The 144,179-nt window shown below is 42.2% G+C and overlaps 5 protein-coding genes, 5 long non-coding RNA genes, 1 other non-coding gene and 2 pseudogenes across 53 annotated transcripts in view; 8 read left to right on the forward strand and 5 right to left on the reverse strand.

Annotated features, from left to right (window-relative positions):
- Window positions 1-5,156: 5,156 nt before the first annotated feature.
- Window positions 5,157-9,548, reverse strand: LOC127300637 (uncharacterized). Of its 4 annotated transcripts, none has more exons than XM_051330782.1 (3): window positions 9,300-9,548; window positions 6,937-7,374; window positions 5,157-6,855 (listed from the first exon to the last, which is right to left on the reverse strand). In XM_051330782.1, the coding sequence occupies exons 2-3, from the start codon at window positions 7,348-7,350 to the stop codon at window positions 5,449-5,451; spliced, it is 1,821 nt and encodes a 606-aa protein (XP_051186742.1). In that variant the 5' UTR covers window positions 7,351-7,374; window positions 9,300-9,548; the 3' UTR covers window positions 5,157-5,448. The 4 variants fall into 4 exon arrangements, with proteins under 4 accessions (XP_051186742.1, XP_051186741.1, XP_051186739.1 ...); XM_051330781.2 differs by having other exon boundaries at window positions 6,937-7,426; XM_051330779.2 differs by having other exon boundaries at window positions 6,937-7,434; window positions 9,300-9,544.
- A 1,845-nt stretch (window positions 9,549-11,393) lies between these two features.
- On the forward strand, window positions 11,394-13,464 carry LOC127300639 (uncharacterized). Its single transcript, XR_007851426.2, has 2 exons — window positions 11,394-11,724; window positions 11,856-13,464. It is a non-coding gene; the product is annotated as an uncharacterized lncRNA (long non-coding RNA).
- Window positions 13,465-15,743: 2,279 nt separating this feature from the next.
- Window positions 15,744-19,810, forward strand: LOC127300640 (uncharacterized). Its single transcript, XR_007851427.2, has 2 exons — window positions 15,744-16,814; window positions 17,513-19,810. It is a non-coding gene; the product is annotated as an uncharacterized lncRNA (long non-coding RNA).
- Window positions 19,811-30,831: 11,021 nt separating this feature from the next.
- LOC127298011 (polyadenylate-binding protein-interacting protein 13-like) lies at window positions 30,832-34,558 on the reverse strand. Its single transcript, XM_051328016.2, has 7 exons — window positions 34,467-34,558; window positions 32,554-32,801; window positions 32,043-32,102; window positions 31,891-31,938; window positions 31,715-31,783; window positions 31,255-31,316; window positions 30,832-31,170 (listed from the first exon to the last, which is right to left on the reverse strand). Exons 1-7 carry the CDS (start codon window positions 34,489-34,491, stop codon window positions 31,125-31,127), a joined length of 558 nt encoding a protein of 185 aa, XP_051183976.1. The 5' UTR covers window positions 34,492-34,558; the 3' UTR covers window positions 30,832-31,124.
- A 6,599-nt stretch (window positions 34,559-41,157) lies between these two features.
- On the reverse strand, window positions 41,158-44,349 carry LOC127300641 (uncharacterized). Its single transcript, XR_007851428.2, has 3 exons — window positions 43,087-44,349; window positions 42,549-42,608; window positions 41,158-41,534 (listed from the first exon to the last, which is right to left on the reverse strand). It is a non-coding gene; the product is annotated as an uncharacterized lncRNA (long non-coding RNA).
- A 16,896-nt stretch (window positions 44,350-61,245) lies between these two features.
- On the forward strand, window positions 61,246-71,027 carry LOC127300643 (uncharacterized). Of its 34 annotated transcripts, XR_011745264.1 has the most exons (13): window positions 61,251-61,609; window positions 62,053-62,104; window positions 62,188-62,402; window positions 62,860-63,019; window positions 63,524-63,594; window positions 64,301-64,337; window positions 64,483-64,553; window positions 64,845-65,197; window positions 68,374-70,026; window positions 70,124-70,203; window positions 70,402-70,477; window positions 70,618-70,755; window positions 70,988-71,027. XR_011745264.1 is itself a non-coding variant. In XM_071820164.1 (9 exons), the coding sequence occupies exons 5-9, from the start codon at window positions 63,471-63,473 to the stop codon at window positions 65,630-65,632; spliced, it is 303 nt and encodes a 100-aa protein (XP_071676265.1). In that variant the 5' UTR covers window positions 61,249-61,609; window positions 62,053-62,104; window positions 62,188-62,402; window positions 62,818-63,019; window positions 63,396-63,470; the 3' UTR covers window positions 65,633-65,830. The 34 variants fall into 34 exon arrangements, 2 of the variants coding, with proteins under 2 accessions (XP_071676265.1, XP_051186748.2); XR_011745266.1 differs by lacking the exon at window positions 63,524-63,594 and adding an exon at window positions 63,396-63,481 and having other exon boundaries at window positions 64,463-65,197; XR_011745253.1 differs by having other exon boundaries at window positions 63,524-64,337; window positions 64,463-65,020; window positions 65,130-65,197.
- Window positions 71,028-71,070: 43 nt separating this feature from the next.
- LOC139831059 (uncharacterized) lies at window positions 71,071-76,906 on the forward strand. 6 transcript variants are annotated; one of them, XR_011745285.1, is made up of 7 exons: window positions 71,071-71,522; window positions 72,188-72,287; window positions 72,726-72,807; window positions 73,286-73,423; window positions 73,526-75,284; window positions 75,420-75,955; window positions 76,558-76,906. It is a non-coding gene; the product is annotated as an uncharacterized lncRNA (long non-coding RNA). The 6 variants fall into 6 exon arrangements; XR_011745286.1 differs by having other exon boundaries at window positions 75,420-75,948; XR_011745283.1 differs by lacking the exon at window positions 76,558-76,906 and having other exon boundaries at window positions 71,072-71,376; window positions 71,483-71,522; window positions 75,420-76,284.
- Window positions 76,907-77,503: 597 nt separating this feature from the next.
- LOC127300642 (nucleobase-ascorbate transporter 2) lies at window positions 77,504-82,475 on the forward strand. The gene is made up of 14 exons (XM_051330785.2): window positions 77,504-78,015; window positions 78,105-78,410; window positions 78,497-78,594; window positions 78,692-78,868; window positions 78,994-79,094; window positions 79,527-79,602; window positions 80,135-80,379; window positions 80,460-80,556; window positions 80,650-80,736; window positions 80,948-81,006; window positions 81,089-81,180; window positions 81,256-81,333; window positions 81,494-81,654; window positions 82,053-82,475. The coding sequence occupies exons 2-14, from the start codon at window positions 78,317-78,319 to the stop codon at window positions 82,263-82,265; spliced, it is 1,578 nt and encodes a 525-aa protein (XP_051186745.1). The 5' UTR covers window positions 77,504-78,015; window positions 78,105-78,316; the 3' UTR covers window positions 82,266-82,475.
- A 2,225-nt stretch (window positions 82,476-84,700) lies between these two features.
- Window positions 84,701-84,787, forward strand: TRNAY-GUA (transfer RNA tyrosine (anticodon GUA)). Its single transcript is given in 2 exon segments — window positions 84,701-84,737; window positions 84,752-84,787. It is a non-coding gene; the product is annotated as a tRNA-Tyr (tRNA).
- Window positions 84,788-85,725: 938 nt separating this feature from the next.
- Window positions 85,726-87,785, forward strand: LOC127300645 (iron-sulfur assembly protein IscA-like 2, mitochondrial). The gene is made up of 4 exons (XM_051330793.2): window positions 85,726-86,047; window positions 86,475-86,605; window positions 86,782-86,890; window positions 87,535-87,785. The coding sequence occupies exons 1-4, from the start codon at window positions 85,859-85,861 to the stop codon at window positions 87,595-87,597; spliced, it is 492 nt and encodes a 163-aa protein (XP_051186753.1). The 5' UTR covers window positions 85,726-85,858; the 3' UTR covers window positions 87,598-87,785.
- Window positions 87,786-88,533: 748 nt separating this feature from the next.
- Window positions 88,534-91,805, reverse strand: LOC127303756 (carotenoid 9,10(9',10')-cleavage dioxygenase-like; annotated as a pseudogene).
- Window positions 91,806-138,525: 46,720 nt separating this feature from the next.
- On the forward strand, window positions 138,526-139,384 carry LOC127303757 (short-chain dehydrogenase reductase 2a-like; annotated as a pseudogene).
- Window positions 139,385-142,021: 2,637 nt separating this feature from the next.
- Window positions 142,022-144,179, reverse strand: part of LOC127300646 (uncharacterized) — a 4,366-nt gene continuing 2,208 nt past the window's right edge. The window contains exons 3-6 of one of the 2 annotated variants that reach the window (XR_007851445.2): window positions 143,485-143,666; window positions 143,312-143,386; window positions 143,156-143,218; window positions 142,022-142,644 (exon numbers count right to left, since the gene is read on the reverse strand). This is a non-coding gene — a long non-coding RNA (uncharacterized lncRNA). Of the gene's footprint in view, window positions 142,645-143,155; window positions 143,219-143,311; window positions 143,407-143,484; window positions 143,667-144,179 lie in introns of both variants that reach the window. The other variant, XR_007851446.2, reaches the window with a different exon arrangement.

Genomic DNA, 144,179 nt, shown 5'->3' on the forward strand with positions numbered 1-144,179 from the left:
CACCCGCGCCGCATCCCCTGTTCCAACCACGCGTCGCCCATAGGTCCCCTTGCTTCAACTGCACGTCGTCTCCTGCTCCGACCAAGTCGTCCTCCTCCAATCTGCCATCGTGGTGCTGTCGCGGTCCTTTCCTGGCTCTTCCAAATCGCCCAGCAGGACCGCCTCCACGTCCTCCCCCTTCTGGTGCAAGGAATCGAACTAAAGGCCAAGAACTGGCCGCCCCAATGACCTTTTCCCCATCTCCGATCGGACACCGCCCCGTCCAATCTCCTCCCGCCGCGCACGTCCGTGCGCTCGCTCTAGCCTCGTTGGTGCTCGCGATGGAGGCCAACTGGAAGCCTCCCACGCCATCCTCCACCCCCACCGCGCGACTCTCCTTCGTGCCATCCTCCTGGCCATCCTCACGGGGGCTCGCTGAGAGCTTCCTCGCCCTCCAGCGGAACAGGTGGTGCGGCACGGCCAGGTCCCGTCTTCTCGCCGGAGGCGCCCTTACCTTGCCGGAGTACAGCGGTGGGAGTACCCGGCGGTGGTGGTGGTGGCTCCACCTGCCCTGGCTTTGAAAGAATTAAAAAATAGTGGGCTTTTTGGCAAATTTGCTAGTCCTGCCGGTACGTCTCGAGGGCTCCACTGTCGATGTGGCAGTGGTCTAACGCCACATAGATAGGTCAACACTGGCCAGACCAATTTAGGACCTCCGATGAATCACTTATAAAATATTTAGGACCTAAACGTTCAATTTTAAAGAATAGGGACTAAAGTGAAGGGACGCAAAAAGAGTTGGGACCGCCAGTGCGGTTTACTCGTTTATATTCCGAAGAACTAATATGTTATGATGGCACATCGAACTGGTGATGTTCAAATGTCAACGCAAGTGGCTCCATCGGTTTAGAGCATCTCCACTCGTTGGGGCTCCCAACGCCTAAATCCGGCGAAAGTTTCGTCCGGATTGGAGAAAAATTTGGCCCGGGAGCACATTTTTCCCAGCGGCGAGCCCAGGACGGATGTAAAGTTTTTGACAAAATACGACGAATTCGAATAGAAGTAGGCGAAACTCATGCAAACATAAGCGAAATTTAGTGATATTTAACTTATATAGGCGAGTTCGTACATATATAGGCCGAATTCGTACATATATTTGAATTCGGCGACAGGCGACCTCCTACATGCCGAAATGGCGGTAGAAGGCCCTGTAGTCCGCGCCGTCGTCGTCATCGCTCGAGCTGGCGGTGTCCTGGGGCGGCGCCGCCTCATACCAGTGGCTCGAACCCTGGCCAGGGTCGCCGGCGCGTGGCGGCGTCGGCCGGTAAATGTCGTCGTCGCTGCTCTCCTCGAGCTTGATCAGCTCGACGGGCTTGGGCGCGACGTTCGTTGGCGCGGACGGTGCGGCGGCGCGGACGGCGCGTTGTCGCGCGGCAGCCGTGTCCAGCAGCCGCCGCCGTCGCTCCGCCTCTGGCGCTCCTGGGCCCCACCTGGACCACTCCAGTGCGGCCTCCTCGGGGAGGCTGTTGTCGGCGGGCACTAGGTCCGTGAGCGACCTGGCGATCGCCTCCGCCACGGCGGCTTCCTCCGCGCGCTTCGCCTCCTCCTCGGCGAGCTTGTTCGCGGCGTTGTTGATGACGGCCGCGGCGGCCTCCTTCTTCGACTACTTCCTCTTCCGCCCGCGCTGCGGAGAGGAAGGCTGGTCGCGGATGATGAGGGCACCGCTGCTGCGCCCTCTGGTCGGCGGTGGCGACGCCGGTTCCTTCTTGACGGTCGAAGGAGACGCCCACTCCTTCTTGACGGTGGCCGGCGTCGACCCGTCGGACCTGGACGCCAAACGCGAGCCAGACGACGAGGAGGATGGCTCCATCCTCCTCGGCATCCTGGAACTACCGTGTCGGCGCGATACGGTAGCCGCCACCGGCGGCGGCATCCCTAGGACGGGGGAGTTCCCGTCCTCGATGTGCGTGAGCACATTCTCGAGGGTGCGGCCAGACGCGCTCCACTATCGGCGGCGTTGTTCCTTGCCGGAGGAGGAGGAGGGCCATCGTACGCGGCGAGTTCGCGTTCGTACCTGCGCCGGAAGAACGCGGTCCATGCTTCGTAGTTGTCGGGGAAGAAGCGTGGATCCGCGCGCTGCTCGTCACTGAGAGTGACGAGCACCTCGTCGATCGCCGCTTCGAGTGCGCCCCCACCCGTTGGCGGCGGCGGGATCGGCACGCCGCCTGCGCTCAGCCTCCACCCTCCCGGCGCGCGGAAGTCCGGCGGCGCCGGGTAGCCCGCCATGTGGAGGAGCCGCCCCTCCCATTGGTGGAGAGAGCGGCGGCCGAAACCATTGTTTGCCGCGCTGTCGTTCGCCATTGTTGTGGTCGCCGCGGGTTCGTGCGAGATTGGGGAAGATTTGGGGAAGGTGAGCGAGGAGGTGAATGCGGGGCAGACGCGGTTGATCGGCGATAAATAGAGGTAGCTACGCGTGCTACCGAGGCGACGACATTAACTCGCCGCGTGGAAGCTACGCGTCGGCGAATAGTGACCGGCGGTAGGCTTTTGCAGCGCGCGGAAGACGATGCGCTGACGATGACGATCGGTGTCTCTCGCCGACAAGTTGGGGCCACTAGACGCGCGGGAAGTTTCCTCGACGTTTCGCGCGCTTTCGTTTCGTCCGGAGTCCCCGAGCGCTCCCCGGGGGGCCAGGGATGGCGTGGGCTCGCCAGATGAATTTAGGCCCAAATCCGGACGAAATCGAGGAACCGGGGGCGTGACTGGGCCGAATAACGTCATCCGGATTGAAAACGTCGCTCGGAGGCCTAATCGAGGAGACGAGTGGGGATGCTCTTAGGATTGGAAGACATCTAGAAATCCTAGTTCTGACCATCTGGAAATCCTAGTTCTGACCATAGTTCTAGCTCTGTGGTATCTGGTAGTCATTTTGCTGCTTCCTACCACACGATTGCCTTGGAAGAAGATGAGTCTCTCCCGCTCTGGACCATGCATGGTTGGGCAAGACTTTGGGGCTCGGCGCTGATTCAGGCTATAGAGGATAGCAGGACCGAAGCGACTGGTGCGACATTCTAGGACTGTTGCTGATCAATGTGAATGGTGCGTGCATCAATGTGAATGGTGCTCATCAATGTGAATGCTTCCTGGAGCATGATTGGCTTGCCTTCGGGAGCTTGGTGTGGACTAAGCCTGCTCCATGTAATGGCTATACATCCCCGTTCTACCAACTGTTTCCGCGAGCATCATAGTACTTTCAAGTCTCAACCAACTACCCCAAATTGTTTCTTCTCAGTCCCCAGCTTGCTCCTCCAAGTCTCAAATCGATCTCTGTAACTTGGATCAAGTACGGAATTCTTACAAGTCTAGAGCCATCCGCTGCCCAATATCGCAGAAGAAAAGAGCGAATCCATTGTAAGACCTAGATTTCCAATCAATGGGCGACATCTACAGGAAGAAAAAAAATAACTTAACTAAACGATAATTTATTTTGGATTTTTTCTTCTAATTAAGAAATTTGTTTCTTTCCTCACAATGGTCAAAGTATACATTGGTTTTGATTGGTTACAAAGATTCCAGTTGCTCTCATCTATGTACACTAAGTTGTCCATGGAAAATATGATAGGAGAAGATTTATTATTTTCAGGGTAGCATACTACTGTCTACTCCCTCCGTCCACAAATAAGTGGACACGCGGTTTTCAAGAGACCTTGCACTTTTTTAAAAAAGATCCCTTATTCATTCAATCAATCTGCTCATTAATCAAAAAGGTGCTTTGATTTAGGGGCTAATAAATATTGTGCATGCTAGTAACCAATAAAATAACATTGAGAAACCACAAATGATTAATGGGGGCTGAGATGAAGACATGCACTAGGGGTCTAAACGTAAAAAACATACAAAAACTCTAGATGTACACTTATTTGTGGATTTTTTAGAAGGCTAGGTGTCCATTTATTCGTGGACGGAGGGAGTACTTCGTCCGTAAAAAAATTCCAGAAAGGTTTTGCATATATCTGGCCATCTCAGATATCGTCTTCGCCTGATAAGGCCATGTTATGTTGCCAGGGGAGCATGAATCACAGGCTATACAGGGGTACCTTCACCCTTAACCCCATAAAAACTCCAATGCGCAAACAGGCAAATAGGCAATGCACAGCTTAAACAATCTCTTAATTCTGGTAGAGTTTAGATGACAGCTTCTTTTGAAGTCTACACTTTTCCATTTAGGAGGCACTAAGCTAGTAAATAATCAATGTTCTTCTAAAAAATAAAGACTAAACAAGACAAGATGCATCAACAGCTCTTCATTTGCAATAATTCACCGATCACCGTGAAAAGGTGAAAGGACAGCACGCCGAGAAAAAGCTTGGCAGCCATAAGTTAGGAACTTGCAATTTAATCTTTCCAAAGTTCAACTTCGATTAATCAAGCAACAAATAATGTTCCTCCTCCAGATTCAGGTACTGAGTTCAAATGATTTTAGTAGGAATAGGGAAAACGCAAGAACAATACGTCATGGCATGTGAAATGCTACAGGAATAAGAAAACGCAAACAAGTTGCATAAGTCCTCGTTTGGTTGCATCACTGAAAAAAGGCAAGAAATTTACCTTTGATTATTAGGATAGGAAAAACATAGGATTGGGATGTCATGCATACTTAAATCCTATGAGAAGATGAAATGTGTTTAATTGTAGCAAAGAAATTTTCCACGAGGTATAACCTAATTTCTATAAGATTAGTTCATATAGGATATGTTCCTATGAATCAAACAACTTATGTAGAAAATTTTCCTACAGGATCTACCTACACTATTCTTATAAAAATCTATGTATCAAAGGGGCTCTAGAGATCGAGTACATATCATAGTTTTCATAACACATAGGAAATTTTCCAAGAGGTCTAATCTCTTGCTAGAAATCCTAAAGGATTGAAAAAAGTAATCCATATGAATTTTAGAGGGTTCAATCCTTTGAACCAAATGACCTCTATAGAAAAAAAAAATCTTATGGGTGAGAATCCTACAAAAATCTTTTAAAAATTCTTTGAATCAAACAGAACTCGTTAGAAATCTAAGTGGGAGCTAGAACTAACAAGGGATGATGGAACCTAAACATTACAGATGGATATTACTTAATCCGAGAATAAGCTAAATCACAGTGAAAAGATGCAGCACGCATGAAGATAAAATCTGCCGGTCATATGCTAGGGACTTGCAATTTGATCCTTCCCATGTTCATCTTCAACCCATCGGCCATCAAATTATGTTCTTCCAGATTCAGGAACTGGGAAGTTGGTCATTAGAAATATAATTGGGAGCTACATCTAACACGGCCGATAGAATCTACACAGTACAGGTTGTATATTACTTGGATTGAGAGTAAGCTAAATCACCAGGTATAACAACATCAACCTACGTTCCATTACTGCTGCTTCAGAAGAAGTATATAACATAGCCTACTAAACGACTACTAGCTGTCATCTCTACCAAATAACGTCTCACCCATGCGCCTCACCGCCTTCTCATACTCTGCCTTCTGAAAGTCGTTGAATTTGGAGGTGTCAGCCATCAACAGCTCTGAATACTTCTTGTACAGTGTTGTTTCCTTCCTATCCTTTGCTTCCTGCTGTTTTAGTTTGGCTAACTCGAGCTTCTCCTTCGAGAGACGGAGCTGTACCTCTGACACCTTCTCGCGATCCTTCATAAGCATAGTCTGTAGATCCACTGCACGTTTGATGTCCTCCTGCACCTCAGATGAACAAGGCAGTTCCTTGCCATTGCCTTTGCCTTTTCGTTTGAGCTTTGGCACCTTGCAACTTTGCGCACCTGTTTTGCCTTCAGGAATATTTCCACCCGCTGCTCTCCCATGGTCTGGCTTCTTGCAGATCTGTGCTGTCTCCTTTTCAGGAAGGTTTTGCATGAGTGCTTCTCTATCATGGTCTAGTGCCTTGTAACCCTGTCCACTCATTCCTTTTTCAGGCTCATCTTCCCTCAGTACTTCCCCATGTTGAAACTCGTTGAACTTGGAATTACCACCCAATAGCTCAGTCCCAGGCAGAAAACCATTGTACCACGAAGCTCCAGCTATCGACAATTCTGGTTGCTTCTCTGAAATTAATGCTTCGTTGTCCCTTCTTTCTGGCTGCTCTATTCTGAAAGGTTCAAGGTTTTGGTCTGTGTGCAGAACTTCTACCCCTGTCAGCTCCTCTGTATTCATGTTTAGCATCTTCTGAAGATCTACTGAGCAATGGTTATCTTTTTCCACCTCTGATGAAGACTGCATCCTACCTTTACCTTCATGTTTCTCTGTTGCTGTGACACAACCTTCTCCATGTTTCTCCTTTGCAGTGACGCAGCCTTCTCCATGTTTCTCCTTTGCAGTGACGCAACCTTCTCCACGTTTCTCCTTTGCTGTGACGCAACCTTCTTCACTCATCTCATCTTCAAGGTCATCTTCAGTATCTTCAGAGGACGACGTGTAGTCCCCGGACTCAGACATCTTGGCTTTTTTGGAGGACAAAGACAGGATGTAGGATTTCCACTTGGGTTGGTCCCAGAGAGCTATCCAGCAGTGGCCATAGGCAAAACGACGTTTCACTTCCTCAAGATATATCGCCCGTGCTTCCACGTTGAACATTGCCCATGTTTTGTCCAGCAGTTGCATATTGTCGGACAGGTCACTAGGATATTTTGCCTTGACCTGGCACCAGCAGTCGTCGAAGCGGGCAATCTTCGGGATCATCTTGTACCAATGATATTTCAAATACTTTGTTTCCCTTCTCCTATCTCTAGGGGTGGTGCTGTTGTAGGTTTCTGTAACATTCGCCCAGTATGTGTCATACTTATTGATCTTCGGGCAATTCAACCAAGCGCTTATCTGTAGTTCCAACACAAAGGTGTTCATAAAACATTTGCAAGGTCCTAATAGCAAGAAAAGCAATGGAGCATACAAGCTTACCAATCTTATGTCCTCCTTTTCCGTCCAATGTAATCGATTAGTAGTACGCTCAGGCTGACCATTCTCATCATTGACTATATCAATCTCTTGCTCTCGGCGAGTTTCCATATGTGGGGTGCCCGAACCAGACGCTGACGTCGATGGCAAAACTAGAGCAGGTGGTGGAGGTGGCGGCTGTGGTGGTAAAGAGTATGGAGCATATTGTGGTTGGACAACAACGTATTGGACATTAGGTTGGTATAGGTGTTGCTGTGGGAATTGCTGGAAAGGGATATTCATGGCATATGGCGGTTGTGAAAATTGCATATGCTGACGAAATTGCGGGTGGTAAAAATTCGCAGGATTGGGTATTGCTGTTGACTCATTGGGACTACTCTTACGTTTTAATGAACCACCAGGCGGACGTGGACTCATTTGTAACAAGAGGAAATTGTTCTCCTGAGAATTGATGTGATCAAATGAGTGGATGTTGCATGGGACAAATGGAAGTCTGCAATTCTGAATAAACCATTAAATCAGTTTTCCATCAAAAGAGAAACTGACACATACCCCAGGTATATAAATTTCTTAACAGCTGATTTTTGCCTTTGCAGCTTATTTCTATACAGACCTTTCCTCAAACAGTCAGTAAACGTATTCAGACACCATCGGTACTGTAGCTATCAGAACTAATAGTAGTAGTGGATGTGTCAGACCCCAAGGAAAAAATATTGTCAAGCTAACAGGTCAAATTGTGTGAAAAGTGTATCAAAGTAACAATATACCAGTTCAACTAAACCTCCCAAGATATAACATAAAAAAGAAGTGGTGCTATGTTCAAAATTAGTGTTCAGAGAACAAGATGAAACTAAACAGCAAGCTTGGCTATGAAAGTATTCCAGAACACTACAAATCTCTATTCCATAACAAAAGGATGGATCCTAGAGCACTCAACCTGCAGACTAAAACAACTAGTATTCAACTCAAGAATAAAATTTACTTTATTTGCATGTAGGAGCTTCCAGATTAGTGTATATGGAGAACTAGATGATACTAAACAGAAAGCTTGGCTATGAATGCATTCTGGAAAACTACAAATCTCAAATACCACAACAAAAGGATACATCCCTAGACCATTCAACCTGCAGGCTAAAATTACTAGTTGAAAAGCATGAAATTAATTTAAATGTAGAAGCTTTCAAAGTGAAAGGTGGTAATTTGTCTCGAACTTTACAGGCAGACAGGATAACATCTATAGCTTGTAGCAGGAGTTGCCTGAGCTATCTCAGCCTCAAAAGTCGCACAGCTTATAAAAGAGAGGGTGATGGTGTGATGCTCATGTCTGTTCGGTTGATCTGTGGACCATTGGGATTGCAAAGCATGCAAAATAGAAAGAAAGACTGGAATGTTCTCATTACCAGGAGTAGAGAAATCGTTTGATTGCCGATCCAGACGTACAGTTGTGTCATAAAGCTATACGTGGAACCAAATTAGGTGGAACTGGTACAATGTTGGTTGTATCCATATAATACTATTTATACTACTCCCTCCAGTTCAAAATAATTGCCCAAATATGGATGTATCTAGACATGTTTTACTGTGTAGATACATCCATTTTTTGGGCCATTATTTTGAACCGGAGGGAGTACGTTATTTGCTTCTATGATCATGTGAAGGAGGGCAGCGGAGGTCTAGTTGGGTGTCGATCATGCGAGGGAAGGTGGCGCCGGTACTGAGATCTGGTCAGGCAAAATATCCAGGGAGCAGATGCCTAAGGGCAAACTTAATTTCTTCCCATACAGGTATTACGCGATTGTTTCTAGAAAATTGGAAAGGCTAACAGCTATTTACAGATTGCTAGTTAGGGACTGCACGATAGTCTAGATGTTAATTAAGTGCACTGGGAAATTTTAGTTCTACAAAAAGTGCTGACCTTTGTGAGCTACCAGACTTTTTTTTTCCTTAACCCGTTTGTAAACATAAAATGTGTATGTAAAATTAGAAAATAGTTCAGGAATCAGAAATGCAGGCATATAACCCACAAATAGAAGTCATAAACAGATCTGAGAGGCGTTATTGTTGGATGGTAAATGGATACTGTAATGTTAAAAAAACCAGAACTCGGGACCAAAGTACTGTCGCTAAAATTCATATGTAATCCGCGAGGACACTTAGCCCTAATACGTTGTAACATAAATTTTCACCTTGAATCGGAAACTCAGTTGGTTTCAGATAGAGTATAAAGAACCCCCTTTGCAATCCCTATACAAACTGCTCCCGATCCCTACCATATATACCTATCCGGCGTCAAATCGTACACAAATTAACACCTCAGTTGTCCATTTCATCCTTGGAGGTAAATCAAGAGGGGGGAAGAGACGTACCGCTGGCACCAGCAGAACGCGAAGAGGAATGCTTGGTCGCTGTGCTAGGTTTTGGATGTGCCAAACTCGGAAAAGCAGGGCAGTATAACGGAGGGGAGAGTCAGTGACAGCGCCAGCCCGAGGCCGCCGCCGCTTCTGGCGCCGCAGTAGATCGAGGCCGGCGCGGGCGGCGGGGATATGTGGAGGGTTTGTTAGTTTGGTTTGCGCTGTTGCAATTTTGGGTGGGACGGGGAGTGGGCATAGCGAACCAGAACGGTGTTAGTTTGGTTCATGCCTGGAAAGTTTGCAACATATTGTCGAATATTTCGATGAAACTTATACTAATCTAGATACATGATTTTATTTTAAAATTTTAAATATCACATAAAAATGGAGTGCACCCGTAACTAGTTACAGATTGTAATTTTTGGTGCCTTTTCTCTTCTCGTGCATCTTTTTTTGTGTGATGAAGTTTGCAAATCACAATGTGTGACCGGGAGTTTAAATTCATAAATACATATTTTAAATTGCTTTGCTTTTAAAATATCTTTTCGAATTTGGCCCGAGAGACCAAGATTGATCGGATTTATCACCGTGTAAATACATTGGGTGGCGTTGCTTACAGGCTGAATTATTTTAGCTATGTATCTACATACAGAAGGTATGCATTTTGACGTGACGTTCTTCTCGATGCATGCCGGTGGAAGCTCTTAGCATAACAAAAGACATCCAGCGAAACAATATATAGATCAACTAAATAAAGTTTTAATTGTTTGATATTAGCTCTCTAGGTTTATCAGCCTATGAAAATTACGACATCGATAGTAGAGTCTTAAACTATCATCAACATGCATCATCCGTCATTCCACCTCTTGAAATTATGTACACCTCATTCACTTAGGCATGCCAGCTCAAAAGGCACCAACCGACTAGTTATCACGGTGTGGCTTATTGTAAATGCACCCTCATGATTGGTGTCTTTGAAGGGTTGATCATGAAAAATGTAAGTAACAATTATTTGGACTAGCTTATTGACATGATTTTTTTGCAATAAAAAGTTAAGAATCAGGGATCAAACCTTATTAGAAGGCTTTTTACATATATGCCGCTGGAGCTCAGATGTGCCACTAGCCTGCAATGCACACAAATGAATGTTAGTTTTCAGAATAATTTGTATTAACATCATGCAAGACATCTAGGATTGCCTGATGCCTAGACAAATATTCTGGTCAATATATAAGAGGAAAAAGTTTTACTCTAGGAAGAAAACACCTTGAAAGGTCTTGGAGTAATATATAAACGTAATAGTAAGGGTATTAATCGGTTCACAAGACATTGTATTCGATGTGCTTTTGTGATTACCAACATGAGACAGATAATAGAAGATTACGACTAGTGGTTGTAGTAATAATTAGGTTGAAGTCATTAGTACAGGATATATGCACGAGAAAAGAATGGTTCATACACATGAAAGTGTGGTGTCAACATGATAGAGCATATGGATACACTTATAATATTAATATAAAATTAAATTAAGGAGAAAAATAAAATATATAATGGATTTGAGATGATGGGATTATCACCTCCATAAACTCAATCAAAGTTATCTTGGTGGCATGGTTGTCATGGCCCATCATCTTTGCGTGGGAAACCTGTAATACATTGAAAAAGGAATAGACATATGCATTATAATTACTTTTCCATTTGAATGAAAGAAGCCTAAACATAATTCTCATATGATCTTATTTTGAGATCTTACCTGGCCAAAGTATATTTGGAAAAGGTTAATTAGTTCATCCGGAGTGACCTATACATGACATGATACAACAAAAGTTAAGCTTTAGAAACATCATGTGCAAAAGTATCCTTTTGGTGCTCCATACCGTTTTTTTGGATATTTGTGCAATAAACTGTCCTTGGGGATCTCTCCTTTTCTTCTTTCGACTGCAGAAACATTGAACATTTTTGTTACACAAAAAGTTCAGCTATCTAAAAAGCATTTAATGTTAAAGAGATTTTATTGGTAGACTAGCTAGAGGAAGAAATGAATGTTTGATTGGTATGATCGCCGTCTTGAAAGGAGCTACCTTTATGGGGAAAATTGAGAATAAGTAAGTGCGTGCAGCCTAGAGCGATTCCTGGGCTATCCACGATAGCCACGATGTGCTCACTGGCTAGGCGCTGGCCTCCCGTCATCTGCACTGTTGGTCCACCTGTCACCATGTAACTGGCTGAAACGAGTGACGGAAACAAAATCCAGGGGAAAATGAGTTCGTGAGGACACTGAGCCCGATCCCTACCCCATTCCCTCGCGCCGCCGCCTCTCTCCTTCTCTCCTTGCTGCCGCCGCATCCCGCGCCGCCGCGCCCCATCCGCTTGTGCTCCCCCTCACTCACTGTGCCTCGTCCTCAAGCTCCTCCGCCCCCATATGCCGCTGCACTCGCGGGTAAACCCTAGCCCTGCCCTCAATCCCAAGCTGTGGCCCCTGCGATGCCTACTCTCTTTCCCCGATGCCCTCCATGCGGCAGCAGCGGCGGTCACTATTCTCTTTTCCCTCCCTCATTAGCAATGTAACAGGCGCATCGTCGACGGCAGAAGTGAAGCAGCCCCCGCACCACCACGCCGACGATGGTGGCAGATCCCCTTCCGTGAGAAATCATGGAAGCTGTTCGACGGGGCACTGAATCTCCTGCGGTCCTCAAGCATCCGTCGGTGGCTTCATCATGGCCGAAGGAGAGACAGTAGACTCCGGTGAGAAGCCCCTCAACGAGTTCGGCTACAAGCAAGATCTCTGGAGGGATGGTATTTCTATACGGCCACGTTTATTCCTTCATATTTTGTGCTTGTTCGTTACATATGGGAGGTAGATTTTGAACCTGTCCAATAGTGGAGCGCTACAATTTTAGAAGCTGATTAATACCCCTCAGTGCTGAATTCTATAATACGGTAATCTGAGTGTTGAAAACAAGCTCATCTATGTCAGCGTGTTTTTTTCACATTAATAAATGAATGGCGTCGTGTTTATTATTTCTATACAGGTATCTCAGAGGTGCAGCTTCAGTTTTGCTGCATTTAGATTTATCCCATATAATCCATTAATATACAATATACTTGTTATATATTTACTCTCATTCTTTCTTTCCTAAGAATCTGATGCAAAAGTCATTTATTTTCCAAGCCGATTGAGCTACTCCCTCCGATCCATATTAATTGACTTCAAGATGGATGTATCTAGAACTAAAATGTGTCTAGATACATCCATTTTAGAGTCAATTAATATGAACCGGAGGGAGTACTAACATATGGTGGAGCAAATAATAACAATTATTAAATGTGCAAACGTGAAGCTCATATTGGAGGTTAGCACGATGACCATTCTCCCAGTCCTTTTTACTAGCTTGTGGATTAGTTTATCCATGTTTGTTAGGCTGGAAATTCGAGTAACTTGGGTTTCTGCAGTTTGTCCTGGCTTGGGCCATGCTTCTGAGAACCCAGAGCTTCCAAATGTGATGAATGAAAAGGAAATTATTTTTCTTGGGCCACCATCAGTTGTGATTTCTGCATTAGGCCATAAGACTGGTTCTTCTCTTATGAGCAAGCAGCAGTAGCTCCAACTCTTCCATCGAGTGGATCACATATATGCATTCTCCTATTTTTGTATAGTTCTGCTCTGGGTTTTTTCCTTGCTTAAATATAAATTCTGAACCAACTTATAGCTCAAGTTCGTACTATCTTTCTGAATTCATTTATAAGTTTTTCATCATCTTCTATATTTACAGATTCGCCGAATAGATGACCAAGGCAATCGATTCGAGGAGAGACCTGCGGATTTGGACTTGTGGGAGCGTGTCTCTAATGGCTTGACTGAGGAAGGATTTGGTTGATTGGAAGGATCACAACCTGCAGCTCTACTGGTGGAAACAAAATGATGACGCGGAATTTTACTGCTCAAGAATTAATTAAGTTTTACAAAATTTTGAGGGCACATGTTCTTCTGGTGGAATGACCCTGCAGGGCTCAGGCGTACACCATAGCGAATTTTATGAAGCTATACTTGAATTTGAACACTTCCAGATTTCTCTGAGCTCGATTGTTTCCAAAAAAAAATGTGCTTTTGTTCTTCTCTTGAGGTGGCAATTAAGATTGAAATAGCTCATAAGCAATAAATGTCCTTGATTTCTTTTTACACCCACCTCGGTATCATCGACGAATTTCCTCACAACCGACAAAAGCATTTATATGCAATTGCGCCACGCGTTGATGGTGGTAGTAGGTGGGGAGAGGTGGCGTCGCATTGTTTCGTGCATCCTTCATTGAAATTTGTTCTTATACCCACCTCGGTCTCATCGACTTACTGACTGTTTACAATAGACGAAAATGTACACGTCACTGTGCCAGCTTCATCGCTTTTGGGAAAGCATCTTTTGGCGGAAAAAACAAGGTGAACTGTGGAGGTTGGTGGGTGAGAAGATGAGGTGCCACATTTTTCCACGTCTGATGGTGGTTATGGGCATGGAGATGTGGTAAAATATTGTGCCATGATTTAACGATAGTGAACTTTCGTTCCTAGGTAGGTAAGTAGGTGGGTGGTATACGATTACATATAACTAAGAACACAAAGAGGCAAGCATGTGCAGGCGGGTGCGCTCGATGGTTAAGCCATGGGTTTAATGGATGGGCTGGGCCAGACCAATTATGACCAAAAAATGAGACAATTGTACCTTAACAATGATTCAAATTGGGCCATCTAGAGCCTTGCTAGTGACTTGAATTGTGTACTACAGTGTACAACTAATGATTACTAAACTTCTAAGAGGATTAGACCATCTCTAAAAAAATCAAACCAGAGAAAACATGAATAACTGTTATTTTAAGTTCGGGGGCTAAAAACATGTGGTTTCAGATACGCAAAACATTTCCAGTACTTAAAAACTTGCCCGACGAACTGCAACTGTGTATGGTGTTTTTTTGTTTGTGTATACACATAACTACAAAATATAGCGAGAGTAAAGTTTCACACCCATATCCCTTATCTCTACTTTCTCGCATGCTCCTCCCCTGCACGCCACGTAAGTGAACGGAGCAAGAAAACTAGTTGAATGCTTGTGAAATGCAATGGGCTCTTAAAATGTATTTTGAGAAAAAATGACCAGACTACACATGCAAAATTTAAGAAATGTTACCAACAAAAATATGAACGTATTAATGTATTTCAAGAAAAATCGACCAGACAAATGCAAAATTTTAGAAATGTTACCAAGAAAACTATAAACATATCAACGAGTGAGATATTAATAATAATATTACATCATTATATACCATCTATTTAGGTCTTTTGCATTAGTCCTCACTGCCAGTATTATGAAGTAAAACCTCCGCACGAAAACATTATTTAAGAAAAAAAATAATGGAAGTGGCTTCACTGCCATTATCTTCATAAAGCGGTGTGCTTTTTGAATCGACTCAACTCGGCCATAGATATCCACCATTCAAGCATAGTGATCTACACATTTTATTGCATACCTAGTTTCCATGGACTCAAAATGCTGCTATCCATTGTCCCTAAACTTGGAAGCAACACATTTCAGTTGATTCGGTGAATAAAAGTACCTGCTATATAGTGCCTCCAACCTATGCGGCTCAGCTCCTCTCCAAGCACATCAAGGGTATCTTTTGCCATGGCTGTCTGCAACACGTCAACAACCTCAATTTTTCGGTACAATCTAGCTTTGCCTCCATGAACAACAACAGTGAATTTCCAACCGCAGATAAAACATAAAGTGCAATGAAGCAAATATTGAACACGCCCAGACTTTTAGCATCATTTGAGCGGCACTTCTCGAAGCTCACATTTAATTATTACAATCAAACAAACTTAGGGTTATTCCTTCCATCTAACAGAAAACTAAGGCTCATCGGTATTAATATAGTTCCTGACCATCTCACACATATAAGCATGGTTGCATATCTACTATACTATAGGGTAACTTAACACCTTTTTTCTCAAAATTTTGTTTTTTTTTTAGATTAAGTTGGAGCTGCCACGCATGGGTTTGGAAAGTTTTACACCTGCAGTGATTTTCTTGTGTGTACATGTGGTGCTCTTTAGAATTTTTAAGAAGACTGCGAAATGTCTTTTGCTTTCCTTAGTAGCCGGCAACCGGCTATAACAATTTAACATATTATCTATAGTTAACTGATAGCTAGCATGTACAATAGTAAGTTATAAAAATGTAATACTTTTACAATACATGGCCCACCTTTTAGTCTCACATAGTGCCTAGTAGCACGTGCTAGAGCTGGCTATTACATAAGAGCCCACTTCTCTTCTTTTTCCTAATCTCTCTCCTCCAACTAAGCAAACTTATAATATTTTATCTCTTATAGCCAGCTGACTAACAGGAGAGAGGGAAAACAGGGGGAGAGGAGGCGGGTGGGTGCCTACCCTCCGCTGGGGGACGGCCGGAGGCCGCCGCCAACGGCGGCCGGGGCAGAGGCACAGGGGATGGGGGCTTGGGAGTGGCGGCGCAAGTAGCCTCAGCCTCCATCAATCGATTTGTTGTTCTGTGCTGCAAATTCCTCTTAGGAACGCCCTCACCTTCAACGGCGTTAGTGAAGACATCACCATGGTTGCACAACGCTGCCTCGAGGACATTAGGCTCTGGGCTTTTAGATGCATTACCCCTGCTTCCTCTCATCTTCTTAATTCTTGGTGTAACGGCTACGATCCTCCGTGAGATCCTCCATCTCTCCTCTCTCTTGCTCCCTCCCCATCCCATACCTCCTATACATGTAATGTTCCCCTGTACATTTTTGCTTTGATGATATGAAAAGTTCAGGCTAGCGTAAGCCCGCCGTAGTCCAGGTTAAAAAAAATTCCTCTTAGGATTGGTCTTCTTGTGGTATACTTTTTTGCTCAATTCTTTCGTCTTCCTGTTTGATTTGGTCTCCTTTTGTTGACCTTTTTCTTCCTCGTGGTGATTGGTCTTTTGGTGCACATCATCGAGTTTCTCTTCCGTTCCTAACAGCTGATGCCAGATCGGTGCCCATCGTGTCCATCCGCCTCTCCTCTGTCGCTACATCGGCTTTGTACTGTTGGAATCTTGGAGTACAGCAGCATCGAGGGACCATACACCTAAGGGCAGAAGCATGAGAGTACTTGGCAGACGACCGGAACCGTGGTTATGGTGGTAGCAGCGGCGGATGGGAATTAGTGGAGGGGACCAATTCGGTGCTGGCCGGCGAGCACGACATGGCAGGAGAGCTGTGGGGACGAGCAGCTCTAGGGCAGCATTGTGGTGGAGATGGAGGCCCTCGAGGCTCGAGGGCCTCCTCAGCCTAAAATCTTCTGACCCATCTCCTATGGGGATGACTCCTCGGGTCGGCCAATCAGCATGGGTCTGCTCTTTTGTTGCTCATCCTCTTATCTCTTTTATCGTCTCTTGATGGCCACTGCTAATTTAAGCTCGAGTGGAAGTACATGCGCTACCTCCTCCAGGCTGCTAACGCCTCCTAGCTTCCCAGACCGCCCCAACTGTGAGTGCCTTCATATTCTTCCTACTGCTAATTGTTTAATTGTCTAACATCTGACTTGCAAATTGATTGAAAATGTAGATTATATTTCTTTTTTTCTGCGCTTCTTGGTTGGTGGACACATTCGGTTGTAGTTTCTTGAGTTGTTTCAGTACAAAAATATGATCCACATCAGGCATGTAAACTCGTGGTGGATAGAGATTAAGAATTGGGGTTGTATGATATGAGTTTTAGTCCCATCAATTCTTGAAAACTAAAACGTTGTATTGTATCTTTTTGTGCTAAGAATAGCAGCAATTGGATCTCCTCTGATGTTATAACATATGAACTTGCAATTCTGATTGTATCGTAGGTGCAAAATCTTCTTACTGATAAACTAAAAAAAAATAGAACTTCCCGATGCATCAGTTTTTTCTTCAATTGAACAAGGAATAATTTAGTAGAACAAAAGATGTTTCTGCGCTTGTGCTTGGTAGAATGCTATGCTAATAGAATCAGCAGTATATTCGCTTTGTTCAGTATTCCCGCCTTGCCAGACAGCTTCTACCAGAACTGTTTTTTTCCGTCAAGGTTATAAAAATGTATACAAGAAAACAACTTGCTGTTACTGAACTCTTATTATTTGTCCGCATGTGTATTAATAGAGTAAACTTGTGGCAAATACAATATTTTATAGTCTGGGTTTTTCCTCTGTGATTTAGGAATGATCATATTGGATCTCACACTTGGACAGAGATGCAAATGGGAAAATTGTTCAGAGAGTTGGTGCAGTAGAGCCTTAAATTCAATGAATCGATCTCGACAAAAGTGCTAGAGACCAACTTGCACCAAGAGCATGGGAGATGGTTGCTGCACAGCTTGATAATACATATGGAGATTGGTTGAGATACAATATCTTCCACACACACACACGGTAATTTGAACATATTACTTGTCTGCTATATAAATTTCACATATTAAATGAAAACTTCACCATTACAGTTTTTTATTCTAGGAATATACTCCTTGAAAGGTCAATCTACTGTTGTAGGTTGTTGCTATTCTGCCATGCATCTAATTTTTTAACTCCCCTATTTCCATTCACCTTGCACTTAAATGATTTGTTCCTATTTGCCACTTTAATGATTTTCCCTGTCTTTAGTGAGTGATTTGTAGTCAGTAGACAACTGAACCCATTTTACATAAATTGACATTAGACTCTTGCGTGACGAGGTCGAGCGTGCAACCTTATCTCAGCCAGTGTTTTCCATTCTAATTTGGTTCAGAATTCTAAACAGTTATTGACAGTCCAAAATAAAATTGGCACTCATTTGGTTTTTCCGTCTCTGTGGTGTGTTAACTCTAAGATATTGGTATTTCTCTTTCAACGGCAAGATCATCAACCTAAAGCTAGAACTACCTCTCTATCTCTCTCATCTATATGCATGTAAATGTAGGTTTCTTTTTCCTACTTACATTATTGATGCAATTAATTTTCTTATTTAGATGTTAATGATTATATCAGTGTATAATGTTATCAAGAATTTTTTATATGTGCAAGCTTCGTTATGTATGCAATCTTTCAGCCTTGACCAGTACGTCAGAGAAGGCGATGTCAGTTATGGATGATCATGTGGTAAATATCATGAAGAATTAGACTAAATCATGTAATACATATTCAGATGTTTTGTTTAATACTTTTGCAGAAATATTTTCGTTCTCATCAGCTTTGTGGGTTGTAAATGTACCATAACTTTTCCTTGTGATGCTTGGGTCCATCCGGCGGTGCTTATGTATAGTGCTCATGGCTTAATACTTTTAACCTGAATGTTTCTTCATGTTCACTTTGAAGGACTTCAAAATGAACAACTATTTGGTTCATCAGGTGTTCGTTTCCATCTGCATGCGCAAGCAAAATTGTTTCATTATATATTTCTTTTCATTTTGCATTTGTGCTTATAGGGTGTACATGTGGTTTCATGCAAAGTTCACTTAATATTACAGAATGTGTCGGTGGTGCCATTTTGTATTTATAATATTAAAGAATGCAATTGTCCTTTTTTTAGAGGGTAATAGAGTTTCTCTAAAAGTGCATGTTTACACCAGCTGCTGTAGCAGGAATATATGTCTTCCGATTTTATAGCCAACGACATGGGGAGGGTAGGTGGCTTCAGAACTGAAATACATGGCTTTTGAGCTAACTCCACCATTTACATAAACATCGGCTACCTAAAGAAAATATTTTCTGAATGGGATATTGTTTTTCCTGCTCCATACGAGCATTATTAGATTTTATGATACCTTTATTTTCTATTCAATGGACTCTCTAATTTGATAATGGTATGGATAAACTAAAGGATTAGTTTAGTTATACTCAACATGAGGTGGGCATTGAAGACACGGTAGGAAAATAGGTCTAGAGTTGGGAAAACCAACTCCGGCGTCAAGATTAGTCTCCTTTCTTTAACAAGTTTTAGAGCAGAGCTGAGAAGATGGGAAATTATAATGATTGTGTTTCTGAGCTAACTCCTTTCTAAGCTGAAACGATTAGTCTCCTTTTTTAACAAGTTTTAGTTAGTCTCCTTTCTTGCTGCCTGATATGAGTATGGTTAGATCTTAAGATAGTTCTATTTTATATTCAGTGGACTTTCTGCTTTGATACTAATATTATTTTCCATGGAAACTAATCAATACAGGGTGAGAACATTCCCAGTGAGATTCATACAAGCGAGTGACATCAGGGTCATGTTGATGCTACAATGGACAAGAGTAATATATTTAATGTGCTAGCACAACAATGGCTCTGCTTGATTGCCATGTACTGTTAAGACCTTTACAACAATGGCTCTGCTTGATTGCCATGTACTGTTAAGACCTTTCTCCATGTCTGATGCTTAGTATTTGAACTATCATTTAAAATTCGAAGGTGCATCTATTAAGTGTTGTTACTTGACTATTTGAAAAATTGAAACATAATGAGTAATCAAGGTCAATGAATTTTTGCAATGCTTTTAGAGATACTGTCGAATCCTAACATTAGGCAGGATAGGCTTAGGCCAAATAGCCAGCCTTGTGTACATACAGTTGTATGATAATTTCCTAAGAAGCTAATAATCAGGTTTTTGTGTGTCGAATGACTGTAACGGTTACGTTACTATTACTTCATAGATAGACAAATATTAGCTGTGATTTAATGCTTCATAGATAGTCACATCAAATCCATGCTTATAGAGACGCCTGTTATGCCCTGCGCACACTTCTTCTTTCTCTGATTTTTGGGCCGATTAGTAGTTTCTGTGAGATCACTGTAGGAACTGGTACAGATTTTGTTTACCACACCGCTTTACCAGATTCTCTTTCCACTTCACCATAGACCTTTCATTTATATTCTTTTTTACTTTTCTCGGCTCTTCCTGGAGTCTACTAGTTTCAGCAACCAATGCATAGATTCGCCACATTACATGCACATGGATAGTCGTTGGATTATTTGTCTTACTTAACTAAGGTGATTTGCCTTTTTTTTCTTGATTTAGTTATCTGATTGTTTCATTTTACTTCTAGAGACCTCTAAAATCTTCTGACCATCCCTAACTTGAATCTAAGAAGCCCTCTTCCTCACTGGGCTATCTCTAGGATTACCTGTGAGTAGAGTACTTGGTCTTTTGTATACAGGTAGCCACCACCGTTTATCCTGCAGTGACTGATGGATCAAGTTAGGCATGCATGAGATAAGGTTGTTATCGATTTTTTTTGGGGCCATGCAACATGGAAGGAGCACTGAAAATTGATTCTAATAAAGGTGATGCATCCTGGTGCTTAGGGAAGGCCAAGCCTCTTGATTTTTTCCTTCCATGTATCAGCTAGGCTAATGAATTTTGTGATAAGGCAAAGTTGTGTTAAACTGATCTTTGTACTCCCCTTGGGTGTTGGTCATTATATTAGCTATTTGGAAACTGATCAGTGTATACGTTATTTTTATTTATTATATTGAAATATTTGTACACCTCACTAGCGTACTTTGTCTTCAAATCTTCATTCTTCAACTCTTGGCTACCTTGAGGGCGCGGCGTGGCGCCGCGCCAATCCTTGCTTCATGACCATATAATGTTGCGAGATGTTCCACTCTCTTCATGACTGTTGTTCTTGGGGACTTTTGATGCTTTGATATCTTCTACTCTACAAGTTTAGAATTCTGATGATCCAGAAGCATATGAGTATAATTTTACGTTGCATCTTGGCTTGGCATTTTGAGAATAGAATATTTACTAGAACACACAGAAAATGTCCCCATTACAGCCTGCAAGGTACTACAAGAATTGATTAACATAGGAGGCATAGAGATCTCGCAGTGGACACCAGCCTATGGTTCAGTCACAACAAAAAATTCCAGATGGTGCACGTGACGGTAGAAGGAATGCCCTGCTCCCTAAACACTCCAGCAGTGGTTGAATATATGCTAAGCCCATTTGTTTTGAAAATGCACATCTTTCCGAGACAACTGACAGCTCCAAAAGCTTTGGAAATACAGTGATTTCATATGAATGTTCAGCCTGTTGTGCATCGAGTCACACAATACTAGCAACACCTCAAATCAATGTGATTCCAAAACACCTCACAAATTTAACACAGGTTTCAGCCTGATGAAAATTCAGATGCCCTGTGCTACAAGTTTTTGTGCTAACACGCTGTTTTGAAGGGTTAGAAATATTTGTGATGGCATCTGTAATAATTGTTGCATTTCATTTTCTTTCTTTTTTGATTTTTTTCTAACAACTACTACCAATCAGTCACCATATGGCGTGGCGGCTCTCATTGCTAGTAGATCCAATAATTAGTCGAACGTTCCATGCAAAAAAAAGAACAACATCAGATCCATTCAACAATGAGATGAAACTCGAATTAACCAATATTGCAAATTGCTGAACAGATCTCCTAATGAAGACATACACGGAAAAAACAACAACTCTTCCTGCATCAATAGCTTCGTGGCCACGAATGATCCGCGCTCTCCTTCCATTTCATTTCCATGAACAATGAGTATGGTATTTCCAAGACATGGAACCCATGAGAAGCAACTAATGGAGCAGCGCGCCTCTTCCCTGATGCCATCGGCACCGATTCTTCCTTGCGGCACTCCACCTACAATCTTATTGTTGCATCTGATGTGATGCATGCCCCCCCCACTATCACGGTCCTCTGCGTCCTTCATGCAGAAGGGGTAGGTTAAAGGCGATGATGTGCTCCCTATTTTGGAGAAGTCGCTAGCGCTTACGGTTGTCATGCATCCACCCGATGGACCAGTTGGCATGGTCAGCAACTGGCGGGTCACCGTCCAGATGAGGAGCAACGCAGGGAAGCCGGATGGGGGGAGCTCCTTGGCAACAAAACATGAACCACATGAGGCTGCTAGCCATGGTTGTGACCACAACAAAACTTGATGATCAAAGGAGGCTAGCATCGTGAACGACCGGGAACACCATGTGCACTCAGAAGAAAACCTAAAAAATAATTAACACATTGCGAAAGAAATGAAACAATACAACAAGGCCAAAATCAAATACAAACGAAACCAAAGAATATGTCATCAAAACAAAAGAAAAACACATCAGAGATATCAACAGAGCAAAACATATCCCATCCTGATGAAGAAGATAATAGGAGGTTAAAATCCATCAAATCAGAACTTGATGGAAGATGAAAGACGGGCATGAGAACATGCGATGCGTGTACCAAGGCCAGAACCTAGGTGACTATGGAGAGGCCTTCTGAAGTTTCTCTGCTTCTCGACTAATCATTCAAAAGCGGTGCGAGAGCAAGCTAAACGGTGGGTGGTGGGATCCACATGGTAGATATTTATAGAGAAAGCCTATCCAACTGGGAGAGAGCAAGGAAACCTAACTAACCATTTCTCGGTTACCCATCAGCCTAAAAAGGTGGAAATGCAAAACAATTGAAAGATGAAACAAAGGAGAAGAGGAAAGCTATTGAGGATGGGCTGTGGATGTTTGATAATGACCTTTTGATTATGGAGGATTATGATGAGAACAAAACTTCAGAAGAGTATGAATTTGTGAGCGTTCCGATTTGGGTTCGCATTTTCAATCTTCCTTTAGGAAGGACGAATAGAGATACAGGAGAAGCAATGGGAAATGTCATTGGCCAATACATCACAGTGGAAGTAGGGGAAGCTGGGATGGCTGAGGGTCAATATCTCCGTGTGAAAGTCAGAATGCAAGTTGCAAACCATTAATTAGAGTATGATAGTTCAAGTAGGTGCTGATGGTAAGGAGAAGTGGAGTCGATTCGAATATGAATTTCTCCTAATCTTATGTTACATATGTGGGATTATAGGGCATGTGGATAAGGGTTGTCCATCAAATTAAAAAAGAGGGAAGTGGAACATTACGGTAATTGGCTCAAGTGTGGTTTACACCATCCCGAAATAGAGGATCAAAGGGAAGCAATTGAAGCAATGATGTGAGGATATTTGGTAGCTTCAGTAGGAGGGGTGGATTGGGTAGTGATATGCTAATGTGGCGGAAGGGCAGTGGAGAGCAGGCAGCGCTGAAATTTGATTGAAGAGCAGAAGATAAGGAGAAGACCAGACAAAACACACATGGGGATCAACGGTTGTGATGTGAACGTTAAAAAACATCTCTCTATCGATAGTAAGGACAAAGGGTCTGCTTTTGGATCGCAAACTAAAATTCAAAGAGAGGGAAAGCAAGGTTGTTTAGATGGCTGACAACACCACATCAACTAAATCCGTTGGTGAAGGGACCAACATAGGTGTGACAGTATTGAAGGATACTAGGGGACATGATTAATTAGTGTAAGCCAATGGGTGGATGGGCAGGAGCTAACATGAAAGGACGCAATAATGCATGGGCCATGCAATGTTCTATAGAAGGCGGGGAAAATCAGGCGGAAAAGATTGGTGCGTACATGCGCCGAGGTAGAAATAGTAAGAAATCTGGCAAACCTTTGAATGCTATGATAGGGGTAAAAGAGCTAGTTTTACGGATGATATGGAGTTAGATGAGAATAATGTATCAAAGAAGAGTAGAGGGGAAGTGTCAAAGGGAAACAATGTTGTTACGAACGCGGGGCTGTCGGAACAGCCCTGCGAGAACCAATGAAGATAGGAGTGATGCATGTAAAATACATACATGAACTTTGCTCTTCATTGCCACATATTACCACCTATTTTCATGCTTTATATTATTTTTGTGGGTTTTCTAAACAATCCCCTCTCCTCTAGTTCCAACTCTATCTGGCAGAAAACGCCTCTTCTTAGTGTAGTTTTTGACTTTCGAGGAGCTACGTGACTCGAAAAAGGGCAAGGTCATGGGCCACGCTTCAGAAATTTTAAGACGAATAAAATCAGCTAAAGTGGGACACCACGAGGTCAATGGTCTGAAAATGGGGCCAGTGATGCACCCTCCCCCTCTGGGCACGCCACCAGACTCCGTTTTGCTGTCGACCATCCGATTCACCTCAATCCAGTGCCAACCGACTTGTTTTGATCTCGAAACCATATATATGTGATCCCCAAGTGTTTCGTCGATACTACGGAGGCAGAGATCAAAAACACATAAACAGTGAGTCTGTTGGCCACCGCCGGAGGAAGATTGGAGGGGGAACCGCAATTGGAATTGCCTCCGGTGGCCTCTCCCCCTTCACCAACGCCTCCTCATCAATCTTCATGATGAGTGGGGAGTAGTTCTGCCTATGAATCTATCTATGTAATTCTTGAGGTGGATATTATGGTGTAAGATGATATTTATATGCATCTAAAGTTGTGTTGGAATTCTTAGGATTTGTCATACTTCAGAGATGCTTCTATGATACATGTTATGATTTCTATTCTTAATGCCATGTTTATCTTTTCATGAGGTGCTTTACATCACCAAGTGTAGGTAGATGGGACAGATGTGATTTGTTTCACACAACACATAAATCATTGCATCCATGTCTAAAAGTTTTTACCATAAGTAGTATGATGTATGTAGGTATTAGATGGCCAAGTGACATATGGCATATCATTGAGTGACACAAATAGTGCAACAAAAAAGGGGAAGTGTGATGTGTGGTGTGACAATAACCAATGCTGGGGTGACAACAAAAACACAAAGGATTATTTCTTTCACCTACGACATGTAGCCATCATAAGTATTACCATTAAAACATGACTATGTTATGTACTTTTATTATCTATAACATGGTCACCACAATAGATTGACAGGGGGGATTGAGTGAACCCATGAACCCATGTCCATTGTTCCTATAAGAGAAAACCTTCATCTTGTCCTCTTGTGTTCCTATAAGATAAAATTGTTGACAGGTTTAAAGTCGGGGTATCATATTGACTATGTGATTACGGATGCAGATGGCTTCCAATGGATATTTACGGGTATATATGGGGAACCAAAATTGGAGGACAGGGGGGCTACATGGAGATTGCTACAAAACATACAACATCATAGTAATCTTCTATGGTTGTGTACGGGTGATTTTAACGAGATCCTTTTTTTCGTGAGAGAAGGAAGGAGGGGTGGCTCGGCCCCAAGTGTATATGGACCGATATAAACAAGCTTTGGAGGATTGCAAGCTTAATGACCTAGGATACTCTAGTGATCCTTTCAAATGGAGAAATAATAGTCGTAAAATGAAAATTATAGAGAACATTTATACAGAACTATGGCAAATCAAGAGTGGTGTTCTCACTTCGCATATTATAAGGTGGTCAACGGAGACCCTCGTTACTCAAACCACATGCCGGTCATCATACATGTGGAAGGGGAGCCTACGTTCTAAGGATAAAGAATGGTTGAAGCCAAATGGTTGGAAGAGGACAATTGTGAGGGGGTGGTTAAAAATGCTTGGAAGCATGCAGATCGACATGAGCCTAGATTGGTGTCGGGGAATTTGAAAGAGGTTGCTGGAGAGTTGAAGGACTGGAGTAGAACATCAGTGGGAGACCTAGAAAAATGTATAGCCCGGACTAAGAGGGATCTTGAAGCATGTAGACATAAGTATATGAGGCCCAATGCAGAAGGAACATCTTCCTAGATATAAATTAGAGAAGTTGGAAAACCAATGTAACTTGTATTGGAAGCAAAGGGCAAAGGTGAATTGGCTTATGAAGGGAGATAGAAACACAACATTTTTTCATTTTGCAGCCTCGGAGAAACACTACAGAATTAAACATGTTAAAAAAGAGGATGTGACGGTGGTGGAGGGATAGGCAGAGATGGCAGCGGTGGTCACCGAATTTTTTAATGAGTTGTATACTTCTAATGCAGGACATCGTATTGAGGAGTTGCTGGAGCGTGTCGTTCACCGGGTTACACCGGAGATGAATGATTTGATGATGCATGGATTCTGATGAGAGGAGGTGAAAGCTACAATTAACTCTATTGGTTATCTTAAGGCACCCGGGCCTGGCGGCATGCCTGCTGTTTTCCATAAACGGTTCTAGGATATTGTTGGGGACCGTGTGACGGAGGAAATTCTTCAAGTTTTAAATGGTGGTCCTCTCCCGGCTGAATGGAATGAAACTTGTGCTGCTCTCATCCCCAAACTTGTGTTCCTCTCCCGGATAAAATGAAGGATCTTCGTCCTATAAGCTTGTGTAATGTCATATATAAACTTGTGTCTAAGGTTTTGGCAAATCGGCTTAAGCTCATACTCGAGGAGATTATTGCCCCAAACCAAAGTGCTTTTGTTTCAGATCATTTGATAACTGATAGCATATTATTGGCATATGAAGTCAATCATTTTATGGAGAATAAGAGAAGTGGCTCGATTGCCTTTGCGGCACTTAAACTATATATGAGTAAGGCGTACGACCGGGTGGAGTGTCATTTTTTGGAGACAATGATGAGGAAGATGGGTTTCGATGAGAGATGGATCTCCTTAATTATGAAATGTTGTTCTTCCGTGAAGTATAAATTTAAGGTTAATGGGTCCTTGACAGAAGAGGTAATCCTAGGAATATTGTTGAGGCGGGGGGGGGGGGGGGGGGGGGGGGCTATATCCCCATACTTGTTGAAGGTTTCTCTAGTATACTGAATCAAGCTGACTAGGATGGGAGCTTGGAGGGATTAGAATTTTTCTAGGGGCACCGAGTTTTAACCATCTAATGTTCGCAAATGATTCTTTAATCCCCCTGAAAGTTTTAGAGGAAAGCTCGCTTCATTTGCGAAATATTCTAAAGTTATATGAGGTTTGTTCGGGGTAGATTATTAATGTGGACAAATCCATTGTGTTTAGTAAAAACACACATAGAAGGGACAGGGATCAGATGATGACCATGCTCGGTGTTAGTTGTGAAGGAAGAAATGGAAAATATTTAGGCCTCCCGGACTATGTGGGTAAGTCAAGATAAAAAAAAACTTTTGACTATATTAAAGATAGAATATGGAAAGCTATACAAGGATGGAAGGAAGAGATGTTGTCAAGAGTTGGCAAAGATATTCTCATAAAGGCATGTGCCCAAGCAATCCCAATGTTCGCAATGACTTGTTTTGACATAACGAAAGGCCTATGTGATCAGATTAACAACACGATTAGTAGGTTATTTGGGGCAAATCAAGACAAAGAAAACAATATTCATTGGATCAGCTGGGAGAAACTTACGTTGCCGAAGGAGAAATGTGGACTAGGCTATAAAGATTTGTATGCTTTTAACCTCGCTATGTTGGCTAAGACGGACTCCCTATGTGCGAGAGTAATGAAGGCGCTATACTTCCCAGATTGTTCCATTTTTTATGCACAACCCAAGAATGGTATCTCCTATGCTTTGAGGAGTATCCTAAAGTGGGTCAACCTTTTGCGTCAAGGAGTGATCAAATTTGTCGATGATGGTGCCACTATTGACATCTAGAATGACCCTTGGCTGCGAAGATCATGGAGTCGTCAGCCAACTGTCCACGGCTAGATAGTTTTGAGTAAGGCGAGTGAGCTGATAGACCCGACCATTTGCTTGTGGGATGAAAATATAATCCATGGTCTGTGATCAATATGTTGGAAATATCTTAACTATCCCAGTCGCCGAGGATAGTATGGATGAGTGGGACCCACACTTTGATGTTAGGGGACTGTTTAATGTTAAATCTGCATATCGCTTGCAAAGACAACTAGCTGTTGTCAACTGGGGCAAGAGGAAGGCTTGAATCCATAGCGGAGTTTTAATTGGAAAAGAATATGGCGGACTGAGTGTACACCGAGTGTTCGCCAGTTCCTTTGGCGCATTTCCCATAATAGCCATCCACATCGACTCAGTCTGAAATGGAGAGGCTTTGAAATTGATCCAATATGCCCAATGTGTAATAGGCTAGCTCGACGATGACGGATGTCATTTGTTCCTTCGGTGTAAATAAGTAAAAAATGCGTTGTACTCTTCAGTTAGAAGATGTTAGAAAGAAGTTACCGGAGTGCAACTGACCTAAGGATGTGATTACTCATGTCCTTTAGTTAAACCGAGGGCTAAAAGTGCTAAAAATTGCCTTGTTCTGGTGGCGCTGGAAGGATAGAAATAAAATTGTTGCCGGCGAGCAAGGGAATACTGAAGTAAACTTGATTCAGTTGATTACTAGAACTGCTGCGGAGTTTGAGCAATTATGTACAAAAGAATATTTGAAACAAAAATCGAACCAAACTCGGGATGCTCCTACGAGCGTAAACTGAATATTGATGGTAGCTTATGTTCAGCTGACCACACGGGTGGCTGGGTTTTTATTGTCCACAATAATGTTGGTGAAGCGATGGCTGCTCGTGCAGGTACACTCTCATATGCATATGATGCTCTTCATGGCGAAGCTGCTGCATGTCTCACCAGTATTCAGAGGGCAAGTTACTTGGGTATGGGCAAGATCCAAGTTGAAATCGATTCTCAAAAACTGGTGCAAACTGTTACATCTAAATCGCATGATATCTTTGTTAATGAACATCTGTTGAGAGAAATAAAATTATTTGCTAGGTTGAATTTTTCTAGTTTTTTCATCAAGTTCTACCCCAGGACATGTAATAAAGTTGCGGACGCTTTAGCTACGTATCGTGCAAGTTTAGGGCATGAGTCTCGAGCTGTATGGCCGGACGGTGTGCCTGGCTTTGTACTTGGTTTAGTGACCTGCGATCTTGCTGGAGTCACCTCTTAATGGAAGTTTGAGTTCCATCTAAAAAATTGTTTTATTTATTAGGACAGGCGCGACGCCGAGTCGCAGCAGAGGCTGCCTAACCGGGAGCCGGAGGCTGCAGAGTTTGACGTAACCCCTCCGGAGCAGAATGCCAGCTAGGCTACCTTTTGCACCTGGAAAAATACCACCAGATAGTACTCAACTGCATGTACAACCATGCGACGGCCGCAAACGTCCATGCTTTTTCCCGGCTGCACTGCAGACTCCGACGGGTATATAAAAAGTTGTGTGATTGTCCACTATTCATATTATTACGCAACTGTTCTAGAAAAATTGAAAAGAGCTAACAACAAATTAAGGATTGCTAATTAGGGATTGCTCGATAGTCCGGATGTTAACGAAGTGTACTGGGAAATTTTAGTTGTCCAAAAACTTAAAAGTGCTGAACTGCTGATCTGTGAGCTACCAAACTGATCTTTCCTTAATCCTTTTTGTAAACATAAATCCGTATGTCCAATATAAAAAAGGGGTTTCAGAATCAAACATGCAGGCATCAGATACAGTATGACGAGCCAGTTCCCCTTTGCAATCTCTATACTAAGTTACAAACTGTCCCCGGTTTGTACCATCTGAACGTAACCGAGACATAATCGTACCAAAATTAACAAGGCAGCGAATCCAAAGAAACGATTCTTGTCCATTTCAACCTTGGAGGGAAATCAAGAGGGGGAAGGGTGTACCGCGGGCAGCAGCAGAGTGCGAAAGGGAATGCATGGCCGTTGTTGCTAGGTTTGGGATGTCGCCAAACTCGAAGAAGGAAGGCAGTACAACGGAGGGGAGACTCGGTGACAGACCCAGGCCAAGGACGCCACTGACTCTGCCGCCGGAGTAGATCGAGGCCGGCGCGGGCGGTGGGGAGACTCTGTCAAGGCTTTGCTAGCAGAGTACTTCAGTTTGCGTTGTTGCAATTTTGGGTGGGACGGGGGTTGGGCATACCAACGAGAACGGGGCTTGGTTCATGCCTCAAAATTTTGCAACATATTGTCGAATATTTCGATGAAACTTACATAATCTAGATATTCATATTACTTGTCCTAGTATGGATCTACCTAGAACTAAAAATATGTCTAGATATATCTATATTAGTGGCAACTAATATGGATCGAAGGAAATACATAATTTTATTTTAAAATTTATTTATGTTTTTAAATATGTCTAGATATATCTATATTAGAGGCTGAAAGTTTTTAGCTATGTGTCTACATACAAAAGGTATGCATTTTGAAGTGGCCTTCTTCTCAATGCATGCAAGTTGAAGAACTAGTTAGCTTTTGGGATCTCCGATCTTAGAAAAATAACTAGTTTGTGGGATTCCATCATTGATTAGCAACCATAAGTCTGGTGTTTACTTTTCTATTATGATGTTTGAGCTTTGTATATGCACTTTGTAACCCTCTAAATAATTGCTTGGCAATAAATATGGTTGTATACATCAAGTGATGCAAGATACTAGGATATCCCTTTTTCAAATAAAATCGCTCGTGTTTGCTAAGAATAAGAATAAGTGGCGCATGCGATAAAATGGTGTCTTTGTGCATATGTTTGTGTTGGCGTGTATATGGTGTTAATGTACAATAGTCTAGCTAGTATTTCTATGAAATATTAGTAAGCTTGTATACAAAACTTTAAATTGTAATAAGTTAGTTGAATTGTGCCTAGTGCATTTCTTAATCAGTGTGCACTGATAATGAAGAACAAGGCATAACTAGGAGAATAATAGGTGTATGAGAACCGTATTGGGCATACATTGTACATAGCAAAAGACAGCCATCAAAACAATATATGGGGTCTGAATTCAAGTTGTGGAAAATAATAGGTGTATGAGAACCGTATTGGGCATACATTGTACATAGCAAAAGACAGCCATCAAAACAATATATGGGGTCTGGTGGAGATGCTCTTAGCATAACAAAAGACAACCAGCGAAACAATATATAGATCAACTAAAGAAAGTTTTAATTGTTTGATATTAGCTCTCTAGGTTTATCAGTCTATGAAAATTACGACATCGGCAATAGAGTCTTAAACTATCATTCACATGCATCATCCGTCGTTCTTCCTCTTGACAATATGTACACCTCATTCACTTATGCCAACTCAGAAGGCACCAATCGACTAGTTATCACGGCGTGGCTTATTGTAAATGCGCCCTCCTGATTGGTGTCTTTGAAGGGTTGACCCTGAAAAATGTAAGTCACAATTATTTGGACTAGCTTATTGACATGGTTTTTTTGCAATAAGAAGTTAAGAATCAGGGATCAAACCTTATTATAAGGCCTTGTACATATATGCTGCTGGAGCTCAGAGCAGCAATAGCGCCACTAGCCTGCAATGCACACAAATGAATGTTAGTATTCATGATAATTTGTATTAACATCATGCAAGACATCCTGGATTGCCTGATGAATAGACATTTATTCTGGTCAACATATAAGAAGAAAAAGTTTTACTCTAGGAAGTAAACACCTTGAAAGGTCTTGAAGTAATATATAAACGTAATAGCAAGGGTATTGATCGGTTCACAAGACATTGTATTCGATGTGCTTTTGTGTGTGTGTGAGCGTGTGTGTGTGTGCGCGCGCGCCTGAGAAGAGAATGGTTTATACACATGAAAGTGTGGTGTCAACATGATAGAGCATATGGATACACCTATAATCTTAATATAAAATTAAATTAAGGCGAAACATACAAGATATAATGGATTTGAGATGATGGGATTATCACCTCCATAAACTCAATAAAAGCTATCTTGGTGGCATGGTTCTCATGGCCCATAATCCTTACGTGGGAAACCTGGAATCCATTGGAAAATGAATAGACATATGCATTATAATTATTTTTCCATTTGAAAGAAAGAAGCCTAAACACAATTCTCATATGATCTTATTTTGAGATCTTACCTGGCCAAAGTATATTTGGAAAAAGTTAATTAGCTCATCTGGAGTGACCTATACATGACATGATACAACAAAGTGTCAAAAAAAAACATGATACAACAAAAGTTAAACTTTAGAAAGAACATGTGTAAAAGTATCCTTTTGGTGTTGCATACCGTTTTTTGGATATTTGTGCAATAAACAGTCCTTGAGGATCTCTCCTTTTCTTCTTCCGACTGCACAAACATTGAACATTTTTGTTACACAGAAAGTTTAGCTATCTAAAAAGCATTTAAAATTAAAAGGAGTTTATTGGTAGACTAGTCAGAGGAAGAAATGAATGTTTGATTGGCATGATCGCCGTCCTAGAAGGCGCTGCCTTTACAGGGAAAGTAACTATAATGTCGCCATCAAGATTCAGTGCATTGAATGCTTTCTCTAAAAACGTGTGCAACATTGGCCTCAGAGAACATATATGAACTTCACGTTGTTCATTATGGATGCACATTAATATATGCCATTATTTATTTTTATGTAATTAACTAAAGATGTTAATTTTTATTTTCCTTTCGTACAAATAAACTAGAAAATGTGGGTATGCATTCGTAAGGTTTGGCTTAAAAATAATTTTCTAATAATAATATGAACACAAGCATACAAAAGGCAGAAGAAGCCAGACAATGTCACCTTCGGTCTCGTTGATACCGTGAGGCAGGAAGGGCACTGGTTGGTGATCGCAAAGAACATCCTGTCGCCGACATCAACATTGCAGTTGTCGTCGTCTTGCGACCGTGGCGCTGTGTGAAACCACTTCACGAGTGAGCCTATCATCGGCGGCATGACAGGCCAGGATGATAGCTCTGCCTCTACACCAGGCGATGTGATGTACTCACAAATGTTTGAACTGAATCCTCTGAAAATCCTTGCTAAGATTCCTACATTGCAAAAAAATGGCTTAGTCTGGCATTCAAATGGTAAGAGTAAGCATCACGTTGTATTAGGGATATGTTATCTTTTGCATGGTTGGATCTATCTGGACTAATACTAACATTGATGTATCTGGGGCCCTGTGCAAAATTTAAAAATGGGCCCTATCACACTTGTAAAATATACCTACTTAGTAAACAATCATAATGTTTATACATATAGATTGATGTTTAAATTAATTTAAAAATTGTTCTCTACATTTGCAGATTTCAAACATGTGGTAAAATTATATCTAAATCAATTTTAAGACAAAAACATGAGTATAAAAGCCGAACCAGCGGTACGATATTGAAAATAAACTACTCCTTCCAATCCATAATAAGTGTCTGAGATTTAGTATAAAGTAACTTTGTAAATCCCCGACACTTCTTATGAAATGCGGGAGTACATCTAATGGTTTTTATACATTTAATTTGACCTATTTAGATTTTAAAAAAACTAGGGAAATAGTTTTGAAATATCAATGGCTTATAGCATGTAGAGCAGTCCCAACAAGTGCATGTACATAGACAAGCACACTATAAGAAATATCACCATGGGAGGAATATAAAAACACTACACCAAAGTTAACTTACAACTTTTTAATTAGAAACACAACGATTTCTAAATTAATTTGAATATGAGAAGTCATAATATGTCAGTGTAACTTGCATCATAACCTTCGGTCCAGGTAGCAAAAATATTAAGGAGAAGAAAGTAAACAACTTCCTACAGGAATCGACCTCAAAACCTCAAAACAAGTACTCATAGGTTGGCATATTGGACCAGTACCAGTTGGCCTAATCAGGATTTATGTATAATAAATATTGATGTAAAACATATATAGTGCATATATAGAAATTTTGGGCCCCCATTTTTTTGGGCCCTGTGCGGGCTGCACGGGCTGCACACCTGTCGGCCCGGGCCCGTTCTTGAGGTAACACTAATTAAAGAACAGGGCATTTATCCCCTTTTCATATTTTGGATGTTTTTTTATATATATCGTAATACAATGTTAGTTCAATTAATGGTTGAATACTTAAAATGGCTCCGATATACAGCTGTGTTTTTTTTACTTACAAACAGCAACTTGGGGATTCTAAAAAAATTCCTAACCGCCAATAACCTAATTTCAGTCATCTAAGTAACATAGCACGTATGTTTCTGTCGCTCAAACATCATCAATGAAATAGGAAACTATATCAATTCATACCCTTTCCGATCATTTAAAGATGAATTTTCATGGACACGGTCAGAGTTTTTTTAGTACTTTGGTTCACCTATTCCTCCATTATTTCATATGAACCTTTGAAAAGAACATCCCTATCGTAGAAACACAAAATCTGTCATCAACAAGGAGCTGCAACAAAAAAAAAACACAAAATCCACCATTGCAAACAGGGGCATGCATGTGTTCTTTTTGTAACATTGGCAAGTTATACAAGAAAATTATATTGAAAAAAACAAGAACAAACCTAACAAAAAGAATTCTACGTTCTAATATCTATTTTTGATGCATATTGTGTTCAACAAGACAAGGACAGATCTAACAAGAAAAAAGTTGTAAGTTCTCATCATAATATTTACAATACTCTCCTAGCATACTCATCCGTGTTATTGGAAAATGATATCACCTTGGCATTCAAAAACGACTCTCATAGGCAAATCTTCTTGAAGAAGGACACCTTCAAACTTTGGCTTGTTACCTTACATGTATTTCACTTGCAGTGCGCTTTTGAGTATTGAGACCTCAGACCCTCCTCTTATAGGCGGTTCAAAATAAATATCCTTGATTTCTTTTTACACCCACCTCGGTATCATCGACGAATTTCCTCACAACCGACAAAAGCATTTATATGAAATTGCGCCACGCATTGATGGTGGTAGTAGGTGGGGATAGGTGGCGTCGCATTGTTTCATGGACTTTTGTTCTTATGCCCGCCTCGGTCTCATCGACTTACTGACCGTTTACAATAGACAAAAACGTACACGCCACTGTGCCAGCTTCATCGCTTTTGGTAAAGCATCTTTTGGCGGAGAAAACGAGGTGAACTGTGGAGGTTGGTGGGTGGGAAGATGAGGTGCCACATTTTGCCACGTGTGATGGTATTTATGGGGGGGGGAGATATGGTAAAATATTGTGCCATATTTTGATGATAGTGAACTTTCGTTCCTAGGTAGGTAAGTAGGTGGGGTGGTATACGATTACATATAACTAAGAAACCCAAAGAGGCAAGTATGTATGGGTGGGTGCGCTCCATGGTTAATACATGGGTTTAATGGATGGGCTGGACCGGGCCAATTATGACCAAAAAATGAGACAATCGTATCTTAACAATGATTCAAATTGGGCCATCTAGAACCTTGCTAGTGACTTGAATTTTGTACTACTGTGTACAACTAATGATTACAAAACTTTTAAGAGGATTAGACCATCTCTAAAAAAATCAAAAGAGAGAACACACGAATAACTGTTATTTTAAGCTCGGGGGCTAAAACACGTGGTTTCAGATACGCAAAATATTTCCCGTACTTAAAAACTTGCTCGATGAACTGCAACTAGTATGGTGTTTTTTGTTTGTGTATACACAAAACCAAAAAATATAGCGAAAGTAAAGTTTCACGCCCATTTCCCTTATCTCTCCTTCGTCGCATGTTCCTCCCCTCCACGGCCACGCAAGTGAACGGAGCAAGAAAAATAGTTGAATGGTCATGCAATACAACGGGCTCTTAAAATACATGTAGTAAAAAATGACCAGACACATGCAAAATTTAAGAAATGTTACCAACAAAAATATGAACGTACTAATGTATTTCAAGAAAAATCGACCAGACAAATGCAAAATTTTAGAAATGTTACCAAGAAAACTATAAATATATCAATGAGTGAGATATTAATAATACTTTTACATTATTATATACCATATATTTAGGTCATTTGCATTAGTCCTCACTGCCAGTATTATGAAGTAAAACCTCCGCACGAAAACATCATTTAAGAAGAATCACTGGCATTATCTTCATAAAGCAGTGTGCTTTTTGAATCAACTCAGCTCAGCCATAGAGATCCACCATCCAAGCATAGTGATCTACAAATTTTTATTGCATACCTAGTTTCCACGGACTCAACATGCTGCTCTCCATTGTCCCTAAACCTAGAAGCAACACATTTCAGTTGATTCGGTGAATAAAAATACCTGGTATATAGTTGGCGTAGACGTGGAAATGATGGAGCTCGATGCACAGTCTCGTGCCTTCCACCTATGCGGCTCCGCTCCTCTCCAAGCACATCAGGTGTATATTTTGGCATGGTTGTCTGAAACACGTCAACAACCTCAATTTTTTCTGTACAATCTAGCTTTGCCCGTAGACAAAAAAAACTGTAATGAAACAAATATTGAACACGCTAGACTTTTACCATCATTTGAACAACACTTCTCGAAGCTCACATTTAATTATTACAATCAAGCAAACTTAGGATTATTCCTTCCATCTAACAGAAAACGTAGGCTCGTCACTATTAATATAGTTCCTGGCCATCTCATACATATAAGCATGGTTGCATAGATCCAGTAACTAATCGAACATTCCATGTAAAAAAAAGGAACGACATCAGATCCATTCAACAATGAGATGAACCTCGAATTAACCAATATTGCAAATTGTTAAACAGAACTCCTAATCCACTTCATTTCCACGAACAATGAGTACGGTATTGCCGCGACATGGAACCCAGGAGAAGCAACTAATGGAGCAGCACACCTCTTCCTCGATGCCATTGGCACCGAATCTTCCTTGCGCCACTCCACCTACAATCTTATTGCTGCATCTGACCTGATGCATACCTCCCCCCCAGCTATCATGGTCCTCTGCGTCCTTCATGCAGATGTCGTTGTGGGCACCCTGGTCATCATCCGAGTTGCAGTAGGGTAGGTTAAAGGCGATGATGTGCTCCCTATTTTCGAGAGTCGCTAGCGCTTCCGATTGTCGTGCACCCACCTGATGGACCAGTTTGTATGGTCGGCAACTGGTGAGTCACCGTCCAGATGAGGACCTACTGCAGGGAAGCCAGACGGGGGGAGCACCTTGGCAACAGAACGTGAACTACGCGAGGCCGCTAGCTATGGTTGTGACGACAACAAAACTTGACGACCAAAGGAGGCTATCATCGTGAACACCATGCGCACTTAGAAGAACACCTAAAAAAATAATTAAAACATTGTGAAAGAAATGAAACAATACATCAAGGCCAAAATAAAATACAAACGGAACCAAAGAACGTGAAAATCATCAAAACAAAAGAAAAATCAATCCGATGAAAGAGAAAATGAGATCGGAAGATACACATCGGAGAAAACAACAAAGTAAAACATATCCCATCCTAATGAAGAAGACAATAGGAGGTCAAAATCCATCGAATCAGAACTTGATGGAAGATGAAAGAAAGAGATCGAGCCTTGATGGGAAGCAAGGGGGAGCGAGTACATGTAACACATTTAGTAACGAGGCGGGATCGTAACGGTGCACCGACTAGCACGACAAGGGGAACTGCAGGGTGGCAGTTTACAACAATTGCTGGTGGTGGAGCCTCTCGCCATGGTAGCCAAGTAGACGGGCATGAGGACATAGGGTGCGTGTACCACAGGCCAGAACCTGCGTGACTATGGAGAGGCCTTTTGAAGTTTCTCTGCTTCTCGACTAATCAGTCAAAAGCGGTACGAGAGCAAGCTAAAGAGTGGGTGGTGGGATCCACATGGTAGATATTTCTAGAGAAAACCTATCCAACCGGGAGAGAGCAAGGAAACCTAACAAACCATTTGTCGGTTACTCATCAGCCTAAAAAAGTGGAAACGCAAAACAACCGACAGAGGGAACAAAGGAGTTAATAAAAAAGATAGAAACGACTCGGCCATCGAATGTAGTAACACCATAATAAATGGTATCTACGGTGCTCAAATTGGTATGGGATCGGTAAATTCTTTCCAATATCATTAAATTGAAATCAGATCGATCCATCCCTCACCCGATCAAAACTAGTTGGTCGAGGTCACGCTGGCCCGTCCTAGAAAAATTGTCTAAGAATATTCCTACGTCAATCCGGCACAGCTACAGTCCAGCAAAGAGGCATGCACTAGGGCGCCAATGTCTTGGTGTCTCCTTGGCCTCTCTCTGGGGTTGTGCTTCCTCCTGATTTATTTTCCTCATAATGCTCAAGTCCCAACACTATAAAGCCTTTCACGCGATCTAGGGCATGTGATCATAATACACATATGTTCCCCCTAGTTTAGGGTCAAGCGGATGTCTTTTTAGGTACCATGACATGAGTTGATGGGGTGGATAGTCTGATGAAGAATCTAAAATTATCGGAGATTGATAAGAAGGGTTTGAAGCTAGGGTGGAGTAGTGGTGACCAAATGGGTTTGATTGACCCAAAAGCTATGGGTAAATTGTTGTCAGAAAATCCAGCCTTTGCAGATGGTACAGCCAACACATTGGGCAGGATCTGGTGTACTTTAGGAGGCATTGCTTGTAAAACTGTAGTTGAAAATGTATTCATGTTTACTTTTCACCAAGCTAGTGGGAAGAGGAAAGCAATTTAGGATGGGTTGTGGATGTTTGATGATGACCTTTTCATTATGGAGGATTATTATGATGAGAACAAAATTTCAGAAGAGTATGAATATGCAATCTTTCCGATTTGGGTTCACATTTTCAGTATTCCTTTAGGAAGGATGAATAGAGATACATGAGAAGCAATGGGAAATGTCATTGGCCAATACATCACGGTGGAAGTAGGGTTATATGGGATGTCTTCGGGTCAGTATCTGTGTGTGAAAGTTAGAATGCATGTTGCAAAACTATTAATGAGAGGTATGATGGTTGTAGTAGGCGATGATGGTAAGGAGAAGTGGTGTCGATTCAAATATGAATTTCTGCTAGTCTTCTGTTACACATGTGGAAGTATAGGGCATGTGGATAAGGTTTGTTCCATCAAATTAAAAAAGAGGGAAGTGGAACATTACAGTAATTGGCTCAAGTGTGGTTTACACCGTCCCAAAATAGAGGATCAAAGGGAAGCATTTGAAACAATGATGTGAGGATATTTGGTAGCTTCAGTAGGAGGGGTGGATTGGGTAGTGATATGCTAACGTGGCGGAAGGGCAGTGGAGAGCAGGAAACTCTGAAATTTGATCGAAGAGCAGAAGATATGGAGAAGACCAGACAAAACACACAGGGGATCAACGGTTGTGATGTGAATGTTAAAAAACATCTCTCTATCGATAGTAAGGACAAAGGGTCTGTTGTTGGATCGAAAACTGAAAATCAAAGAGAGGGAAAGCAGGGTTATTCAGATGGCTGACAACACCACATCAACTAAATCCGTTGGTGAACGGACCAACATAGGTGTGACAGTATTGAAGGATGCTAGGGGACATGCTCAGTGTAAGCCAACAGAAATATGGGTGGGTGGGCAGGAGCTAACATGAAAGGACACTAATGCATGGGTCATGCAACATTCTACAGAAAGCGGGGGAAATCAGGCGGAAAAGAATGGTGCGTACATGCAGCGAGGTAGAAATAGTAAGAAATCTGACAAACCTTAGAATGCAATGATAGGGGGTAAAAGAGCCAGTTGTATGGATGATATAGATTTAGATGAGAATAATGTCTCAAAAAAGAGTATATGGGAAGTGTCAATGGGAAACAATGTTGTTACGAACGTCGGGCTGAAGGAACAGCCCTGCGAGAACCAATGAAGTTAGGAGCTCTAAACTGTCAGGGTTTGGAGAATGGCCCGACGGTTAATAGTATTCTTGATTTCCAAAAGGAGGACCCCGATGTGCACTTCTTATCTGAAAGAAAATTGGATGAGAAGAGGCTAGAATGGGTTTAGGTGGAAGCTAGGCATGCCAAATATGACGGTAAAGAATTGTGAAGGACACATTGATGACGGATAATAGCAATGCCAAAAAGATCTTGATACGTTGGGACTCCAAGTGCAGAGTGTTGTATCAGCAGAGTATCTCCCCACAAGGGTGACTCAAGGGTTTATATCGAACTCTCGGGGAACTGGACAAAGAGTATTATCTTCTCCCTTCTTCTAGCAATCCTGCAAGTAAAATAAAAACCTTGTGTTCCCAACTCCACCGTGTGGTTGTCAAGCACAAGGTTTCGCGTAAGTAAATAAATACAAGTAAAAATAAATCGAGTAAAACTAGATAAAATAAAGTAACTAAGTAAAAAATGTAAATGAGTTGATTGTTTTTGGTGTTTTGGATGCAAATAGGAAAAGTAAATATTTTTGTATTTTCGAATTAAAATAGTGCAGCAAACAGAAAACAAGATAAAAGATATATAAAGGTGTTTCTTATGATAAAAAGTGGACCGGGGTTCATGGGTTCACTTGACTATTCTCTCTTTTAAGTTGTAGTGGAAAAACAGTAATTCATCAACGAGATTTGCGGATGCAAAATAATAATATGAGTAAGACTAGTTGAATGCCCGTGCGTTGCCACGGTCTACTAATTTCTCACACTTAATGTCAATATAATACACGTTGAAATTCACGTGTATATGACATTAGTCGCATAGTTTTTCAAAAGTCTTTAAAATTTTATTTTGATTCGAGTGTAATAGTTGAATAAATGTTACCATGCGAGTATATTGTTTGTTATAACATATTATATTATGAAACATGGAACTATTCCCTTACGAAGCCAATATAAATACAAAGCAAAACCTGACTAATATATCTTAGTGAACACAAAGAATAAATCTACTAAGATGTGTGTGTCAAGGAGGACTCCTCGCGTGGAGATAACCCCCATTTTTACAGCATAGAATAGTTAGCCATGTAATAGTGAGATAACCCCCATTTTGCACTCTTTAAGTTTTGAATTTCCTATATATAAGAAAAATACAGTTGCAATATACAATGCTGGCTAGAAAATCCCTCTTTACTTCTTAAGAAAATGCACCCATATGAAATCTTGCATTAACAATCCAATAAGAACATTTGTTTTCGTGTTTTGATGCAAACAGGGAAAATAAGAGATTTTTTTTACACCATATCCATCTATCTGGTACTTAAATCTATGTCACACTTAGTTTTGGATGAGAAGTTAAAATAAACTGTTGGCAAAGGAAATAAAATTAGAGTGGAAGTATCGTGCCTGAATCAAGCTTCCTCAAACAATCCATACAATAGCATGTATGCAACTTGTCACCTCCAACCATGGTAATCTTACACGAGCAATGCACATCCCAACTAATATAAATTTAACAAAAACATACATCCATTTAGAATTAACAGCATAACCCCAAGAAAATCCTTTATTCACCTCTCAAAAGTAAGAAGACAACTTTCTTCATTTAAGAAGATTCGGAGAACTTGTGCTTACAACCAGAGGAGCAAAAGAAATGAATTAGACCTCACTTTCTCCAATCCTTGAAATCCTAGCATTGCTTTGCTACATGCCCCATACATCAAAATCACTACCTCGGCTCTACTACATGCATGATACATCAAATCGCTACCACTGTATGCTACATGCCCCATACATCAAATTCGCTGGAAGAAAAAGGTTTAAAAAATAGAAGATCAAACCAGATGTCCGGTTTTTTGTGGAACACTGTATTTGATAAAGTGAACTTTGAAACATGACATATGCCTTGTCACCAAGGGAAACATCTGGGCACCACTGAAAACGAATAGGATAAGAGTCATTTTCTGTGATGATATTATAGAGTGGAGATACCAAAAGTAGATAGATGCACTAAAAATGTTCCCACTGGTCATGAAGAGAGGATTTTCAACCAAAATCATCGTATTCAAACAACCAAACAAAAATATGTACCAGGTATGTTCAGATTTTACGTGTTCTCCAAAAACTAATGAAGCCATTGATGAAGAGTAATAAAATTTAACAAATCCATTATAATGCACCTACCCATATATAATACTGCATGAAGGAAGAATAAACTACACATGCTACCACCCAAACCCAATAATATGAACGCTCCTTACAGAAGCATGGATGAAACATTACCAAAATTTTATTTCAGCGGACATAGTTATGATAGCAACCGAATTCTAACCAATCCAGTTTCTAGTTAGGCCAAAACACCAGGTAATACATTAGTCTTAGGATGTGATGAGTGGGTGAGTACCAACCAAATTTTCAACATAAAAATCCAATGAGCGTCACCTGGAGTGCATCAATGGCCACCACTCAGCGAGAGGTAATCCTGGTTTCGTCGCGTCGTCGGCTGCTAGACATACACTGCTTTGATGCAATGCATAGTACTATGCTGATGGGTGGAGGCCAGAGGGATATACAGTACATATTCTGAGATATAATAGTGATATTCCAATAATTATTTTTCTAATTTACTAACCTCTGGAGATTTAGATAATTAAGTATCAGTAATTCTGAAAGGGCACTATTTGAACCACAGAAACAACTGACGCCCTTAGAGTCCATTAGATTTTACAGATGAACTTGAAAAAACATGTTTCATAAGAAAATTCAATCGGTTATCAGCCTAGCAAGTGCTCTCCTTCATTGGCATCCACGGTAACAATAGGCAGCATCAAAACGAAAATCAAGCAAAAGATATCCTAAATACTTACCAGATGATAGAACATATGATATAATTAAACATGAAACTCCTTAAATTACTTGATATCGTAGCATCATGTGCCAAAAACATACCTTTTCTTAGTACTCTAGTCTGCAACACACACATAGTTACTACAGCCTGACCACTGACATCTGCATGAGAAATTCAGAAGATAAACATATTTGGATCAGCTTACTAAACCGTTGTTATCTAGAATAAAAATATATTTGGATTAGCTTACATTCCGACTGAAGCGGCAAATCTCACTCTCTATATCCTACTAACATATACTATATTAATCTTCTATAACTACCATATATATATATCTCTCTCCCACTCTCTGTCAAACACCGAACATTTGATAGTACAACATAATCTCGATACAACCCAACATAAACTCCAGGAAGGCACACTCATCAATCCTAGAAATAGAATTATTAGCAGCAGCTAGCAATCAACAAGATTCTAAAAGTTCATAGCATCAGCTATCTCTCTATCTCACGATTTCTATCACTGTCTTAGCAAAAAATAACCGAGCAACAATAACAGCAGCTAGATAGTAAAGGAGCAGTAGCAGATAGCAACACAGCAGGCAATAAAATTTCAGAGCACGAGCTAAAATCTCTTTACCTCCAAAAGCATCAAGCAAATTAATGTCACACCACATCGCAAGAAATTCTCTCTGTATTCTCCCACCGAGCTGCTTCACGGCCGACTCCATTCCCCAGGTTAGCACCCCACCATGGCACGGCCGCACCCGGAGCTCTGGTACTTCTGCTCCTTCCTCTCTCTCGCCAGCCTACATGTATGAAATAGCATAATAAATTATTTCCTAGAGTTGCAAATACTATTGAGAAAATCAGACATGAATGCCATGCAGAAGTCGCATTATTTCCTGCCGTTGAGGACAGAATGCCTACAAAGTTTTTGAGTAAGAAGATAATAATTTTTTTGAGTAACAAATACTTCCTCCTGGATGCACCGCTCTAAGTAAAAAGATAAGACATGACATTTTTGTTTGCCTACAAATTCTGCTCAGAAGAAAGGAAAGTATGACAATAATAAGCACCATGTGATTTCTGCAAAAATCATGTAATGGACCAGAAGTGAAATTTTACCGAAGAAGGGCAATCACTCTAGGGTTTCTCTATAAAGTAGATAATGGACGCTAAGCAAATTTTACCCATGAGGACAGTAATCACATAATCTATCGTGAGAAGAAAAGGCATGAGATAAAGTAGCAACTATGTAGCATCTTACCTTGTTGGAAAAAGCTTATCTCAACATGGAAGTAACTCACTTGAATACGCTACAAAAAAAAGGCATACATTAGGGACGGAGGCAGTTGCGTATCAATGTTTACCTCAATGACCTGGAATCGAGCCGTCCCGGAGTTCGTCGGGATGGCGGAGGCGCTGCTCTTCTAATGGGTACCTCTTCCGCGGCGTCAATTCTTCCCTCTCTTGGACGGTGTGACCCGCCTCCCTCTCATCTGTGGCGGCCATGGCCAGGACGCGTCCGAAGAGGTCCCCAGCCGCAAGTCCCACTGTCGGCCACAGGCCGCGGAGCCGCTCAGATCTGACGCAAAACGCAGCATGTCCGCCCACGACAGGGACGTGAACCAGCCACGTCTATTGGAGACGTGCAGTTGCCGGCCTACCGAGCAGATCCCGCCGGCGTATCGGCCGAGACATCGACGTGTGTGTACGACCGTGCGGGGGAAAGACTGGCAGAGGTCAGGCCGCTGCCGTCCACCATGGGTCGGATTCCTCCGACATAGGCGACTCGGCGAGGAGGTTGGGCGCGGCGGCGGCGGATTTTGGCGGCGGCATACAAGTGGTAGTCGGCGCGGTCGAGCGGCGGGGTCCAGGCAGGAGTATTGTTCGTCGCAAAGATGATACCATTTCCACAGTAATGACTACCTCACCTCCGAATGTGACGTTCAGACGGGTTTTGCTTGGATAAGGGCTTTTGGTATGGAATGCACTAATTCACCGGTTGGGAGATATTCACCTATCACCTGAACCGGACGAATTTAGATGGAATCTTCATGTAGATGGTACTTTCTCAGTCAAATCTTTATACAATGCGATCCTTCATTCTGATACACCAGTTGATAATAATAAGAAAATCTGAAAGATAAAGATACCATTAAAAATTAAAAATTTTGGATGGTACCTTCGTCGAGAAGTTATTTTTACTAAAGATAATCTTGTTAAGCGGAATTGGCACGGAAGTACACGATGTGTTTTCTGTAATCATGATGAAAACATTAAACACCTTTTTTTCCAGTGCCATTTTGCGAGATCTATATGGTCAGTCATCCAAGTAGCATCTACCCTGTATCCCCCGACTAATGTGGCCAATGTCTTTGGCAACTGGCTTCACGGTGTCGATTCAAGGTTTAAGTTGCTTCTTAGGTGGGGGCGCTAGCAGTTATCTGGGCGCTTTGACTAAGTAGAAATGACAAGATTTTTAACGATAAAAATTGTTCTTTGTTGCAGGTCATCTACAGATATACAGGTATTCTCCGTTCGTGGTTACCTCTTCAGCGGGTGGAGAATCGAGACCTATTTACGGAGGTCTGTACACGGTTGGAGGCTATGGCGAGGGATACTTTTTCCCTACATGGGTGGCAGCATAGTCTACGGATTGCAGCGTCACCCTCATCTTAGGCGTTATATGATTAATCGTTCCGATATGTATTTCGCCTAGTTATTTCTATACTTTGAATCCAGACACTTGAACGGCTGTGTGCATCCTGGTTATGCAGAGGCTGGATGTAATTGCTTCCAAAAGTAATAAAACATCCTTTATCGAAAAAAAGGCAGGACCCAGGAGGCGGTCTGGAAGGCAGCGACGGCACTGGTTTGTGAGAGGGGCAAAGGAGGCGATGTGGTGCTTGTCAATGAAATGGAAACGAGGGGAAGGAGGGTTGAGAGATTTCTCTCCTAGCGAAACAAGGGGATCACGTCTGTTCACGAGAGAAAGACCTGCCTTAAAAGGAAGGTGAGATCATGTTTTGATTTTATTTTTCGTGGGCGTGTGGGATTCCGTATTAATTTCTGATGGGATCGCATGCACATATTATTTTACCGTCGTGATTGATTTCCATATATTTAACCCGTGATTGGAAAGTGAATGGTTTGTCGTGACGGATGGCTGGATGGCAAGCGGGAAACGTTTAATAAAATTGGATGGTTAAGATGTCTCCAATCTTTAACATCAAATATTTTTGACGACGTACGAACTCACATATAATAGTAAAGAAGATAATTATTCATATGGGCATCACGTACTAACATAGAGATGATGCAACACATCTCTCTTATACTCCACAAGAAAGGGAAAACTCCATGCAATCTTGTATTAAGAATTAACAAAGCACTAGAACATGAAAGCGCGCTTTGCGGCGCCCGTCCGCCTTGATGAAAGAATTATTTTTTGAGAACATATTTGAGTTAGATTGAACTAATCTCAAACCATCAGAAGTTTAGTTCTATTTTGAGCTACATGTTAAAAGAAGTCGAACGTAGTGGTCCTAATTAATGAAGAACCAGAGAAAAGTTGTCTGATAATATTACATATTCAGAATAATGTATTGCATCTGCACCTCAAGTGCAAGTATTATTAATACACTAATATCTAAGTTTGCACAGCTGACACAAATGATGTCCTTCAAGGACTTTATTTTTAAACGAGGGAATTTTTTTTACTCCATTCCATTAATTAATGAGAAGTTTGACAGAAAAACTAAAAGAAAATTACATCTGCCTTTACTATCCTTGTATTATTTTGCTCAAATTTTTTTGCACCCATAATGATCCAAAGGTGGCCTTCTTTTTTGTTTTTTCTTGGACAACTATTGTTGGGGCATGCTTTTTGTGAAACACCCTCGTGTTCCGCTCGTTCCAAATTTTTCAAAAGTGAGCAAGGTGAGCGAAGCCAAAGCTTTCCATACATCAATAGTGTTTGTATAAAGTCCATTGATTTAGGCATGGAGCTATACAATAACTAAGGAATAGAAAGCTGTCCATAGCCTTGCTGAAGCAGGCACGCAATTAGCTAACGTTATCTAATTACCTGAATAAGCCAAAAGAAATATCTTGTTCATTGTGATCTAGCTGAAAATTAGTCTAGAACAGGGAATGTCCTCTTTAAATCAAAATGAAGATGCAGGATACAAAAAGAAACATGTATATACGATAGGAATGCCAGCATGTTATACCTTTATATCCTTTTCTCACTTCAGTCCATCATTTCGTAATGTTAAGTAGCTATTCTAGAAAAGAGTGATTCATGACCTCTGTTGCCATCCATCAGGAAATCCCAGCTTCATAGGTCATCATTCCTGTCACTGTATCCTCTCCTGCAAGTCCAAAGCAGTAAGCTCCGGCTTCTTATGGTTTATGGTAACTGTAATGAACACAATTTTCATGCTCACGTAATCTAAAATTGCATCAGTACAACAAAATATAACTAACTTGACAGAACTTGTGTTACAGAAAGCAAGAACTACAATTAAGCAACCAGGAAAGTGTAAAGATTTTGCAACATAGTTCGAGGAGATATCTTGGAAGTAGAAACATGGGAAGCAAATAAAGTAGATATTGTGGATATGCCCTGAATATTGAAGAACCAGATGCATTACCTGGTTATAGGGAGGAGGTTCAACTGTGAAACAACTGGTGGAAGTACTGAGTACATGAACTCCATCACACTAACCTTATGTTGAAGGCAGTCCCAAAAAAATTTGCAGGTAATCAGGCATCTTTTGTCATTTGTCACCAAGAATTTCAAAACTTATCTTCTTCAGCTTTTGACCTAAAGTAATTGCTGTTCTCGCGCTTGTATGAGGCACCAGCAGCCAAAAATAAAAGTCAGAGTTGCATTTGACATGACGATTAATGTGGAAGATTGGAAAGATCAACAGAAACGAGGTTATTAGCACCTTTGTTTGAGCCGTCCTCTCGAAGTTAATTTTGATTGAAGCAACGTGTTTCACTGCTTGTGCTAACATTAAAGTATGTCATAGGGATGGTCCATGAAACAATGCTTGAGGTGTGACTTTACTCCTGAAATCTCAAGCAAGAAGAATCAACAAATTTCATGAACTAACTTTGATGCGGCTTTATATCCACCACATTATCCAAATAAATTTTTGAAAACCCTCATCATTATATCTACACATCAGCTGGGCAGCCCCTAGCAGTTCCGAAATGCGTCGCTAGACTGCCCAAATGCACCAATTCTATCGCGTGATAGTTGACACATCATCTCTAATTTTTTATACAACACCTTGACTGCAAGAAGCCTGGACAGAACAACATGTTTCTAAAGGTAAAAAAGACCAAAATATCAATTAACTACTCTAAGAGACAAGTTAGATACGATGAATGGCCTAAAATTGAATCCATTATGAGAGGAAGCCCAAAAATTGGTTAGATGGGAACCTACTAAACTCCATCCCAAACATAAAACAATCTATTTTAGCTCAACTAAAACCCTGCTAGTACCATACAGAGTTATCAGTCTTTGTTTGGAATATGCCAATATGTAAAAAAAAGTGTTCTTTATTCATTTCGAAGTTAAAATGTTAAACGTTAATTGAGTTATCTGTCATGAACAATAGCTCTACCAAAGCAGCACCATATTGATTTCTAATGTAACGCCCAATGACGTGTCCAAAATGAAAAAAAAAAGCAAATGAGGATCAGTCTACCAGTACAATAACAATAATACATAGATCAAAGGGCCGTGCATTTACAGCATGGAAATGAAAATTTGATGTGCCATACTTTTCCTATTAAGACGATGCTGAAATCAATCTACAGTACTTTCGAAACAGTATAAGAAAAGTACATGTTCGAATTATTGGCTCATCGGGGCAGGAGAAATTACCTTTAATTTGAGCAGGCTGGCACAGCAGGTGACCTGAAGGCCTGAAGCTTGGCGACCATGAAGTGGCCTGCCACGAGGCTGAATTTCTCTAAGTGGGGCAGAGGTTTTCCAGTCGGTAGGTCAGGCAGGCGGGAGGGTGCACCGATCTGAGCCTCATGGAGGGGCTTGTACTGCAGCGCGGAACTGTGCAACCGGTATGACAAGAACGAACGCAAGTATATGGTCCAGAGAAAAAGATGATTGAGAGTAACATATATGAGCAATCGGCTCTAATCGGAGAGTAACGCAAGTACATCACGGTTACGGGAAGAAGACGATCTCACCATTAATGGGGCGCTGACTGCAATTTCAGACCGAACCGCACAAAGTTGGAGGATATGAAGACGAGACGACACGCAGATGCTGGATCGGCAATTACGGGTCTGGACCGGCGAACGAGCAGGCCCTCGGCCTGCTTGACGAGTTCAGCGCTTTCTCGGCCCGATTAACGAGAGGACAGCCAGGTCGGCCTGCGGAGTAGAAGCCCATACATGTTGACCTGGCCATTCAATGGTAATTAACGCAGAGAATGGGTTCCAGCGACGATTCGGAAAGATGGGGCGATCTAGACCATTTATACATGAGATCTGACGGTTCAAAGTATCAAATCGCTGTGGATTGCTCCTAGTGGTTCCATTTTACTGTTAACTAATAGCAATAAGTATTTTGACATGATGTTTGAATATCAAATATGCTACCTTGATCAACTAACAAGATCATCACTACTGTTACGTGACGAACACCGAACTTGCATTCATTTTATCCCTAGTGTAAGTGTACATTGCCCCTATGTGTGATTTTGGTAATTGATGACAACCCCTATGGACTAATGTTTTCATTAAATTTATATGAAGGAATATTTCATAGGCCGGTACTACCTGTAGTCCATGTGTTTGATTCAAATATGGATGCCATGAAGATAAAGATATATCTTGAGTATTGGCATCGAGATCATCGATTTGAATACATATATGTGATATGATCAAGAAAAAGAAATGAAGATTGAGTTCTTATGTGGAACTCAATATTAGCCATGCTCTAGCTTATGTGTTAAGCAATGAATGATTATGATCTTGAGTGCATGATATGGCTCCAATTCAGTTTCATGATGGTCTCATGAGTTGAGTTATAGTTGACTAAAATTTAGAGCTTGTAATAAAATAAAGAGTTCTTTATACACATCAATATAGTATGATAGAGCATAAGAAGACACAAGGTTGACCAATGCGAAGAGTGATAAATAGATTCAAGTTTGGTCAACACATGAAGCATAAAGAATGTGCCACGTGAAGTCATGTGGTATGGTAAGCTTTGTCAATTATGCTTTATGAACTAACCCATCATATGAGTGCCTTTGTGTTGCCTATGTGGGTTAGGTATCTTTCCATGGACGTGCATCAAAAGTGAGATTTAATATAGCCCATGAGAGGATGAGATCAAGTGGTGATCATCATCAAGGTTGAGTTGGGAAAGTTCAATATAAGCATCTCAAAAGGACCATATGCTTGAAGCTTTGCCGTCCATTTGGTGATAATGGACATGTGAAGATGTGCTTAATGAAGCTATTCCATAGTGGCGTTTGGGGAAGAAAATTATGTGTCTTCACGAAGCAATAATAATCTAGTGAGGCTTTTCGGCTTGAAAGAAGCATGAAGCATCATCATCAAGATCAAGCGGGATGCGCAAGATAAAGGTATGTCCTTGCTAGGTTTTCCTTTTACTGGTCTCAAGGTGGTTGTTGGGATACCGGGTTATAGGATAGATAGCCGCACTATCAAGAGGGGCTTTCGGTTGGGTAACTTGATCACATCGTCTTAGGAAGCTCAATCCTTTACATGATTTGCATATCCCTATTATTGTTTCTTCTTGGTGTTTCTCTGTGTGAGGTTCTTGAGATTTTTCCCAGCTTTACAACAAGCCCAAGTTCATCGAAAACGGAATCCATATGCATCTTCTATTGCGTTTTCGAGTTTGGAGGTTTTACCGGTGTCTCTTTTATAGATAGGTCAAAACATCCACCTTGTGGTTTTTACTCCGTGGGTGGACAATGATGTTTCTATGCATAAAGTTGTAGGGATTGTTGTTCTGATTCCAACAAGCCCAAGATCATCGAAATCGGAGTCCGGATGCAAAAGTTGTCACTGTTTTTGTAAACATGTTTTCTTGTTGGCTAGTCTCCTGGTCGACCGGCCGCCCCACCGGCCCACCCGGCACCATGCACGGCATAGGCCGGCTCCACGCTGGTGCCAACCGGACACAATCCAGGGGGCACTCAGTGCCCGCCTGGTGTCTCGCCCGGTTTCTACCGGGCTGGCCCGACGCCACGCCCGACGTGACCGGCTCTCCCACCAGGCTGCCCGGTGTCACGACCATTCTAGCCCTCCCGCCAGGATGCTCTAAAAACTCTCATATTTGCCCCAAACGGTCATATTTCTTTTAGCTATAAAAGAGGTTTCTTTCCCAACAGTTTTCTAGGGTTCTTGAGCATGTTTTTAACCACCATTGTTGAAGCTTTTGAGCTTGCTTCCTGATACGTCCAAAACGTATCTACTTTCCCGAACACTTTTGCTATTGTTTTGCCTCTAATTTGTGTATTTTGGATGCAACTAACACGGACTAACGCTGTTTTCAGCAGAACTGCTCTGGTGTCTCGTCGGAATTTATGCAGAAGGCCCTATTTTCCCAGGAAACTAACGGAGCCAGAAGGGCAATTGAAGTGGAGGCCCGAGGGCCCCACACCATAGGGCGGCGCGGCCCAGGGGGGGCCCGCGCGGCCCTGTGGTGTGCCCCCCTCGGCCGGCCTCCGACGCCCTCCTTCGGACTATTTATCGGCCTCGACCTAAAAACGCCAGAGGAGAAGTCGAAGTCGCCAGAAACCCTCCAGAACGCCGCCACATCGCGAAACTCCGTCGCGGGAGCCAGAAGTCTCCGTTCTGGCACTCCGCCGGGATGGGGAATTGGAGGAGATCATCACCGCCATCACCGCCAACGCCTCTACATCAACCAGCCATGTTTCCCCCATCCATGTGTGAGTAATTCCCCCGCTGTAGGCCGAAGGGGATGGTAGGGATTGGATGAGATTGGTCATGTAATAGCATAAGATTGTTAGGGCATAGTGCCTAGTGTCCGTAATTGGTACTTTGATGATATTGTTGCAACTTGTTATGCTTAATGCTTGTCACTAGGGCCCGAGTGCCATGATCTCAGATCTGAACATGTTATTGTTTCATCATGATATTCATTGTTTATGGTCTTACCTATAAGTTGTATACACATGTTGCTGTCCGGAACCGATGGCCCCGAAGTGACAGAAATCGGGACAACCGGAGGGAATGGTAGCGATGTGAGGATCACATGTGTTCACGGAATGTTAATGCTTTGCTCCGGTACTCTATTAAAAGGAGTACCTTAATATCCAGTAGTTTCCCTTGAGGCCCGGCTGCCACCGGCTGGTAGGACAAAAGATGTTGTGCAAGTTTCTCATTGCGAGCACGCACGACTATATATGGAACACATGCCTATTGATTGCTTTGTACTTGGACACCGTTTTATTATTATCTGCAAATGCCCTGCTATGATTGTTACATGAGTTTCTCTCATCCATGCAACGCCCGTCATCCGTCCCCGTGCCTACAGTATTTTAATCCTGCTGTTTACTAAAATCACTACTCGCTGTCTCTCGTTACTCTGTTATTTCACTATCTGCTACTGCTATAAAACTGTTACTATCGATAAACTCTTGCGAGCAAGTCTGTTTCCAGTGTGCAGCTGAATTGACAACTCCGCTCTTAAGGCTTCCAAGTGTTCTTTGTCTCCCCTTGTGTCGAATCAATAAATTGGGTTTTACTTCCTCGAAGAGTTGCGATCCCCTATACTTGTGGGTCATCAAGACTATTTTCTGGCGCCGTTGCCGGGGAACATAGCTTTATTTGGAAGTTCACTTGGATTAATATTGTTCGCTGCAAATTCTCCATCATGGGTAAACCTCGCGATACTAAGATCGCCATATTACCATCCACTACAAGAAAAGGTACAATTCTGAATACCTCTGCTGCTCTTGATTCACCATCTGTGATTGATAAACTTGTTTCACCGCCACATGCTTCGCATGCGGGTACATCTGCTGAATCTGAACACTCTCATAATATTGATAATGTTTCTGCTGTGCTCGATGATAGTGGTTCATTGGGATCTTTTCTAGATGCTACAATTGCTAGGTCTAGACAAATTGATAATACTGAAACTCCTAATGCTACTACACCTGTTAGTTCACCTGAACTTGATTATTTTAGTGATGATCCTGAGGAAGATTATGTGGAGCTTAATGATGATTTTATTGAAAAATGCAATGCTACTACTGATGCAAGAAAAATTAAAAAGTTGCTTGCGTAACATGCCGTTAGATATAAATCGTCTCCGATCCTAAGTTTGCCACATCTCCTATAAACATTAGGGATAAAGATTATGATTTTTCTCTTGATCTATCTCATATAGCTATTGTTGAGAAAACACCCTTTTGTGGTACTGAAAAAGAAAGTGTCGTTGAACACATGACCGAGTTATCTACTCGAGTAGCTTGTTTTCTGATGATGTCAAGATGCGTACTTACTTTGTTGCTAAAATCTTTCCATTCTCATTAAAGGATGACGCTAAAACTTGGTATAATAATTTGCCACCAAATTCTATTAAAAGTCCGAAAGAATTGCTTGATGTTTTCTTCCGCAAATACTTTCCTGCTAGTGCTCAACATATTGCTTTGCAGAGAATTTATAACTTTAATCAGGAAGATGAAGAGAAATTGCCTGAGGCTTGGTCGAGATTTTGCTCTCTTATTAGAGCTCGGCCTGAGCATGATTTGGAAAAGCATGATTTACTTGATATATTTTATAGTGGACTAACCATTGAGTCTAGGGCATACCTGGATAGTTGTGCTGGTTGTGTTTTCAGAAAAGAACTCCAGACGATGCTGAAGAATTATTGGCTAAAATAAGCCGGAATCATGATGAATGGACTACGCCTGAACCGACTCCAACTCCAATATTGAAGAAGCGGGGTTTAATTAAATTGAATGATGAAGATATGAGGGAAGCCAAGAAGTCTCTCAAGGAGAAAGGTATTAAATCTGAAGATGTGAAGAATCTACCTCCTATTGAAGATGTATGTGAGATAATTCCCCCTTCATCCATGATTGAGGTAAACTCCCTTCAACGCTTTACTAGGGAAGATATTCCGTATTCGAAACCTCCTGCACAATGCTTAGATGAGTTTGATAATTATATTGTTAAGCAAGAAAATTTTAATATGAGAGTAGAGAATCATTTAATGGAAAATTCTCAAGCTATTAGTGAATTGCATGATATTGTGGAGAGAACCTCCAATGATGTTAAGATGCTTGTTAAACATTTTCAAATGATTCAAACTCAAATTGATCAACTCACTAAAGTGCAAAATGACTTGTTGGGGAATAATTCTAAAGAGAAACATGCTTATGAAGTAACAACTAGAGGGGGTGTCTCTACCCAGGATCCTCTATATCCTGAAGGGCATCCCAAAAGAATTGAACAAGATTCTCAACGCATTGAACCTAGTGCTCATTCTAGGAAGAAAAAGAAGAAGAAACATAAAAATGTTGTAGAATCCTCTGAACCTGTTAATGATCCTAATAGTATTTCTATTTCTGATGCTGAAACTGAAAGTGGTAATGAACATGATAATGATAAAGATAATGATAAGAATGATACTCCTGATAAAGAAGATGTTGAAGAAGAACCTGAAAAGCATGCTAAAAATAAAAAGTATACTAAAGAAGACTTTATTGCTGAGAAACATGGTAATGAAAGAGAACCTTGGGTGCAAAAGCAAATGCCTTTTCCTGCTAAGAAACTAAAATCAAAGGAAGAAGAACACTATAATAAATTTTGCGATTGGATGAAACCTTTATTCTTGCAAATTCCTTTGACTGATGCTATTAAATTGCCTCCTTATTCAAAGTATATGAAAGATATTGTTACTAACAAAAGGAAAATCCCCAATGAGGAAATTTCCACTATGCTTGCTAATTACTCTTTCAATGGCAAAATTCCAAAGAAGTTGGGTGACCCAGGTATACCTACTATTCCTTGTTCTATTAAGAATAATTATGTTAAAACTGCTCTATGTGACTTGGGAGCCGGTGTTAGTGTTATGCCTTTTTCTCTTTACAAGAGACTTTACTTAGATAAGTTGATACCTACTGATATATCTTTGCAAATGGCTGATAAATCTACTGCTATTCCTGTTGGTATATGTGAGAATGTTCCTGTTCAAGTTACTACTAACTGCTTGATATTAACTGATTTTGTTGTGTTGGAAATGCCTGAAGATGATAATATGTCTATTATTCTTGGGAGACCTTTTCTTAACACCACAGGGGCTGTTATTGATTGCAACAAAGGAAAGGTTACTTTCAATGTTGATGATAGGGAGCATACCGTTTATTTCCCCAAGAGGATTGAGAAAGCGTGTGGAGTTAATACTATTTCTAATGTGAGAACTATCAAAGTGGGAACTATTGATTGTCCTATATATGAGCCTAAGGAAGAATATCAAACTCTTGTGATTGGATCCATATCAATACAATTCAAGGTAACATGATTGATTTGAGGTTTATTTCTTCTTATGTTATGTAAAATTTATTTGGTGACAAGACTTGATCAACCTTGTTAACAAATACTTTTTATATGCATAGAGGAGGTAAACAACATCTCTTTCTTCCTTCACTTGCTCTAGTTGCTGTAGCACTTTTAATTTGCAAAGTTCTTTAGTTATTTGAAGATTTCGAAATTTTTCCTGGCCAGTAATAATAAACTAAATACCCAGAAATGTGCGTTTTTCAAAATTTTCAAAAATTCACAAAAATTATACCGTTGGTCCTATTTTTCCACGAGGCACCTGGGAGCACCAGAGGATGACCTGTGGGGCACCAGAGGGCGCCAGACCACAGGCCGGCGCGGCCAAGGAGGTGGCCGCGCCACCATGTGGTGTGGGCCCCCCTCTGCCCCACTTTGCCATCTCTTCCTCCCAGACTCTTCTCTCTCCCGAAAAAATCGACACCAAGTTCCTCTCACTCGCGTTTTTGCTCCAGAGCTCCAGATTTTTCGATCTCTTTGCTCAGCCCAGATTTCATGCGAAATTTGGCACATTTGCTCTTCGGTATGTGACTCCTCCACCCATCCAAGTAGAATTTCGTTTGGTTGAGTATATCTTGAATATTTTGCTGCTGTAGGTAACATGTTTAGTGAGCTTGCATGCTTGTTCTAAGTGGTAGAAACTAGTTTTGATGCATGATTAGTACTCTAGCAAGTTCCTATGGTAGTTTCCCTCAATTATATGTCACCAAATCAAATTTTTATATTGGTTATTGAAATTTCAGAAAATGGAGTGGAATAGATATCACTTGAACCAGCAAGAATTGGAAGTCCAACAAGTTATGATAGTCAATCGTGAAGAGGGAGTATACCCCTCTTACTACCCGTGCGCGGATTTCATGAGAAGCGCGGGGATATTTGAAGATGTTCAAACTCTAATTTCTCGTGCAGGGCTGAGTGACTTTGTTGAAGGAGAGCCAAGACAATATGTAAAATTAACTATGGCTTTTGTGCAGGACTTCAAGTTTAATTGGTCGTGATCTAACCCCACGGTCCAGTATAAAATTTACAATAAAACTGTCAACTTGCCATTTAGTGCTTTTTGTGCAGCAATTAGAATACCGCAATGGGGGACGTGCGAGAAGATAAGGGGATCGCCGCAAGAACTCTCGGATCTTTACAAGATGATTTGCGATGGAAGGAGTTTCTCAGGTGAAAGTGGTAAAATCACTAGTATTCAGCTCCCGGCTATCCGCTACTTTGCCTATTTTATTACCAAATGCGTTCTCGCTAAAAGGATTGGTGGTAAACTTTCTATCCCGGATTTGGCTTTTCTAGCTGCAGCACTGCAAAATAGTAGGTCTTATAATTTGGGGGCATTAATAGCTTATAGACTTGCTACTAACCGTGAGAAAGGTGGAATTTGTGGAGGTCTCATCGCCTCTCGTTTACTAGCTTTTCATAATGTAGAACCTCATCATTTTGATATTCCGTTCCCCATAGAAAAACTTGACATAGCCTCTATGATTAAACATGAATTTGTTTCAGATTCCTCCAACTTGGGTAACCTGCATTATAAGATGATATTTTATAAGAAAGTTTGGAGAATAACTAAGAAAACTGAGAAATTAGTAAGATTGCCTGCGCCTGTTCTGTCTAACCTTGATTCCAGGGGAGATTGGTCGGTCACAGAAGGTGCACTGGATGCACACATAGAGAGAGGAGGCCATCATGCAAGAGACGACATAGAGGTCGAGGAGCACCTCGACTCATCATCCGATGCAGCAAGTTCCTTGCATCAACATGGTGGATATGCGGAGCCTCCACGCTTTTCTTCTGCGCAGGAGCTTTACTATGACTACTCCATGGACTACCCACCGGCGAGGAACAACGACCCTCGTTGGGGTTGAACTCCACTTAGGCCAAAAGCCTAAGCTTGGGGGGAGGTATACCGGCATCACTCATTCTTTGCATATTATGGTTGCTGGATACTTGCACATACTTGTTTTGTTCGTTTGAGTGGTTTTCTAATAAGAGGAAGATGATATTTGGGGAAATGCTGCCTGAAAACAGATTCTGGAACGTTACCGTAAAAATTGTCAAAAATAGCCAGAGCGTCATTTTGAGCTGCAAATTTTTGTGCAGGTTCCCCAGGTTGTTATCTAACTTTCATTAGTTGAACACTTTTCGATCTGAGCAACGTAAGATTTTTGTAAAAATCGATTTCTGTACTGCTGTCAGGTTTTGGCAGATTTCTGCCATCTTGCTTTTCTGTGTTTCTTTCAGTTTGCTATTTCTTGTTTTGCTTTGTTTCCTTCCCAAAACACAAAAAGACCAAAAATATTTCTGTTGTTTCTCTTCACCATTTGTTTGCTTTGGTTTCTTGCATTTGTTTCACTTTATTTGCTATTGCCAGTTTGCTATAAGAAAACCCAAAAAGATTTTGCTTTGTTTGTTTGTTTCCTCTTGTTCTTGTTTCTAATTTGAAAACACCAAAAACATTTGCTGTTCTTCTTTGGTTTGTAAAGTTCTTTATGAGTTCAATGGTCTTCGGTGGCTGGAGCGTGGTTTTCATTTCATATTATCCAAGCTGCACAAGTGAAAAGGCAATAATGACGATCTACGACAATCTGATTGTGGTGAGAGGCTGGTATGAACTCTATTTGTTTTCATTTTTGTACATATACTCATCCATGTGAGCATGCTTAGTTGGTTCATGTGAGGTATATGTTATTTGAGAAAGTCTAGTAGTTCATGATCTCTCATGTTTAGCTCCAATTTATTAATATGAGTAGCATGTCATGTATGTTTGCTTGCATTGTTTTATTCATAAGTAAGTATGGCATTGTGGTATCCTCCTCTGAATAATTCATTTATATCGACTTGGCGCATGCTCACGCATGCATATGACTGAACAAAAAGTCAATTAAGCTTCGATGATTTATATTGCTTCAGAGTTCTTGTATCACTTTTATGCCTCCGTTAATATATTTTGCCGCAAGCATGATTATGACAGTTACTGCTCTCTTGATTTGTCGCTCCCTAGTCTATTGCTAGCCTTCACTTGTACTGAGCGGGAACGCTGCTCGTGCTTCCAAACACCTGAAAACCAAGTTATTCCAGAGTGTCCACCATAAATACCTATGCATGGCATTTCAAACCATTCCAAGTAAATTCTCATGCGCTACCTTTAAAACCTTCAAAATGCTTCTCAATTTGTGTTTATGTTTCATAGCTCATGAAGAAGTATGTGGTGTTTAGCTTTCAACCTTGTCATTTACTTTTGACGGACTCTCATATGGACTAGTGGCACATCCGCTTATCCAATAATTTTGCAAAAAGAGCTGGCAATGGGATTCCCGATCCGAATTAATTAACTTAAATAGACACTCCTCCATGGTTTGTGATTGTTGGACGGCACCCGAAGGATTCGGTTAGCCATGGCTTGTGTAAGCAAAGGTTGGGGGGAGTGTCATCATCATAATAAAACTAAAATAAAAAAGGGCACTCCTTCATGGTATGAGATTGTTGGGAGGCACCCGAGGATTCGGTTAGCCATGGTTTGTGAAAGAAAGGTTGGAAGGAGTGCCAAATAAATATGCAATAATTCATGGGAGCCGCTCTTGAAAGTCCGGTTGGCAAGGTAGTTAGTGTACCCATTACCATTCGTTGACAACAACAAACACCTCTCAAAATAATTTTACTCCTGATTTATAAAAATGAAAAGCTCTAGCGCATGTTAATCCCTGCTTCCCTCTGCGAAGGGTCAATCTTTTACTTTTATGCTTGTGTCTCCATTATTTCTTTGAGCACTATCTTGAGAGCACAACTGTCATTCTTAGTATAATATGCTTGTCTCAAAATATGATTGATTGTGGTATAACTTTGATGCATTTATCTTTTGACAATCACTACTTCTAGTCTTTCTATGAACTCCAGAGGTGCCCGGGCATTTATGTTTTACCAATCAAATACAGGCAAGCGAGATACCACTTTATCATACTCTCTTGTGAACATTGCAATCTGGCTTATATACATGATTCATGATGCTTCTTATTAATTGTTGGTACCTCTCCATGATTGACATAGCTGTTAGATGATCTTATTTGCATGTATCTCATTATGAACTGCTTAAGTATTAGCCATAGCATGAGAATATATACATCATATGAGCAAATGTGTTCGTGAAAGTTCTTTTATCGCTCAGTTGTTAACTGAATTGCTTGAGCACAAGCAATAAGCTAAGCTTGGGGGAGTTGATACGTCCAAAACGTATCTACTTTTCCGAACACTTTTGCTATTGTTTTGCCTCTAATTTGTGTATTTTGGATGCAACTAACACGGACTAACGCTGTTTTCAGCACAACTGCTCTGGTGTCTCGTTTTTGTGCAGAAATCCAACTTTCGGGAAAATTCTCGGAATTTATGCAGAAGGCCCTATTTTCCCAGGAAACTAACGGAGCCAGAAGGGCAATTGAAGTGGAGGCCCGAGGGCCCCACACCATAGGGCGGCGCGGCCCAGGGGGGGCCCGCGCGGCCCTGTGGTGTGGCCCCCTCGGCCGGCCTCCGACGCCCTCCTTCGGACTATTTATCGGCCTCGACCTAAAAACGCCAGAGGAGAAGTCGAAGTCGCCAGAAACCCTCCAGAACGCCGCCACATCGCGAAACTCCGTCGCGGGAGCCAGAAGTCTCCGTTCTGGCACTCCGCCGGGACGGGGAATTGGAGGAGATCATCACCGCCATCACCGCCAACGCCTCTACATCAACCAGCCATGTTTCCCCCATCCATGTGTGAGTAATTCCCCCGCTGTAGGCCGAAGGGGATGGTAGGGATTGGATGAGATTGGTCATGTAATAGCATAAGATTGTTAGGGCATAGTGCCTAGTGTCCGTAATTGGTACTTTGATGATATTGTTGCAACTTGTTATGCTTAATGCTTGTCACTAGGGCCCGAGTGCCATGATCTCAGATCTGAACATGTTATTGTTTCATCATGATATTCATTGTTTATGGTCTTACCTATAAGTTGTATACACATGTTGCTGTCCGAAACCGATGGCCCCGAAGTGACAGAAATCGGGACAACCGGAGGGAATGGTAGCGATGTGAGGATCACATGTGTTCACGGAATGTTAATGCTTTGCTCCGGTACTCTATTAAAAGGAGTACCTTAATATCCAAAGAGTTTCCTTGAGGCCCTGGCCGCCACCGCCGGGTAGGACAAAAGATGTTGTGCAAGTTTCTCATTGCGAGCACGCACGACTATATATGGAACACATGCCTATTGATTGCTTTGTACTTGGACACCGTTTTATTATTATCTGCAAATGCCCTGCTATGATTGTTACATGAGTTTCTCTCATCCATGCAACGCCCGTCATCCGTCCCCGTGCCTACAGTATTTTAATCCTGCTGTTTACTAAAATCACTACTCGTCTCTGTTACTCTGTTTGTTATTTCACTCACATCGTTTATAAAGCTGTTACCTCGATAAACTCTTGCGAGCAAGTCTGTTTCAGTGCGGTGAATTGACAACTCCGCTGTTAAGGCTTCCAAGTGTTCTTTGTCTCCCCTTGTGTCGAATCAATAAATTGGGTTTTACTTCCCTCGAAGACTGTTGCGATCCCCTATACTTGTGGGTCATCACTTCCTCTCTCTTCCCTCCTATGATTCTTGCATATTCTTGGGGGATTCGAAAGAGGAGATCTAGATCTACAACCTCCTCCAATCCATTCCTCCTCTAATTGAGGGGAACTCTTGGGATCTAGATCTACAACCTCCTCCAATCCTTCCCCGCACCCTCCACGTTCATGTTTCCGCCGACACCCTCCACCTTCATATCTCCGTCGACACCGTCGACGTTCATGCCTCCCCCGACGACCGTGGATCCTGTTGCAGCGACGAAGTTGCCACTGGGACTCGTCGACGATGAGGAAGTCATTGAGGTTGAGCCGCCCTTGACCCGGTTCATCTGATCAGTTGGCTTGGAAGCTGAAGTTCCTTTTTGCAGCCGGATACGACGATTCGATGGCCATATGTTGGTCCAAACTTCATATTCGAAAACCTATTTGAATTTGATGGCCGTGTGTTGGCTCAAACTTTAAATTTATTAACTTATTCGAATTTCTATGCTTTTGTTTGAGTTTTCAATTCAAATCATCTATTGGGGATGTCGTATGAGGCGCGCCGATGTGGGAGCAGCTCCCTTAAATGGAGGATGTTGTGCCCAGCGCCCCATACAACAGTGCCGGTGCCTCGGCGACTGTATTGCCCGCGTCGGTGGAGATGCTCTTAGATCTCTGGAGACGGTCATTGCCGCCACGCACGGCTCGCCGGCGGGGGTGCACCACGGCGTCTCGGGAGGAACATGGCAAGGAAACAAATCAACGGCTTACCCTGATGCGGCTGGGGTGCTCGAAAAGGGTGGGGATGGCCGGACGGCAACAAATCGGTCCGCGGCAGCGGCGGCTGGAGCTTGGGAAGACGAGGGCGTCGGCAGACAGTCTATTTGGGGCAGAGGACGCAGACGACACGACAAGGCGATACGGTCCAGCGTGTCTCGGGGCGGCCTCCTTCAACGATCTCGGTATGAGTTAATTCGTTGTTCGCCGGTTGATTTATGAGGTCCTGAGATGCGTTCTTATCCCACCATTTGTTCCGATCTATCCGTGCATCCCCGTCCACGTCAAATTCCAGCATGAATCAGCTCCTCAAGCCGAGCTTGCTGTATGTGCAGCTGTATTTATGATTTGAGATGCGAGATATTTCCTAGGCTGGATGGGAACTAGAGACTAGGTGAGATGTAGGCCTTCAATTTTTCATTTTGTACACAAGAATCATGACAGGAGGAAGGATCATTTGCAGGCACAAACTCTGGAAGTAATGTTGTTTGTTCATTCCCATGATATTATTTTTTCATGGTCGGTTGGGCATGTATTCCTATATTATGTTTGTGAATTCCATCAAACACAACTAATTGGCATGAATTTCCTAGATAACATTTCCTTATGGGAAAATTTGTTTTTGCAGGAGGCATGCTCTCATCTCTGGAGATGCTTCTCAAAATTATACAAGAATTGTGGTATAACATTTCCTTTTCTTACCTCTTCTACCAAAAATAATTCAGCTGATCCACACACATCAACTCCTTCCCTGCCATCGCAGGCCTCCTCCTTGCGACCATCTGGTGCAGCAGCCCCATCAGGTCGGCCTGTGTGTTTGGCGCCGGTGGCTTGGACAAATGTGTAGGAGCAGAAGAAGTGCAAGGAAGATGCAAACGTGTGGTAGCAGAAGCACTACAAGATCGTCGCTTAAGGCGGCTATGCTCTGTGCTTCGCCGAGCACTCACCTGCACCATTACCGATCAATGGAGATCCAAGGTAAAATGGTCTAATGATGTGTTCTTTCTAATGCAAAACTGTGTTTTTTCCTGCTGGTAGCTCCTCACGAGGAAACACGCATATGTGTATTCAACAGATGATACCATTTATCATCTCAAATGGTGATGTCTTTTCTTACATTGATGGCTGTTTCAACCTTGAACTTTATTGATTCCTCATGCCATCATCATAATGATGAAAACTTTAGACTAAACAATACCTTATGGATTCACTATGTAGATATTCAAGGACTGTTCAGTGTTGACAACAAATTTTTTGTAGCAATTCATGGTCCACTCTATACATTAGTGAGGATATGCTTTAATTGTTTCCATGCATGATGCATAATCCCTCCTTGAGATGCAAATTAGTGATTGCTGATTCATGTACAATTTTTGTGTGGTGATATTCTTAGGGTTCAGACTCAGTTAAGCAGCATGATGGATTGCATTTTTAGGCACTTGGTTCCCATCAAGGCCTTCACCTTCAGGAGGGGTACTGAACAACGGTGAGGAGCGCGGCCACCTGGTCGACCATTGGAGCACCGCAGTTCGGTTCATGGCAGAATGCTCCTAGAGCTATTTTCTCCTCTGTGCCGCTACTGTGAACCTCTCCAGGTAGTGTTGCCTTCTTTCCCTCCCTGAAGGCTGCCTCTAACTGCAGAATGTCATTTCTGGTCTCGCTGGACTTGAAACAAAAGCTTCTTACCAAGGTTACTTTGGCAGGTCCGTAGCCGGATCTTAAGCTAGAAGTTTTGGGCAGTTTTCTTGATGTATATCTATGATTATGTGCTTAAGAAGAACTTGCAGACTCATCTCTCTCTCTCTCTCTCTCTCTCTCTCTCTCTCTCTCTCTCCCTCTCTCTCTCCATAAATCACAATGTAATATACAATTTATCACTAGCTTACAACATCAAATTATCTGAATTTTGAGTCATATATTTGGACATCCTGAAGGCAAAGCTTTATCTGTATACTTTGTTGAATTTGAAAGGTTCAGGGTTCTGTAAGGACGAGATGATATGATCATGTGTTTTAAGTTTATTGAGAGAAATATCCGAATTGTAGCATGTACATCGGGTGAGTCAAGTTTCTAATCTTTGTATCCTTTTTTTTTTGCAGATTTATGTGATGAATTCTGGTAATTGCAACATTGAATGTAACAGAGGCTTTGCAACTTGAATTCAAATAAAGTACTATTTCTACTTAAGATGTGCCATAGTGTATGGAAAATCATTAGGAAAGAATTAATATGTCTAGCAATATACAAAGAGGCAACCCTCCCAAGCATATTCTAAAGGATAGTGAGAACCAACCTGAGGTTGGGTGGTTAGGAGGGTGGTTATACCCCCAGCCCACCAGAGTTCAAACCCCAGGTTTAACATCTGTGTGTCTCATAAAGGCGGAATATTCTTTCAGTGGGAGGCGACGTTCCCGTCGACAGCGAGGCGCCTGTGGTGACTTTCGTCAATTTCAAGATCCAATCCGCCGGCTCGGTCTTCCGGAGGTGCTCATAGGGGTAGGGTGTGCGTATGTGCGTTCATAGGGGTGAGTGTATGTGCGTGTATGTGAGCGCCTGCGTTTGTACTGTGTTTCTCAAAAAAAATATTCTAAAGGATAGTAATCCTCTTTAGTTCTTAAATTGATAAATTGAAATGCCAAGAGCCCACGTATGACTGGAAGGATACACTGCAGACATTACAGTTTTGGCAGTCTGATGTGTAATAAGCATTAATGCATGTTGATATTGTGGTAGATGCTTTGCTTCACATTGCCTTTCTGGTTAAACTGAAGTTTGAGTTAAATTTGTTAGCTATCTTTCCATGTTAATCTTTCCAAGACTGTTTGTTGGGCAAACACTTGCTTCATCAACTGAATTCATGTGTTTCTTTGGTGCAGAACTGTGGATTATAGAGATCTGATACAGACCAAAGAGGTAAATAAATGACCATACCGTACCTTCCACTATGCTGGCTCATATTCTTATTTATTATTGCACTTTTCAGATTGACTACATGTTATCTATAGTCTCTAAGATGGAACATATATGCTTTTTACTAGATTTTTTGTGTTTGCTCCAGAAGAGACCGTCGTCAATGGCATCTTCTCCAGCGCCGTGAATATGCGGCACCAATAGCAGCATCAACACAAGGTTTCCTCTAGGCTCGCTCAGTTTTTGCATTTGTACCATGTACATTTGTAGTCCGATGCTTTTTAACAGTAAACTATAGGAACAAATAACCATTGACTGGATTATAGATCCAAACACATCTCTTGATTATTAAATCCCCAGTTTTACAATGTTGAATCTTTCAAAAAAATAAGAGCGCTAATACACATAAACATAGAGAAGATATCTTTCTCCTTTTTGTATGAAATGTTGCAATTCTCTAATCTATTTCACCGCCACATGAATATTTGATATTTCCTACTCTTTGGATAGAGCTTACAAGATATAAATGTGATCCTAAGCCCAGAAGGATAGGATCATGCTAGTAAATGCATAACGTATGCTTAGAAAAACAAAGAAATGGAGCATTTTCGGAAGAAAAGAAATGGAGCTGACAAAAAGGGACTTGCACTTCAGCAACTCACGAGAACAATCATATCATTTCTCGGGTAGACTATCTATTTAACATTCTTTCAGTACCAAGTGAGTTTTTTTGGCTATATTTTCCTGTCCAAAGTAATTATTTTAACTCATGTTGAGTTAATAAAATTGTCTTAGGGATATGGATTTTCCCTTTCCTCTATAAAGAAGTACCTTATGCTGAAAAAAAATCAAGGGAAGGTGAGGTATGTTTTTTGGGTCCTAATTATAAGCATTGCCAGTTGGCTGTGTGCCAAGATCCAGTATAGTTAGAGCCAAGGATGATAGACTATTCTATTTCATACACGCGGCTGCAAACAATTAGTAAGGTTTTAATGCATCCGACTTTGTTTATCTTAAGGTTGAGTGGACTGGCTATATTTTAATTTAGGCAGCTCAGTAGTGTCGACCTCGAACTAATGGAAATGAGAGAAACCTTAGTTCACATTATATATGATCTATATGCATTTCTTAATCAACATGCTGAGAAATATAATCATGCTACTTGGTAATACTATCACATTTTCTGTTGGCCCTCATTACAGATAAGGAACAGTTGTGGCTGGCTGGCAGCAGGTGTCCTTGCACAAATTAGAATACCAATGTATCCATTTTCTTACTATTTTATATTAAGGTGGTAAACAATAACACAGTTTTCTGATCTTGAGAACTTATTTTTATTATACTAGGATCATCGTTGAGATTTGATTGCTAAGGCACATACTAATTTCTTCTTCTTGGAGAATCAACATATCACTTTGAGTGTCTAAGCCATGACTCAATAGATAGTCAAATGTATGCAGAGAGTTTTCATATAAGGGTTTAATCATTTTTAATTTTCTTGGTGTGAAGATGTTTGTCATACAAAGAAGAAGATCAATTTACATGTCCTCAATGTTCAATAAAGGAAAATTCATTTCTTTAATCATGTTTGATGAATAAGAGTTTTCGAGTTGGTGCCTTCAGAAAGGAAAGTAAATTGACCAATGGGTGGAGTGAATTGTTCTCTATAAGCTTATTTGAACAACTTATACAAGGAATCTGCTTATTGAATTTCCGGTATATAAGGAGTCTGCTTATTAATTAGTACGCGTGCCAGGGAAGATTGGTACGTGTTTCATCCTAACTAATAACAATGCATCGTGCATGCTTTATATTTTCAATAAGTGGGCACGAAGTCTTTGATTTACCTTTTGTTTACTTGCTTTGAGTTGTTACAAGAAAACTGTGTTGTTTCTTAGAAGTGAAACCATCTTAGTAGAAGCAATGTGCCATCGATAACGATACAAGTGCATGAGCTGGGTGCCTCTCTAGGACAAACAACAACAGGTATCCTCATATGCTACCTACGGGCCGAATCTCCACACTCCGGCCTTCTCCACAGGAAAGCATTAGAGCATCTTCAACGGGGCGACGGATTTCAGCGCTCGAAAATGTACGCGCGCGTTCATTTGTGTCGGCTGAAATGGTCGAAATCGACCGCGCGTCCGTTTGCGTTAGGGGTGGCTCCAGCGGCACGACGTATTTTTTTCTCGAATTTCCATTTTTTATAACATGAAAATATAATTTACATAGTTAAAGACATGGAAAAAAACTCTAAATGCATGCGCCTACCGGTTCTCCTCGTCGCTGTCGATCACGACGAGCTCGGTACCACCCATAGCCAGTTGGGAACCGGTGGAACATACGCCGGGCGCGTCGGCGGTGCTGGAGGTGGAGGAGCCCAGGCCTGTGGCGGAGGTGGATGTGGAGGCGCCCAGGCCTGTGGCGGAGGTGGAGGAGCCCAGGCCTGTGGCGGAGGTGGAGGAGCCTAGGCCTGAGGTGGGGGCCCCACGGGTTGTACGGAGGAGGTGGAGGCGGCGGTTGTGGCGTGGCCGAGTCCTGTAGCGCCAGTCGTAGGGCTTCTTCCTCCGACAGGCCCGGCGGCATGATGCCGGTGGCGTACCGCCGCTGCACAGGTCGGTCGTTCTCGGAGACGAGGAGGCCGAGCCTCGCGATCTCGTCGTCTGTCATGTTGTCCGGGTACTCAAACTCCCGGCCCTCCGCCATGGCCAACTGCCATTCCTGGAAAATGCACGCGACGTAGTCGTCGCTGTCGTCCTTGGCCTTCTCGTTGTGGTAAGCGAGCGCCTCGATGTAGTCCTCGTCATCGTTGTCGTTGTGGTCGTCCTGCGCAGGCGTCAGCGCCTGCCGTCTTCGACGACGAGGCGCCGGTGGACGGTCGAAGGGGAAGTCCCTGTCGCCCATGAACCCCGCCCTCCTCCTCCGATCCTTCTCCGACTCGATTCAGTGCGCCAGCTGTCGGAGTCGATGGCGTAGGCGGGATCGGCGCGGAGGTCCGGCGGCAGGTACCGCCTCCTTCGCCGATCTCCGCGCTCCTATCTGGCTCGCGCGCAGGCACGGGAGGGACGGGCACCCGGCGGTAGCTGAGCCGCCAGGCATGTGCACGTCTCCCCAGGCGTCGCACGGCGTCTAGTTCGCGTGCATCAGCCTCCCCACGTTGACAGGCAGCGGCACCTCTGCGTCCGCTCCCCCTTCTTGGTGCCGCTACCGGACGCCTTGAAGTCGTTCTTCTTCTTCTTCCCCATGGTGCTGCGGCGGCGCACGGCGGTGGAGGTGGGAGTGGAGGTGTGGGCGATGGCAGGAATTGTGCCGGTCGACTTTTAAGGCCGGCCGCGCGGGAAATGATGCCATTGAAGGCGGCGAAGAAGCCCAACCGCCACCCGCCAGTGCGCGCGTAGAAGAGGCAGCCGCGACATTGATGACGTAGGCTGCGGCGCAGATGCGGAAGCGCTGACCGCGCAAGCGATGACCGCAGAAGCGATGCCCTTGATACAGGCTCGCTGCCAGGCGGGCCCGGTGGAGAAGCGAGCGATCACTTGGGGCGTCTGCGCAGCGTCCGCCGCGACGCATTCCAGGCGCAAATATGCGCCGGGTTTGCGCCTCTGCAGACGGCCCGATCACTATGCGTCGGCCCGCTGGAGCTGGTGCCAGACGCATTTTTGGCCCGAGCAGACGTTGGGATGCCCTTAGAAGTGCCTTGCTCGTGACATTGTCGTAGAAAAAAATGCCAGTGGTACTACGCTAACCATGCTATGTACAAACGAGATGCAAGCGGCGCGACGAAGCGCGCCTATTCACCTAGTGTGACGAATAGTAGATAGCTAGAAACCTGATGAGGACATCCCTACCTCACTACTACCCCCGTCATTACAAGTTGAAGATGATCCTGCTGTGAAGCTCAAGTCCAATGAAGTTAGGATTGGACCAATGACACGAGCTCGTGCGAAGCTACTTAAATAACATGTGAACTTGTTCTAAGTGATACTTTGATCGATGAGAACTTTATACTGCCTAAATCGTATTACTTATGTATGATCAGGTATGAAGAAGGAGCAAGCATCGCACGAGGAGAAGAGGACCAACTGGACAAGAAGATGGACGTGAAGCTGGACATGGAGTTGGACAAGAAGACAGCCCATGGACGCGCGAGGGAGGAGCGGCAGACATGCGCGAGAGGAGGAGGAGTCCAGGCCGGCGTCCAGGCCGGCGCCCAGCCCGGTCAACCGGCCGTGACGCCGGGTCGCCCGGCCCCAGGCCCGTTCCGACCGGCCCCCACGCCGAACCAGCCCGGCCAAACCGGGCCCCACGCTTGTGCCAGCTGGGGTGTATCCAGTAAGCCTGGACGCCCGCCCGGTCGCCATCCGGTCTCTGGCCCGGTCCAGTCCAGACCGGTCGGTCACAGGCCCGGTCGACCGGCCCTCAGGCCGGCCGAGCTCAAGTCTGTCTCACAAGCAACAAAAAATTTCGTAGGTTTCACAAGCAACAAAAAAATTCACAGGTAATGAAAATATATTCATAGGTTTCACAAGCAACAAAAAAATTTGTGATTATGTGTAAAACCTACATGTTGGGGTACTCATATCTGCAATAGTCTGAAGAATACGCGTGTAAGTTTTGCAATGAGTAAAGCTATTCAGAGATGAGAAGTACATGGAGGGAATAACATATGGAGCTAGCACCTGAAAATATGAAACGGCGATTGAAGGATCAGGTTGTGCCCGCCTGGCTGCATTACTGCGCTGCATATACTTCCGTCGCCACCTTCCCCAGGGACGGAGCTGCCATAGTGCCAGCTGATCCCAATGATTTTTGGTGAATTCTTCAAACTAGTCTAAAGGTATAATTGCTGCATCCTCATGGGGCTCTCACAGCGCATGTTGCTTCTTAGCCACAGGATGTTGTCAACTGGAGCATCTCAGCCGTCTATTTTAGGTAAGATTTTTTCACTGCCCACTAGATCAAGACATGAAACGGCGAGGTTCTACCCGCCTGCCACTGCGCGCGGGCCCTTCTTCTGGATGGTCCACGCTGTCAGTTGCTTGGGTGGTTTTTGTGTGGGTCGCATAGCCAATCCTGCGAGACGAGAGGTCGCGCAGCCAATCCTGCGAGAGGAGAGAACCTTATCCCTACGCGGCTGCCCTCCCAATCCGTGCCCAGCCTCAAGCCTCCAATCCCCTCCCATCCCTGTTCCTCTCCTCCGCAAGCCGCCGCCGCTCAGCCGCCGATCGCGCCGCTCGCGCCGCCACCTCGCGTGCGCCGCCTCCTCCTCCCACGCCCAATTTCTCCTCTTCCCGCATCCTCTCCCAACCATGGCGCCGTCGCCATGGACCTCGTCGTTGCCACCATAATCCTCGGCAGGGAAGGAGCGTGGGCCACCAGGTGTGTGCGCCGCCGTGCTGGAAGGAGACACCGCCGCGCCGCCGCACCGTCCTCGTCCCCCGGCGACCGGGGCGTCCATCAGCACCCAGAGGCACAAGGACAGAGGAGGAGGAGGCCCGCGTCCTCATCCCCGAGCGACCGGCCCGCTAGGATCCGTTCGTGACGTCGCTGTCGTCCTCAACCTTGGCGTGCCGAGCTCCAACGTCGCCATACATGGCTCCTCTCCATCAAGCATGCGCAGGAAGTCCTCGTGACACCATCCTAGGGCCCCTCTCTTAAGGAATTTGTGCCCCAAGCTCATGTGCATCTGTAGGTAAAGAGCCATCTCACACTGTCCAATTCACGTACGGATATTTTTTCCTCTGCTTTAGTCGATGTAGGTCACTTCACCTGCCCTCTATTTCTTGCAGGGAACAATGGAGATTGAGGAACCTAGCACATACTAGGAACGTGCCCTCACAGGCATGCTTTGTTTCTTGCTTAGTTCCAGGTTGCTCCTTCATTCTCTATCTCTACTTCATTTTTGTCTTAGAAGTTTGTTAACATTAATTTGACTGTTAATTTATCTTAAAATAACATCCTTCAATTAATGCATATGATTTACCCCAAATCCTTCAGTTGTATTTTATTTAATTGTTCATCTATATTGCGCTTGATTGATACATATCGTTGCTTATTGCTCTTCTAGATCCATTTATGTGATAGGATTGGGGATCTTGGAGGTCAATTATAAGCGTCGACAAGGCAGCATGGTCAAGTGAGAGGTGAGGGTTGCACTGATCAGGATCATTTTCTTCCAATTTCTATTTTGGCTTTGTGATTATATTTGTCGTGGTTCCAGATGATCGGCTGCTGGTCTAAGACTCTTATTTTCTTTTCTTATGTTTCACCGTGTGGGCACCAGCATGATGACATAGCGGAATGCATGGACGGATAAAGGAGGCTGACAGAGATGTGGAACTCATGCTTGTTGAGTGTTTTGCTTAAATCAATTGGATCTACCGTGCGGAAACTTATATCTGCAGTAGTCGACTGATTAAATGTGAGGCTCTATTTTATATATGAATGTTTTCTCCACATGTAGCGAATGTTACTTTCTAATTTGAAAATGTAGAATCAGTCGGTCTTTTGATCAGAGGTGTATGAATAACGCCTACTAGAATTGCAAAAGAGACATGACAAATGTTCTCCAGTTTGTTGCTATTGCTCTGTGAAAAAAAATCTTGCCAACACATATCTGACTACTCGCTATGATTTATTTTCATTACAATCAGGATAAGAAGCAGGCCAGAGCACTACTGGCTGGCGGGGGGGGGGGGGGGGGGGGGTTGAAGTGCGGACGATGGGCGGAGCACATGCGAGTCAGCGGCAGCCGGTAGGGGCAAGGGAACTACAGTTCGCGCAAACCGCTGGCGAGATCATGGTTGACGTGAATGTAATCAATTCAATTTTGTGGGCTGCTCAAATTTACACCAGTAGTGTGTGCTGCTCCTTTCCCACTCTATGTTGTCCTGGTGCTCTGTTTATATTGCCTAAAAAGCAACTTAGAGTTTATAAGAAATGCACATTTTGCATCTAACTTAATTTAGTGTAAAGATGCAAATGCAGGTTTATGGAAGCATCTGATAGTTTTGCTCGCAGCTCTGAAAATATACCTCATTTGGTAATTTATCTCATTTGTAAGCTAATGATTAAAATTCAGATGTCTCATGCTTGGTATTTTATGTGTATAATACAAGTTTGAGATCTGAAGGGGATTGAAAATGTAGGTTTGGACAAATCGTTGGCGAGGTCATGGTCGAAGCGAAGGTAATCAATTTAATCTTGTTCGCCGGCAACTTTACACCGGTCTTGTGTGCTGCTCCTTTCCCCATCTGTACTGTCATGGTGCTCTATTTATATTGCCTCAAAAGCAACTCTGAATTTATAAGAAATGCACATTTTGCACCTGACTTAATTTAGTGTAAACATGGAAATGCAGGTTTATGAAAGCATTTGATGGTTTTGCTTGCAGCTCTGTAAATATACCTCATTTAGTCATTTATCTCATTTATAAAGTAATGATTAAAAGTTCAGATGTCTCATGCTTGGGATTTTCTATGTATATTGTATGTTTGAGATCTAAAGGGGATTGAAAGTGTATGCTTTTGTATTTGGGTTCAGTTGAGATATTTAAACAATGATGTTACTTTTATATAAATTTGATGCTTACTGTATATTTGAGAGAATGCTCTGTCGGGGTCAGAAGCATGAAGAATCAATCCTCAGATCCCCATAAAATGATAATGGCAAGAAATTTTTCGTTCACAACGATATTCATGAGATAATATTACAAGATGAAGCTGAATGTGAAAATCGTTTAAATAGGTAGTTTCCAAGATCAAAATCAACAAGAAAAGTCACTTCTTCAACCATACAATCTTGAGCTCAGATATTCTGCCTATTGACTCAGTTATCTATGTGCTTTTTTGCAGCTTTGAAATTTTATTTATAGCCTGAAGGTGTTACTGCAAAAGTGTGGCTTGAGTACCAAAGTGCATTCTTCGGAGAGAAGTTGTAGAAGCATATCTACTGGTTAGTTTATATCAAACCCCATGGAAACCATGTTTAGGCCCATGTTTAGCTTTTTGCATATCATATTTTAAGAAGCGGGTCATGGTTAAAAGCTAGCTGCAGAAAATAGTGGCTTACAGCTTCATTTGTATGTGGGAAGTATTATTTTTCTTATATGGATATCTTCCCTCAGTTATGCAGCTTACTTATTACTATTTTTCGTTTCTGGTCATATTTTTCGTTTCTGGTCATATTGATCGAGTCAAATCGCACAAGTATTTGAGGTTATTGACTCTGAAGGAGATAGCACTAGGTATTGTGGAATTGGGTTTTTTCGTTTAGCTTTGGATATTTCTCTAGCCATGGGCTAAAGAACTCATTATTCAGATTATATGTGCATCACTCTCAGTGATGTACTTGATTAATGTACTGATGGACTTGCCTTTTGTATCTTTTCAGCGGGGTTTTTCTTGAAGATGCCATGATTCTTCAATGTGGGAACTCATTGGGTGATGTCGTGCTGAACAAAGTAGCTGAAATGGTATTCTTTCAAATTTGTATTCAGCCTTTATGGTATTTATCCATGTTCTGTTTTTTAGTATGAGAAGGAAGGTCACTGTTTACATGAAAATTGCAGTTTTCCTTGATGTTCTGCTCGCTACAGATGAATTTGATAGTTGTTCTTAATACTTATTCTGGTTTTCAAATTATGTTATATAATAGGCTATATTATCAGGTAATCCAACCAAAACTTGAAAAATAGTGCCATTTCCAGCAACCTTCATGCAGCAAAGGCATGTTGTTGTGTAGAAGCCTGAAATAGTACATAGTTTGTTTTTCTATCTACTACAACTCCAGTTTACGTGGAATTTGGAATTCATCAGCCAAAAACTTTTTGCACGAGAAGAATTATGCATCTATTCAACATGTGCTTGAAGTTTATGAATTTCTTTCCTTGATTTGCACAAATGGATAATTTTCTCTTCTGAATTTTTCAATTTTTGCTGTAATTCAAACAGAAAGAAAATGTTCCTCATTCATGGTATGTTCATGTGCATAAGTACATACGAGATTGGCGCGGGAGATGACAGATTTCTTCATGAGTTATAGAGTTGTTGCCAGCTGACATTGGTTTTGCTGCCCTCCTGCATAAATAGGTGAGTTGCGCTTCCTATGCAGGATCTAACTTGGTGTTGATGCTTTCCTCTGTTATACACATACGGGGATGATTAAATTTTGTCGCTGTCCTTTGCCTCCAGGTTGGAAAAAGACATCCCTGTAATTCATAGCAATTCCCTTCCAAACTAGAGCATTGCTTTGATCAGTGCTGAAATAACTGTTGAGCTCATCGATCTTGACAGTTTTAAACAACAGCTGAGTGCTCACATACACAGTTGAAGCCTCATGCTGTATTATTTCCATGCCGAGGTTGTATATTATGCCGAGGAAACTCAAGAAGGAAAAACAGAGCACTTGCTGCCAAGAAAACAGAGTGCCCAGGACGCGTGCAACCTATCAAACCATGTCATGTGAGCATTAGACAGCATGCTGGGCAGTATGTATGGCCCTATTTTTTTCCTTCTTGTGTTTCCTCATTTCATTCATGTCTAATAAAGCACCATCATAAGAGAGTATCAAACCAATTGAATTATTTCTATTCACGTAACAACATTGCACTCTTGATTACTAAATCTGCAGAGTATAGCGGCATTTGGAAGACTGTCGACAAGTAAGAAAAACATTGCTTCATTTTATTGAATAGATAGATAGTTTAGCACATTTCTAGCATCTGTGAAGTGGTTAACAAGCAAGTAGCCTGTCATAGGAGTTTCAGGAGCTTTAGTTATTAATTCTTGGTTTAAAATTCCAATCAGATATATCAAACTTGAACCTACACAGGGTAGTCCTAAGGTAACCCTGTGCTTATATTTGACTCAAAATATATAAAAAGTTTGAAATCTGAGATGTTCGCAGGTTAGTGAAAATTTGGGAAGTCAAGAACTGCTATGTCTTGGGTTACTGTCATTAAATGTCTTCCATGTAAAATAGAGGCCTTTGACAAGTATGATAAACATCACTTCATTTTATTCAATAGATAGTTTAGCACAATGCTAGCATGTGTGAAGTGGTTAATGAGAAAGTCACATAGCCTGTCATAGGAGCTACAGGAGGTGATGTTATTAATCCTTGGTTTAAAATTCCAATCAGATATATCGAACTTGAACCTACACAGGGTAGTCCTATGTTAATCTTGTGCTTATATTTGACTCTTAACATATAAAAAGTGTGAAATCTCAGATGTTCGCAGGCTAGTGAAAATTTGGAAAGTCGACAACTAATATGTCTTAGATTACTGTCATTAAATGTTTCCCCATATGAAGACACCGACCTAAGTGAACATGGTTCGATAGGTGAGATGCCTCATGTTTGGTCATCAAATTTTCATAGTAAGCTTGTGTAGTAACTGACTTACTATGGTTGTTCACTGTTATTTTTAGAGCTTAGAGGATCACAAGGAATTTGTATCCTACCTTCTGAGTGGGGACATGTGTGGTGACGCACATTAGTTCAGGACTAAGCTATAAGGATCTTCTATTTTTCCCTGTGTCAAATAAAGGCGGTCACCCTTCACATGTATGAACAAAAGATTTATTATAGACTAGACTTGTATGTACAAGAATAGAGACTATACTTCTATGTACAATAATAGAGAAAAAATATTGTCAATGGTTAATTTCCAGATTTGATTTATTATTCTTTCATCTGCTTAGATACAGTAGAATAATATGACGGAAGCTATGTGAAAAATGTGCATTTTCTGTGCCCTGAGTATGAAAGGAGGATATCTTTTTACCAAAGTGATGTTTAACATTCTGTAGTTTCTGCAATGTTTACTGTTGGAGCAGTTTCCTATGTACTATGATTCAGATCAAGATGACTCAATCAATTGGAACTGTGAGGTTGTTGAAGGCTGGTGTCAAACTTGGACCATCTCGTGGTGGTTTCTTCTCAAAGGAGGTACGATATCTTACAACAATTGCTTGGTAGTTTCTGTTCGGCATGTGACCGTTTTCTGTGAGCCATTGCTTACCATGATCTTTACTATTAGCATTTACTTTTGCTGATCTATGTTATTCCATATGATTTACCTAGATGTCATTTCGGCCACTATTGGTGTCTCCAACCTTTCCCTGGTTCAGCTATCAACACAATGAGATCCCTCTTTGATGTGGACCCTCCCAATGAATACATGAATTAAGTATCTTAATAGAGATCTTTGGAGCATTTCATATTGAGTGTTTACAATTTCCATTGCTTCTATTGATTCTCCATTCACATTCCAGGGAAAGAAAATTGTGACAGTTCAAGATGTGTTGAAAATATTTGATAACCAATTAGCTAATAATGTTTTTTATGCATCCTTCCAGACTGGGAGAGGTTTGTAAGGTGAATCAAGTATTTGAATGATCCAAGGACCCTAGCTGCATGTTCGAATGTTGGTGCCATAGGTTTTGAAGATTTTATGTAATTGGACAAACATTAGTTTGTGATATAGAGCAATAAAATGTAATGTCGTAGATATTTCTTCTAGCCCGTGTTCCTATTTTCCTTCATTATATATTTGCGCACCTTAGAGCTATGGACTATGGTATCGGGAGGAGGGGCGGCATTGTTACCCAAGGTCCGAGGTTGTATCAAGAGGACAAGTAGCATGTGTTTTGTTTTCTATTGTATTTTCTTGAAAAAGTTAGGTTTTATCTCTTGGTCATATATATTTCCTTCGATTACGGGTTATTTTGCTTGGGCTTAGGGCTTGTGCACATGGATGGATGGCACAGAAGGGTTGCTGCATGTGCCATGTGTGGTTTGTCAGGGTTACATAGCTCACAGTTTAATTGTGCGATGAAATCACTCAGAAGAGAAACACATAGTTTTAGGTTATATGAAGTTCTCAACTTTGCAGCATTTTATTCCACTGTATAGAAATGTTGGTCCAACAAGTACAATGTTCTCTTCACCCGTGTTTTCTGTCCATCTAACTTCTAAAATAAGTTACACAATATTAGTTGACCACTTTATTTTCTTACAATTTGAATATCCCAAAGATTCAAGATTTACATATACCATGTGCACCGTACTACATTATGGCATTACACTTTGTATTATGGTTTACTTTTTGAGTTTGGTTGCCTTTTTGTGCCTGCTATAGCTATGTGTGATTAGTTAAGTGCCTTGGTATACTTATTCATTTTATTTCTCTTATGTGTAATTTTTCTTGTTATTTATGCAGAGAAGATCAGGTTTTTATCATCAATTGCCAAGTGCCAGTCAATTCTTCTTATGTTTATCACTATCAACTGAAACCTAAAACGATGTTTTTTAGCCTGGCCTTGCATACCCAAGTGGTACTTTAGTTTAGTGATTTCTGTCATGCCTCCATAGACCATGCTGCAACAATGGCCAGGCAACTTAGGTGCATGTTTCTGTAGATGTTCCTTGTACACTTCTATTACTCCCGAGTTTTGATAGAACCTTGAGCGTTAGTTATCAAAATATATTATCCTATTTTCCTGATTGTATATAAGAGTTTGCTACTCCATTCATAATATATGTGATTTATCCAAATTTTATCTTATTGACTTTGTTTTTTAACGTAAAAATGTATTATTATTTTCACCCCTAAATTTTTTGTCCTTATATAAAATGTAAACCGACACAAATTCTACGGGATCGTGCGCCAAGGCGCACATCTAAATCTAGTATATATGAAATCAACATGGTCACCGGACCATTGCGAAGATTTCCGTGGAGTGGTCTGCTAAAATGTGTTAAACTGAAGTATATGGGACATCTAGTTCAAAGTGGCAAAAGCCAAATAAAAGTATCGTCCGACCTGGCACTATGTTGCAAGTGTATGTTCTAAGCGTAGTTTTTCTCATGATAAAAAATGGCACATGTATCTAATTTAACACAATCAAACGGCGTTAACAAAAGATTCGTCCCCATTAAAAAAAACGATACGTCCCTGTCCCCTGGCAAAATGGGAATCAGACTGTACCTGTGTTCTCTGAATGTGAAGATAACGTCACACTGAAAAACATAAACGCAGGGCGACAAATCCGACATTCTGCGCAGCCTTCCACCAACCAAAATTTACTGCGCACGCACCCCGACGCGCCCTCTTCTGTTTTAATCTTCTGAGTCGAGGCCAGAAATTGAATTATAACGGTCTAATCCATCCCCATAGCCGTTTCTAATCCCTCCACAGCACTTCAGTGGCACATTAACCATGGGGAAGTTTCCTAGCGAGAGTGTGAGAGAGGGGACATGATGCAGAGTGAGAACTGAGAGAGAGAGAGAGAGCAGATGCGCACACTCATCCCTCGCACTCGCTCTGCGCCTTTTTATGGCTGCCTCTTTTGACCTTTTCCATCTTTTTTCCTTTCTTCTTCTTTGATACATCCCACATCACTAGTAAAGCACGTTAGCAGCAGCATCAGAACCGCCTTTGTTTGCTTTCGTCCTCCTCGGCGAATTTTGCGGCTGCTCACGTTCGTGTCCCCCCGCTCCATCTGAGCGTCACTCTAGCTCGCCGTTTATCTGCCGCATTGCCCCTGGTTTTGTAGCTCCCTGGGGTTTGCCAGGTCGATTTGTGCCTTGGTTCTTGCAATCTTTGAGCTCTTTGTCTGCGATTGATGGTCCGCCGCTCAAGATTTCTTTAGGAGCAGAAAGGTGGCATCTGTCCCAGGTACTCTGCTCGATTACCGATTTGGTCAGTCTTGCTGTGCTACTAATCGAGGAATCGGTAGCTCAAGATAATTACTGTTCTCTCTGCAGATTGATAGAGGGTTTCAGGCACACATATTTGGGAGCTTAAGAGCATTCGTCTGCTCGATCTGCTTACCCTTTTGTTTCCATCTTGCCCCTGCTTTACACTCTAGCAATTATTCTGAGGAGTTCTTGAGCACCTTTGCTGCCTTTCCCCACCTTTTCAATCAACCAAGCGAAAAGATTTTTCCCCTTGAGCAGAGGAAGGGTTCGATTGAGAAATGGCTGAGGTGAAGCCTGAGGATATGGTCCATCATCCACCCATGGATCAGCTGCAGGGGTTTGAGTACTGCATAGACTCTAATCCTTCTTGGGGTCTGTGTCATCTCATCTCTCAAGTGTTTGGTATATTTTATCCAGTTACATGTATTGCTAATCTTCAACTTTTGTTGGTGTTGCAGGGGAGGCAATTGCTTTGGGATTTCAGCATTACATACTGTCCTTGGGCACTGCTGTGATGATCCCCACAATGTTGGTTCCTCTTATGGGTGGAAATGATGTGAGAATCTCGTCCTTGGTGTTTCCATGTTGTTAGACTCATTGGTTAGTTTGGTACAACCTATTCTGACTGAAAAATGTTTGGCTGATTCTCAAAGCGTGACAAGGCAAAAGTGGTTCAAACACTGCTATTTGTCACTGGGATAAATACACTGCTCCAGACACTATTCGGCACTCGCCTTCCCACTGTCATTGGCGGTTCATATGCATATATTGTTCCGGTCCTCTCCATAATCCATGATCGCTCGCTCACGCAAATAGCTGATGGCCATACTGTAAGTATGCAGTAATTTTTCTACATTTTCTGTTATCTTACAAAAAGATCCATGGCCTAATGCGCCATCACACAAATGCAAATATTCATGTAACTTATTCAGTTTCTGTTCTTATCTGTCTCCAGAGGTTCGTGCAGACAATGAGAGCCATACAGGGGGCATTGATAGTCTCGTCAAGCATTCAGATAATTCTTGGCTATAGCCAGCTGTGGGCAATATGCTCTAGGTATAAGGAGTTCTCACTTCTTTCCTTAACTTATGTATGATGGATTTTTCAGTCCAAAAGTTCATACAATTTTTTCTTGACTTGTGTCAGAATTCGAGTAGTGTGTTAAAATCATGTACTGCACCAGGCAGATTATTTCATTAAATTTCTTGTGCGTTAACATGACATGTTTACACGTGTTCATATGCTGGACCACCTATGCAATATATAAATAATTTTATTGATTTTTAATATACTGTCCTAGCCCCTGCATTATCCATCCACTTTATGTGTCCATCAGTTTGAATGGTGGGCATCACTTTAGGTAAAGTCAATATGCTGATATGTTAATCGAAAGGTGGGCAATATATCCAAAAGTTGCTGGAACATGGATACTATCTTCTCATCGACGACAAGAATAAGAATATTAACAGTAGGATGTGCATGTTGCAGGTTCTTTAGCCCACTTGGGATGGTTCCAGTGGTTTCATTGGTGGGACTTGGCCTTTTCGAGAGAGGATTCCCAATGGTAAAAGCTCTAGTGGACTTACTTTTTCTCTGTACAAAAGAATATCTGCCACCTCGATGTTTAGAACACATTACTCTGAAGAATGTGACCCCAGAAAATCTTATGTTGCCTTACCATTTTAAACGTTTTCTGAGCTGCATGGCCTATCGTACTATTTGGTGATACAACTTTTGATTTATCAAAGTTTATTTGGAGCATGGATTACCGTTTAACACTCACCGATAGACAATTTGAATTGATTGTTACGCATGTCATGTTGCACGTAGTACCAAACCATTTATTTCTGGTTTCGAATATTTTAAAAGGTTCCTGGAGTAATCTTTAATGCACTGAAAATATGTACCTGTATTTGAGTTTGCCTGTACACTTCAAAAGTTAAATGGCATCTATTATACATCAACTATTCATCTTTACTGAGGCAAAATCTTCAAAGACCTTGACCATTTTTCTTTATCTGTGAAAAACATCTATCACCATGGTATTTATGTTGCACTATACTGAGTTCATGAGCTAATTCAGCAACAACATTCAGATTGGGAGCTGCGTGGAGATTGGTCTGCCGATGCTCATCCTATTTGTTGCTCTTTCCCAATATCTCAAGCATGTACATGTTCGGCATGTTCCGATTATGGAGAGGTTCTCAATGCTAGTGTGCATCGCTCTTGTCTGGGTCTATGCCCACATTCTAACAGCAAGTGGTGCATACAAGCATACTGCACTTGTCACCCAGATCAGTTGTCAGACAGACCGTTCCAACCTCATCTCTTCCGCGTTATGGTTTGTAAACTGGCATGTACTTGTTCATTTTTCACATCCATATTTATATATCTCTCAGATAATATTTTTACTCTCATAAGGATAAGCATTCCATACCCATTGCAATGGGGCCCACCAACATTCAATGCAGACCATGCATTTGGCATGATGGCCGCAGTAATGGTGTCGCTTATAGAGGTACCATGACATCCTCGTGGAAGACATGATGTTTATTTTACTCAATAAATCTTTTATCCCTCTGAATTTGTTGAAACTATTTGAGTTCTTCAGACAACTGGCGCATTCAAGGCTGCTGCCCGGTTGGCAAGTGCGACACCCCCACCAGCATATGTTCTGAGTAGAGGTATCGGATGGCAGGTTAGTGGTTATATTCTTCTAGCCTCTTATAGAGCTGTCAATATGTCCCATGAATATCAAATAGAATTATCAGTGAATTGTTTACAGTTTCACAGATTTTCAATAATCAGTTAATCACTGCTGATGTTTTTTGAAGTGGAATGAGACTTCATAATGCATGATGTTTGACTGAGTAATGTTTCTCTTTCTGCTCAAATATTTGTGCATACAGGGAATTGGTACCCTACTGGATGGGCTATTCGGCACTGGGACTGGCTCTACTGTATCTATGTAAGTGCATCTGAGTTTGCATTCACAGATTGTTCTGTAGTGGCATGCCTAATATTATGCAGAAACATTGGATGCAATGCAGTGAGAATGTTGGTCTTCTAGGATCTACAAGGATTGGTAGCAGGAGAGTGATACAGATTTCTGCTGGTTTCATGATCTTCTTCTCCATACTAGGTAACATTTTTTTTCTAGCCAGGAACACAAGTTCACGTTAGATTTCCCAGATATCTGAACCTGTCATGATTGTAGGAAAATTCGGAGCACTTTTTGCATCCATTCCTTTCACAATATTCGCTGCTATATACTGCGTTATGTTTGGCATTATTGGTAAGTATCCTAACAGATGAAGTGAAAGATGTTTCTTTTACTACCTCCGTTCCAAATTGGCCTTCCCAAACATCTTATAATTTTGAACAGAGGAAGTAGTTTTTTTTAGTTCTCATAGTTTTGACTGTACAACTGATTTTTCTCTTTGTTGTGTCTCCAGCGGCCGTGGGGCTATCCTTTCTGCAGTTCACCAACATGAACTCTATGCGAAACCTCTTCATTGTTGGTGTTTCACTCTTTCTTGGCTTATCTATACCGGAATACTTTTCTCGGTATATGACGAGTTCTCGGTCAGGCCCAGCACACACAAAGGCTGAATGGGTTCGTCACTATCTTACATTTCAATTTTACAAGTTTTGGAGTTAATTGTGTTTTATCCCCAGGATCCCTTTCACCTCATTTTTTTAGCATGGCCTCCCACAAGTCTACTGTCACAATTTGAATTCAAATTGACAATCAAAAACAAAATCTAGTATCTATCACAATGCATAAGACAATCTTAAGTGATGGCAAAAAGTTGTGGTATTTGAAATCGCACAATTTAGTATTTTTTTCGGTCTTACTTTACCAGCAACTAGCTTGCACAAAAGCAACATTGCACAAAGTTCATGAGTCTAATGTAAAAAGGTTTTATCTTGTTATCTCTATGCAGTGGTCCTATTTAGCATCCTTTATCATTAGCTGAGATTGAAATTTATCATCCCTGTTCCTTAATGCAGTTCAACGACTACATCAACACCATCTTCGCGTCGCCCCCAACTGTCGCTCTTATTATTGCTGTACTCCTTGACAACACGCTCGATGTCAGAGATGCGGCAAAGGACAGGGGGATGTCATGGTGGGCGCGGTTCCGGACATACCGAGGGGACAGCAGGAACGAAGAGTTCTACACCCTGCCGTTCAATCTCAACAGGTTCTTCCCACCATCTTGAGCAGAAGCTTCCAAGGAACACGTAATGCATTCAAAGCACCAAAGGAAGCAATCGTTGCATTCCAGATTTGCAGTGTCGTCTGCCAAAGAGAAGATAAAATGAGGATGCCGCTTAACTTAGTAGCAAGGATGGAGGAATTTTCCTTCCAGTTGTCGATTGTACATAGACCTTAGTTTTTGAAATCAAGAATTTTGAATTTGCTCTATGCAATCCTAGATTTGCTTTAGAAAATTAGGAAGCTTCTTATCTGGCAGTCTCTACACGACCCAAGGAACATACAAATAGCAATTTTCATTTCTCTAAGATAACAAATTCCCTTTTTATTACCTTATACGGAGTATTACACTGCAACCACTTAAAAATGGTCGCTAATTAACGAAGAGTCCCGTGCAACTTCAAAGAAAGAAAAATAAAAAAATCATAATTACAAAAACTAAACTAATTGTTGCCATATATTCTTGAGCGTCTGGCTAATCAGCATGCCATTCTCCTCGCATGGTTGGTGATGACAACGGCGTGATGCGCGCACCCTCCCTGCACAATACGTTGACAATAGCGGTATGATGGCCGCATCCTCCACGCACGGTATGCTGACAACCTTGCCATGGATCTCAAAGAGACATCAAATTGATGAAACACCGCATATTGATGATAAGACACTACTAGGAAACAGACTATCAACGACGCACCTATTTAGCTTATCCCGGCGCACCAAAGCCCGTCGGTGGAAACATGCCGATGGTAAATGGCTTATCGTCGCGCACCAGCGGTAATACGACTTATCACCGGCGCACTAGGCTGGTGTGCATCGGCGGTAATATTTTTCAGAATTCAAAAAAAAAGGATCTAGATAGAGATTTGGTCGTTGCTCAGGAACCGTGGGCAACGTGGTTGTGGGGGCCAAGCGGAAGGGCCGCTGGAAAGGAGACGATCGTCGTCACTGGAGGAAGGGGCGCCGGAGAGGAGATGGTCGTCGTCGCCGGGAAGAAGGTGGCTGTCGTTGTCGGAGGGGAGCTTTTCCACCATCGTTCGAGGGAGAAGCTCGAGCTCGTCGTCTTGGACCCGGATGGGAAGGAGAATATGGGGCTCTAGAGGGAGAAGGTGAAGAAAGAGGAGGAGAAATTGGACCATTAGCCCGAACCTGGTCGACCATTAGCCCCCGACGAACCAAATTTGTGGTACGCTGGTGGTATTTCGGCATAGCATCGGCGTACCTAAAAGTTGGCGCGGCGGTAGTAACCTTTATGGCTATAGGCCTTTTCTTAGTACTGAGAAGAGCAAACCATTAGCTCGGAACGAACCTTTAGCCCGCATCCTCGACCACCACGCCAGCCACTTGGACCTGCTATGGATTCGCTCGTAGGGATTGCGAGAGAGGAGGTGGGGACGGTGCTATAGTGGAGGTTGTGCAGAAGCTAGGGTTGTGAGGATGGGATGAGGAAGCCAGCTAGGGTTGTGAGGAGGGGATGAGGCAGCCCAACGTGCGTCCCTCTTTTATACGCTGGAGGCTCTCGAGGGCGACACGCTTGGCAATGGCATTAGTTTCATTGGCAGAAATAGGCGGCGCCCGTTCGGCAGGCGAGGCTTCGCCATTAACGTGGTGTAGACTGCCGAAGCGATGTCGTCTCGCTAGTACTGGCGCGCCGCTGAGAAGATGCATCGAGTAAGGTGTCAAGGTGGGATCCCCGTAGGATCTCACTTTTTGTGTACTTTGCCTTTTCTAGTCAAAGTTTTCTATCAAAATTTATACTAGAAAATACAAAATGTACTACAAGTGAGATTTAGGTGGGATCTTATTTGACAGTTGACCCCTAGCATCGAGTCAGATCACGACCGTGCAGTGTCTGTCGAGATGCATCCGAGACACAAATTTGGACCGCCATCACCAGAGGCCAACGTATGGATGTATGGATTGGTACGGAACAGTTTGGTAACATTTTAACAAACTAGTCTCAGTTTCAAACGAGATATAACGATTTTGTAAGCTAATATAATGCGAAGCCTGGAAATTTTAGATGTCCAGGCTAACATGAGGAGTCTGAATCTGGTCAGGCTTCGGGGCATCAGATCTTAGCCTCTGTCGTGAAAAGATCCTGGTCTGCTCAGGAGGATTCTACTGCTGCTGTTCCTGAGGCTCTTGATACGCATATAGGTTGGCCCTGCTTTGCGCCATACGCCATTGGTACTCCCTGCCCTGTCCTCTTTGGTAGAGCTAGATTTAATTGGTACTCAATTACGATCGCTTGTGTTCCCTTGAATTCGACTACAACAGATTACTCCCAATTCATTATTCACTATATGACTTCGTATGTAAGGCACAAATCATGAAGGTTTTTAGCACATGATAATGCCACATTGTCCAGCAAAAGTGGGAGTACATGCCTTCGATTAGCTTTATGATGGTATATATGCTGTGTTGGAATTTGAATCGTAAACCGACCTTAGCTCAGTTGGTAGAGCGGAGGACTGTAGTATGTTGCAGATAAATCCTTAGGTCACTGGTTCGAATCCGGTAGGTCGGAATACTTTTTTATTTATTTTTCGCAAATCATTTGACTGCTAATGTGCCCCCGTTCCCTCGTAATAAACATGTTTCTAACATTTCCTAAAAAAAAGGTTTCCAGCCTCAAAATAGCTGTATTGATTCATTCGATCCAATAATTTCTTCGTGATATAAATTTATTTTTTCAGATATAAGAACCTAGAATGCTGTGCATGTACACATTTTTCGCAAAGACCCTGCATGCCCTGTTGTCGCTGAAGGAGTAATTGGAGAAGAAGGATGAATATGACCGTCATATGTGGAGCAAGAAAAACATCTGCGGCTAGTGCTTTATCGACCCGATGTAGGCACTCATCTCTTAATACCCTATGCTTCTCTTTCTTAGGTATGGTGCGACCACCGGGTGTCGCCAAGATAGACACCTGGATTGCATATATGCAGAAATCACAATTGTCCCTCCGGATATTATTTGAGCATCAATGCAACTACTAAGGAGTCGTACCACTACCATCTTCTAAACAATCCACTAGATTTGTTACATGAATGATGGATTGAACACTCCACACACTCCACATCAGTTCCACAGCCAACTCTATATCGGAGCGGAAAGGTTTCAGGATCGCCTCTAGAAAACTTTTTCGGTAGTTTTTTTTTTTTCTTTAAGAGGATAGGAGACCGAGATTGTTTAACTTGAAGTTTACCTAGGTAGACAATTGTCATCAATACGCAATGTGTTTTTTTGTGGGCAAGATGTATACTTAGCATTTACGAAAAAAAAGAAGAAATTAGAGATATTTTATGATTTGCCACACTTTTTTTTAAAGTGTCTATTATTTGCCACATGACCACCACGACACATAAAATGGCAAATGATAGAAGCGCAAAAAAAAGTGTGGTAAATTATAAAATCCCCCGAGAAATTAATAGTTAGAAGATGCAAAATTCGGAACTTTGGAGCACGCAGAACGTGGGAGCGGGAACTACGCGTGGAGCCCACGCACCCCAGGAAATCGTCAGCTTCCTTCTCTTCTCCCGTGTTCCCCAATTCCACCGGAGGCGCGCCGCTTAACGCCGGCGCCCACCGACGGCGATGGCCACGGCGAGCCCCCCACTGCTACGCCGCCTCGCGCTATTACTTACCAGCCGCATCCGCGCCAACCACCTTCTCGCCGCCTCCTACTCCGCGTCCTCCCACCAAACTGCCGCCGCCGCCACCGCCACCGAGACGCCGACGCCGGCGGAGCCGGAGGCCGTCAGCATGACGGATAGCTGCGTCCGTGTAGGTTCCCTCCCTCCACATCTCCGTTTTTGCAATTCCATTTTTAACTGCTTCGAGGGATATTTGTCTTTCCATAAATTTGGGGATCAATTTTTAGGATTTTGTAACGAGGGCTTGCCATTTTCTGGTTAAGATTCGACTCTAGATTCTGTTTACATTGTCCCTCAGCTGTATAATTACTGTAGAAACTTAGGTGGTTTGAAACTTTAAATACGGATTTTATCATTTATGTAAGGACAATCTTTGAGCTGTTCGAATTCTATATATGCTAGGTAATACAGATCGTATAGATATAGTGTGCATGTTTACACAAATACTGTTATTATAAGAAAATGTGTCACTTTTGATACTGTTTGTGTTATGTGTTTTACTTCTGCAAATTAGTTTATCATGTACAGTGTGTGATAATGGAATTAGCTCGCTGCAGAGACTGAAGGAGTTGCACGCTAATGAACCATCTGCTGAGGGTAACATGTTGCGCTTGAGCGTTGAAGCTGGCGGGTGTTCTGGATTCCAATACACCTTCGTACTTGATAACAAGAAAAATGCAGATGACAGGTTAGTGGCCATGCTTCTGATTGAGGCTTTCACTTTGTTTGTTCACAGTACTTTTTATGACAAGAGATTGAATCTCAGAATTGATTTCTTGGGAAGCAATGAAGCATCGATCTTAACTACCATAATTTTGACAATCCTACACTAAAATGCCTTGTTTGAATTTATTTTAACCGCAGAGTCTTCGAGAAGAATGGCGTTAAGTTGGTTGTCGACAATGTCTCGTACGACTTCGTGAAAGGTTCCACTGTGGATTACGTAGAGGAATTGATACGCTCGGCTTTCGTGGTAAGTTTTGAGCTTCATTCATGTCTCACCCTGTATCTGAATTTGGAATACTACTTAAAACCACCCAGTTGTCCTAACAATTGATCTACACTGTAGAGTTGTTAGTTGTCATGTTGTTTAGACGATCATTCACCTTTCTGAACTTTCAGTTTACATGTCTGACGTCTTTTACATAATTAAGCGTGGTAGATATTTATTTTTCCAATAGAACTACATCATTGAATTAGCTAATCGACCGCCAATGTATGATTAAAAATAAATATTGTACTGACTTGGACATGTTTTACCTTTAAAGCGTTATTACTGGCATTTGACCCAGCTCAAATAGTGCCGAAATCTATTTAGCTAATTTTACACAATGCAAAGTATTCAGGCTGTCTATTGAAGTTGATCAGACATTTTCATCACTCTACATGCTTGTGCTTTTGTATATTTGTAGACACTTAAATAGTGATACTCAGACTTCATATTCTACTTTTCTGAGCCATTGTGCCAGGTGAACACCTGATCTTGTTTACGCTCTTTAGGCAGTGTGTTATTGAAATCGTAGGTCCTTATCAGTCATGGCTCTATATTGATGTAGTATGTAAGTGAAATTCTATGATATATATTTATGGAGTTGTACCGCTACTATCAATGTGCAGGTGTCAACCAATCCTAGTGCGGTTGGAGGGTGCAGCTGCAAGAGTTCCTTCATGGTTAAATAATTTCAGGACTAGTAACTTGAAGAGAGGTAGCATGTGAGAGCTCTATGTTGTAGACTATAATTATATTTGTTCAGTGTCTACAATATTTTGATAAATCCAAATAAGTCCCTGCTATTTCTGCTGTATTTTTCGAATCATATGTATCATACTGATTTACTAGAATATATTAGTTATGTGTGGCATCCTCATCATAGGCATGGGCTGAGCCACCAGATTCTTAGTTGCCTCCGACCTCCCTAAGGTTTGACGCCCAAGTCCGGGACTTCTGTGGCCCTTAGAAATCTCTTAGAGATAATATTATGATTTCCTTCACAAGTTTGTTATGCTAGCTATATGATCCAAAATACTTGTTTTTTTGGAATATCAATAAAGAATTCTTTTGCCCAAGCCCCTTCTCTTGTGCCTACCCCTTTTACTCTTCTCCAACCCTACAAGCAACATGTTATGTTGGCGAGGCTTCAGCTGCCCTCAAGATCCTCCAGGTTATGGCTTTTCCGTTAGCTCCTGGGTTCTACAAACTTGTTATGAGCGACCATGACCTGCTCCAGTGATGACGTTGACTATTTCCTTCACAGGTTAGTGCAAATCTAGTTGCATTATAGATATTTGGCACACTATTTTTTAAGATAGTGGCAGATTGACTTCGATTATTTTAGTACACCAAATTATTTATGATGGTTCTGTCTTTTATGGAAATTGCGCACAACTGAGAGAGCTAGAACTGCAGCCACATGCTTATTAGCTAACACTGTCTCCTATTGTTTCTACAAATAATTGTATAAGATAATCTACAACGCTGCCGGTAGTTACAAACATACTCACGTAGGGGAAATGTATGAACAGTTCATCTAATACTGTATGATACAGCATCCGAGGAACAAAAAAATGCTACTTAATAAAGCCCAATTCAACCGATTAGTTTTAAGCTGTCCAGTTTTATGCTGGTTTAGTATTCACAGTCCATTTGTGTTGCTGTGAATGAAAGTTCCATGAAAGCCATAAGGTACTCTTTGCGGCAATGTTATTTTGGCAACAGGTGCACCTTCAAATCTCTGCGTGTCAATAATGTGCACCTGTAGACATAAGCTTCAAAATTAGACCTGTATTTCGTATAGGAATCAGGGTGTGTCTATACTGTGTTGCAATGAAAACTTGCCTGTGATGTATTAGTTTTTTCATCGTGTACAAAAGAAATTATCCACCCATCATCTTCATGTGTGCCACCAACTCTTGGAACAAATGATGCTCCAGAGCAGAACCGATCTTCACCGAGCCGATGAATTTCCATCTTTACTAGATCCTTGGCCGATGTCTGGTTTACAACATGAGCGTGAGTGCTGACATTTTGTTAAATAGTAGCTTAACTGAAGCACACAGTTCATTTATATGTACCTCTGTTACATTCTCTCTCTCTTCCAGGCATAGTTTTGCTAAACTTCCATATTTTGGGAGTACTGCAAGATGTAATTAAAGAATCAATCAAGCTATGATGCATAATACTGTAAAAATAAAAATTAGACATATGCACCCAATATCCATGCCGTTAATTAGTGAATTGCGGCTTGATTTTAGCAGTACCTTTTTCACTATTGCCTCCAGATCTTGTTAAAGAATCCACTATTTGTGCATACGCATAATTGTGACGCACGCCTGTGTAGTTGTTGTGGATCATTGGGAATTCCAAAGACCACTTGGTTCCAGTCAAATATTCCCCTGAAACAGTCTTTGTTTCCAGGTTTAATCTCCATTCATATAAGCGAGAGAATAATTTCTCATCAATTTCGTGTTTCCTGGTCTTGCCATGTTCTGTAAGTTCTGATGTTTCCGGCACCATGTCTTGTTTGTTTAGTCTTGGCCCTGGTATGATCGAGTCAGCTGAACGGAAGCCCTGGACAACAACCTAAGTCACCAGGAAAGGATGAGATTTGCATCGTAATATTTTGCATTTGGAAAAACTTGAAGGTAGGAAAGGAAAGGAGAATACTATGTACCTCATCACCCTCTTCGAAGCAGTTGATAAGGTGGAACATGCATAATGGTTCAAGGTCGAACCACATAACTGATTCTGCATCACCATAGCGGGGCATAACCCCAATTCTTGAATAACTTCCCTTCTCAAATTCGATCAGCCTATGCAAGGGGTAATATTTCATTTTGATTTTGTAAATTAAGGAAGCTGCTTATTTGTTAGTATAAGTTTATCTGAAATACTTACTGGCCGCCTTTAGTGAGTCTATCGATGTCAATTGTAAGAGGTAAATCCAATATTATATTGTACCTACATCAAGAGGAAAATATCTGTTGATTGCTTTCGTTGTTTATTGGATTATACAAGTCTAATATTTCTAGTATTTCCCGTAAACAAGTTAGTATGTTATAAGTAGTATGCACTGAAGCCAATAAGTTGCGGGGACCTAATGATGTTTCTTAAACTCACATACTTTAGCGTAACACCTATGTCATGACAAAGTGTAGATCTGTCCAGCTTGACGTCAACTTTATGTTTTAGTTTGGTTCCATCATCTGCAGTCAAATAATACATGAGTGTGGTTATAATCTGATCTCAAGCATGGCACAGGGAAGAAGTACAATAAACTACCTGAGACAACCCCAACAACTAGGAAAGGCCTCTTTGCATCTGAACCAAAGATTACAAGCTCTCCTGATCCAGGAGCTACCTACAGCCATTTGAACAAAGTGCCTTAAAGCAACCAAAAGACTGAACAATGATAACACTGAAACATCGAGCAAACTGATATTACTTAGATGTAAAGTAGTGTGTGTTACATGATCAATACTTGTACCTTTTACAATAAGTTCTGCTTTGTGCCTATACATGCTTAAATCGGTTCTTTGCTAGCTACGCAACTAATGCAGCATACGTCTACTGGCTGTCCATACCTTTGGGTGAGCAGTGAAGGGCCGATCCCATTTCCCGCCGATGTCCCAGGTATTGCCTGTCTCAAGATTTCGTAGGCAGATTTCCTGAGGCTGATGGCTCTCAGCAACGGCGTACACCCTACCTGCATGTTCAAACACATTGGTGTTGCTGATGTTCTTGTTCACCTTGCCAAACCTCAGCTGCATTGCATGTCCACTCACTTCATGTTAGGGTTTCCGCGAAATAGCATATACAATGTTGGTTTGCAGTGTCACTTACATAGTTAAGAATGTAGGCGACGATGATGGCTGGAGAGTCGCCTTCGATTGCAGGGAGGAAGCATGGCTTCTGACGGGCTTGTTCGATCTTCAATGTTTCGGATTGCACATAGCGGTTGGCATAGGAGACTGACCAAGAAGCTGAACAACTCTTGGTGAAGTAGACGGCATGGAGCATTCCCTCGCCCTCAACCCATATTTCACTGGACTCTCCAAAGACCGACGCAGTGGAGTGGAGAGCGCCAAAGAGGGGATTGGAACCTGTTGTTATCTGACACTTAGCTTTCTGTTTTGAATCTTCTGCGGCACATGTTCAATACTGCGGTAATCTGAAAAGATACCAGGTGCTCACCATTTCTGATGTATACGCCCTCTGGGAAATCTTCAGGTATCTCTCCCTCGATCTGGAGTATCTCTATGGGTCCACCTATCTCGTCAACTGGTGCAAAGTTGCTCTGCAAACTTGTCACAAGTAGTCATTAATTTTGCAAGAAAAGAAGCATGGCTGAGTGCTGAGTTTTTTTTTTTGATTGTTGATTCTAAAATTGCTACATGGGAAATTGCAGTGGTATGGAGGAGTTTCCTGGACTGAAGTACCTCAGATGGGTGCAGAGTTTGATCGCTAAATTTGAAGGTTGAGTCAACTACTGCATCCAAAAGCATCTGTGGCGTATTCTTCAGCACCTTTGAGGCTTCATCGATCCGGAAAGAAAGCTGCGTTTGGAGCTCCTGGAACAAAGATTTCTGAAGCAAGGAAAGAAGAGAACATTAATTTTTAAGGAATTCATTCCAAGAGGCCCTGTCAGATTTCTTGTTTGCTGATCATTCAGGATAAAAGATCAAACATAATCCTGTTTGCACCATAGAGATTTCACGAGGAAAAAATTCAAATTTTCCGCTGAAACTTCCAAGAAAGTGGGGGATGGAATGACCTTTGGATTTGAGGTTACAGACGAGGACGAAGTTCTTGCACTGAGAGAGAAAGCAGGTTTGTAGGTACGGGAAGGTGTAATGCCATGGGGCGATGTACTCCTCAACATTTCGAAAGTGACAAGTGTAATCCTTCTGCAAGCATGAGGAGATTTGTCCCCAATTTATAGCACATCGGTAAAACCTATTGGGGGTAGAGACAACGGGTACCAAAAGCCTTGAACATCTTGGAATATCCGAAATGGGCTCATACTTGTTGGTGGTATTCAGGCATTTTAGCCACGTGACGACACCAGGGATGAGCACTTGATTCAATTTAAAATCGCAGCATTGACTTGGAGGCTCCACTGATGCCAAGACCTGCCGGCCGAACTAAAACTTTGTTCCCGGAAGGACTACTAGAAGTAGATGATGTGTCCATCCAGCAGAGATCTTATCTTGCTATTCCAAGTTTCTAATAAGTATTTTCCTTCTTCTCAAAGTCCGATCAATTCTTGGTGGCTGTTCAATGTAGATGGCACTAGAAAAGGCACTAATATATGGTACAGGTAGAATATACCTGGGCGTGCAGAACGAAGTCTCAAGCCCTCTCCTACCGTGTATAGTATGCTGATCTAAACAACAATTCTGATGGGTGGATCTGATTCGACGCACCGACTTGGTGACGTCGCTTGATGGAGGCTTGCAACTCAAATGGCATTAGCTGTTTCGAGATGCTTTTCTTGGAGTTGCATTGACATCTTGTCTGCACTCTGTTTGGAGGTTAGAAACAAAGTCGTGGACTTTCTGAGTTGGGTATCGGAAGCATTGTCACCAGTGTCTACTTTGTTTACAGACTGAAGTTTGGCAGACTCATAATTAAGTACATTTTTTCCACGGTTTCACAAAGCTACGATTTTAGGAGCTCGTTTATCACGATACTCCAGATTTGCAACTCCGTTACATCATGATATACTGCCCACATGCCAACATGACAATGTGCAACTCGTGTGAAACGCAAGGATTTACTCTCATGACTGCCATCTTCACGTGTGTGGATGAATTGCTGTCAGTTCGTCCCTGTGGTAGCATCTCGGTTGCAAATAAAGCCAATCGACACACTGATATCTATGTTGCACGGACGTGTTATTAAATTGAATTCTTAAACCTAAATTACTGCGATTTAAATTTCTTAGGAGGGGAATACGTGTTGTGATCTAGAGATTTTTATCATTGGCACAAACTACCAGTATCTTTTGCGATATTTATACTCATAAACCACCATTTGGTCTGTGTTTGCGCGCACGTGTATGGGGTGATGAGCAGGGGCGCACAAAACAACAAGCACGCAATGTTCCGATCAGTTCATGGACATAGTGGCGGCATGATGAGTAGAGAGAGCACAATATATTTTGATTCAATCCATAGAAAAAGTATGGTAAAATTAACTTTGTGGCATAGGGGTGAAATATCAGTGTCACTATGCTATTTGAGAGGTCTATTGGTTGTGGTTCATATATATTATGACTTCACTAAATTCATTAGCTTTTTGTGTGTATATTGTTTTTCTAGCTAGCCCTTCCTGTACTTTGAATATATAACATGTATTAGCTGTAAGTATATATTAACGATCAGCACATCAAGAAGTGAGACTAACTTATTTGTTTAGGAAAGTGAATGTATAACCTACCCATCCAGGTTTAAGTCTCTAGGGGCTCAGATTTGAGTGCTTATTTTTTTAAAAAAAATCAGTATATAGGCTTGCCCTATAGTATTCCTTAAAAAAACGATGAGCCCATCATATTATGTTGAAAAAGGTGTACTCAAATAAATGTGCGAATAAGCTTCATTCTGTGTTCCTTTTCCCGGTCAAACCGCAGGCTCATCCAGTTCTACGAATTGTTAGAGCCGGCAGACACTTTCTTTTAGAAATAAAATCGCACCATGCAAAGGGTGACTTTTGTGGCAGAGTTACCAAAATTAGATTAGTCCGGGTTTGATAACCTGTAAATGTTATTTTAGTATATCATGCCTCCTAGGTCAATCGCGCGACTCCGGAGGCGACCGAAACCCTAGCAAACAAGGGGTCATCACCATGCTCCAATGGTGGCCGCTGCCGGCAGCGGCAATGCCCGGCCATCAAAGACGGAGAGAGCAGAAGATGCACCCCTAGCTGCTTGTCTTCGCATGGAGATGCGTGGCGCGCGGGTCGTGCAAGATGAGGTGGGGCTGCGGCTGTGTGGCCGGGCCATGGCGGCGGCGCGGAGCTGTGTGCGTCGCGTGGGCGTGGCCCCATGGAGAGGCGTCATTACAACTGTGGCATGGCCTAATCTGGGCTGTTTGTCGGACCAGGTTGCGCTGGGCCGGCTGGAGCGATGGGAAGGTGCTGGTGCGGTGGTGCAGCAGGGCAGGTGCGTGGATGGCCTACCGTCGGCGTCGAGCGCGAGGGCCCGATCTGGGTTCGACCAAGGCTTTGGGGGCGGTGGCCTCCGGACACAGTATTGGAGTCAGCGCGCCCCACTCGAACCGTGGTCGTTAGGGTTTGTGCTGCTCGCTTACTAGTGCGACTTGATGGAAGTTTGGCCGACGTCAAGCTGGGGATGTCAAGGATGAAGGTATAGGTTGTCTTCGGCTACCGGTGTCAAGTGCTCGCCTCTCCTCGTTGGCGTGTCTGGCTTTTGCTTCCATGTTTCCTTTGTTAGAGAGTGGGTCTGGTAGAAGTGCTTGGGGAAATCTCTGTGCTGTTGTAGCACGACGTCGACCCATGAGGGAATCAGACCCTTATTGAAGGTGTCGTCTAGGCCCTTCCATATGCCCTCTCCAAAGCAATGGGGGAAACCCCAGACGTGGTTTTCTGGTTGTAGTGGTGCTCCGGCGTCGTCCCCACCTTAGAGGCATTGTCTGGGTTGCTCGTGGAGTCCCATGTCAGCAATCGGAGCCAAGGCCGGCCGCTTCTTGGAGATGGGCATCTGGGGCACAATGTACATTAATTGGCACTGACGTTTGCTAGCCAACGTTATCCCTAGGTCCGGGGATGTTCTGCTGTCCACTCGCCGATCCTCTAGGCGCTATGGGTGGGTTGTATGTCGACGTGTGCCTTTTGGAGTTAGGGTTTGCTTCGAGTTATTTGGCTTCAATTGTTACATGGCCTTGAGGCCCTGTGTGTCATTCATGTGCCTTCTTGGCCGGTGATTGGACAAGGCGTGTGTTTCTAGATGTGTGTTGTTCGCCGAAAAGCTTCATGTGTAAGGTTATTGGATCTGGTTCCCCTTATAAAATGAATCATTTTGCCATTTCGAACTTAATACTATCCACGTAGTTCTCTTGTGGATTCTCAAAAACAATTCATTGTATAGTTTTGTGATAAATATCAAATATATTACTGATAGAGCCGCACATCATATAAGGCACATCATCGTGTAGTAACACAGAATGAGACTATGCGGACGAGTTGCACCCAAGCTGGTTTGCTCCCCTTAAATAAGTGGTGGAGGTTGCTTCGCATGGTGAAGACAGAGCCCACAATAAAATGTATGTTAATTTTTGGCGTATAAAAATCGTATTTGTAGAATTCAGAAAATTCTTAAAATATTGCACGTGGGTAACGGATGCAAACATGTATGGAAAGAAGAAGTAAAGGCTTTTCGCCTTATCTTTGCATTTAAGTTCTCATAAGGAGAATCGAAGGCTTTACACCTATCTTTTCTACTTGCTTTTTTTTCCCCTAAAAGTAAGAGATCTAGAAAATGAAAGGAATTTAAGCTGTGGGTAAAACAGCACAACGGTAGAAACATGCGGAAAACCTTCTTCATCAATTGATATTTAGCAATTTTGTCTATTTTTAGGTTAAAAAATTTGAAACTTAAATATATATATATTTATGACCTTTATAAAAAAGAAAAAAAATACATAAGCTGCCTAGGTAAGCTTCAAAATTGATAAGTTGTGTGTAACTTAGTATAACTTACTAGGTAAACTTTAACAACTCACATTAAATGCAGGCGGAGTAACCTCCACCACATGTTTATCAGGAGCTACCCAGCTTGGGCTGACTTCTGAGTTTTTGCCACTATAGTCTATTTGAGAAGAGTAACTTATAGTTTCATGTGAAATATCACACACAACTTAGGCATACGAGGCATCGGTAATTTTGCAACGAGGCGGGTTCTTCTTTATATCATCTATGAACTGCAATACTCTTGTTCCAAAGTGTGTATGATATCGGAGATGATTTCAGCCTCTCGAGGGAGACTTCGTGGTAGTACTATGAATCTGTTCTGTACTATAGGATGACAACCTGTTTTCATTTCTCCCATTTCGGTTGAGATTTTAATTATAGCTTCCCTTTAGTAATCTTTGTATGATTTTCACACTTCTCAACGTATAAAGTCAGAGTGATGGCTTCCGTGGTCAAACTGTGGATGCTATTCTTTTGGTGAATAGCCTTTACATGGTGAGAATTTTCTTTTTAAGTCAGGGTGCCGGCTTCCGTCATCAAAGGGCGATCTGAGAGCCAGCAATGTAAAGTTAGAGTGCCTCGTCATCAAAGTGTGGATACTATTCACTTCACATGTGAATGGCCATTTTCTTTTTATCGAAACATGGTATAGACGCAAACGCTCATAAATAAATACATACACCGACCCTTATAAACATATGCATGCGTGGTGCATCGTCACTCTCTTGGAGGCGTCGTCGTGAAGCTCTATCCCCCTCTGACTCATTTCAGTGTCGCCGGTGAGAAGTTTGGTTTTCTTGTACTCTTTTGTTTACAGGAGTTTTACGATACCTTGATGCCCCGTAAAGATAGATAGGAGTACCAAGCTAATCCGTCTATTTACTCTCCCCGCGTTAAAAAGTTTAAGTCAACTACTGCATCCAGAAACATCTGTGGTGCATTCTTGAGCACCTTCGAGGCCTCGTCGATCCTGAATGAAAGCTTCGTTTGGAGCTCCTGGAACAAAGATTTCTGAAGCAAGAAAATTAAAAAAAAAAACACTTCAGTTTTGAAGGCATTCATTCCGTTTGCACCGTAGAGCCTTCAGAAGAAAAAAAATCAATTTCTCCACTAAAAGTAACCAGAAACTTGAGATAGAGGATTAAGGGAAGGACCTTTGGATTTGAGGTTAGTGCCGAAGATGACTGAGAGAGAAAGCAGCTCTGTAGACAGGGGAGGGTCTAATGGTATGGGGCGATGTGGTTTTCAGCATTCTGACAGTGACAAGCCTGATCCTCGAGCAATCATTAGGTGAATTGACCCCAAATTATAGAACATCGGTAAAACCTCTTGGCTGTAGAGACGACGGGCAGCAAAAGCCTTGGATGTCTTGGAATATCCGAAGTGGATTCATATTAGTTGGTGGTATACAAGCTGTTTGGACTTTGGACAGGTGATGGCACCAGAGATGAGCACTTTATCATTTTAAAATCAGAGCATTTACTTGGAGGCTCCACTAATGCCAAGACCTGCCGGCCAAACTAAAATTTTGTTCCTGCAGGAACGACACTACTATAAGTAGAAGAGGCCTGGCAACCAGCAAGATATGTGTGTTGTTCTTGGCTTGCTGTCCCGAGTTTCTAACAAGTAATTTCCTGACTCCGATCAATTCTTGTTGGTTGTTTAATGTAGATGTCACTAGAACAAGCAGTATTTTACAAGCACAATTATGTATACGTGCAGAGAAAAGTCTTGAGCCCTCCTAGCGTGTAGAGTATGGTGATATACGCAACAATGATGATGTTGATGGGTGGATCAGATTTGACGCACCGTCTTGGTGACGTCGCTTGATCGAGGCTTTCAGCTCAAACGGTACATTAGAACCGAAACTTAACTTTCCGACCCTCCTGTGTTACTCGTCAATCCCAAGATCAAAGTTGACGACACAGCGAAATGTATATCATTACAGACGTACAAAAGATTAATTACAAAGTTTGAATAGCCACATAGTGTGACATTCATTACAATCAGAAAGCATAGCGGATAAATAAAACGCGAAGTGACTCATCTCAGCCACAGGCAGTTGATGTAGTCCACGAGGCCTCACTCTTCAATGTCGTCGTAGTTGTTGTAGTCTTCCTTGTCTTTGTAGTACTCTGAATATCAACAAAAGTTTTGCCATGAGTACATTTAGTACTCAACATGCCCTCTCGATGCAAGACCTAATATATCTACATGAGGCTTCAAAGGAAGGCTGTAGGTTCTTTTGTATAAAAGCCAATTTTATTTGCAATATATTTGATAAAAGCAGTTTTAGGCGAAAACATGTTTTATAATGAGTGTAATATTTCTCATCAATGTGGTTGTCCTCGACAACTCACGTATCTCATAGGATTCAGATTCTAAGGGAAAGAGAAGGAAAGGAGAGAGAGACAAAGAGGGAAATAGCAAAACAGGTTCCCGTATGTCAAGAAGGATTCCATGTGTCGTCCATGACCGTGGACACGGCTATTCGAATAGTTTTAACTCTGCAGAGGTTGTACACTTTGCCCACATGACACAACCCCGTCTTGTTGCCCACCAGCCGTCGCTGATTTAGTACACACCAAATGGTGTACCAGCAGAGGAATCGTGACAAGGTCTTTTAGCTAGATCCCCCAAAGATGTGACATGCCCACTGGGTCTGGCGCACGGTAATGAGAGTACGTCCTCAAACCGGTCCCCCCATCTGTGCCGAAGGTTCTCCCGTAGGCAGCCACCTCATCTGCGGTACGGCGACATCAACACCTAAGGCTGACTAACTTACTTAACCAGGCTAGTGCCCATATAGCATGTGGTTGTACGGTTGTCACAATCTTCAAATCAAAGACTTATTAGGACCCTTAAGCGGCACGAACGACGGCTTCCTCCCTCCAACTTGTGAAGGGCAGCCAATCGCTCCTTCAACATTTGATTCAGCTGTCGCCCGCGCCATGTTTAGATGGTAAGTTTCACCCAGAGTAGAAGAGAGAGTAGAGGAAGCAACAACGGCTAATCAGCCTAGCTCAACGAGCTCAACAACTTTCAAAAGGGTATGTTTGACCCGAAGGTCGATCAATTCCTCCAAAGAGGCAATAGGAAGTATCCTAATGATTATTTAGCATGCTAAGCATCTCTACTCTATCAGGATTATTATATAATCTCTACTCAGGGTATCAAGTAAAAGGCGACAAGCGAATCAGGGTTGTTGTGTCAATCGATACGCTAGTTACTGGAATAAAATAGCATATATTTGTAAAACATAAAATAGCATGCATTTTGTAAAACTGGGATAAAATATGATGAGAGGGCATGCCTTCGTTGATGAGTCCTTCGTCTTTCTCAATAACCTGATTATGTCCACGTCCAACCTCGCCACTCCCTACTCATCGTAACGGTAGCAAATAGCAACCAAATAAATACCAAAACAATAATCACCAAAAGCGAATGAAATACAAATAAGAATGAATTGGTGGATAGGTGTCGAATAGGGTGGGACAACTTGGATGGAATTGAGAAAGTGAGTTGTGTAACTCGAATAAGAATCAACTCGCATGGGTCTGATGCTAGGCTAGATTATCGGGATAGAGATCTACGATAAGATGTAAACGGATGCTTGTTATAACTAGGTAACAAAGTACACATGATTTAAGGGTTATGGTAAAGTTGACCGCAACCGTGTTAAATAGTAAATGCGCCCTACACAAAATAGCATAACTAGACAGCTAGCAAAGTTTATCTAACATACTATCACAATCATATAAGCAAGACAAAGGCTCAAATAATCATACATCATAAAACAACAAGAAATGCAAGCTAAAGCTAATACTATGATTTGCATCACGCTAGTGAACCATAGATGCACACAAGAATACAGAGAGCAACACAAATATAAAATACTACTAACCTGAAACACAAACAAGCCAAAGCTTTATATGGTTTACCAAGTGAGGTAACAAACATCTCATAAGCTACCATACATGTACGAGACAATAAATAAATCTATATATAACTAAACAAGAGTAAAACATGTTACTATCATGAAAATAAGCTATCGTCTATGTATGTAACACAAATGATTGATCAATGGATTATCGCATGAACAACATATATGTAATATCACGACAAGCTAATTGCATAAAGTAATTTTAGACCAAATAAGTGTATGCATGAGCTACTAGTGAAACAAGATCAATTAAATTCATCTTATATGCAAATCTAGCATACTAAGCAAGTAATTAAATAGTATACGCTCACATAATAGAAGAAACTAACAAGAACAATTCATGTCACAAACATAATAGTACCAATATATTGCATCAAATACTAAACATGTATTATAGCATAGAACACTAGTAGCATAAACATGCATAGCTCACACAAGTAAACTAGATGGAAGTAACTCATCGATAGAACCACCATGAAAGTACTCATATTAACAAATATAAACAGAGATAATAAAACAACCAAACATGCTATGGAATCACCAGTAAAATTGTACAATAGTCTTCTAGATAATAAATCAATATCTAGTATTAATGAAATACTATTCCCAGAACTCAAATGCTAATTAGACATAACCAACCGATCTGAATTAAGTCTAGAATATAGCTAGCTAAAAGATGTATGTAAGCCAATAGTTAAATCTAGCAAATTACACCTATAACTAAGAATACGTGATAAAACCACAATCTATGATCTAACATAAAAGCTACAATCAAATTGAACAGTCACAAATACATAGATAGCTAGCTGAAATCCTTAGGCAATTAACTACATAGCTAGCAAACTAGCACATGGCGTTCAGTTCATAGAGATGCATGGTGTTCAAAATAGACAAAGAAAGCTAGTAGCGGTACATGAGGAAAATGCACTACACGTGCATGTCTATGTGCTAATAACAAAGCAACGGCTCAAACCACTTTTGCAAAACAGAATTTGATAAACTTCAAATGTATGCTTCCAATATACAAGCGCTAGAAATTCTACCAAGAATCTAGCAAGTTGCAGACTACCATCTAACAACGAAAAATGTAGGAACAGTCCACACATGCATGCATTCCTATAATTTAGAAATTCAACCATCAACTACGAAAACTAATACCACTGCTGGGTTTCTAAGAGCATTTGACACCCTTTCTATGTTGGGCTTTTGTGGGTTTGAGTTGGGCAAGGTGCTAGAACGCTGATGCCATCCGGTGGCATTCGGTTCGCCGGCGACTCGACAAACTGTAGAACCAAGGCCGGAAATCATGTCTAGGAGGTAGGCCGCTAGATGAGAAGTGTGTGTGTGCAAGGGAATTCACTGGTGCTCACCGAGCGTGACGCAGTTCGTGGTTGAAGTCGACGGCCGGAGTCGAGGGCGTTGTCGTGGGTGTCGTCGGTGGTCAGCGGCTCGGCCTTCTGGTTCCGTGAATGAACTTCCCTTTGTTCCGTGATCCTCCTGGCGCAGCAGCTCCGTCCTTCGTGCCCCGAGTAGTCGGGAACGCGGGCGGCGTTCAGCGGCGTTCTTGCGAGTGTGGCTTGCTGTGTGAGTCTATGGCTCTGGTAGTGACATGGGATGAAAGAGGAGAGCATGGACGTCGCTCTGAGGCTGTATATGAGGAGAGGGGTGTGCTCTAATTGACATGTTCAATGGGAGATTGAAAGCGAGAGTAATGGTGAGCTGTTTTCATATGCTGCAGTTTCTAACATTTATGGCTAGCGTTCCGTGAGCGAAACGAAGAAGAACAGTGCGTCGCTTGGCGTGCTGGAGTGCTGGTCGCTTCGCTCACCTGGGCTAGTTCTATTGTTGGGATTCTATCTCGTGCGTGCGTGCGAATCGATCGAGTCAGAGTCGAGCAGGAGGGCAGGACTGCGTTCGTGATGTTGTCGGACTGTGTCTCGTGTGCGAGTCAAACAGAAGACGCGGCAAACGGCTGGGCCTAAGTGGGCTTCCTCCGCTACGCTTTGGTGCAGTACCGCTACGCTGATGCTAGAAGTAAAGCCTTGGGCTGCTACCTTTGTATGGAATAGGAAAAGAAAGAAAGATGAACAAGAGGAAAGAGATTACGTGTGTGCTGCATGTAGAAGTAGGCTAGCCAGTAGCAAGGGGAAAAATCATTGAAAGAAAGACATGATTGTGTACGCCTAGAAGAGAAAAGGAATGTGCAAGGTGAGAGAGACACGAGTCAATGCCTGGAGAAATAAAATAGAGCCAGCCAATATAGAATAGGACATAGTCACATAGAAATAAGTGAGAAGTGCACATCGTGCTAGTGCAATCAGGTATGGCATACATGGATGAGTACGTGCATATGGCCATTGGCAAATCCAAGATATTTTAATAAAGAGCCAAATAAGAAAAGATTTATCAACTAAAAGCAAATTCAAATAGAAGTGCTAAGAAAGGTTAACCTTGTTTCATATTAAATTACTTTCAGAGAAATAATTTTAACAACTCAAAATAAAATATTTATTTTATTTGACCCCGTTGCAACATCCTTAGTTTTAGAAAGAAAAAAAAATTTCAGTCCGTAAAAATCAGGATGTTACACGGTATATATTGTCTGACCTTGAGATCCTCTTCGCAAAGTTGCATTCACGTCTTGTCTGCAAGCTGCATTGGAGGTTACAAAGTCGTGGACTTTCTGAGTTGTGTATCAGAGGTCTGGTCACCATAGTGCCTCCTTTGTTTATACAGATTGAAGTTTGTCAGACACATGCACATTTCTTTCCTATTCCAGGCTATGCTGACAAGGTTTGCCTACATGGTGATGTGCAAGTGCAAACGTGAAACACGTTGTACTTACAAGGCATGCACACATGGGGTGTGCAATGCCCAACGTGAAACGCGAGGATTACCTCTTATGACTGCAATCTTCATGTGTGTGAATGAATTGGTATCAGTTCGTCCGTTTCGTGCCACCTCCTTCACAAAAAAAAAAACCAAGACACTGACCCGGCCGTGTCAGATTAAAGGTATATATTTTATATTTAATTGAATTTTTAAACCTAGAGTATTGCGATTTCTTTAAAAGTGATAGGTGATTTTAATCTAGAGTGTTGTGACACTTCGACGGACCCTTTTCTATTTAATACTAATATTTCTTATTTTTCAGAACTACCTCACCCGTAGATTGATTCTATAGTTCAGGCAACACAGGTGTCATTTGATTCACTATATAGTCACCGGCCTAGAGACTAGAGGTTCAACAAATTACTATAAGAGTGTACTTTTCGAGAAACCGCAAGGAGGGCTGCCGATCCTTCAAGTCAAAGCCATGATGCGATAACTATAAACTAGGGTGCATGGTTTTTTGTGGAACACGTGAAAATCACGAAATTGTCTCTGTTGTCCTATTGTTGCTATTTTGCTGGAGTTGATCAACTAAGAGATTTTTCTCCTATCTTGTTGTTGTATCTAGATGGGCGTGTTTAGTTGCCCGCGGCCTTTTCGTATCTCTACCATCGTCACTGCTTTCATGAAAGAAGTGCAAATCACTAAAGTCAAGCTTCTCTCATATGGAGACCGTCTTGCTTATAACTGTAGTCATCACTGTTAGATGTATATATTTGTCTTTTGTAGTTTCCCCATATGTTAGGGGACTTTCTGCATATGTGCACCTGTACATGTACTATATATTGTGACCTTTGGCCCCCTGGTAATACAACAAGCATATTATCATAACATGGTATCAGAGCTAAAATCGATTCTAGTTCCCGGCCGAAGTTGCTTGTTCCCGGCCGAAGTTGCTCCTTGATCTCCTCTTCTCCAGATCCTGCCCGACGCTCTCTCCTCCGACGCCCTTGATTCCTCTGGCCGACATCCGCCTGCTCTCCGTCCGCCTGCTCTCTGTCTCGATTCGCCAGTTTACAGATGTTTATGTCATCTTTCTTTAAAGTATCTAAAGGGATACATAAAATATTCAATGATTCTAAAGTGATGAACATAAATGGAAATATGGCTAACTAGTGGAATATTATTTGTCATCTAGAAGACCCAAGGGCCTGGAGATGGAGGTACTAGATATAAAGAAAAAAAATGTGTAATGAGTAAAGGGATGTTTAAGTTTTTTTTATACAGAGAATGGGTGTTTGGCAAGAGGTACTGTGTAACAATACCTGCACTCCAAGACGTTATCACAAGTAATGACTAAACTTATGGATCTATCTTTTGAAACCATCTCATGGTCGTACAAGAAGATTTTACACCGGAATATGGACTGTTCATGATTATATAATATTTTACACCAGAATCAAGTTTTTCGACCAAAATGCTACATCTGAATAAGTTCTAAATTTTAGTTATATTTAGTCCAACAGTTATCGCAATATCTAGATACGTTCATATGGAAGTTGCATACTTATGGCTCTATCGTGGTAAAATTGGTGCATGCAGATCTAGTGAAAGGGAACACCAGGTTTTTTCAGAAATATATTAGGAAGATCTCCTACAAGTAATCTTTTTATATGGTTCCTCTATAGAAGAGTGATTTTAGGAGGATAATCTTGCAAAATAAAATTGGAATGAGAGTAAGAAATGTTATTTTTGCCACTTAAAGGAAACAACACACTTATCTTTATGTCATAGTAATACTCGTATTCATGCTGGATAAGTGCTTCGTGTGTCCCATGTTCCTTTTGGTTCAGATACGCATCCGCTTTTATTTTGGCTTGCATTAATCACTCTTAATTTGCAATAAAAAAAGGTGTGTGTGCATCAGTCGGCGTTACCCACCTTTACAAAATATGAAGATTAGCACACTATTTTTTCATTCTGTTGAGATATTGACTTTGGCCTTCAGTAAATTTTGCATAGCTTTTACTATATTATAGATAGCTATTTTGTGATTCGTGAACATTCACTTTTTCAATCGTACAATTGTGTTCACAAGTTTCATGTATAGGAAGACTGATTTATTTCATGGGCATGTTGTCTTGCTCGGTTTTATGCATCGTCAAGCCTGCGGCACACTTAGAGGAAACCAGGAGCGCGAAACTTCCAACATGCCAACGTTTAATTGCTAGGTGCGTGTTCTTTGAGAGTCATAATGTAAGACTTTTTAGGCCTCCTTTGATTCATAGAATACAAAAATGCAAATAATATGAAATGTGCAATATTGGAATGCCCTGCCCAAGTGAATCCTATAAACAAAGGGACTCTAAAACATGGTTGCTTGATTGCAGCGAAGGATTTCTTCCATGAGATAAAACTTCATGCATCTTTTCGTACGAAAATGCACTATAGGGTTTCTGCGTGATTAGTTCCTATAGAATTGTATAGGATTAGTTCCCGTGAATTAAACAGCCCTCAGAAAAAAAAATTCTGCAGGTCCCAATCATATATGAATCATAAGCAAATCCTATGAGAGCATAGTCACAAATACTATGAGAGCATAGTCATAATTATTACAGTTCACGGATCAGCTAGTGTCGGTATGAAGATCAACCAGCGACAAAGACAGAAAAGGAGATGCCAATGAAATATCAATAAGTGATTCTACAACCAAGCACCCTGCCGCACCGGTTGTACAAATCATGTTCTATCCTCCAATCGGTTGCCTCACGCTTTTCAATCTCACAATCGCTGGTAGGTTAGTGGGGATTATACCTATATTTAGGATTGCTTCACCTCCTGTAATATTTTTTGATCAACTTAATGTGTTGTAAGCACGGGTATTTTTTACCCACGGGTACCCATTTACCCTGCCAGGTGACGGGTATGGGAAAAACTTGCACCCATTGACGGGTATGGGTACGGGTGACAGGTAAGATTGAAGGCGACGGGTACGGATATGGGATGGCTCTACCCGTACCCATACCCCGCGGGTGCTATCCCTAACCCCCTGTTCCTCTAATTGCAGAAAAGACCATGTATGAATCCAGCGAATAGCTAGAAGGATGACCTGCAAGAAACATTGCGGTTTTGGTTTGTTAAACACACTTTCAATTCGCACATGCCAAATAGCCCAAATAATGGCGTAGACTCCCACTCTAACCTAGATTAGATTTTTTTGCAATACTATTTAACTAATTCCCAAAAATGTTTGTAACATTAGTTTGAGGTGAAAAACTAAAAGTCATATAGAATATGTGAGCCACTATTTTCGCTAATGGGTACGTAGTCAAATAACAAGTGTTGTATGGACTCATTTTTTTTAAAAAAAAACATGTCTTACTCCCTTTCCAATTTTTTTAGCAAGATTATATTCATGTATTCTCAATGATAAAATAAATAAGCCATATGCATCATTTTGATGCAGAGGCTGAGGTATGCCCCATTTAAAAAAAGCACATCCTATGAATCAAAAAAGCACACAAAATATACATGTAACACTAAATGATGTTCAGATAGTACGAATGAGGTTAATAATTCATGTGATAAAATAGATTTGTGTGAAGAGAGTCAGAGAGCCAGATAGGGATGTTAATGAAACGGAAAGCTTCCAAATTTTCCTTCTAAAATGGAAACGAAATAAACACCTTCTAAAATGGAAACGAACTAAACATATTGAACAAAAACGGAATTTTGCCAAACGTAAATGGAAATGGAAAATGCGCCCGTGTTTTTCGGCGGAACAAACGTAGAAACAAAAATTTCTTTTTCCGCCTAATATGGAGTTTCTGTTTTAGTCTTGATATGCGTGGCCCAGTCCAACATGCCATTCTATGACCTTGTCAAGCCTAACGTTAATCCCTTTAATCCTTTATACATTTGAGGAGTCTTTCATGGTTTGATCTTTTCCCTATTTTAGTTTACTGGTTTATTTGGATGCTTAAGATCCTTTTGCCTGAGTTCAAGGGTTCTCTTGGTTCTAGAGAATATCTACGACGCTCCCCGTCCACACCGTATTTGATCTGTATCTGTTCCAACAAAATATGCTTCCGTTTTCATTTCCGATGTTTCTGGATTTGTTTTTTTGTTTTCGCAAATAAATATGAAAACAAGCTCCGTTTTATCCTAGGGCCTAGAGGTGGAGGAGATCTATGGAGCATCGGAGGTTCGTTTCTGCCGTTGATCCCCAGCCCCGCTCCCGGGTTTGGGAAGGTTGGATGCCACAATTCTCGATAAAAGTTAGTACTACACAAGGAAGAGCGAGAGACGCTGGATGCAAGCGTTCCTGCACGAGAAAGCGAGAAAGGGCGAGGGGCAGGTGTAAGAGCAAAGTTTACATCCCAAGTTTTGTGTGTTTGATGACAATACTTGAGTAATCTCAACGTGTGCCTTGAGTATCATTGTTAGATTTGCAAGTGCACGGTGACCTCGCTGGACACGTCAAGATCGGAACACTGAATCGTAGTTGATAGGTTTTCTGGTTTTGTGTGTGTATCGCGAGATGACATGGCTGGAGAGAAAAAGGGGAGAAAAACAGTTTTAGCCAGGCCGGTACTACCGGTACCTGTAGCGGTAGTACCGCTACCCCTATAGGTACCGCCCACGGTACCGCTCTGAGTCTGCGCTGAGATTGACCCAGAATACGAGTTGCGGTACCCCTGCAGTACCTGGAGCGGTAGTACCGCTAACGAGCGGTAGTACCGCTCACGGTACCGCCTAGGTACCGTAACTAGTTACGGCTGTACCGCTCTGGTACCGCTCCGGTACCGCTTCGAGTCCAGTAAGCTCTGGACCCTGTTGCGGTACCTCGAGCGGTACCGCGAGCAGTAGTACCGCTCTGTGTCCACATGGATCAGATCTGGGGAATTCGAACTCAGAGCGGTAGTACCGCTTACCCAAAGCGGTAGTACCGCTTAGGCAAAAACTGGACATAACGGTTGGATTTGGAGAAGCCTATTTAAGGGCTCCTTCTTCCCCAACACGATTTTATCTCTTCCCTCTCTCTCTCCTCCATTGTTGCTGAGTTTAATCCTTGAGAATATCCCCAACTATCCAACCAATCTTGCCCAAACTTTGAGGAGTGGTGGAGGAGACCCCGATCTATAGTTCTACCAAGAGAGATTTCACCAATACAAGCTACTCCTTAGTGGATCTTGGTGGTAGGGTTCCTATGGTGGGACATTGGAGATGTGCAGCTATGGAGGCTAGCTTGGTGATGTACTAGCTCCATAGGGTGTTGGGAGCATCCTTGTGTGTGGAACTCGCCCCAACCTTGTGAAGGAATCACCGCCTCGACCGGTGTCTTAGTGTAAGAGGGAGAGCACCTTCGTGGAGCTCTCTCGAGGAAGAAGGTGAGGCCTTCCTTCGTGGTGTGACCGTCTAGTCTCTTGTGTGAGACTAGCACCTCCTCAACGCAGACGTACTTCCTATTGTGGAAGGAACTGCGGGAAACAAACCTCGCCTCGCCTCCGCGCCCCCGGTTGTCTCGCTCCTTACTCTTGCTATCTTGTTGATTCCTTTACTTGTTGCACTTGTCCTAGAATCATAGTAGGATCACCGCTATCGCTAAAGTTCTCACCTTTACCTTCTGTTGCATAAAAATTGAAAAAGACTAAAACTTGTCGTAGCGCCATTCACCCCCCCTCTTGTTCGCTACGATCGATTCAAGTGGTATCAGAGCAAGGTTTTCTTGCTCGGGCTTTACCGCCTAATAAATGGCCGAACAAGAGGCGGATAAGAATGGGTCACCTTCCCTTGTGCCACCCGCTCCATCATCTCCCATCGATTCCACAACGGCTACGTTGGATGACCTCAAGAAATTGGAGTCATCCATCGTTGCCCAAATGAAGGCGATGATGATGGAGTTGGTTGCACAAAAACCAAACCCCATCGCTAATCCTAATGCAAGTGCCGAGGATCCCCCACCAAAAGTTAACTCCTTTCCTCTTGTTGATTTTGTCGCGCAAAGATCCACAAAAGGAAGGGCTTGGGGAGACCGGCACTTCAACAAAGGGGAAGGATGATGAGACACCGGGTGCGAAACGTCTAGGGGGTTATCATGCGGTGCCACCACCAAATGATTACACCATAAATGTTCCAATACCTATGCCGCATATCTTGTCGCATGGTTCACCACCGTTACTTGAGTCAAACAACTTTGAGAATTGGCAATTCTTAATGCGTTCTCATGTGCGCAGCGCATCTACCGAGCTTTGGCGTATCATCGAGGAGGGCTATTCACCACGGGACCCAAAGAACTTGACGAGAAGAGATGTGGTGGATGGCCAACTCAACGCCACCACCATCAACATGATTCACATGGCCATCACGCCCAAGGACCGCGCTCATATCCGCTCGCTCAAGACCGCCAAGGAAGCATGGGATAAACTTGAGAAGCTCTTCCTCGGAAATGCAAGCATCCAAAGCTCTCGTTTTGATGAAGTGAACAACATGGCCGACAACTTCGTCATGATTGAAGGAGAGTCCCCCGAAGAAATGTATCGGCGCCTCATCGCTCTGCCGTACAAATGCAAGATCTTGGAGCAATGTTCGTGGATGACCATTGGATCAAGTGCAAGTTCTACAACGCTCTCCTCCCTTATGAGGAAGTGAAGTTGACGGCCATCCACCAAAACGCCTCCTTCCGTGCTATGACATCCGATGAAGTTCTTAGCGAAGTCATCGCTTTGGACATCTCCAAGAAGAATGCGGAGGATCTTGTTGCTCGCGCCCACAACTCCCGCAAGCCCAACCTTGCATTGAAGATGAGGGTACATGAGGATAGTGAAAGCGATGAGGATCCCGTTGAGTTGGGACCGGATGATCTCAAGATGAATTATCATGAGCATATGGCTCTCGCCGCCAAGAAATTTTGGGATGGAAACAAGTCCCGAAGCACAAGACCAAGAAGATCACGTGATTCTCCAAGAAGTCTCTCCAAGAGCCCAAGGGAGGGGCAAAGGGGAAGAACATGCTACAATTGTGGCGACAAGAATCATTTTGTCGCGGATTCTATGTTTGAGAGAAGAGATGATCATGGTGGAAGGCTTATCCGCAAGGAAAAGCTCAAGTCACTCTCCAAAGGATTCTCCAATTTCTCCCCCAAGTCTGATGACGACAAGGTCTCCTACACCAAGAAGCCTAGAGCCTTCATCATTCGAGAAGAGTACTCCTCCGATGAAGATGAGGAACGTGGGGACAAGAGCTCCAACAAGGAAGGAGAGGGAGTGGCCGCCATCGCCATTACCACTCCCTCTATCTCCCTCTTCGACTCTCCCAATGAGAACCTGATCACCAACAATGCTCGTTGCCTTATGGAAAGGTATCCACGGAGGTAAAATCCCCCTCCAAACCATCATCCTCGACTAATGCCTTATATATTGATGATGCCACTAGTCTCACCGTTAAACGTGAGATTATGGGTTTGGATTCTTTTCTCACTAACATGCAAGGGGATACCAAGACTCATGTTGGGGCTCTCTTGAGCCAACTCGGTGAGGCACAAGACCTTATAGAGGAGAAGGAGAGGTTGGAAAGGGAAGCGGCAAATGAGATTGCCTCTCTCAAAGAGGAGCTTGATGATGAACGAAATCTGCGCATGTCTCTTGAAGCTAGTGTCATCGTCCTTGAAGACTCCAATGAAGCTATTGTTTCTCGACTCACCAAGGATCGAGACCATGCTCTTGAGTTGATTGGTGAGCTCAAAAAGAAGATGCTCTCTCTTGAGGAAGCCAACAAAGAGAAAGATGATGAAGACCCCAACTCTTGTCATGATGAGCTTGTTGATCAAGTCACATCCTTGAGGAGGCACAATGCTCTTCTCTTGGAAGTCAATGCTCTTCAAGAAGAAACCTTGGATGAATATTACTGCTTGTTCAAAGAGAAGGCCTCATGTTGCAACCATGAAGAAGAAATTGCCGCTCTTGAGATCACCAAGGCCAAGCTATTGAGTTTGAGTAGCAAGCAAGAAGAGTCTTTGGTGGAATGTCTCCGCATGAGCAAGGAGAAGGACACTTGTTGTGATCATGAGGAGGAAATATCCGCCTTGAAGAGAAGGGAAGCCAAGCTCATGGAGGTCAATTCCATGCAAGAGGAAGCATTGAAGGAGTACTTTCCTTTGAGCAAGGACCGTGCGTGTTGCACTCATGAAGGTGACATTGCCAAGATGGAGAGTGACAAGCGCTTACTCATGAAGATGAACGCTCTCCAAGAAGAAGCTTTGATGGAACACTTCCGGGTGAACAAGGCAAAGGAAGTCCAAGTGTTTGATATTTGCCATCCTCACCCGGAGCATGAAGATGAAGTCAATCGTTTGAAGGCCAAAGTTGATAGACTCCAAGTTCAAGCCAAGTACTTGGAAGGAGTCATTGAAGCTAGAGATGGAACCAATGAGGGCTCTTGCAATGAAGGCGGAGCGGCTATCAAGCCAAAGAGGAAGATGAACAAGAGGACCAAGAAGAAGAAGAACAAGGAGAACATGAAGATCAACCTTGAAGAGAGCGATGCTAGCTCAAGAAGGGATGGAGTACCCAACTCCACCTCGAAGGGTTTCGCCGGCTCTAACAACCCTTCTCATGTTCTTTTTGTTGATTACTATGGACATATTCGTGCTCTCTTTATTGGTCCTCAAAAGGACAATGTTGATTGGACTATTTGGGTTCCCAAACCCCTTGTTACTAACATGCTAGGACCCATTGAAAAATGGGTACCTAAATCCAAGACTTGATTCCTTGTAGGACTATGCTTCTGGTGGCGCTAAATGGGTGGTTGATAGTGGAGCCACAAGTCATATGATCGGAAGCAAGAATATTGTTGTCGACCTCGAGCCTTCTCACTCTACCGTATCATATGGCGACAACACGTGCTCTAAGGTATTGGGTCTTGGCAAGGTGGTGGTAACACCCGACATCTCACTTGTGAATGTCCTCCCTTGTCGAGACCCTTGGTTACAATTTACTCTCCGTTCATCAAATTGCCTGTATGGGTCTATGCACATTCTTTGATGAACATATGGTGGTCCTCTTGTGGAGCAAGACACTCAATGTAGCTTTTGTTGGATATGTAGAGAACGGTTTGTATGTTGTCGATTTCTCCGGAAAGACAACATCTTCCGCTCTTTGCCTATTCGCCAAAGGTGACAAGGGTTGGTTATGGCATCGCCGACTAGCCCATGTCAATATGAGGACTTTGCAAAGTCTCCACAAGGGTGGCCACATTCTCGGACTAAAAGAAGATATCTCTTTTTGCAAGGATCGCGTTTGTAGGGCTTGCGTACAAGGAAAAATGCATGGAGCTCTGATTGCTTTGTTACGTGTACAACACGCGTCCGTTGGGAACCCCAAGAGGAAGGTGTGATGCGTACAGCGGCAAGTTTTCCCTCAGTAAGAAACCAAGGTTTATCGAACCAGTAGGAGCCAAGAAGCACGTTGAAGGTTGATGGCGGCGGAGTGTAGTGCGCCGCAACACCAGGGATTCCGGTGCCAACGTGGAACCTGCATAACACAACCAAAGTACTTTGCCCCAACGTAACAGTGAGGTTGTCAATCTCACCGGCTTGCTGTAACAAAGGATTAGATGTATAGTGTGGATGATGATGCTTGCAGAGAACAGTAGAACGAGTATTGCAGTAGATTGTATTCGATGTAAAGAATGGACCGGGGTCCACAGTTCACTAGTGGTGTCTCTCCCATAAGAATAAGCATGTTGGGTGAACAAATTACAGTTGGGCAATTGACAAATAAAGAGGGCATGACAATGCACATACATGTTATGATGAGTAGTGTGAGATTTAATTGGGCATTACGACAAAGTACATAGACCGCTATCCAGCATGCATCTATGCCTAAAAAGTCCACCTTCAGGTTATCATCCGAACCCCCTACAGTATTAAGTTGCAAACAACAGACAATTGCATTAAGTATGGTGCGTAATGTAATCAAAAAATATATCCTTAGACATAGCATTGATGTTTTATCCCTAGTGGCAACAACACATCCACAACCTTAGAACTTTCTGTCACTGTCCCAGATTTAATGGAGGCATGAACCCACTATCGAGCATAAATACTCCCTCTTGGAGTTACAAGCAAAACTTTGGCCAGAGCCTCTACTAGCAACGGAGAGCATGCAAGATCATAAACAACACATAGATGATAGATTGATAATCAACATAACATAGCATTCATTATTCATTGGATCCCAACAAACACAACATGTAGAATTACAGATAGATGATATTGATCATGTTAGGCAGCTCACAAGATCCAACAATGATAACACAATTAGGAGAAGATGACCATCTAGCTACTGCTATGGACCCATAGTCCAGGGGTGAACTACTCACTCATCACTCCGGAGGCGACCATGGCGGTGAAGAGTCCTCCGGGAGATGATTCCCCTCTCCGGCAGGGTGCCGGAGGCAATCTCCTGAATCCCCCGAGATGGGATTGGCGGCGACGGCGGCGTCTCTGGAAGGTTTTCCGTATCGTGGCTCTCGGTACTGGGGTTATCTCGACGAAGACTATTTGTAGGCGGACGGGTAGGTCAGGGGGCGCCACGAGGGGCCCACACGCTAGGGCCGCGCGGCCAGAGGTTGGGCCGGGCTGCCCTGTTGTGTGGCCACCTCGTCGCCCCACTTCGTATCTCCTCCGGACTTCTGGAAGCTTCGTGGAAAAATAAGATCCTGGGCGTTGATTTCGTCCAATTCCGAGAATATTTCATTACTAGGATTTTTGAAACCAAAAACAGCAGAAAATAGCAACTGGCTCTTTGGCATCTCGTTAATAGGTTAGTGCCGGAAAATGCATAAATATGACATAAAGTATGTATAAAACATGTGAGTATCATCAATAAAGTAGCATGGAACATAAGAAATTATAGATACGTTTGAGACGTATCAAGCATCCCCAAGCTTAGTTCCTACTCGTCCCGAGTAGGTAAACGATAAGAAAGATAATTTCTGAAGTGACATGCTATCATAATCTTGATCAATACTATTGTAAGCACATGTAATGAATGCAACAATCCAAAGCAATGGTAAAGACAATGAGTAAACAACTAAATCATATAGCAAAGACTTTTCATGAATAGTAATTTCAAGATAAGCATCAATAAGTCTTGCATAAGAGTTACTCATAAAGCAATAAATTCATAGTAAAGGTATTGAAGCAACACAAAGGAAGATTAAGTTTCAGCGGTTGCTTTCAACTTGTAACATGTATATCTCATGGATAGTTGTCAACATAAAGCAATATAACAAGTGCAATATGCGAGTATGTAAGAATCAATGCACAGTTAACACAAGTGTTTGCTTCTTAAGGTGGGAGGAAATAGGTAGACTGACTCAACATAAAAGTAGAAGAAAGGCCCTTCAAAGAGGGAAGCATCGATTGTTATATTTGTGCTAGAGCTTTTTATTTTGAAAACAAGAAACAATTTTGTCAACGGTAGTAATAAAGCATATGTGTTATGTAAATTATATCCTACAAGTTGCAAGCCTCATGCATAGATTACCAATAGTGCCCGCACCTTGTCCTAATTAGCTCAGATTACCTGGATTATTACCGCAATACATATGTTTTAACCAAGTATCACAAATGGGTACCTCTATGCTGCCTGTACAAAGGTCTAAGGAGAAAACTCGCATTGGATTTCTCGCTTTTGATTATTCTCAACTTAGACATCCATACCAGGACAACATAGACAACAGATAATGGACTCCTCTTTAATGCATAAGCATTCAACAGCAAATAATATTCTCATAAGAGATTGAGGATTGTTGTCCAAAACTGAAACTTCCACCATGGATCATGGCTTTAGTTAGCGGCCCAATGTTCTTCTCTAACAATATGCATGCTCAAACCATTCAACTCATGGTAAATCGCCCTTACTTAAGACAAGACGAATATGCATAGCAACTCACATGATATTCAACAAAGGGTAGTTGATGGTGTCCCCAGGAACATGGTTATCGCACAACAAATAACTTAATACGAAATAAGATACATAAGTACATATTCAATACCACAATAGTTTTTAGGCTATTTGTCCCATGAGCTATATATTGCAAAGACAAAGGATAGAAATTTAAAGGTAGCACTCAAGAAATTTACTTTGAAATGGCGGAGAAATACCATGTAGTAGGTAGGTATGGTGGACACAAATGGCAAAGTTATTGGCTCAAGGATTTGGATGCACGAGAAGTAATCCCTCTCAATACAAGGCTTAGGCTAGCAAGATTATTTGAAGCAAACACAAGTATGAACCGGTACAGCAAAACTCACATAAAACATATTGCAAGCATTATAAGACTCTACACTGTCATCCTTGTTGCTCAAACCCTTACTAGAAAATATCTAGACTTTAGAGAGACCAATCATGCAAACCAAATTTCAACAAGCTCTATGTATTTCTTCACTAATAGGTGCAAAGTATATGATGCAAGAGCTTAAACATGAGCTATAACAATTGCCAAGTATCAAATTATTCAAGACATTCTACCAATTACCACATGTAGCATTTTCTGTTTCCAACCATATAACAATTAACGAAGTAGTTCAACCTTCGCCATGAACATTATGAGTAAAGCCAAGGACATATTTGTCCATATGGAACAGCGGAGCGTGTCTCTCTCCCACACAATGAATGCTAGGATCCAACTTTATTCAAACAAAACAAAAATAAAAACATACAGACGCTCCAAGTAAAGCACATAAGATGTGATGGAATAAAAATATAGTTTCACTAGAGGAACCTGATAATGTTGTCGATGAAGAAGGGGATGCCTTGGGCATCCCCAAGCTTAGATGCTTGAGTCTTCTTGAAATATGCAGGGATGAACCACCGGGGCATCCCCAAGCTTAGAGCTTTCACTCTCCTTGATCATATTGTATCATCCTCCTCTCTTGATCCTTGAAAACTTCCTCCACACCAAACTCAAAACAACTCATTAGAGGGTTAGTGCATAATCAAAAATTCACATGTTCAGAGGTGACATAATCATTCTTAACACTTCTGGACATTGCACAAAGCTACTGAAAGTTAATGGAATAAAGAAATCCATCAAACATAGCAAAACAGGCAATGTGAAATAAAAGGCAGAATCTGTCAAAACAGAACAGTCCGTAAAGACGAATTTTTACGAGGCACCAGACTTGCTCAAATGAAAATGCTAAAATTGAATGAAAGTTGAGTACATATCTGAGGATCACTCACGTAAATTGGCAGAATTGTCTGAGTTACCTACAGAGAATTCAACCCAGATTCGTGACAGCAAGAAATCTGTTTCTGCGCAGTAATCCAAATCTAGTATGAACCTTACTATCAAAGACTTTACTTGCACAACAATGCAACAAAATTAAGATAAGGAGAGGTTGCTACAGTAGTAACAACTTCCAAGACTCAAATATAAAACAAAAGTGCTGTAGTAAAATCATGGGTTGTCTCCCATAAGCGCTTTTCTTTAACGCCTTTCAGCTAGGCGCAGAAAGTGTGTATCAAGTATTATCAAGAGACGAAGCATCAACATCATAATTTGTTCTAATGATAGAATCAAAAGGTAACTTCATTCTCTTTTTAGGGAAGTGTTCCATACCTTTCTTGAGAGGAAATTGACATTTAATATTACCTTCCTTCATATCAATAATAGCACCAACAGTTCGAAGAAAAGGTCTTCCCAATATAATGGGACAAGATGCATTGCATTCAATATCCAAGACAGCAAAATCAACGGGGACAAGGTTATTGTTAACCGTAATGCGAACATTATCAACCCTTCCCAAAGGTTTCTTTGTAGAGTTATCAGCAAGATTAACATCCAAATAACAATTTTTCAATGGTGGCAAGTCAAGCATATTATAGATTTTCTTAGGCATAACGGAAATACTTGCACCAAGATCACATAAAGCATTACAATCAAAGTCATTAACCTTCATCTTAATGATGGGCTCCCAACCATCCTCTAACTTCATAGGAATAGAAGTTTCAAGTTTTAGTTTCTCTTCTCTAGCTTTTATGAGAGCATTTGTAATATGTTTTGTAAATGCCAAATTTATAGCACTAGCATTAGGACTTTAGCAAGTTTTTGTAAGAACTTTATAACTTCAGAGATGTGACAATCATCAAAATCTAAACCATTATGATCTAAAGCAATGGGATCATTATCCCCAACATTAGAAAAAATTTCAGCAGTTTTATCACACGCAGTTTCAGCAGTTTTAGCAGTTTCAGGCAGTTTTTCACGCTTTGCATTAGAAGTGGAAACATTGTCAACACCAATTCTTTTACCATTAATAGTAGGAGGTGCAGAAACATGTGAAGCATTAGCATTACTAGTGGTGGTAATAGTCCAAACTTTAGCTACATTGTTATCTTTAGCATTTTCTTCTTTTTCCCACCTAGCACGCAATTCGGCCATCAATCTTATATTCTCATTAATTCTAACTTGGATGGCGTTTGCTGTAGAAAATGACTTAATATCTTTATTTTCATTAGGCATAACTTTCGATTTCAAAAGATCAACATCAGCAGCAAGACTATCAACTTTAGAAGCAAGAATATCAATTTTCCCAAGCTTTTCTTCAACAGATTTGTTGAAAGCAGTTTGTGTACTAATAAATTATTTAAGCATGGCTTCAAGACCAGGGGGTACATTCCTATTATTGTTGTAAGAATTCCCATAAGAATTACCATACCCATTACCATTATTATAAGGATATGGCCTATAGTTGTTACTAGAATTGTTCCGATAAGCATTTTTGTTGAAATTATTATTCTCAATGAAGTTCACATCAACATGTTCTTCTTGGGCAACCAATGAAGCTAAAGGAACATTATTAGGATCAATATTTGTCCTACCATTCACAAGCATAGACATAATAGCATCAATCTTATCACTCAAGGAAGAGGTTTCTTCGACATAATTTACCTTCTTACCTTGTGGAGCTCTTTCCGTGTGCCATTCAGAGTAATTAATCATCATATTATCAAGAAGCTTTGTTGCGTCGCCTAGAGTGATGGACATAAAGGTACCTCCAGCATCTGAATCCAATAAGTTCCGCGAAGAAAAATTCAGTCCTGCATAAAAGGTTTGGATGATCATCCAAGTAGTCAGTCCATGGGTTGGGCAATTTTTAACCAAAGATTTCATTCTTTCCCATGCTTGGGCAACATGCTCATTATCCAATTGTTTAAAATTCATTATGCTACTTCTCAAAGATATAATTTTAGCAGGAAGATAATATCTACCAATGAAAGCATCCTTGCATTTAGTCCATGAATCAATACTATTCTTAGGCAAAGATAGCAACCAATCTTTAGCTCTTCCTCTTAATGAGAAAGGAAACAATTTTAATTTTATAATGTCACCATCTACATCCTTATACTTTTGCATTTCACATAGTTCAACAAAATTATTAAGATGGGCAGCAGCATCATCAGAACTAACACCAGAAAATTGCTCTCTCAAAACAAGATTTAGTAAAGCAGGTTTAATTTTAAAGAATTCAGCTGTAGTAGCAGGTGGAGCAATAGGTGTGCATAAGAAATCATTATTATTTCTGGTTGTGAAGTCACACAACTTAGTATTCTCAGGAGTACCCATTTTAGCAACAGTAAATAAAGCAAACTAGATAAAGTAAATGCAAGTAACTAATTTTTTTGTGTTTTTAATATGGAGAATGCAAACAAGACAGTAAATAAAGTAAAGCTAGCAACTAATGTTTTTGTGTTTTGATATAATGTAGCACACAAAGTAGTAAATAAAGTAAAGCAAGACAAAAACAAAATAAAGAGATTGGAAGTGGAGACTCCCCTTGCAGTGTGTCTTGATCTCCCCGGCAACGGCGCCAGAAAATCTTGATCGCTTTGTTACGCGTACAACACGCGTCCGTTGGGAACCCCAAGAGGAAGGTGTGATGCGTACAGCGGCAAGTTTTCCCTCAGTAAGAAACCAAGGTTTATCGAACCAGTAGGAGCCAAGAAGCACGTTGAAGGTTGATGGCGGCGGAGTGTAGTGCGGCGCAACACCAGGGATTCCGGCGCCAACGTGGAACCTGCACAACACAATCAAAGTACTTTGCCCCAACGTAACAGTGAGGTTGTCAATCTCACCGGCTTGCTGTAACAAAGGATTAGATGTATAGTGTGGATGATGATGTTTGCAGAGAACAGTAGAACGAGTATTGCAGTAGATTGTATTCGATGTAAAGAATGGACCGGGGTCCACAGTTCACTAGTGGTGTCTCTCCCATAATAATAAGCATGTTGGGTGAACAAATTACAGTTGGGCAATTGACAAATAAAGAGGGCATGACAATGCACATACATGTTATGATGAGTAGTGTGAGATTTAATTGGGCGTTACGACAAAGTACATAGACCGCTATCCAGCATGCATCTATGCCTAAAAAGTCCACCTTCAGGTTATCATCCGAACCCCCTCCAGTATTAAGTTGCAAACAACAGACAATTGCATTAAGTATGGTGCGTAATGTAATCAAAAAAATATATCGTTAGACATAGCATTGATGTTTTATCCCTAGTGGCAACAGCACATCCACAACCTTAGAACTTTCTGTCACTGTCCCAGATTTAATGGAGGCATGAACCCACTATCGAGCATAAATACTCCCTCTTGGAGTTACAAGCAAAAACTTGGCCAGAGCCTCTACTAGCAACGGAGAGCATGCAAGATCATAAACAACACATAGATGATAGATTGATAATCAACATAACATAGCATTCATTATTCATCGGATCCCAACAAACACAACATGTAGAATTACAGATAGATGATCTTGATCATGTTAGGCAGCTCACAAGATCCAACAATGATAGCACAATTAGGAGAAGACGACCATCTAGCTACTGCTATGGACCCATAGTCCAGGGGTGAACTACTCACTCATCACTCCGGAGGCGACCATGGCGGTGAAGAGTCCTCCGGGAGATGATTCCCCTCTCCGGCAGGGTGCCGGAGGCGATCTCCTGAATCCCCCGAGATGGGATTGGCGGCGGTGGCGTCTCTGGAAGGTTTTACGTATCGTGGCTCTCGGTACTGGGGTTATCTCGACGAAGACTATTTGTAGGCGGAAGGGTAGGTCAGGGGGCGCCACGAGGGGCCCACACGCTAGGGCCACGCGGCCAGGGGGTGGGCCGCGCCGCCCTGTTGTGTGGCCGCCTCGTCGCCCCACTTCGTATCTCCTCCGGACTTCTGGAAGCTTCGTGGAAAAATAAGATCCTGGGCGTTGATTTCGTCCAATTCCGAGAATATTTCCTTACTAGGATTTCTGAAACCAAAAACAGCAGAAAACAACAACTGGCTCTTCGGCATCTCGTTAATAGGTTAGTGCCGAAAAATGCATAAATATGACATAAAGTATGTATAAAACATGTGAGTATCATCAATAAAGTAGCATGGAACATAAGAAATTATAGATACGTTTGAGACGTATCAAGCTCCTCACAAGGCCAAAACTATCATCTCTACCACAAGATGCTTGGAGCTCTGATGTCTACGCACGCTTCTATTCCTGTAGACAGTGTTGGGCCTCCAAGAGCAGAGGTTTGTAGAACAACAGCAAGTTTTCCTTAAGTGAATCACCCAAGGTTTATCGAACTCAGGGAGGAAGAGGTCAAAGATATCCCTCTCAAGCAACCCTGCAATTACGATACAAGAAGTCTCTTGTGTCCCCAACACACCTAATACACTTGTCAGATGTATAGGTGCACTAGTTCGGCGAAGAGATAGTGAAATACAAGTAATATGGATGGATATGAGTGGTAATAACAATCTGAAATAAATATGGCAGCGAGTAAACATGCAACAGAACAGTAAATAAACGGAGATTCGATGTTTGGAAATAAGGCCTAGGGATCATACTTTCACTAGTGGACACTCTCAACATTGATCACATAACTGAATAAACAAATACTACTTTCTCTACACTCTCTTGTTGGATAACAAACACCATTCATTGTGTAGGGCTACAAGAGCTCCCTCAAGCCGGAGTTAACAAGCTCCACAACATTCGGAGTTCATATTTAAGTAACCTTAGAGTGCATGATAGACCATTGCAATTATACCGAGTACTAACATAGCATGCACACCGTCACCGTCAGGCTATGAAAGGGGGAATAGATCACATCAATACTATCATAGTAATAGTCAACTTCATAATCTACAAGAGATCACAATCATAGCTTATACCAAGTACTACATGATGCACACACTGTCGACATTACATCATGGAGGAGGAATAGACTACTTTAATAACATCACTAGAGTAGCACATAGATGATATTCAACTAGATCACAAAGAGAGAGAGATGAACCACATAGCTACGGTAGAGCCCTCAGCCTCGGGGGAGAACTACTCCCTCCTCATCATGGGAGACAACAACGGTGATGAAGATGGCGGTGGTGTCGATGGAGATGCCTTCCGGGGGCACTTCCCCGTCCCGGCGGCGTGCCGGAACAGAGACTTCTGTCCCCCGAATCTTGGCTTTGCGATGGCGGCGGCTCTGGAACTTTTCTCGTATCGTGGCTTATTCCGCCGAAAGTTTTAGGTCACGACGACTTATATAGGCGAAGAAACGGAGTCGGAAGGGGTCTGGGGGCTCCACACACCAGGGGGCGCCCCCCCTCTGGCTGCGCCGCCACCACGTGTGGGGGCCCTGGGCCTCCCCTCTGGTCCATCTTCGGTGTTCTGGAAGCTTCGTGGAAATATAAGATCATGGGCCTTGATTTCGTCCAATTGCGAGAATATTTCCTTACTAGGATTTCTGAAACCAAAAACAGCAGATTACAGGAACTGGCACTTCGGCATCTTGTCAATAGGTTAGTTTCAGAAAATGCAATAATAATGACATAAAGTGTGTATAAAACATGTGTGTATCATCATAAAAGTAGCATGGAACATAAGAAATTATAGATACGTTGGAGACGTATCAGCATCCCCAAGCTTAGTTCCTACTCGTCCTCGAGTAGGTAAACGATAACAAAGAAAATTTCTTAAGTGACATGCTATCATAATCTTGATCAATACTATTGTAAAGCATATGAGATGAATGCAGTGATTCGAAGCAATGGTAAAGATAATGACTAAACAACTGAACCATATAGCAAAGACTTCTCATGAATAGTACTTTCAAGACAAGCATCAATAAGTCTTGCATAAGAGTTAACTCATAAAGCAATAAATTCAAAGTAAAGGCATTGAAGCAACACAAAGGAAGATATAAGTTTCAGCAGTTGCTTTCAACTTTCAATATACATATCTCATGGATAATTGTCAACATAAAGTAATATGATGAATGCAAATAAGCAAGTATGTAAGCATCAATCACAGTTAACACAAGTGTTTGCCTCTAAGATGGAAGGAAGTAGGTAAACTGACTCAACATAAAAGTAAAAGAATGGCCCTTCGCAGAGGGAAGCAGGGATAAATCATGTGCTAGAGCTTTTCAAGTTTTGAAATCATATAGAGAGCATAAAAGTAAAATTTTGAGAGGTGTTTGTTGTTGTCAACGAATGGTAGTGGGCACTCTAACCCCCTTGCCAGACAGACCTTCAAAGAGCGGCTCCCATGAAATTTTTATTTTTGGGTGACACTCCTTCCAACCTTTGCTTTCACAAACCATGGCTAACCGAATCCTCGGGTGCCTTCCAACAATCACATACCATGAAGGAGTGTCTTTTTATTTTAGTTTTATTTAGATGACACTCCTCCCCACCTTTGCTTTCTCAAGCCATGGCTAACCGAATCCTCGGGTGCCTTCCAACAATCACATACCATGGAGGAGTGTCTTTTTGTAAAATTATGAAGGTTAATTAATTGGGGCTGTGAACCCCATTGCCAGCTCTTTTTGCAAAATTATTGGATAAGCGGATGAAGCCACTAGTCCATTGGTGAAAGTTGCCCAACAAGATTGAAAGATAAACACCACATACTTCCTCATGAGCTATAAAACATTGACACAAATAAGGGATAATAAATTTTGAATTGTTTAAAGGTAGCACACGAAGTATTTACTTGGAATGGCAGAGAAATACCACATAGTAGGTAGGTATGGTGGACACACATGGCATAGGTCTTGGCTCAAGGTTTTGGATGCACGAGAAGCATTCCCTCTCAATACAAGGCTTAGGCTAGCAAGGTTGTTTGAAGCAAACACAAGTATGAACCGGTACAGCAAAACTTACATAAGAACATATTGCAAGCATTATAAGACTCTACACTGTCTTCCTTGTTGTTCAAACCCTTACCAGAAAATATCTAGACTTTAGAGAGACCAATCATGCAAACCAAATTTCAACAAGATCTACAGTATTTTTTCACTAATAGGTGCAAAGTATATGATGCAAGAGCTTAAACATGATCTATATGAGCACAACAATTGCCAAGTATCAAATTATTCAAGACATTATACCAATTACCACATGTAGCATTTTCTGTTTCCAACCATATAACAATGAACGAAGCAGTTTCAATTCGCCATGAACATTAAAAGCTAAGAACACCAGTGTTCATATGAACGAGCGGAGCGTGTCTCTCTCCCACACAAGCATGAATTTATTCAGAGAATGAAAATAACAAAACGAAAATAAAAGCACACAGACGCTCCAAGTAAAGTACATAAGATGTGACGGAATAAAAATATAGTTTCACTAGAGGTGACCTGATAAGTTGTCGATGAAGAAGGGGATGCCTTGGGCATCCCCAAGCTTAGATGCTTGAGTATTCTTGAAATATGCAGGGATGAACCACGGGGGCATCCCCAAGCTTAGAGTTTTCACTCTTCTTGATCCTATATCATCCTCCTCTCTTGACCCTTGAAAACTTCCTACACACCAAACTCAAAACAAACTCATTAGAGGGTTAGTGCATAATAAAAAATTCACATGTTCAGAGGTGACACAATCATTCTTAACACTTCTGGACATTGCCCAAAGCTACTGAAAGTTAATGGAACAAAGAAATCCATCAAACATAGCAAAACAGGCAATGCGAAATAAAAGGCAGAATCTGTCAAAACAGAATAGTCTGTAAAGACGAATTTTTATGGGGCACTAAACTTGCTCAGATGAGAAAACTCAAAACTAATGAAAGTTGCGTACATATCTGAGGATCACGCACGTAAATTGGCAGATTTTTCTGAGTTACTTACAGAGAATTTTACTCAAATTCGTGACAGCAAGAAATCTGTTTCTGCGCAGAAATCCAAATCTAGTATCAACCCTCTATTAGAGACTTCACTTGGCACAACAATGCAATAAAATAAAGGTAAGGAGAGGTTGCTACAGTAGTAACAACTTCCAAGACTCAAATATAAAACAAAAGTGCTGTTGTAAAATAAACACATGGGTTATCTCCCAAGAAGTGCTTTCTTTATAGCCATTAAGATGTTCTCAGCAATTTCAATGATGCTCTTGCAAGAAATAAGAGTTGAAGCAAAAGAGAGCATCAAAAAGCAAATATGAAACACTTTTAAGTCTAACCCACTTCCTATGAAAAGGAATCTTGTAAATAAACAAATTTATGAAGAACAAAGTGACAATAATAGGAAGGCAACACAAGCGCAACTTCAAGATTCTCAACATAAAGAGGGGAAACTTAATATTATTAAGATGCATATAACCATGTTTCCCTCTCTCATAATAACTTTCAGTAGCATCATTGATGAAATCAACAATATAACCATCACTTAAAACATTCTTATCATGGTTCATATGCATAAAAGTATCATTAATTTTGGCATAAAAAGAGTTCTTCTCATCAATAGTAATTGGAGCAAGATTATTATCAAGAATTTGAACATGGTAAACAAGTTGCATACTAAGGGAACTATTTTTGGCAATCCAATCATAACTATAACAAGTTTCATAAGGATAGTTATAACCTATATCATATCATTCTTTATAATAATCATCAAAGATTGGAGGCATAGTGTCATTATAAGAAATAGAATAGTTATCTTCCACAGTATGTTCATCTGTGACCATACCATCATTGTTACTAGAAGGAGATGTATCAAACATATAATGATCAGTAGCAAAAGGATTTTCAAACACCTCATCCCCAAGCTTAGAGCTTTCTATATCATTATGGGAGGAAGCATGGATAGTACTGATACTATGGAAATTATTAACATCATTATTTTCAGAATTAGTTTCCCAGAGATTTTCAATATCAAAAGTAGTGTGCTCTTTCAAATCATGATCACTAATGTAGGTAAAGGGCATAGGAAGATCATTGTACTCAGATTCATTATCATAATAATCATCAGGAGCAACATACTTACGGTTACCTATCGTTATCTTATACACACGGGGATATGTTGTTACCTCTTTCTTTTTATTCCCCTTCTTCTTCTTCTTCGTTCCCTTCTTCTTCTCATTCTCCTCGTTCCCTTCTTTAGGAGGGAGAGGCTTGATGGGAGGCTCCTCCACATAACCTGATTTATTTCCCGAAACAATAGAAGAAACTTGGGAGGATTCCTCCTTTTCATTAATAAGTTCAAAACACACAGCGGTCCTATCATATTTTGGCAAAGTGTCATCTTCTAAAATATTTTGTATGTAAGCATTTGTACGGCAATTATTAATGCAATAAGAAAGACACCCATGCAGGACATCATCAATATCAAGATCACTCATATGTAACAAAGAGATTTTTCTTGATAACTCTTCACACCACAAAAATAAAGTAAGTTCATCATGCTGATTAGGAGTAATTTCATCATCACAATACAAATTTGCAGCACTCATGGGGTTCGAATTATCATTGGAGGAGCATTGAAAATTAAAATGATCCACTCTATGGCAAAGTTCACAAATAAAAGGATAGATGGCACAAACTTTTTTACCAAGATCATCTAGAGCCCTAGACCACTTTCTAGTTTTTACATTAATATGATGGATACAATATTCATCTTCGATTTGATTAATTCCACAAGGTCTATGCATTCCACAAAAATTAACATGCTTATAGGAAATAACATTCTTAGGAATTTGAGCATGTTTATTGCAATCATTAACAATAATTTCATCCTTCATGCAAGCATCTTTAAAAGGTTCATGATACTTATCAAAATTCTTCTTAGGCAATTCAAAATGAGAGGCAAAAGCTTTATAAAGATTTGCAACAACTTGAGAGTCAAGGCCATAAGTAGCACTCATATTTCAAATTTTATCGGTATCCATAAAAGTTTCAATGCATTCATAATCATAATTTATACCTGACTCTTTACCTTTGTCGTTCTCCCAATCTTCAGCGTTCTCCTCAATCCGATCAAGAAGATCCCACCTAGCTTCAACCTCCTTGCTTGTGAAAGATCCCTCCAAACAGGCATCTAGATAGTCCTTGTGGTGTCCTGAAAGCCTTGCATAAAAATTATTAATAATAACATTACGGGGGAGCTCATGAATGGGACATTTGAGCATTAGTGACTTCAATCTCCCCCATGCTTGGGAAATACTCTCTCCATCACGAGGATAAAAGTTATAAATGTAATTTCTATCAGTATGCACTTCATGAGGAGGATAAAATTTAGAATAAAAGAGAGGCACAATTTCCTCCCAACCAAGAGAATGACTATTCTTCAGCAATTTATACCAATGCGCAGCTTTACCAGACATCGAAATAGAGAATAGTTTCTTCCTCACTTCATCCATAGAGATACCTGCACACTTGAATAACCCGCATAATTCATGCAAAAATAGTAAATGATCTCCAGGATGGACAGTTCCATCCCCTTCATAGCGGTTATCCATAACACGTTCAATAATTTTCATGGGTATCTTGAAAGCAGTACTTGCAGTAGGTGGATTTAAAATATCACAAGCATCATTAGAGTTATCGCATATGGGAGATAAAGCATTATCAAAGCAAATTTTCTCCCCTAAAGATGGGAAGCTAAAAAGATCATAAAAACTAGCTTCCCCAAGCTTAGACTTCTCCATAGCATTAGCAGTAATTGCGTTCATACTAATAACATTGCTACTAGCATGCAAATAAGGTTCCATAGGTTTTTTTAATTTTCGCATCAAATAATTCATGTCTTAACTCAGGGAATAAATTAAAAATCTCACTAATTTTTTTGTTATTTTCCATTATGCCTAACTAGTGATAAACAAGAAACAAAAAGATGCAATTGCAGGATCTAAAGGAAATAGCTTTGAGCACTCACACACTAGCAACAATGCTAGGAAATAGCTTAGTAGTCGGAGGATGTGAAGACCTTTTACCTTATCTCCCCGGCAACGGCGCCAGAAAATAGCTTAGTTGCCGGGGTCCGGAGTGTGAGTGCCTTTTACCTTTCCTCCCCGGCAACGGCGCCAGAAAATAGCTTGATGTCTACGCACACTTCTATTCCTGTAGACAGTGTTGGGCCTCCAAGAGCAGAGGTTTGTAGAACAGTAGCAAGTTTCCCTTAAGTGAATCACCCAAGGTTTATCGAACTCAGGGAGGAAGAGGTCAAAGATATCCCTCTCAAGCAACCCTGCAATTACGATACAAGAAGTCACTTGTGTCCCCAACACACCTAATACACTTGTCAGATGTATAGGTGCACTAGTTCGGCGAAGAGATAGTGAAATACAAGTAATATGGATGGATATGAGTGGTAATAACAATCTGAAATAAATATGGCAGCGAGTAAACATGCAACAGAACAGTAAATAAACGGAGATTCGATGTTTGGAAACAAGGCCTAGGGATCATACTTTCACTAGTGGACACTCTCAACATTGATCACATAACTGAATAAACAAATACTACTTTCTATACACTCTCTTGTTGGATAACAAACACCATTCATTGTGTAGGGCTACAAGAGCTCCCTCAAGCCGGAGTTAACAAGCTCCACAACATTCGGAGTTCATATTTAAGTAACCTTAGAGTGCATGATAGACCATTGCAATTATACCGAGTACTAACATAGCATGCACACCGTCACCGTCAGGCTATGAAAGGGGGAATAGATCACATCAATACTATCATAGTAATAGTTAACTTCATAATCTACAAGAGATCACAATCATAGCTTATACCAAGTACTACATGATGCACACACTGTCAACATTACATCATGGAGGAGGAATATACTACTTTAATAACATCACTAGAGTATCACATAGATGATATTCAACTAGACCACAAAGGGAGAGATGAACCACATAGCTACGGTAGAGCCCTCAGCCTCGGGGGAGAACTACTCCCTCCTCATCATGGGAGACAACAGCGGTGATGTAGATGGCGGTGGTGTCGATGGAGATGCCTTCCGGGGGCACTTCCCCGTCCCGGCGGCGTCCCAGAACAGAGACTTATGTCCCCCGAATCTTGCTTCGCGATGGCGGCGGCTCTGGAACTTTTCTCGTATCGTGGTTTATTCCCCCGAAAGTATTAGGTCACGACGACTTATATAGGCGAAGAAACAGAGTCGGAAGGGGTCTGGGGCTCCACACACTAGGGGGCGCGCCCCCCCTCTGGCCGCGCCGGGATGCCTATGTCACCTGGGCCTCCCCTCTGGTCCATCTTCGGTGTTCTGGAAGCTTCGTGGAAATATAAGATCGTGGGCCTTGATTTCGTCCAATTCCGAGAATATTTCCTTACTAGGATTTCCGAAACCAAAAACAACAGAAAACAGGAACAGGCACTTCGGCATCATGTCAATAGGTTAGTTCCGGAAAATGCATAATAATGACATAAAGTGTGTATAAAACATGTGTGTATCATCATAAAAGTAGCATGGAACATAAGAAATTATAGATACGTTGGAGACGTATCAAGCTCCTACATGTTGATATCTTCGGTCCACCGTCTCATGAAAGTCTTGGAGGAAAGAAGTATTGCCTCGTCATTTTTGATGACTATTCACGCTATTGTTGGGTATTCTTTTTCAAGTACAAGAGTGAGACAACGGACCATGATGGAGTTTGCCAACCAAGTTCAACGCAAGTACGACAACAAGATCCTCGCAATAAGGAGCGACAATGGAACGGAGTTCAAGAACTACACCTTGGATGACTTCCTCGGCGAAGAAGGAATCCAACACCAATACTCCACGCCATATACTCCCCAACAAAATGGGGTCACCGAAAGGAAGAATCGAACCTTGATCGAAGCCGCTCGAACCATGATGATGGAATACAAGTCTAACTACAATTTTTGGGCGGAAGCTACCTCTACCGCATGCCACGCTACTAATTGTCTCTACTTTCGCAAAGGTCTTGAGAAGACACCATATGAGATCCTCACCGGCAACAAGCCAAATGTGTCATACTTCAAGGTCTTCGGATGCAAATGTTATGTGCTTGTCAAGGACACACGCCTATCTAAGTTTGATTCAAGAGCTCAAGAAGGAATTTTCTATGGCTATGCTACGGATTCTCACGCCTATAGAGTCTTCAACAAGTCAAATGGGCGTGTTGTAGAATCTTGCGATGTGACATTCGATGAAGATGATAGATCTTTGGAGGAGCGAAGTTCTTCTTGTGAGAAAGGAGATGCAATTCCCCCGGATACCATAGGAAGGATGGGTGTTGGCATTCGCCGACCTCAAGAGCTACCTTCTATGAGTACCGGGGAAGGACCAATTTACACCCAAGTGGAGCCATCTACACCACAAGGCCAAGCTTCTTCCGTTGATCTTACAAATGCAAGTCAACCTCTACAACAACCTCAAGTTCAACCTCAACCTCTACAACAACCTCAAGCTCAACCTCGACAACTACAACAACAATCAAGTCCAAGTTCACCTCAACAAGCTCAAGAACATCATTCACCGCAAGCTCATCTACCACAACAACCAACATCAAGTGACCAAGGCCAAGCTTCAAGTTCTTCTCCAAGCGGTTCGGGGACAATCTTTGTGGACAATACTATTCCTAATACCCCCGAGCCATCCGGATCTCATGATGATGATGCCCCTTTCAACAACAATGGTGGTCAAGGCGAGGACCTAAACCGTGATGAAGTCCAAGAGGACTCACAAGAATCTTCTCCTTTAGCCGACACTCGCCGTGAAGACCCTACTACAAGACACTTGCGTCTCAAGTCTCATTCCTTGCATAATATCATTGGTGATATAAAGAGCAAAGTAACCACCCGGAGGCAATTGGCGAACTTTTGTGAGCACCACGCCTTTGTCTATCAGTATGCACTTCATGAGGAGGATAAAATTTAGAATAAAAGAGAGGCACAATTTCCTCCCAACCAAGAGAATGACTATTCTTCAGCAATTTATACCAATGCGCTGCTTTACCAGACATCGAAATAGAGAATAGTTTCTTCCTCACTTCATCCATAGAGATACCTGCACACTTGAATAACCCGCATAATTCATGCAAAAATAGTAAATGATCTCCAGGATGGACAGTTCCATCCCCTTCATAGCGGTTATCCATAACATGTTCAATAATTTTCATGGGTATCTTGAAAGCAGTACTTGCAGTAGGTGGATTTAAAATATCACAAGCATCATTAGAGTTATCGCATATGGGAGATAAAGCATTATCAGAGAAAATTTTCTCCCCTAAAGATGGGAAGCTAAAAAGATCATAAAAACTAGCTTCCCCAAGCTTAGACTTCTCCATAGCATTAGCAGTAATTGCGTTCATACTAATAACATTGCTACTAGCATGCAAATAAGGTTCCATAGGTTTTTTTAATTTTCGCATCAAATAATTCATGTCTTAACTCAGGGAATAAATTAAAAATCTCACTAATTTTTTTGTTATCTCCCCGGCAACGGCGCCAGAAAATAGCTTAGTTGCCGGGGTCCGGAGTGTGAGTGCCTTTTACCTTTCCTCCCCGGCAACGGCGCCAGAAAATAGCTTGATGTCTACGCACACTTCTATTCCTGTAGACAGTGTTGGGCCTCCAAGAGCAGAGGTTTGTAGAACAGTAGCAAGTTTCCCTTAAGTGAATCACCCAAGGTTTATCGAACTCAGGGAGGAAGAGGTCAAAGATATCCCTCTCAAGCAACCCTGCAATTACGATACAAGAAGTCACTTGTGTCCCCAACACACCTAATACACTTGTCAGATGTATAGGTGCACTAGTTCGGCGAAGAGATAGTGAAATACAAGTAATATGGATGGATATGAGTGGTAATAACAATCTGAAATAAATATGGCAGCGAGTAAACATGCAACAGAACAGTAAATAAACGGAGATTCGATGTTTGGAAACAAGGCCTAGGGATCATACTTTCACTAGTGGACACTCTCAACATTGATCACATAACTGAATAAACAAATACTACTTTCTCTACACTCTCTTGTTGGATAACAAACACCATTCATTGTGTAGGGCTACAAGAGCTCCCTCAAGCCGGAGTTAACAAGCTCCACAACATTCGGAGTTCATATTTAAGTAACCTTAGAGTGCATGATAGACCATTGCAATTATACCGAGTACTAACATAGCATGCACACCGTCACCGTCAGGCTATGAAAGGGGGAATAGATCACATCAATACTATCATAGTAATAGTTAACTTCATAATCTACAAGAGATCACAATCATAGCTTATACCAAGTACTACATGATGCACACACTGTCAACATTACATCATGGAGGAGGAATATACTACTTTAATAACATCACTAGAGTATCACATAGATGATATTCAACTAGACCACAAAGGGAGAGATGAACCACATAGCTACGGTAGAGCCCTCAGCCTCGGGGGAGAACTACTCCCTCCTCATCATGGGAGACAACAGCGGTGATGTAGATGGCGGTGGTGTCGATGGAGATGCCTTCCGGGGGCACTTCCCCGTCCCGGCGGCGTCCCAGAACAGAGACTTATGTCCCCCGAATCTTGTTTCACGATGGCGGCGGCTCTGGAACTTTTCTCGTATTGTGGTTTATTCCCCCGAAAGTATTAGGTCACGACGACTTATATAGGCGAAGAAACAGAGTCGGAAGGGGTCTGGGGCTCCACACACTAGGGGGCGCGCCCCCCCTCTGGCCGCGCCGCCACCACGTGTGGGGGCCCTGGGCCTCCCCTCTGGTCCATCTTCGGTGTTCTGGAAGCTTCGTGGAAATATAAGATCGTGGGCCTTGATTTCGTCCAATTCTGAGAATATTTCCTTACTAGGATTTCCGAAACCAAAAACAACAGAAAACAGGAACAGGCACTTCGGCATCATGTCAATAGGTTAGTTCCGGAAAATGCATAATAATGACATAAAGTGTGTATAAAACATGTGTGTATCATCATAAAAGTAGCATGGAACATAAGAAATTATAGATACGTTGGAGACGTATCAAGCTCCTACATGTTGATATCTTCGGTCCACCGTCTCATGAAAGTCTTGGAGGAAAGAAGTATTGCCTCGTCATTTTTGATGACTATTCACGCTATTGTTGGGTATTCTGTTTCAAGTACAAGAGTGAGACTCAACGGACCATGATGGAGTTTGCCAACCAAGTTCAACGCAAGTACGACAACAAGATCCTCGCAATAAGGAGCGACAATGGAACGGAGTTCAAGAACTACACCTTGGATGACTTCCTCGGCGAAGAAGGAATCCAACACCAATACTCCACGCCATATACTCCCCAACAAAATGGGGTCACCGAAAGGAAGAATCGAACCTTGATCGAAGCCGCTCGAACCATGATGATGGAATACAAGTCTAACTACAATTTTTGGGCGGAAGCTATCTCTACCGCATGCCACGCTACTAATTGTCTCTACTTTCGCAAAGGTCTTGAGAAGACACCATATGAGATCCTCACCGGCAACAAGCCAAATGTGTCATACTTCAAGGTCTTCGGATGCAAATGTTATGTGCTTGTCAAGGACACACGCCTATCTAAGTTTGATTCAAGAGCTCAAGAAGGAATTTTCTATGGCTATGCTACGGATTCTCACGCCTATAGAGTCTTCAACAAGTCAAATGGGCGTGTTGTAGAATCTTGCGATGTGACATTCGATGAAGATGATAGATCTTTGGAGGAGCGAAGTTCTTCTTGTGAGAAAGGAGATGCAATTCCCCCGGATACCATAGGAAGGATGGGTGTTGGCATTCGCCGACCTCAAGAGCTACCTTCTATGAGTACCGGGGAAGGACCAATTTACACCCAAGTGGAGCCATCTACACCACAAGGCCAAGCTTCTTCCGTTGATCTTACAAATGCAAGTCAACCTCTACAACAACCTCAAGTTCAACCTCAACCTCTACAACAACCTCAAGCTCAACCTCGACAACTACAACAACAATCAAGTCCAAGTTCACCTCAACAAGCTCAAGAACATCATTCACCGCATGCTCATCTACCACAACAACCAACATCAAGTGACCAAGGCCAAGCTTCAAGTTCTTCTCCAAGCGGTTCGGGGACAATCTTTGTGGACAATACTATTCCTAATACCCCCGAGCCATCCGGATCTCATGATGATGATGCCCCTTTCAACAACAATGGTGGTCAAGGCGAGGACCTAAACCGTGATGAAGTCCAAGAGGACTCACAAGAATCTTCTCCTTTAGCCGACACTCGCCGTGAAGACCCTACTACAAGACACTTGCGTCTCAAGTCTCATTCCTTGCATAATATCATTGGTGATATAAAGAGCAAAGTAACCACCCGGAGGCAATTGGCGAACTTTTGTGAGCACCACGCCTTTGTCTCTATGGCGGAACCACTCAAAGTTAATGATGCTCTCAAAGATCCCGATTGGTTGAACGCAATGCAAGAGGAACTCAACAACTTCAAGAGGAATGATGTGTGGACTCTCATGAAGCGACCGGATCATTGCCGCAATGTTATCGGCACCAAATGGGTCTTCAAGAACAAGCAAGATGAAAGTGGCATGGTCATCCGCAACAAAGCAATATTGGTGGCACAAGGCTATTCTCAAGTCGAAGGCATGGACTTTGGTGAAACCTTTGCACCCGTTGCAAGGCTTGAGTCCATCCGTATTCTTTTGGCCTTTGCCTCACATCATGGCTTTAAGTTGCAACAAATGGATGTTAAGAGTGCTTTTCTTAATGGTCCTTTATATGAGGAAGTATATGTGAAGCAACCCCCGGGGTTCGATGACCCCCTTTTTCCGGACCATGTCTTCAAGCTCAAAAAGGCCCTATATGGACTCAAACAAGCTCCTAGAGCTTGGTATGAGCATCTAAAGGAGTTGCTTGAAGACCGTGGTTTCGAAGTGGGGAAAATAGATCCCACTCTTTTTACTAAGAAAGTCAATGGGGAGCTTTTCGTATGCCAACTCTATGTAGATGACATCATATTTGGCTCGACTAACACAAAATTCAATGATGAGTTTGCTATGTTGATGACAAATAGGTTTGAGATGTCAATGATGGGTGAACTCAAGTACTTTCTTGGGTTCGAGATCAAGAAAATGCGACAAGGCACCTTCATCAATCAAGCAAAGTACCTCCAAGACATGCTCAAGCGCTTTGATATGAAGGACGCCAAAGGCATTGGAACTCCGATGCATCTCAAGTGTCAACTCTCTATTTACGAGACCGGCAAGGCGGTGGATCCCAAGCTCTATCGTTCGATGATAGGTTCGCTTCTTTACCTTTGTGCCTCTCGCCCGGATATAATGTTAAACGTTGGTATGTGTGCACGGTTTCAAGCAAGCCCGAAGGAAAGCCACCTAGTGGCGGTCAAAAGGATCTTTCAATATTTAGTTGATACCCCACACTTCGGATTATGGTACCCAAGGGACACGGACTTTGCTTTGATTGGTTTCACCGACTCCGATTGGGCGGGCGACAAGGTTGATAGGAAGTCTACTTCTGGAGCTTGTCACTTTCTTGGAAGATCTTTGGTGTGTTGGTCCTCGAAGAAGCAAAATTGTGTCTCCGTCTCCACCGCGGAAGCCTTGTATATTGCCGCGGCGAGTAGTTGTGCTCAAATCTTGTGGATGAGGCAAACCTTACGGGATTATGGACTCGAGTATAGCAAGGTGCCTCTTTTGTGTGACAATGAGAGTGCAATCAAGATCGCCTACAATCCGGTTCTCCATGGCAAGACGAAGCACATTGAGATACGGAACCACTTCATCCGAGATCACATTGGTCGCGGAGATATTGTACTTTCCTACATTGGCACCAAGGAGCAATTGGCGGACATCTTCACGAAGCCCTTGGATGAGAAGCGTTTCATTGAGTTGAGGCATGAGCTAAATATCATTGATCCATCGAACTTTGCTTGACCGTCGTGCGCACATACCACTCCTAACCTTTATATCTATATGAAAGACATGCATGAACATAGGGGAGTACGGTTTAAATCCATTGAGCTATCCCTTCCCCCATAATGCATAAATAAATCCAAAAAATATGCTATTTGTCAATTGAGTGACTTATGAGCTTCATGTTGAGTTGTAGCCCGTGAGTCCTAGATACATCTACGCGACCTCACACTACTATACTCTTACACGGTGGCTTCGGCCACCAACCCCCCCTCTTTGAGGGGTTTTTCGGTTCTTTGTGTTTCTTTGTGACCTTCTTTTTTGTCTTTATTCTTTGCTTTTTTTTTTGAAGAACCTCCTTCAAGCTTGTTTTCTCGTGATTTTTGCAAGCTTGGTTGTATGTTCTTTTTCTCCATCCTTCTAGTTTCTTTACCCTCCTTTTTGGTGTTCCGATGCCGAAGGGGGAGAAGTTCCTATGTGGATGGGGACCTTTGTTGTTTGTAGCCTTTTGGTTCTAGTTTCTTATCTTTTCTTATGGCTACATCAACAACCCTATGGAGGCATCTTATGGTGAGTTTGGGTATTCTCAAGGCTATGGTATGATAACTTCACCCAAATCTCCTTGCATGATCTTATGTTGCCTCCATATTGTGCATATGCTACTTGAACATGTCATTTATCCATGTTGCATATGTGCTTGGTTTGTAAAAGCTAGGGGGAGTGATGTCTCTAGAACATGTGTATTTGTATTCAAATACATATTCATGATATGCACATGTGTAGGGGGAGCTCCGTCGAGTTTTTGCAAATCTAAGTATCTCATCATAATATCATTTGTTATTGTAAAGTCTTGTGTTGTCATCAAACTCCAAAAAGGGGGAGATTGTAAGAGCAAAGTTTACATCCCAAGTTTTGTGTGTTTGATGACAACACTTGAGTAATCTCACCGTGTGCCTTGAGTATCATTGTTAGATTTGCAAGTGCACGGTGACCTCGCTGGACACGTCAAGATCGGAAGACTGAAGCGTAGTTGATAGGTTTTCTGGTTTTGTGTGTGTATCGCAAGGTGACATGGCTGGAGAGAAAAAGGGGAGAAAACCAGTTTTAGCCAGGCCGGTACTACCGGTACCTGTAGCGGTAGTACCGCTACCCCTATAGGTACCGCCCACGGTACCGCTCTGAGTCTGCGCTGAGATTGACCCAGAATACGAGTTGCGGTACCCCTGCAGTACCTGGAGCGGTAGTACCGCTCACGGTACGGCCTAGGTACCGTAACTAGTTACGACTGTACCGCTCTGGTACCGCTTCGAGTCCAGTAAGCTCTGGACCCTGTTGCGGTACCTCGAGCGGTACCGCGAGCGGTAGTACCGCTCCGCGTCCACATGGACCAGATCTGGGGATTTCGAACTCAGAGCGGTAGTACCGCTTACCCAAAGCGGTAGTACCGCTTAGGCAAAAACTGGACATAACGGTTGGATTTGGAGGAGCCTATTTAAGGGCTCCTTCTTCCCCAACACGATTTTATCTCTTCCCTCTCTCTCTCCTCCATTGTTGTTGAGCTTAATCCTTGAGGATCTCCCCAACCATCCAACCAATCTTGCCCAAACTTTGAGGAGTGGTGGAGGAGACCCCGATCTATAGTTCTACCAAGAGAGATTTCACCAACACAAGCTACTCCTTAGTGGATTTTGGTGGTAGGGTTCCTATGGTGGGACATTGGAGATGTGCAGCTATGGAGGCTAGCTTGGTGATGTACTAGCTCCATAGGGTGTTGGGAGCATCCTTGTGTGTGGAGCTCGCCCCAACCTTGTGAAGGAATCACCGCCTCGACCGGTGCCTTAGTGGAAGAGGGAGAGCACCTTCGTGGAGCTCTCTCGAGGAAGAAAGTGAGGCCTTCCTTCGTGGTGTGGCCATCTAGTCTCTTGTGTGAGACTAGCACCTCCTCAACGCAGACGTACTTCCTATTGTGGAAGGAACTGCGGGAAACAAACCTCGCCTCGCCTCCGCGCCCCCGGTTGTCTCGCTCCTTACTCTTGCTATCTTGTTGATTCCTTTACTTGTTGCACTTGTCCTAGAATCATAATAGGATCACCGCTATCATTAAAGTTCTCACCTTTACCTTCTGTTGCATAAAAAGTGAAAAAGACTAAAACTTGCCGTAGCGCCATTCACCCCCCCTCTTGTTCGCTACGATCCATTCAGCAGGTATAGAGAGACACGCTAATGATTCGCGAAAAAAAGAGACGCTAATTTTTCGTTTGCGCCGGCGACGAGGCTTGTCTTCTCGTCTGCGTGTTCTGTCTGGATCGGAGAGAGGACAATAAAGGGAGTGACAGAGGAGCGAGGGCGAACAGACAGGCGATTGTTCTGCTGGCGCCTCTCAGTCTCTGCTTCGTTGTCCCCTCCGCGGTGATTTCTTATGCGAGTCTCTGACTGGCCTTAGAATCGTTCGCTTATTTGCTTGCTGACGCAAAACCATCGGGGTATTTGGGCGTAGTTTTGCCTTCGCCTCACTCATGGCTGCCCGTTGATTTGAGGTGAAGGTGTACACTAGTGGAGAGGAGGCCTTTGGTCCCAAGCCCCTGGGAGCAAATGTCCCCGTTCTGACAAACCGGGATCAATGGGGGGCATTGGTTCCGGTTCGTTCCACGCTGGGCGAGCCCACCTATTGGTCCCGGTCCGTTTTGGGCCTCTGGTTACAAACCGGGACTAAAGGGGCAAGCCCCTTTAGTCCCGGTTTGTAATACAAACCGGGACCAAATGCCCCATCTGCCTATATAATCTTGCCCCTGTCCAAGTGTGAGCCACACTTAGCCATTTTTTCACTTCTTATCACAAGTGGGGTGTATTGCTTTGCTCTCTTCACATGCACAAGAGGTGTTCGATGAAATGCTTAACAGGTTTTGCCACTTGAGTTCACACAAATCAAGCCACACTTAACTTGTTTTTTCTTCTCCATCGAGGTTAACAACTTTATCCTTTCATCTGTAATTGATAAAATACATATATATATATATATATATATATATATATATATATATATATATATATATATATGGAAAATAGTGGGCTACCATGGGTGGTAGCTATGCATATACATCCAACCATTAGATCTTCTATAGGGAGCACATAAGGAGCACACGGTGTTAGACCATTTGGTTTGCATCCGTTTTTGAACAGGCACCTCCGTTAGTTAACCATACCGTAAATCTTCTAAATACCAAAACAACAACCAGCCACGGGCACGGTTAGTACCATACGAAAAGAATCCGTTGGACGGTTAAATTCTAGAACATCAACCATACCACCGTGCGGATCGTACCTAAAGACCACCTAAAGACCGTAGCAATTTTTTTCTAAAACAACAACCAAGTGACGGTCACGGTTGGTAGTTTCTCAGTTGACTACGTGTGGATAGCATCCGATGGCCTCGACCTTTTCTTTCAATCCTGTGTACCACACCTCAGCCGTAGCAATGCGTCGTTTTGGTTATTTTCTCCCCACGGACCGGAAGTAACCGCAGCCGTAGCAATGCGTCATTTTGGTTCGTTTCTTCTCACGGACCGGAATTGACCGCAGCCATAGCAAATGTGTGGTTTTGGTTGTTTGCTTTTCACGGATCGGAGGTGATCACATACGGCAACCATTACAGTAATCATTTAGTCTAGCTCATCTAACGATTTCCACTGCATTATCTAGTTAGGACAGCCCGTGTTGCAAATTACCTACTCCAATAATGAACCATTTAAGAGATGCATTCCTTGGCTCATCGGCGCCGCTTGTCTCTGAGAAGCTAGAGCAACCGCCCCAGCGATAGCACGGCCGATGATGTCGCAGAAATGAGCATCGACGAAGATTTCTTGAGCAAAATGACCATACGTGCATTTCTTCAGCTGCTGCTGTTGTACACGCTCGGCTAGCGCATGGCTACCGTGACGCCCTTCGACTACCTCCCCTGCTTCTCCTCCCGGCTCGACTGGGGCATGGCGGCAACGGCGATGACGGTGATGACCCCGCCCATGTCGCTCTCAAGTCTATCGGGTTCATCTTTGCCACAGCCAAAGGTTCATCTTCGTCTACTTTCACACACACAACAATCTAATATTTTCTTGCATTTTGTCTGACTGATTTGTGCCGTGTCGATGCAGCCGGCAGTGTGCTGGATTACAAACCATCCACCGTGGCTGCAGCTGCAGCTGCAGCTGCGCCACGGCGAGCTTGACATCCTATACAGCAACGCCGGCACCTCCGGGTCCTCGGCTCATGCACCCCTAGCCGCGCTCGACCTTGCCGACTTCGACCGTGTCATGGCGGCCAACACGCGCTTCAAGGTGGCCGGCGTCAAGCACGCCATGTGCCTCATGGTGCCGCGCCGCAGCGGGTGCATCCTCTGCACGTGGAGCACCACGGGCATGCTCGGCGGGGTCACCGTGCTCCCTTACAGCCTCTCCAAGGCCACGGTGGTGCGGCTGGTCGCGGAGGACCTGGCGCACGCCGACGTGCGCATGAACGCCATTTCACCTCACGACATCGTCACGCCACACCCAGTCCGGTCGCTGGCGAGGGCGAACCCGGGTGTCGGCAATGAGACCCTGAAGCGGATGGTGGAGAGGGGCATGAGCAAGCTCCAAGGGGCCGTTCTGGAGCCGGAGGACGTGGCCAGACTCCAGAGCCGCCGTCTACCTCGCGTCCGACGAGGCCAAGTACGTCATCGGCCATAACCTCGTGGTGGACGGCGGCTTCACCGTCGGGAAGCCGATCAATGTGCGCCCGGCGCGCTGAGGGGAGCCGCAACATCAAAAGTTATTTCATTGTTAACCCGACAATAATGAATCAGTAAATGTTGCTCTCCACCGATGGCACAATGAAAAAACGAAAAGTTCTTGGACCTATTTGTTGCCCCTACTTCGAAAGTTATTTCATTGTTAACCCACATAATAGTATCTCTACCAAAGAATTACCATTATAGTATTATATGTAAATGTAACTTGCAAGGCTGATAGTGCAATTTCCTTTGAACTACTGACCGTGGTACCTCATTGATTAGGAGCTTTCTCATCCATGAAACTTAAGATCAAGCATGTCACACCTGCAGGAAAACACATCATAATGGTGTGGTTTGATGTGAAACGGAGAGCTCAGGAAACAAAACAACAGTCATTTACACGGTGCCGCACAACGAGCCGTAGCAGATTTGAGTTTTCCACTATGATTCGACAACCAAACTACGGCTGCAGTTCTACTAAAACTAATCAGTAGACTGAATGAATAGGTGCATAGGCCTGCAAGCATGCCATCCTACCCGTTACCGTGAACAATTTGTTGTTTCAGAAGCAAAACAACAATATGCCTTCGGCTATGCCTGGCACTACGTACGGCTCTCAACAGCTTACACAGCCGATAGTTGGCTGGCAATGCCAGATCACCGTAGCCATTGCAATGTGTGATTTCAGAACCAAAACGACAATATGACAACGGCAGGTCCCTCTTACATGCAGTACACCACGCAGAAACCACAGCTTCTTTGTTAGAAGAAAAATTATATTAGATGAACCACATAAAATATAAGAGCTAATCTATAACAGGTCAATTGGAAAAAATACCGCGGCTAATTGAATGACCACTTATCAACGACCATGGCTGTACTTAATTACGACGTAGTTTTTACTTAAATCGGACCGTTCCGTCTCAAATGTGTGAAAAAGAGTAAAAAAGACAAATTCCATACGGTATGGCACTAGGTACCGTCACCGTTGCAATGTGTCAAAACGTGTAAAAAAAGCTAAATTGCACACGGCCGGTTGCCTTGACCGTTGCCGAAACAATGTGTGAAATGATGTTAAAAACATGTATGTAAAAGTTGTGGCAACGTTTTTCCAACCTCTTAGACTGCATGCAATCACGGAGCACAAACGCCCGTTTCATGAAAGTGCTCCCGGGTTTTTTTTATCTTGTCAGTAGTACAATCAGTAACTCCTTCTATCCAATGGCTGGTACCCTATGCATACCTACCACCCTTGGTAGAAAATCCGCGTCGATATATATATATATATATATATATATATATATATATATATATAGGTCTGCTATTCTCGAACCGGTTCGAGAATAACTATTCTCGAACCCTTTCTGAACTTCCGGGGTGTTTCCTAGTGAACTTCTCGACGGAATACCAGAATTGCATGTTCGTGCGGACAGTATTTTCATGATGATTTTCAAACCGCTAATCGGATTGATGCTTATAATATACCGTTGGATTCGCACGGAAATTTCGCAACTTTTTCGTGTTCATTGTTTCCCCAAATTCTATATTTATTAAAACTAATTTGAAATATACAAAACAACGTTTTCGCGGATTTCTCTATTTATGTACAGTTTTTGGGTTCCAGTTTTCAAACCGTTTATCGGAATGATGCGTATGATATGCCGTTGGAAAGGTGCTGACTAGGCGCACCTTTTTCATGAAGAACACTTTTCTAAATTCTTTATAGTTTAAGAGCAGATTTGAAAATACGTGATTCCGTTTTTCGAATTTCTCGGTTTTTCGAACTGCTTTTGGGGTTTTTCTCCGAACCACTTATTGGAATGTTACAAATGATATTGCGTTGAAAAGATATTGATTAGGCGAATATTTTTCATGTTGAATGTTTTTCCAAATTCTAAATGGTTTTAGTTTAATTTCAGAAATACGTAAAAGTGAAGATAACGCCGACACAAGAATATTTTGAAATAGGCTCATCCAGATTGATTAGATGTGGCATTGCGGTGTGTTGGAGTATTAGTATAGTTATATTAGTGCTAATTGTACGTAGCTCCGGTCGATTTGCGCAATGAGAGGTCGTACGAAGGATTTCTATGTGTATGATTTCCGCCCAGAAAAATAGAGTCTCGATTATGGAAGTGAACTTCCCGATATCTCGTTTGTGAACTTCCGGTCGCGTTATAAAAATTACAAGCATGTTCAAAATGAACTTCCTACATGTTCAAAGTGAACTTCCATAAACTTCACTAGTGGTTTTAGGTGAACTTCACTAGTGTGTATAGTATGATTGGGATGAATTTTCGTAGCATTGAAATTGAAGTTCCATTTTTTATAGAGAAGTGTCATACCAAAATAACATGGGGCAGACTGACATCCCCAAAACATTGTTTGTGAACCTCGCTCTTAAAACGTAGTGAACTAACGTGATAAAACAGTGATTTGCACATTTACATGTGTGTATTGAACTCCCCATATATAAGAAGAGACAATAGAGCTTCCTGACAAATAGAGGAGTATTGCTCGTAAATGCTGATAACGAAGGGTTACAATTTTTTATCAAGATACACATGCACTTCTCGAATGCAAGAAACGAGCTTCTCGAAGTCAATAAATGAACTTGCAAAGTGTGCTGCACTCGACCAAACTTTGTCAAAACAAAACATTAACACATAGTATGTGTATTAAATTAAAGAATTAAACTCGCACATACACATGGCCTGCTGCACTTTGGAAGTCATATAGCGGGCAGTTCACAAATCATCATGTCGAAATACACAAGCAGCCACCTTTTGCAGTTCAGAAGTTGGTGTAGTTCAATCTCATGTGCACAATTTTCACACTACAGGGGGATGGAGCTGCACATGCTTGCGGCAATAGCGATGTGAATTCCCTCGGTGGTGGACACTGAACTCCCTCTGTGGGCGACAGTGACTATCAAACAAGCTAGCTAAGCACGGGTTTATCGAGCTGGATGGCTTCGATGATGCAGCAGGCTAGGAGCTTCAGTGTGTGTACCGGGGCAAACTGCTACTCTGTGGGAAGCAAGCTGTTGTTGCCTGGGAAGCGAAGTGTTGTTGCCTGAGAAGTGAATTGTTGCTCCGTATAGCCGAGCCACAATACTGGACTCAAGTAGAATCCTCCTGGATTTTTTTAACCCTGTGCTATCCAACTGCCACTAAGGCGTCGTTGAGAAATAATCCACCAACAATCTCCAGCACGTGTGTTGTTGAGTTTTCCTGATTGGTCTAGAGCAAGCAATTATTTACAACTTCCTCACAGCCTGTGAATTTAAAAACAAAGAGTGATTAGTAAGATTTGTTTAGTATTCATGTGCAGCAAAATACCTACCAAAATTTCAAGCAAACACTGACGGGAAAACAAGCTAGAATAGGCATCAAATTCGCAATAAAAACAAGCAAGAATAAGCATGTGTTTTCTTAATGTGTTCCCCTGTTTCAATTAATATTCCATTAATCTCGCATCTCTCTTCTTCTCAATAATTGCACAGAAAAAAAATTACATGGAAGTAGTTGATTACACATTAAAGCTTTGGATTTGAAGTGAACCTCACCGTTAGTGAACTGCTTTAAATAATCATGCAAACTGCTATTTTTAAGTATTTTCAATCAGAGTTAATACAAGTACCGGTGGTCAATAAACCTTCAACTTATACACGGATAAACTGAACTTCACGGCAATATAAATCCTTACTTCAATAGAGAGAGAAAGTGAACTTCAGCAATAAAATAAACTTGCCCAGAAAATGAACTCACACACATGAGTAAACGAACCTGAGACGGCAATGTTTGCAGGCTAACACGAAGCTATTATGTGCACCGTACAAATGAACTTGCCTGGTTTCATTTTTTTCCATAAGAAACAGAGAACACACACAGAAAAAAGAGACAGAACAAAGTTTCAGAAGTAGAAATCAACAGTTGACAAACCTAAAGATGGAGCTGTAGAGAGCGATTTGAAGCCCGCTGGACTGTCAAGGATACGCGAGTGAACCCCCAGTGTAGCTACATTTATGCACATGAAACTTTACACTATCAAAAATTAATAAAATAATAGTCCATCTAGCAAGAATAAATAAAGTAAAGTAGCAGGAGATGTGAACCTCACGAATTAGGAGAAATGAACTCCACGGATTAGGAAAAGTGAGCTCTTCATCTCCGCACCTTTATTCTTTTTGTGCACTTGTGCTCGGCTGCTTCACGCAATGAAGAGCATGACTTGCAGTGACAATCGTAGGAGCCAGCCGCAAGAACTCACAGCTCGTTGCAATGCTGCTTGTGGGTACTGTGATGATCGTTAAGTCATATAAAAAAGCGAACTTCACATATGGAAAAAGGTGCACTACGCCAATCAAGTAATGTGAACTTCAAAAAAGAAATTCCACAGATCTTATTAGCATAAAAATCACAAACTAAGTGCAGGCTTGTGAAGCTTTGTAGGTTTCAGCTACTTTTGAGAAAAATGTCAAATTGTTCTACCTTTTTTCTCTGAAAGCTTTTCCCTGTTGAACTAATTGAACTTCACAAAAATAATCTATCTAGCAGGAATATATAAATTGGAAATAGCAATAGCTGTGAACTTCGTGAATTAAGAGAAGTGAGCTTCACAGATTAGGGAAGTGCGGATGAGAAGAAGTGAACTCATATATTTTTGATAAGGTTCTGTTTGTTTTTTCCATAAAAATCAGAGAACGGCATGTTTCAGTTTTGCTTGATGATAGGCTGTAGTTTTATTTTGCCAATATTACATAACAATGAGAGCCTGTAATCTAGACCATAATAGCAAGATGATTGCCAA

Source organism: Lolium perenne, chromosome 5 (genome assembly GCF_019359855.2).
Source record: "Lolium perenne isolate Kyuss_39 chromosome 5, Kyuss_2.0, whole genome shotgun sequence".
Classification (NCBI taxonomy): Eukaryota; Viridiplantae; Streptophyta; class Magnoliopsida; order Poales; family Poaceae; genus Lolium; species Lolium perenne.

Coding starts and splice junctions, on each gene's coding strand:
- LOC127300637 (XM_051330782.1), bottom strand. CDS start 7,350: ATGAGTCCACGTCCGCCTGGTGGTTCATTAAAACGTAAGAGTAGTCCC. Junction 6,856..6,936: donor AAAAGGAGGACATAAGATTG/GTAAGCTTGTAT, acceptor TTGGAACTACAG/ATAAGCGCTTGGTTGAATTG.
- LOC127298011 (XM_051328016.2), bottom strand. CDS start 34,491: ATGAGAGTCGTTTTTGAATGCCAAG. Junction 31,939..32,042: donor GCACAAATATCCAAAAAACG/GTATGCAACACC, acceptor TGTCATGTATAG/GTCACTCCAGATGAGCTAAT. Junction 31,171..31,254: donor GTACAAGGCCTTATAATAAG/GTTTGATCCCTG, acceptor TACATTTTTCAG/GGTCAACCCTTCAAAGACAC.
- LOC127300643 (XM_051330788.2), top strand. CDS start 61,309: ATGCTCTTAGATCTCTGGAGACGGTCATTGCCGCCACGCACGGCTCGC. Junction 61,610..62,052: donor GGCCTCCTTCAACGATCTCG/GTATGAGTTAAT, acceptor TTGTTTTTGCAG/GAGGCATGCTCTCATCTCTG. Junction 62,403..62,859: donor CCGATCAATGGAGATCCAAG/GTAAAATGGTCT, acceptor TTGCATTTTTAG/GCACTTGGTTCCCATCAAGG.
- LOC127300642 (XM_051330785.2), top strand. CDS start 78,317: ATGGCTGAGGTGAAGCCTGAGGATATGGTCCATCATCCACCCATGGAT. Junction 79,095..79,526: donor CTGTGGGCAATATGCTCTAG/GTATAAGGAGTT, acceptor TGCATGTTGCAG/GTTCTTTAGCCCACTTGGGA. Junction 80,737..80,947: donor GTAGAGGTATCGGATGGCAG/GTTAGTGGTTAT, acceptor TTGTGCATACAG/GGAATTGGTACCCTACTGGA.
- LOC127300645 (XM_051330793.2), top strand. CDS start 85,859: ATGGCCACGGCGAGCCCCCCACTGCTACGCCGCCTCGCGCTATTACTT. Junction 86,048..86,474: donor TGACGGATAGCTGCGTCCGT/GTAGGTTCCCTC, acceptor AGCTCGCTGCAG/AGACTGAAGGAGTTGCACGC. Junction 86,891..87,534: donor TGATACGCTCGGCTTTCGTG/GTAAGTTTTGAG, acceptor ATCAATGTGCAG/GTGTCAACCAATCCTAGTGC.